At 40.0% G+C, this 144,179-nt stretch overlaps 1 long non-coding RNA gene across 3 annotated transcripts; it reads left to right on the forward strand.

The window, feature by feature from the left end:
- Positions 1–37,698: 37,698 nt before the first annotated feature.
- LOC110341503 lies at positions 37,699–94,022 on the forward strand. 3 transcript variants are annotated; one of them, XR_002383471.2, is made up of 4 exons: positions 37,699–37,745; positions 49,706–49,756; positions 86,414–86,513; positions 90,703–94,022. It is a non-coding gene; the product is annotated as an uncharacterized LOC110341503 (long non-coding RNA). The 3 variants fall into 3 exon arrangements; XR_002383472.2 differs by having other exon boundaries at positions 37,707–37,745; positions 86,417–86,513; XR_005874340.1 differs by lacking the exons at positions 37,699–37,745; positions 49,706–49,756 and adding an exon at positions 69,773–69,902 and having other exon boundaries at positions 86,417–86,513.
- Positions 94,023–144,179: the final 50,157 nt, after the last annotated feature.

Here is a 144,179-nt window from a genome sequence, read left to right on the forward strand (position 1 = left end):
CTTTATCATATTCATTTTCTTCTTTTCCTTTTCCAGAGTAGCAAAAGCCACAATGAGCAGTTAGCTTTGACTTTGACATTGAAGGCTTTCGAGAGGCTGTATCACTTAACGTTAGATTTATTACTCAGCAAACTTTAATTCTGTAGACTAAATGCCCTTTATGAAGTGTGTTTTTTTTGAAAAGCACAGAGGTATTTCAGGATTTCAAACAGCTGTTTGAATTCTGAAGGCAAGAATAGTTTCTTAAAAGAAAAATGGTGGGAAATTCTTTTAAATGTAATATTCATAGAATTTTTAATAAAGTAAGCTAGATACTAGACAATTTTTAAAGAGCTACAAAATTGTTATGAAGTAAATAATTAAATGATGGAATTTATCTATGCCAAAAATTGGGATAGCTTACTCCATAAAATATGATCACAAAGTTGCCTTATTTTTTGTATGCATATTTGCACATTTCAATGACATGCACATGTTTATATTTTCAATGTTACTGATTACTCTTAAATTCAACAGTATTATCCTGTTGTGTGCATGTATATATATTGAATATCTTATTTCTATTACCTATTAAAACTAACTGTTAATGAAATGCAAAGCAAACAGTTAAATAATGACAATTATTTGATTCAGGTGACAAGCATATTTTCACTAAGTAACCTGTGCTTATGTTCTTACACATTTGGTGACAGTAATTTTCTGGGTTCTGTGTAGGTTACTTTTTTCCTTCAGCTTGGCCATAACTTTTCCGTTAATTGGAACTTCTATCTTTTGTTGTTGTTGTTTTTTGTTTTTTCTTTTGTTTTTGAAACAATGTTTCCCCGTGTAGCTTTGGAGCCTGTCCTGGGACTAGCTTTGTAGGCCAGGCTGTTCTCCAACTCACAGAGATCCACCTGCCTCTGCCTCCCGAGTGCTGGGAGTAAAGGCATGGGTCACCACCACCCAGCTTGGAATTGTTATTTTGAACTATTATATTTTCAACTAAGTTTGATCAATGTATACATTTCAATATAAGTAACAAAAGGAATTTTTCTGTTGGAAGCAATAGTTTAATTGACTTTACTTACTAAGGAAGACTGTAGAGAAAAAGTTACTATTACAATACCAAGACAATATTTTGATTTAAAATTAGAATTATTAGTATATTAAAGTGTTCAGACATCAATGAGTTCATTATTAAATATGGAACACAAATTTATTGACTTTTGCACATATATGGATCCAGAAATAGTCACAGTGTCATTTTAAATGTGCATACTATGCAAGAGAACTGAGAGGCTAACCAAGAGACAGTTCACACATAGGCAACTTGAATGGATTATGACGTTCTTGTTATAAATACTGGTAGTTAATTTTTCTTTAGTATTTTCCAACCAAACTCTTACTAGAGACTTTACTCTTATTTATGTATTTCTTTTTAATCAGATATGCATAAATTTATAGAATCATTCTGTGTTGGAAGAAGTCTTACTAGATTGGAGCAAATTCATCCATTCATTCATTCATTCATTCATTCCCTCTTTCCTTACCTTCTTCCTTTGTTCTTTCCTTCATTCCTTTTCTTCTTTCCTTTTTTCTTAGGCAGGCCCTCATATATTTTAGACTGGCCTCAAAATTGAAATGTAGCTAAGTATTACCCTGATTATGAGATCGATCCTCTATCTCCATTCCCAGGGTACTGGAGTTACAGACTTGCATCCCAGTTGCTGGTTGTGGAGCTTTGAAAGAAAATGGCCCCCAAAGGAAGTGGTACTATTAGGAGGTGTGGCCTTGTTAGAGTAGGTGTGATCTTGTTGGAGGAAGTGCGTCACTGTGAGGGTGGGCTTGGAGGTCTCCTTCGCTCAGGCTATGTGGAGTGTGGGAGACAGTTCACTTCCTGTTGCCTGCAGATCAAGATGTAGAACTCTCAGCTCCTTCTTGAGCACCATGTCTGCCTGCATGCCACCCTGTCCTGCCAGGATGATAATGGACTAAACCTCTGAAACGGTAAGGCAGCCCAATTAAATATTTTCCTTTATAAGAGTTGCTGTGGTCATGGTGTTGCTTCACAGCAATCGAAATGCTAACTAAGACACAGGGCTTGCATATGTGTATGCTGAAGCTCTGCCTTTTCTCTCATTTCTTGAAAAAGAAATTACAAAGATAGTTGTGTATTGTTTCTAGTTCAGACACTATTGCAGTCTGCTTTGTTTTGTGTGCCAGGCATTGAATCTAGGGCCTCACATATAGTAGGCAAGTGCTCTCCTATTGAACCACAAGTCCAGTCTTTAGTAAGAGTCTTCTTTGAAAGAACATTGATGATAAAAGTTTCTGAAGATAATTTTCCTTAATTGTTGGTGAAGCAAGTCATTGCAGCAGCTTGGCAAATACCAGTACCTCTTAGTCATTGCTTTGAAGTGTTGCTGAAGACTGCATCCATTTGGGAGGATTATTGCAAAGTATACATGGTTATTACTTCATAGAATTTTCTACAGCCTTTATCCAGCATATCAGTTACCACTGCTTTCTCAGAAATTCTTTGATCTGGCTTTTTGCTTCTATTTCTATTGCACTGTGAAACCACCTTCCTTAAACTACATGATCATTCCTCACTTAAAACATTTTCCCTATCTTTATTTACGTTATCTCTTGTGCCAGATTTTACATCCCCATGACTTGCTTCTCTGGAGAACTGCTTCCCTGCAGGCCTTGTACCTGCTGTGTCCCCCCGCAGCTCCGCTGACTCAGAGCCAGCCCACCAGTCAGGCCTAGGAGCGTCCCTGGAAACCACATTCTTTCCTAAAGGTTCAACTTTCAGTAATGACTCCAAATATATTTCTTGGGACATTTCCATCTAACTATTGCTTGAAGGGTGAAACTCAAGTTTTCTCTTTAGAAAATGTCTGGAGTTTTTTCATTCTGCTAATGGCATTTCTGATGCTTCCTGTAACCATCCAAAGTAGGAGTAGGCAATTTCTCCAGAACTTTCTCTTCCTCCTTTTCCTCCTAAAACTATTTCATGTTCTATTGTCTCTATACACTATCTCTGACCTAGGTCATATCCTACCCATGTTTGGCTATTCCTCTTCACGTGAAGTCCTGAGTCAACGTGTGTTGTTTGATGTCAGCACAGCCATATGCCTTAGCCCCATGAGAGTGGCAAACCCTTCTCTGGGTGAGGCTCAGAGGGAGACTCAAAGCTGTCCTTGGATCTGATTGTGAATGTTGACCTTATGTGCAGAAAATCACCATAGGTTTTCCCCTAACTGTTTATGGACTGAGGACTACTCCCCTTCAGAGATGGCTCCTACCTACATTAGTTAAACCTGCCTCCTTGTTCAGCTGTATGTGATAACCACGCCTCCTTCCTTTTTCAGCTGTATGTGATAACCACACTTCCTTCCCTGTTCGAACTGTATGTAGTGAACACCCTGAGATTTTGGGATGCATGCTATTGCTTCTCCATCAGAGAGACAAGACCACCTGATCCCAGTTTTATGTGTGTCCATGTGTCTGTCATTTCTTCATCCCCTCAGTGTTCAAGTTAGGTCAATCCCTGGAGCCATGCAGGACACAGCACCTCTCATCATCTTACTGATCAGCGTCAAGCTTTCTCCAGCTGGTAGGAAGGCATTGTCATTAGGGAGCTATATGATGTGTTCAGATATTTCAGTGCTCCATGTCCCCACTCTCTGCTCTCCGTGAGAGTACAACCAATGGTTAGAGATTTTTAATAGGTTATATGTCAGTGATATTGAATACTTTCCTTGATGATGTAGTACTATGCCATGCAGGAGATGGTGAGCTTCGTCTTCAGGGATTGTAAAGGGGCTTCACTTTCAGTTATTTGGGAAACCAGGAAAGCTTTCCAAATCTATGTATACCCAAAATAGCATAAGCCAACAGACAATTAATAAGTAATTTGTATCACAACCAAGGGGGATAGACAATACAATAAAATACAAGGACTGTTTGAATCATAACGTTAGAGCCTACTGCTTGAGGGAAGTTTTGAGTCACAGACAGACCCTAGGAGTGTGCCTTAGGTCCTTAAGATGACTGCTGTGGAGAAGGTAGAGAAACAGTGAAGTGTGACCAAGGTTATTTCTGTTTCTATCTGTCTGTGGCAGACTCTATGAAGTACACCCTTGAGCCCTGGAGAGACAGACCCTGGTTCGTCTCTCCTTCTCTCAGAGGCTCTGGTGCCAGCCTCCATTTGCCCACCACACTCATGCTGGGCTTTCTTGTGGCTCTCCCTTACCTTGCCAAAAATTGCCATTTATTTATTTTTTGGTAGCAGTGGTTCTAAGTTGAGATAATCTCACAATATAGTTTTAATTTGCATTTCCAATGATAGCTAATGATATGGAGCACTTACACATACTTAACCATTTTGAGAAGTAACTATTCAAATTATTTTCCAGTTTTAATTGGATTCTTATTTTGCTAAATTGTTGAGTTCCTAATGTAGTTTGGATACGAACTATGTTATTTTTTTGTTAACTTGAGACAAATCTTGTTCGTCTGATAGGAGGGAACCTAATTTGTGAAATGCCCCCAAAAGATTGACCAGTGTGTAATCCTGTGGGTCATTTTTTTGCTTAATGATTGATGTGGAAAGGTCCCACCCACTGTGGGTGATGCCCTCTGGGGAGGTGGTCCTGGGGGCTACAAGAAAGCTAGCTGTGCTGGGCATGGTAGTGCACGCCTCTAATCTCAGCCCTCAGGAGGCAGAGGCTGGAGGATCTCTGTGAGTTTAAAGTCAGTAGGACATCCAGTACTATGTAGTGAGGACTTACCTTGCCTAAGTGATGCACTTTTAATATAAAGAAAGCTAATCGCCTAACCAGAAGACCATTAGAACCAAGAAATTCAGGAATGGTACAAAATAAACACACCGAAATCATGGCTTTTCTATACAATAACAAATTTACTAAGAAATTCTGAGAGCAATCTTATTCACAATAGTTAATAAAAAAATTTACAACTAAACGCCCAGTAACAGGTCTAAGTAAGGAGGGAAAGGAATCCCAGAGTGACAAATTGTACATATTGGTGAAAGAGATCGAGGAAGATGCTAAGTGGGGTGGTGCCATCCCACAAAGATGCTGTGTGGTGAAGTGTAGCACGAAAAATAGGAGACACACGGGCAGATGTTGGCATTCAAGCTTCTAGCTGAAGATCAGAGAAGCAAAGCAGCCAAGCCAGTAGCTCTTACCTCTACCAAGCTGAAATGGCAATCCTGTCTCCAGGAATCCTCAGAGGCAAAAGGCCTCCAGTTCCTGTCTCCTTCTGCCTTTTATTCCTTTCTCTGCCCAGCCCTATCCCCTCCTGTCTTCACCTCCCTAGTGCTGGGATTAAAGGCATGTGATCCCAGTTACTGAGATCACCTTTGTGTGAGCTGCTTATTTTAGGATTGTATCAATTTTGTGTAGTCAGTGTAGCCTTGAATTTACAGAGGTCCATCTACCTCTTAATCCTGAGTTCTGGGATTAATGATGTATGCCACTGCCACCTGGCTTCTATAGCTAACTAGTGTGGCTGCTTTGCTATTTTGATCTCCAGTGACTTTAATAAATCATAAACAATGTATCACCACAGTGAAGGAAACAGTCCACAGTGAGCAGGCATCTTACCGAATGGGGAAGTTTGTGTCTCAATTTAGGTTTTTATTACAGTGACCAAAACCAACTTGGTGACAAAAGGGATTGTTTGCCTTACTTGTGTAGATTACAGCCCATTACAGCGAGGAATCAGACAGGAAACCGTAGGCAGCACTGAAGCAGAGACCATTGAGAAATTCTGTCTTCAGACTTACTAGGTTGCTTTCTGTGTGTGTGTGTGTGTGTGTGTGTGTGTGTGTGTGTGTGTATGTGTACATAAGACTGTCAGTGATGCAGATACTAGAGACATCTGATCTCCTGGTGCTGGAGTTACAGGCAGTTGGCTGTAAGCTTCTAGATTTTCCTGAACTCAGGTCCCCTGGAAGAACAGTATCTGCTCTAACCCATGGAGCCATCCCTTCGGCCCATTCTTTCTATTTTTCTGATATGGGGCACTGAATGAGACATTAATTATTTTAATCTCCATCCTACTACTGATTTTGTTTTATCTCTAAATTTTTATATGTTGCTTCTCCCATTTCATCTGTTTTGAGAAAAATGAAAAAAATTTCTCTGACTTCTTCAGTGATTTACCTTTTCGTTGAAAGGCATGCTGTAGTTTGTATGTACGCTCTCCAGAGTTTCTTTTGTTGTTGGTGTCCAATTTCATTCCATTGTTATAAAAAAGACAAAGAATATGTTATCAGAGTGTTTCAACTTATTAAGGGTAGCTTGTAGCCTAATATATGGTGTATTATGGGGAAAGTTCCATGTTCCAATAAAGGAATTCCAGTAGAGCTGATGAGGAGAACATTCTATAAATGCCTGTTGTTCCATCTGCCTCTGCCTCAAATGTCCCGGGGTTAAAGGTGTGTGCCACCACTGGCCAGCTTCTATGGTTATGACTAGCTTTGAATTCTGATCTTCAGTGGCTTTATTAGATCATAAACAATATATCCCCACATTATTTTTTCATTACATATTGCATAGGAGATGCTAATGATGAAAGAATTAGGAAAAAAAAGTCAGCAACAATCCCCAAACCACTATGTATCATTCATATATGATTTCCAAGTTCTATCTCAATAAAATCATGGTCATTATGTTATAGCTTGTAGTCTGGTAACTACAGCTAAACATGTAATCAATGTAAATTGACTTGACATCTCAAGTTTCCATCATTTATATATTGTATATTGTTCTCTTTCCATGAAAATTGTCCCCATCAACACCCATCAAAATTGGTGCATTTCTTTCTGACCTCCCCATAACATTGTGACATGATCATATTAGGCCTTTATCCTATGAATATCACAAGTCTAATCATTTTCTAAGTATCCCCAAATATCACATCAAACCCTTTGAGGCAGAGGCTCATGTTGTTCAGACTGACATTGAACTTGCTATGTAGCTAAGGGTAGCTTGAACTTCTGACCCTTCTGCCTCTTCCTCTCTTGCTTGGAGTGTAGTTGTGCATGGGCACATTCAGTTTTAGGTGGTACCGGGACTCTAACACAGGGCTTCAGGGATGCTAGGCAAACACTGTGCTAACAGATCTACATCCCCAGCACTATAACTTTCTTGAAACAGAGGATGTGATGGCATTTATCCTTCTTTATGATGCCCCTGATACTGGTGTGTGCTTCATTGTGCTAACCCTCATGGGTAGAAGTAAGAATGCTTACCATTTTTACTCTACTCGAGCCACACCCTTACAGGAAACACTATCTCCCAGTCTTAAATTTTAAGAGTTTGCACTACCTGGTAATTCTTTCCATTTTTATGAATTCTCACCTCTGTAGACCTTTTGGTGGCATACTGGAAAAAATTAAAAGACTCAAAGAAACATTGACTAAGTCACAGATGGTGACAAGACATTCCCTACTACTGAGTCACCATGTCTTCCACCAATGACAGGGGCATTTAGTAGTTACTTGTTGGCATCTCTGTCCTTCATTTACGAGCATTGGTTTGAGTAAGATTTTGGGCTTCCAGAAGTAGACTTTCCCATATATTCAGAAAGCAAGAGTCTCACATTTCAGCAAGAATAAAAGTTTCCTGGGTGCTAGATTAGTGTTAAAGATACATCTGACCCTCCCCCACTCACAGCAAGCATTAGCTGATGCCACACAACCTCAAACCAACAGCATTGGCATATCAGTATATAACACAGAAAAAAATAAACTTTGCACATTGACTGGATATTGGCATCAAACTTTAAGGTGTGCAAGCACAGCTGTGAGGTATTTTTAGCATTTCTGCAGGCTGTACGATCTTAGCTGAGAATCTCTGTGCTTGGGCATGTGTCTGTTGGGCCCTTCCCCACCCCTGCTGCATCTCATTGCTTATACAACCCATTGCTTTCCAGGGGTTGCTGTTGATTTTGCATTAGTCACATGAGAATACAGGCATTAATTTCCTCCACCAAATTGATGCTAATAGCCCTTATTAAGCATGACCTCTTTGAGATACTTGGTGACCAATATAATTGGTCATCTCTACATTAATAGAATAAATATGACCTTTAGATAAATATATGAGGATGTTACTAGCTGTGCAGATTAATGAACAGGGAATGAACTTTAAAATAAGAGGCTCTGAAGCAATTTTTTTTAGACAGGTGAACTTTTAAAATATAACCAGGCTTGAAGATGGGGAATATTTTAAAATTCTTGCTCTCAAATTCTTTTTCTTTTCTTTCTTTTTTAAGCAAGAAGGCTTACTTGCTGAACTTCTTCACAGAGAAACTGTGTAGAACAGATGAGACTAAGGATGTTTTGGTGGAAATAAGAGGGTAAGAAGAGAAGAAAGCTGTTGTTCTACCATCCCGTCTCTAGCTCGTTTATGGCAGGCATCTGTGTACAGTGTCCATCATCATCCTGGCTATGGTTTGGATGTGAAATGTCTCACACAGCTTTATGTGTTTCGATACCTGGACCCTGGCTGGTTTCTTAAGGTCATGGAACCTTTAAGAGAAGGATCCTCCCTGGGGGAAGTAGGGTCCCTGGTGTTTTATAGGGGGATCCCACCTCCTGGCTACTCTCTACCCTTTGTTCTGACAAGAAAGGATATGAGGAGTCCTTCACCAGATGTGTGTGTGTGTGTGTGTGTGTGTGTGTGTGTGTGTGTGTGTGTGTGTGTGTGCTGTCCAGACTTGATGGCTGTCTCCTCTCCAACCATGAGCCAAGATAAGCTCTTCTTCATCTGACTTGCTTCTGGGCACGTGTTAGTTCACAGCAAGAAGAAAGCAACTAACTCAAACCCCAGCCAGAAGTTCCCAGACAACTGACTCCAGCATGTTTATTCTTCTCAGGTATCTCCATTTGACCAGACACATTTCATCTCAATTTTAGGCTCAGACGTTAAGAGGGCCAGTGTATATAGATCTGTTGACTGATAACTGATTTGGGCATTCAATCCCAGAGTGCCGGTTAATGAAATAACACACCTGTGTGTGTTGGGGGGGTTGTCTAGAGGCTTGCTCAAGGATTGAATTATTTTCAACATTTTTATTACTGAATTAGTTTAAGGACGGAGCTGTCAAGTGAGTCACCCCTACAGATGGCACAAAGCTGGGAGGGACAGAAAATGCAGTGATGGCAAAAATCAGAATAGAAACAGCACTAGCTATCCGAATGCTGATCTGAATCCATGAGATGAAATATGGGAGGAAGAAAACATACAGCTTCATATAGAGCCAAAGATCCCCCTGCTCAGATATGAGCTACAGCAGTGATATTGAACTACTTTACCACTGAAAGCTTCAGCATATGAAATGCTGTCAGTATTTTCATATGTAAGTTAAATCTGCTCTGGGAGAGAGACAACGAGGGCGTCTGTCCTTCCTCCCCCCTCGTCTTTCTCTGTGACCTCTGTGGTAGTTCTGTGAAACAGCCTGGAAACTCTTAGGCTCTGAGTTAGAGGAAGGATGGAAAATAAAAAGAAAGAAAGGGCCGGGCGTTGGTGGTGCACGCCTTTAATCCCAGCACTTGGGAGGCAGAGGTAGGCGGATCTCTGTGAGTTCGAGGCCAGCCTGGTCTACAAGAGCTAGTTCCAGGACAGCCTCCAAAGCCACAGAGAAACCTGTCTCGAAAAACCAAAAAAAAAAAAAAAAAAAAAAAGAAAGAAAGAAAGAAAGAAAGGCTGATTACACAGAGACAAGAGCATATTGGGGGGGAAAAAAACACTGAAAATTTGAATTGAGGGTACACTCAGTATGAAGCAGAGGTGTGATGTAGCTGTTTCCCTGAGCATACTTTGAATCAAGTCCATAGGATAGTGAGATTGGGAAAGATAATCTCTCCAGGACAGCTACGAAGTTACAGTACTTTTATAACATCCTGATCATCTCAAAGTTATAATTTTATGTCTTTCATTAACATTTTATGATTTTATCATAGGCATCCTGCTGATTTGTAATTATTGTTTGTAATGGTTGTAAACGATACCATAATACAGATGTACCACTAGAGTGGTTTGAATGAGAATGGCCCTATAAACTCACATGTTTGAATACTTGGTTCCTAGTTGGTGGAACTATTTGGGAAGGATTAGGAAGTTTGGCCTTGTTGGAGGAGGTGTGTCACTGGAGATGGAGCTTTCAAAAGCCCATGTCATTCTTTGCTACCTACCTCTTCTCTGCCTGTGCTTATGGATGAAATAGATATAAGCCCTCAGTTAGTGCTCCCCTGCGATTCCTGCCTGCCTGCTGCCATGTTCCCTGCCATGATGGTCATAGACTCTAACCCTTTGGAATTGTAAGCCTCTATAAAGTCTTTGTCCTATGGTGTCTCTTCACAGCAATAGAAATATAATTAACTGAGTGTACCTAGGGGATAGTTGTTGCAGTAGTCAGAGTGGTATTGAAAATAAAATTTAGAAGACGTTTAAAAATTAAATTGGAATGTGCTTTATTTCTTAAAAACAATGTTTTATACCCACAGAATGTATATACTTAAAGGTATACATGAAACGAGGTAGAGCAACCATTCAAAAACTGGTTTCTCGATGTCTTATCCAAATATTTGATGTAACCATTTCTATGCAGTATGCATTGATAAACAGAGCATCTAGGTATTTAATTTGAAAGTCTACTAGTATAAAGAAATAACTATTTTTTTATATGAGGCTTTCATTTTTAAAAACATTGTGTAACAAATACCAGAGATTGGGTAGCAGGTGAACATCATAAATTGACACAAGATTTTTAAGTATTTTGTAGGAAAGTATCTCTGTTTTCTTCCCTTTGTTTGCCATGTCATGTATATTGTGTAACTGAGCAAATGGCTCCAGAAATAAAAGTATTTTATTAAAATATTGTAACAGTGTTCTTTGAAGAACAAGAACTTAGATTAGTTATGCCAACACATCTTTCAGATTTGACATTTCACAATTTTATCATAGTTTCCAGCCATTAGAAAGATATTTTTAAGATGTAGAGCTGATACTCTGTAGCTTATTACCTTTTAGTTGATATTATCCATCCACATTAGAGTCACCCAAGTTCCTCATAACGCTAAGGCAGCGTTCTCCCAAGTGTGGTTGAGAGACTGAAATAGGGTCCCTGGATATGCACCCCTAATAAATTATTTTTCCATAATTCTAAGATATAATTTGCTGTTTTCATATGAGTGTGCAGAATATGAGTTTCGTGTTATGTTTCCAGATTCCATTATCCTTCAATTATCCTTTAAGAAGATACAGTTGTCCAGTTTGTGTGTGTGTGTGCATGCGTGCAGTTGATGCAATAAAAAATAAGATAATTCACAATTATCTGGTTTCTTTCATCAATGTACCACTTTGTTCTTGTGGTATTGGAGACTGAATTTACTACATGCCAGGCAAGCTCTCTACTCAATATCCCTAGGCCTGGTCATAAGTTTTGTAGAGGTTGCTACAAGATTTTTTCTTCCCCAAATGTACGTCCCTGAGATCAGATTTTTCTTTATAATTTTTATTTAAAACAATATAACAAATTAGAAGCACTGCCAGATATGGAATCTTCTGGAAATACTAAAGAGGTGAAGGGGGCCATGAGATCAAAACATTTAAGAACATATGCTGCAGAAGTTACCATGGCAACCAGACTTCCTTCTCCTTTGGGCCAGTTTCTGCTGCTACTTTCCTTCAATACTCCACTCTTCTGTCCTCATTTGCTCCCATGAAGGAAGAGTCATCAGCAGCTTGAAAAACAATGATCCTGTGGTAGTCTTTGGATAACTACTTACTTGTATGTGTGCATATACAACTTCAAATAGACTTGTATGTGTGCACGTGTTGCATAGAGAGAGTATGTGTGTGCATGCTACGGAACAGATGGAGATCAGAGGATAAGTTTGTGAAGTTAGTTCTCTTATTCCACTTTTATGTGGGTTCCAGAGACCAAATTCAGCTCAGCTTTACCCACTGAAACATCACTATAGCCTTCCAGACTCAGTTTATAATGGTTACTATAGATTCTGAAAGCTATGAGGGGAATGTGAACACCCTCCTTTCTCCCAGGGACCTTTGTTCACTGGAAATGCTTTTTTTCTTTCTCTCAGAAATGATTATCCTCTTGAACCTTCACAATTCAGGCATTGGAAGAGAATAGAAGAGGTAGGATAGAGAATACAAAGAATTAGAAGTTTTTACTCTTATGTCATTTCTTAGTGAATTCTAGAAGATTTTTTGCTTCCGAGATCTCCATCTCCACCCACTTTCCCTTTTAGAAACTTTTTCAGGGCTCTGTCCTGACTCAGAGTGAAAATGCTATCACCTAGGCTATGCAGAGCCAGGCTGCACTTGACCCTGCCAGGGACCAGGCAGTGGGAGAGGACACAGAGGCTTCATATCAATGCCACAGGCAGAACCCAGGCCCTTTCATTCCCAATCAGGTCACCAGTAATGAGATCCTGGAACCTTTCCCTGAGGTTAGCCCCTGATGTTATAGTTTGGCCGGATGCAATTTGGGCTCATCAAATGAAACATGTAAAGAGAGGAAGTGACAGCCAAAATTTTGAGCAAATGCTGAAAAAGTTCTATAGGGCTGCCTTGAAGCAAGGTTAGAATTAGTGTAACATTGCTATGATATGTATGTAATCATATGTAAAATGGCCTAGTTATGATTATTTTCATGCATGAACAAATTAAAAGTTTATAGAATCCATTCATCGCTGACCATCCACTAAGCAATCTACATAAGTCTATTAAGTTCCAAGGGCCTCAGCCTTTTATCACATTGAATGATAAAAATTTAAATTCAGGTAGTGTAGGTACACTCACTTTCTCTATGACCACGGTAAGACAACAGGACCCATGAGAGAAATTGGCATCATATGTCATACAGGTATTGTGATGTGTTCAAAATACTAACTAACCTGTTTCCTGTTGATCCTGTTTCTCTGATGAAATTAGTCTCACCCCCTACAACAGCCTTTTAGATATTCTCCATTTATTCCCAAGCATCCATTTCTAAGCAGGTGATGTGGTTTGTTCCCTGGAAGTTCAGGATCTATTAGATGGGGCCACATCAAGTTTCTTTTAAACATCTCAGCCTGGGGATACCAGGCGTCAGCCTTTCTTTGTGCTGTCATGGAAAAAAGGTCTGCTACTCTTTTTTATTTTATTTTCCAGTTTAAATTTAGATAAGAAACAAGGTTGCTTCACAAGTCAGTTCCAGGTCCCTCTCCCTTTCCCTCCCCTCCTCCCGTGCCCTCCCCCCAGCCCCCCCCCCGTTATCCCCTCATTCCCCCAGGGAGGGTGAGGCCCTCCATGGGGGTGTCCATAGTCTGTCATTTCATATAGGGCAGGGCCTAGACCCTTCCCCAAGAGTTCAGGGTGAGAGTGCACCTCACATTGTTCTATGGGAGTCCAAAGTCCATGTGTATACTTGGGATGGGTACTGATCTGTTGCCCAAGGCTCAATAGATTCCCTAGAAGTCTTTTCATTGATGCCCTACTTTGTCTAGTGTTTTCAGGAGCCTTACACACTTCACTCGTCTTCTATTTTTCTGCCACCTGGTCCCCCAGTTGTCCTCAAGCCCACTCTCTTTGTCTCCAGCGTTTATTATTTTTGGGAATGGCACTATCATTCTTTCATCATTCAAACCACAGGACCCTAGAATCACCCTTGACACTTTGTTGTCTTTATTTGTAATATCCATGGACCATCAAGTCTGCCACTTTGTAGCTCCTCTTCCCTCTACCACCCCAGTCTACTTCCCATTCTGTGCCATGTTTATGGTTTAGGTAAACATCTTTCTTTTTCTGCATTGTAGCAAAAGTTAACTCCTATCCAAACTCTCTCCTTCTCTATTTGATTCACTTTCACATTAATATCTCTTCCAAACATAGCTATAGCTATGGTGCCCCCAAATCCACCCATGCTCCTGTTTAAACATTTCTTCGATTGCTTTCCAAAGTTTTATAAGGTCATGTGTTTTTTTTTCATGTGTAGTCAAAATCTACCTTTAATTAGATTCCTCCTGACTTGATGATCTCCAGCCTCTCTGGTCACAGCCTCTAACAACACAGGTCACAGCCTCCAATAACATAGGCCTTTGCACAGGCGTTTCTCCCAGTCAGGAAAGTGCCTTGGTCCCTCATCACATGCTAATACCCAGTCATCCTTCATTTGTAGCTGAAGTGGCACTCTTTTTCAGAGGCATATCTCAGTCACGATCACTCAACAAGGTTTCATAGCATCGTGTGTTTTCATGTGTCTTTCTGTGTATGGCTTATGACAGCTGCCATTATATATTTATTCATGAGATTGCTTAATAATATCTGTCTCTTTGCTAGCCTACAAACACATGGGAGCAGGGTCCATGTTCTCATGCCTCGTACCTAACCTAATGCCAGGCAGGTAGTAGGCAACCCATAAATATTTATGGAATGGATGTGGAATGAATAAATATTCCAGGGATTTTTTTTAGATGCTCTAGGGCATTGGTTCCCAAACTTTAACAACCAGATCACCCAAAGGCTTGTTAAAGCACAGATTGTTGGGCCTCAACCAGAATTTCTGATTCAGAGGGTCTTAGGAGTCACATGAAAATTTACATTTCTAACATGTTCCAAAGTAATGCTGACATTGCTAGTCCAGGGATTAGGAGGGAGAGCCATTGCTTTGGGGGGGATTAGACAGATGAGAACTGCTCTTATCAAGACATTTAAAATTGTACTCTGGATGAAAATCTTAGCTGAGACAAATTAAAAAATAATATTTAAACATTGAGGGAACTAGACTTAGAGACAACTTGATGCTTGCTGTTGATTAATGTGTCAATGTAATGGTCAGCAGTTGCTACTGGTTTTTGAGGAAAAGAAATATCATTTCAGATGGAATAGGTGAAAATTTAGGGGTTATAAAGTGGGTCTTAAAGGAGACTCATCAGGACTGGGGAAGTAGCTTATGACTTAAAGCACTGGCCAGAAAGACCAGTGTTCAGATCCCCAGCGTCTACACAAGTGGATAGGCTGCCTCTCCTAAAACTGTCCCCAGAAGACAGAGGCAGATGATCTCTGGAGCAAGCTGCCTAGTGAGACTAGCCATATTGGCACGCTTCAGTTTGACTGAAAGATGTCTCAAAAAGGATAAAGGTAGAGAATGAGGAAGATTCCCAGTATCAGCCTTAGGTCTCTAGACAGATTCATGTATCTGCACATGCATTTGTATATGCGTGCATGTGCGCGCCCCCCCCACATACACACACACACACACCATAATATTCATGCAAAGAAAAAGAAATAATTGGAGCTTAAGGATTAAAGGAGTGGATTATCAGGGCAAGTTAGGAAGTATAAATATGTGAGAGGCAGAGCAATAGGTCAGAGTAAAGGATGCAAACCATATGCCTGGAGACAAAGAGGATAAAGTAGCCATCTTAAACATGATGATTGATGTAAAAGTAGATTGTGAAATTTGGTAGGAAGCAGAGGGTTGTTCTGCATTGGCAATAGCATATGAAAAGGTGGACTAATAATATCTGTGTGTATATTACCAAATTGTATTGGTTGTTGACATCCACATAGTATCTGCCTCATGAATAGAACAATGGTTCAGGAAAAAACCAAAGGCTGTACCTACAAAGCAGTAGTTAGAGCCTGACAACCTGTGCTACACAGTCTCTGCTATATCTGCAGGCCCAAGTAGGAGCCCCAAAGAGCCAGAATTTCATAATTCTTGGTTCTCTGTTGCTAAAAGTAGGTCCTGGTAAAAGCCTATTTGTGTGTGTGTGTGTGTGTGTGTGTGTGTGTGTGTGTGAAAAGTGGTACCAGTGCACCTATTGTCTGAATGGATTCCTCAGTCATTGTTTGAGCCATCTCCAGAAATAACTATAGAACATTCAGTGCTACAGTAGAGAGCTCACTGCTCACCATGAAGAACTGTGTGTTGAAAAATAACAAGACAAATGCCCCTCATACAGACCAGGTGGTAAGCTCATGTCATCTTGTCTGTTGTCATCTCAGAAAACACAGAAAACTCAGCTGGTTGCTTTTATGCAGTAGCAGCTATTGGTTTTAGAACTCATCAGTTTCTTAACTAGATTGTTTTCAGTAGAATGAAATACAAACACTCCATTAAAATGGATTTGAATTCTTCAGAACTCTTTTTACTGACTAGAAAGTTTTTAGGTATAATGTGTTTCATATTCTGACACTGTTAAAAAATAAACATTGTATTATAGAATTTGCCAAATTTTTATACTCATATCAAGCAAGAAAAATATTTTTCCTGAAAGATTTAAAAAAGTTTATTGTCCATGAACAATCATGAAAGCAATATTTGATAAAAAAAATTCTGCATTGCCACTGTCTTCTAATGTTAAATTGCTCTGGTGACTAGTGATTTTGTCTCAGGTTAAAAAATGGTGATCATACAATCCATGGGTGACTGACTATTCATATAAAAAAGAATAAAATCTTGCCATTTGCATCAACACGATGAACCTGGAGTTCAGAATGTTTAAGTGAAATAAGTCAAGCACCGAAAGACAAATGCCATCCAGCTTAGCTCAAGATGGAATCTACAAAGCCGCGCTCAGGGGAAACAGGGTGGAATAGGAGTTTAGAAAGTCTAGAGGGGCATGAGGTATTGATTGATGGGTGCATACACAGACAGACAGACAGAGAAAGGGATAGGTTTTGTGTGATATTGCATAGAAGTATGATTATAGTTGGCAGCATTATATGGGTTCAAATAGCTAGGAGAAAGAACTTAGAAGACTCATCACAAGTTTTGTGTGTGTGTGTGTGTGTGTGTGTGTGTGTGTGTGTGTGTATGTGTGTGTGCCTGCGCGCAATGGTAGGTTATCAAAATACCCTGAGTTGATCATCAAACAATGCACACATAAACAGAACTGTTGAACTGTGCCCCATAAATATGTACAATTATCCATAGTTTCAAAATAAAAAAGATTTTAAAAGTAGAAGTCCTACAATCAAAAGGAAGCATTTTTACAGTTCCCAGGCCTTTCCTCTTGTTTCTTGAGTGTGTCACTGCCAGGAGAGAGGGCGTCTGTTTCCTCCTGGTTAACATGAAGCACTATGACTGTTTCTTCTTCAGTAGTGCCTTTTTGTTTCTTTTTGCAATTCATGTGTCATGTTTGATGATGGGTCACTGATATTTAAAAAGCCATCACTCTATCCATCTTTAGAAATGCCACCAGTGCTTCATGTGGTTTACCTGGTAGAGAAAATGGCTGACTTTCTGTTGCCTATCTATTGCCTACGCTGCCTCTGGCACTTTGCCACTCTACTGTATCGTGGCATACATTGCTTTAGTGTTACGACCTATGCTCATCTTTTCTCCTGAGATTGCTAGCTCCTTGTAGCCAAGGGTGATTAGTCTCTGACATTTGTGGACTCTGGATTCATGGATTTAAAAAATCACTTGGGGCTGGGGCTGGGGCTGGGGCTGGAGAGATGGCTCAGTGTTTAAGAGTACATACTGCTCTTGCAGAGGACCCTAGCTTGGTTCCTTGAGCACAGGTTGGGGTGCTTATGAATCGCCTGTGACTCCATGCTTCTAAGGATACCCATATACATGTGCATATGCTTTCATATAGAAACAGGCACACACACATGATTAGAAATAGTAAAAAGAAATGATTTTTAAAAGCACTTGGAAATTCCAGAACATTTGGGTATCATTTTGGGAACCTAGTAATGAGTAGCCTTAAAATTCATTAAGCTCATTAAGTAATTTCTTGTTGGTGTTTTGTTTTGTGAGTAAAATGCTGTGTTGATTTGACTATTTTAAAACAGATAGTTAACAATTGTATTAGGAAGGAAAAACATTTCTCTAAACCATCAAGATGCTGCACGTGAAGGAAAACTAAGACCTTCCCAAGAACTGAAAACAAATTTAATTTACTTTGCAATGAGCTTGAGGCAAGAGGATCCAAAGAACTCTGTTACATGTTGTGGCCTGCCCCCCCCCTTCTGTTCACGTGTTAAAAGACAGATCTTCCAGTGTAGTATTTGGAGGTGGAGTCCCAGAGGAATTAGTTAGCTTCAATGTCAGCATTGTAAAGCTGGGACCTCAGGTTTGAGTTCTCTTGTTCACAGTACCCCAGTCTGGTAACAAAAAGGCAAGAGACTTGTTTTGGTTTATGTTCTGGAAGTGTGAGATCCAGGGGCTATATTGGGGAAAGTCTTATTGCTGGCTGAGTTCCCCAAATAGCACAGGGCACCACAGTGTCCTAGTTTGTATCTCTGGTGCTATAATAAAACACTTACCAAAAACAACTAGGGAGGAAAGGGTTTATTTGTTTTATACGTTACAGACCACCTGGAAAGCCAAAGCGTGAACTCAAGTAGAGACCATGGAAGAGCATTCCTTACTGGCTTGCTTTCCATGGCTTGCTCAGCTGCTGTTCTCTAATAGGCCAGGTCCACATGCCCATCATGGCCCTCCCACATGAAGCATTAATCAAGAAGATGCCCCACGGAAATGTCCACAGGCCAAGCTGATTGAGTAATTCCTCACTTGACATTCCCTCTTCCCAAACATGTCTACGTTTGTCTCAAGTTAACAAAAGCTGCAGAGTGAAGGAGCATGACTGTGTGTCTCTTTCAGTCAATCAAAGCATTCATTCCACTGGGAAAGCTTTATCTAATCAATCATCTTGCCAAAACATCAAAGTCTGATTAACTTTGCACCCTTGTTAGCTCACAGTGTCCATTTGAGTTCATCTTGTGAAGTCTCCAGAGGCAGTCAAACGTTTCTAAGCCACTGCAGCACATGCTCTAGAGAGTTGGGCCTCTCCTCTGTGTGGATTTACAGGAAAGATTTAGCAGAGGAAAGGCAGAAGATGGCTCTGAAGCCCGGGGTGATGTCGTCAGAAATGACTTGACTGGGACATTGGTCTTGAATGTCTAGCCTCCGCACTGCTAGAGAAAATTTCTCCTTTGTTTGAGCTACCAAGGCCATTGTTTTGTTTTGTTAGCTGAGTAGGCTTTTGTTAATCTTGTATGGTCCACATAAGACCTCCTCCTCCCCTTGCTTTGCATTTCCCTTAGTCAGCAGTTCTGTTAGAGCAAAGATGAGAAAATGAGTACAACATTTTACTCTGCTTGCTTTACAGACAGGGAAAGGATGTCATCTAAGAGAGTAGGCACTTCAGATAGAACAGTGAGGGTGTGTGGTTTGAATAAGAATAGCCCCCATAGACTAATACATTTCAATGCTTGGTCATCAGGGATTGGCACCTTGTTGGGGTAGATGTGATCTTGTTGGAGGAAATTGTCACTGGAGGCTTTGAGTTTTCAGAAGCGCAAGCCAGGCTCAATGGCTCCTTCTCTCCCTGCTACATCCAGATGTAGAACTCTCAACTACTTCTCCAGGACTATGCCTGCCTGCAAGCCACCATGCTCCCCACCATGATGACAATGGATTTAAACCCATGAAACTGTAGGTAAGTTCCCAATTAAATGTTTCCCTTTGTACTAGTGTATTTTTACAGCAATAGAACACTGACTAAGACAAGGGCTGGCAGGTGCCATTCTTAATTTATCCCACAAGCAAATTTGGAGGGTTTCCTTTGTGTTGTGTCTGGTACTGATCCAGGTGCTAGGATATTGCAGCATGTAGACAATGTGTCCCCCACTTTCAAGAATTTTTTTTCTGTTTATTGCCAACTGTGGACAAAGAGAGCATAGATGTTAGCACAGGTACATCATAAAAATAGTTCTGGGCCTGCTGGACACAGGCCTATAATCCCACCTACTCAGAGAAGTTAAGTCAAGTCTTGCCTAAGCTAAAATGTTCAAGTCCAGCTTAGCTACCTTAGAGTGATCTTGTCTTAAAATCCAAGTAAAAATATACTTGTGGATATAGCTGAATTATCATTCAGTGCTTACCTAGCTCCGGAATAGGCCTATGTTCAAATCCTAGTACTGTAGGTACAGAGAGTAGGGCGTGTGAGGGGGGATTAAATAGTAATAATGAAAGGAAGAGTAACTCAGAATGACCAAAGAGAAGGGAGATCTGGTTGAGGGAGGCTGAATTTCAGGCCTCTCTTACACAGCCATGGAGTAAGGTCCCAGCAGGGCATTGGGAATGTGATAAATGGATTTCTGGCAAGAGTTCCTAGCCTGAGTGGTTTTTGAGGAACAGAAATGAACAAGAGGAGGCAGAAAGTCAGGGTGAGAACAGAGAAACACAGAGCCAAGATCATTCAGGATCTTGTACTGTACTTATTGGGTAGTTTTAATTCTGTCACGTGGGGATCCGGAGGGAGCGAGTGCATGCAGATATGGGATGCAGGATATCAGTGTCTATTTTTGTGTGTGTCTAGGTGATGATGCTGGGAATGGAACCTTGGGCTTCTCACATGGCTAGGCAATGTCTCTATCACTCAGCTAGCTGTCCGGTGATAGCATTTTAATGCAGCCATTGTGCTGTTGGGTTGAGCCTTGCCTGAAAGAGATGACTGACTTGTGAGGAGCTTTTTTTGTGATAACACAGTTGAGAAATGCTGGTGGATTTAAGCAGGCTCAACCAAAGTGGCAAGAAACAGCCGTGTTTATAACATTTTAATATATTGAAGGTAATGGATATGTTGACCTGTTGTGGGATGTGGATGGAGGAAATGAAGAGTTATTCCAAGAATTTTAATCTCACAGAACAGTGACACCATTAACTGAGGTGAAGTTGTGGGAGGAGATGTGTGGGGTTTGAGGATGGGACAGCAGGATCTTGGTTTTAGGCAAATTAAATTTGGAATAGCTCTTATATAACAGTATGCAGTAACTAAGAAGGAATAACTGGTAAGATATCTGCGTCCTGGTGGGTAACATTTCTCAGAAATGGGAAATGGATAGTGGAGAGGGGCTGCTGGGTGGGTTCTCAGGTAAGTTGAGAAGGCCTGGAGTTGAGTGCACTGAGGATCACAGGAAACTCATTCACAACAACAGGAAAACAGTGCTTGTCCCACAGCTGCAGACGGCGGCTGTTTGTGATGGCTAGTGCTTGCAGAAATTCTCTACTGACTCCAGGGCTCTCAACGGAAAAGGAAGCAAAGTGCCAGCTGAGAGAGAAAAGCTGATACGACGATGTCGGAGGCACAGTGAAAAGATGGTAGGAAACACTGGTCTAGACTCATGGGGTACAGGGAGTTGACAACCATAGCAGAACTGCCTGCCAGCCGGAATGGGCCCCTCTAAGGTTCCGGTCTAGAGCGTAAACAGAGCAGCCTGCCTCCAGCCACAATGGGCTCAGCAGGTGCAGTACGGATTAGGCAAGAGAACTGGAGCTCTGCCAAGCCGGGAAGACAAAGTGAGAGAGGGTCCGAGTAGCGAAGGGCCTGGCCAAGGGAGCAATTACCGTGATGGACCACGAAGGCTGAGCTGTTAGAGGAGAAGGGTGATGACAGGAAAGGGTCAGGGGACTTCAAAAAGGTGGTAGGATCGACAGACTGAGGTTTCTTTGGCTAGCAAAGGATTGTGCGAATAATGGTACCAGAAGAAGTAAGCGGGTGGGAGAGTGGAGCTGAATGCCAGAGAACGGCTCATAAAAAAGATTGTGCCCACTGTGTCCCCGGTCCTGGGAGCCAGGTAAGCTCTAGTAATTAATATGAGCTTGAAATAAACCCAAAAATGCTCCCCCCAACAGCTACACTTCCTGTTTATTACAATTTCCACAAAGTCAAGCTCATAAAGAATAGTAAGGAATTCCTAAGAATTAATAACAAAACCACATGCCTGGAAGCGTGTTCAAGGTCCTAGTGCGGATCCCTTCAGTCTCCCACTAACCCGGACCCTCTGGAAGCAAATGCCACCAGCAAGGTGAACTGCTTATTCAGAAGCTCCAGTGACGAATTTCGTGAAACACTTTCATGGAGTTGGAGGCCTTGAAGTTTGTTCTTTTTCTGTCCAGAGTAAGAGAAAGTCAGTGCACCAGGCATTGGTGGCACCCGCCTTTAAATTCTAGCACTTGGGAGGCAGAGGCAGGTAGATGTCCAATTCGGAGGCTTGCCTGGGTTACTGACTGAATTCCAATTCAGCCAGGGCTACACAGAGAAACCCTGTCTCAAAAACCAAAAGAGAGGTGTGTGTGTGTGGTCGGGTGGGGGGGTCAGGTCAGTGTTACCTATTTTATAGCCTCAATTGTGCTAGGCAGTTTTCACTTATGGCGTGTTATATGTGAGCAGTTACTTGTGAGGATGGTAAAGAAAGGCCTGAGGATTAGAGAAGATTTGGGCTATGCAAGCCTTACCCCTCTGCATTCTAAACAATAGCCAAAGGACTTGATGGTGATGACACAGAACCTCACTCAGAGTCACTGAGCTCCACAGCTGGTGCGAAGGGAGCATTCAAATCTCCCGATTGCAGCATCCATCTCCTTGGCTGAAAATCCGTGTTGTGTCCGAGGTGGATCTCTTCTGTTGCTCGAGCTAGACTGGGATTTTCCAGTTGTCAGTTTGGGAACGCAAGTCTTTGTGCTTTGGCCGAGCTTGTCAGGGACTTGCCACACAAGGACCAGCTGACTCAGGTGCTCTGGAAGTGGGCTTTGTTCAGAAGAGAAACTCTTGTCCTCTGACCTTTAATGAGGTTCCTGAAGGGCGGTCTCTGGTCGGTCATCACCACACACTATGGAAAGTCAGATCGTAATATCTCTCTTGCTTCTTCTTTTCAAGACTAGAAACAACACACTAGCCAGATCCGCCAGATGTGACAGTGAGGGGAAAACAGCTGCTTCTGAGACCCCATTCCTGGCACTGATGCCACAGACTTCTGGTTATCTGCTTCTGGTTCTGATTAAAGGCAAGTGGAATTTTGGAAGGAAGAGCCCTAAAGGGCTCTGCAAGTCCTTCATTCAAGAGTGAAGGAGAACAAGGAGAGAGTATTTCAAGTTTACCCTATTTGTTGAAGCAATGGGGGCCCACAGAAACATTCTCAAAGGGTCTAAGTGAGCACAGAGAGAAGGAAGCCATTGGAAAGAAATAGGTTCTCTCAAGATGTTGTGTTTCATACAGTGGCAAGCAGCAGGAAATGGTCAGATGACTGGAGGAGGAGACAGCCCCAAATTGCTGTAACAGACTGAGTTTAGGGTCTGTCTCAAAGTAGTTTCCAGGAAAAACGGAGCTGGAGCCAGCTGGATCCAAGGGTTGGAAACGGGAGCTAGCACAACGCTAGCAACAGCCACCAGCTGTCTGTCCCCTTCTAGCCACCCAGGGGTTTCTACCTTTGCTTCCTTCTTTACTTTAAGATCCTTCTCCCCAACTTCCATAATGTCCCCTGTCTCTTCCATTCGCCTTCTCTGGGATCTCCACTTGCATGCCCTGAGCCACTGCCCATTATGTTTCTCTACCATTGAGATTTTGCTACTCAGTGTGGGATAGCTATCTGTGTGCCCAGCGGCTCTTTGAAGTAGGAGTTGTGACATCAAGGGCTGAAATGCCTGACTTGCCTTGTACAAACTCTAACTCTCAGATAGAAATTCTGATAGGAACCATGACGGTCAAGTGGGATCAGATGGTTCAAACAAAAAAAGCCAAGTGCCTCTGCCTGCGCATGGAAAATGGAGTTGTCTGTGAAGATTGGGCTGGGGTAGCATCCTCAGAGGCATAGATGCAGAAGATTTTATATCATGAGGTTGATTTAAACAGGATGCTGACGCCTGTGTAGTTGGCACAGTGGCACTGTGTTTTGTGAAAGTGTGTTCCTGTTGACATGTTGGGTAGTTTTCCACCTGAGACAAGGGAACTTGGGAAGTATCATCTCTCATAGTTAATTGCCAGTTCAGACTGCTCTACTTACCAACACATCACCATCTTGTTACATTCAAAAGCCCTTAGTGACAATGTGGCATGACTTCATAGTACTCACTGCTCATAAATAAGCCTCTAGTTTCCTACTGCATCCGTTTCTCTCCAGAACATGGAAATGGGATTATGGACGACGTTAAGACAGAGGTCATTTTTTCTTTTATTTTTGAATATATTAAGACCATTTTAGTAACTATGCTTTTAAGATGTACCAATCTCATTGTATCTTTAGCTACTTGAGGAAATTTTAGTAAAAATAGATTTCCACACATCTGGCCACAGCTTATTTGCTAATGTATCTCTGTGGTAGAAATATGACAAGTGAAGAGAAAAATCTGTGTTCTCAGGGAACATTTCATAAGCAGCTGAGAGAGTACTCCCTGAATGAACGGCTATACATTTCTGCATCTGTTTGGGCTGGTGGCATTACAAATGTGTGAAGCATGTTGTCTACTGTGTGTCAAATATTACTCTCTGGGGGCTGCAACTCTTCCCACATCCTCCTCCTTGTTCAGAGCGAGGAAGAGAGAAGAGAGCTTTTCTTTCTTTTTTCTTTTTTTCAAGGCAGGGTTTCACTGTGTAGCCCTTGCTGTCTTGGAACTCACTTTGTAGACCAGGATGGCCTTGAACTCACAGAGATATCCCTGTCTCTGCCTCTTGAGTGCTGGGATTAAAGGTGCACACCATGGCCACCCATCTGAATCTTTCTTTTCTTAATAGAATGTTTGCAATAGGTACGTTTTGGAAATAAGATTTAGGGTTTCTTCCTTTTGTTTGTGTCTTTCATAGTTTACCTTGCCTCTTGGCTCATTTATTTATCTTGCCAAAAACTTTTAAATACTAGTCTATATTTTGAGATACTATCTTCAACTAAGAGGTAAGTTGTGAAATTCTTTGCAGTGCCTATATTTCAATTCTTGGAAATTATTTGGTTTGTTCTTGCTGGTGTTGATAAGACTCTTTTAAGTATAAAAATGCAAAGTTCTAGTTCCATTAAAAAAAGCGCTTTAAAATATTGTGTTATTCTGAGCAGTAACTCAGTAAGTCCTAGAGTAGAAAGTCCTTCCTCTTATCTGACGTAGTCCTTTATCAAGTCCACCAAGTCTTAGGAACCATTTAACCAAGGTCATCATTTTATAGACATTATCAATATCCTTGTTGTTATTGGTTTGAGGATAATATTGCATGGGAGGAATTGAATGTATCCATGGACATGGACTTGACTTAATGGCAAAATCTAGAGTGACACATAGGTTTTTCATGACTGCTCTGTTAAGACCTTGATGTGTATAATCAGTGAGATACTCCATACCCTGTGGAAGTCTGTCTCTTACAGGTGAGGGAAAAAACGATGTCTACTGGTCAATATTTAAGGGATGGAAATCAGCAAGCCCAGTCATTTTTGCTGTACTCTAAGAGTTGGTATTAAAGACTTACTGTCACAGTGTTTGTTGGGTATGGTACTGTGGGCCAGCCAACTATAGGCTGCTGAGGAAGCCCCAAGTTAGTGAAGTTCTGAGTGTTGTCAGGTACAGCCATGATAAGGACCAAGGATTCAGACCCATGGGAAATTGGCAAAGCCTTTTCCCATGTAGATGAGGCTTGAAATTGGCAAAGCTTTCTTTCTGTGGTCCAAATACCAGTGTTTGAGGCGACTGATCAGTGTGTACACAAACTAGCAACTTCAGCTTCGTCTTCCTCGAAGTTTGCAGCCTGAGACTGCTCAGCTACAGAGACCCCTGCTGAGATGAGCTAACCCCTCCCTATGTGCTGTACATAATAAGCTCAGAGAGGTTTGGGTAGTGCTGGAGATTCAGCTCCATCAGAGTACATGCATCCTATCCTTGACTCCAGCTTTTCCATCTGTGTGTCTGACTTTATCCCTGACCCTCCAGCCAGATTGCCCAATGAAAGCCACACTGATCACAGAGGCAAACTAGATGACCATCACAGGGAAGTACAAGTTTTATCAGGTTTCTGTACCCAGGGACTGGTCCGTCTAGTGGGGAAGCAATGGCATTTAGTTTTTTGACATCTTTCAAACCTTGTGAAACATTTGAAATCTGTCTTTTGTTACTGAAACGAACATCAATGTGAATAAGTATCTGATTATATTAAGAGAGATGCTGATTTCTAGAGAGCATACACTCTGATATCCAGGTATTTGGTTTGCTGTTATGGGTCCATTCCTAGAGTTGATAAGAAGGACATTTTTATGAATCCAGTATTGGTTGGTGACAATGATAGCAGAGACAGCTAGATTCGTTTGAATGGTATCTCAGTGACAAGACAGCCCATCTGGTGCCTTTTGTATGTTCCTTAGCTGTGTATAGTTGTTCTGTTACTTGAAGGAAACTAAGGCAGGCTCCAACATAAGCTCACACAGACCAGGGAGATGCAATGGAAAAGAGAAAAATCACATCAGACAGCTGCAAGAGGCCTGGAAACAAGAAAGCATGAATCTTGTTACAGAGGGAATTAAGAAGTATTCCTAGAGAAGGCCTGATGAAGAAGCTGACGCGCACAGGAAAATCAGCCTTGACAGTCAGGCTGGGACCAGATCTTCAAGAATCTGTTGGGGTTTGGAGACTGAGTCCAATCGGGAACAACAGAGCTTTTAACCATCATAGTGACAGGTCTGTTCAGAAGTGCTTGGAAAATGTGAGTTCAAAGGAAGAAAGACTAATATAGGAGTACAAGTGTATGATAATACAGGCTAGACTAAAGGATGAATGTCTAATCTAGAAACCCAATGAAGGACGCATTGTAAGGATTTAGGCATTATGCTGACCTGCCCCTGTCACCTGGCAGAATGCACTCAGGCAGTAGCCTAGTCAGCCCAGGATTCTTTGACTACTATTCTGCACCGCAGGTGCAAAGGACCCCTTTACAAGACAAACTCCTGCCCACTTACACTCTCTTTCCACTCTCTCTTTCTGCTCTCTCTCTCTCTCTGCTGGCTGTTCCCTTGGGGCAGACAGGATGTTTCCTGTTTCCCTCTCCTCTTCTGTTCACCCCCCCTTCTGTTCTCTTTCCTTATCCCTTCCCTCCCATTTCTAATGAAACTTCTCACTTAAGCTCTGTCTGCCTAGAATGTTTGTCCCTCTGCCTCTGTCACCCTCACCTGCCATGGAATCTGCCAAGGTCCCCACACCCTTTACCATAACACACAGAGATTGCAAAAGCTGGAACCAGAGTAAATGGTAGCCAGTAGATGGAGCCAAGGAACCCTGGGGTTTCTCACTTGGGCAATAAAATAAGCAGAGATTTTTCACTTTGACAATGATGCTTGCCTTTTGAAACGTTGTAAGCTGCAAGGCATTTATCTCACTGTGTTTTCCTTGACAGAATATTTTACTTTTAATAAGAAATAGTTCTAGTATAGCTCATTAAGTCAGACTTTTATTGAGTGCCTAGTGTGTGTCCTGAATGTTTGACAATGATTGCTATTCATTCAGTCCTTGGGTGAAAAAGGCTGTATACAGTCGGGACACCTTACTCTTTTTATGTTTAGCCTGTAAATTTGAAAGCTACTATAAGAAAAAAAATCAGAGACCATTTTTGAAAAATTTTGTTTATGATTTTAGTACATTCAAAGGTATGTGCAACCACTGCTACCTTTAATTTTATAACATTTTGATAGTTGAAAATTGTTTGAGATTAGCATTTTATTTATTTAGTATGTATAAATGTATGTGCGTAGGCACACGTATGTCACAGGACATGAGTGCAGGTAAGAGGACAATTTGGGGACTATTTTCTCCATCCATGATGTGGGTCCCAGGAATCAAACTCAGGCTGTCAGGCTTGGTGTTAAATACCTGTTATTTTCTGAACAATCTGGATGTCCCTTGTCATTTTCAAAAGAAAACCTGTGTCCGTTAGTGTGTTATTCGTCGATTTTCCCTCATAAGCCCTAAGCGACTATTAAATCAGCTTTCTTTTAAATAGCTTATGTATTTTATTTTATGTACATTGGTATTTTACCTGCACCTGTGTCTGTGTGAGGGTGTCAGATCTTGGAGTTACAGACAGTTGTGGGCTGCCATGTGAGTGCTGGGAATTGAACCTGGGTCCTCTGGAAGAGCAGTCAGTGCTCTTAACTCCTGAGCCATCCATCTCTCCAGCCCCCTTAATCAGCTTTCTTTCCTATGAATATCCTTTCTTAATGTTTTGTGTAAATAGCATCACACAGGTGAGGTATTTGGTGAGCAGTTTCTTTCACTAACACACTTTTAAGACTGATGTCTGTTACATCATGGCTCGGTGCTCTCTTTCTTCCTATGGGCTAGTGACATTACAAGGTGCCACTATGCTCCATTTTGTTTATTCATTCATTAGTGGGTAGCCGTTTGAGTTATTTGTTCTTTTGTCTAATACAAAGAACACTGCTGTGACGTTTGTGTACAAGTTTCTTCATGAACACACCCTGTCTCTATTTTGGGCATATACTTAGGAGTGGAATTTCCAGATCCTCTCTTTACTGAAATTTTGAAGTAACGTGTAAAATTTCCAGAGTACCTGAAGTGTTTTTACATTCCTGTCAACCGCAGAGAAGCCCTCCACTTGCTCTTATTTTCACTTGGGCCCTTGTTATGATCTGACGTTTTGGTAGCTATCCTAGTGGGTATAAAGGGCTATCTCATTGAGACTTTGACTGACTAATGCCATCAAGCATAATTTTATTTGCTTATCAGCCATTTGTGTACCTTTGTCTTTTTATTTTTGAGATGGAAAGATTACTTTTGTAGTCTAGCTACAAATCCCGACAAGCATCTGTTTGTCCCCACAGTGTGAGGCTTCTAATGTTTCTTCTCAGGGTTGTATTCCCCAAGGCTCATTTCACAAGTAATTGTCATGAATCTATGGTATTCTCACCACCACAGAGGCAATAATAAATATAAGATGAAGTCTCATGGGGAGGAGTTAAGTTATGATTTCGGTCTATGTGATAAACTCAGAGCTATTTTTCAGACAGTGTTTCAAGGAACATTTGTGTCCCAGAACATATTCAAAGACAATACACTGAAGAAAAGTTCTGGCCAATGACAAACTTTGAAAGTCACCAGGTTAACAGCTCTTCACTGCATTGCTTCTGGAGATTTTCATGTAGTCAAGCACACACATACCTTTGGTTGCTTTAGGTTGGTAAAATATTGAGTGCTTAAAAATAAAACAAGGAGCTGAAGAGATGACTTAGTGGCTAACAGCACTTACTGCTTTTGCAGGGGACGTAGGTTTGGTTCCACTTCCCCAGAGAGTAGCTTACAACAGTCTGTTACTCCTGTTGCATAACTTCGGCTGTCCTTTTCTGGCTTCTGCAGGCACCATGTGGTGCCTATGCACACATGCAAGTAAACCACACACATAAAATCAAACTATGTAAATAAATCTTTCAAAAACCCCAAACAAAAAATATCCTGAGGCTGAAGAGCTTTGAAGAGCTTTTTTCAGTAGCTAAACACACTGCTGTTCTTGCAGAAGACCTGATGTCAATTACCAGCACCCACACCGAGTGGCTCCTAACTGCATGTAACTCCAGCACGTGACCCAGTGTCCTCTTCTGGACTTTTCAGGACCTCCCACGCATGCTCTCTCTCTCTCTCTCTCTCTCTCTCTCTCTCTCTCTCTCTCTCTCTCTCTCTCTCTCTTTCACACACACACACATACACATACACATACATACTCTCTCTTAAAAAAACTCAGTTTCACAATTTACTCTTTTAAACTAAAATTTAAATACAAGTAACACTCAACCACTCATCTACTTTATGCCATAGATTGACAATGTTGCTTCCCAAGAAGAAATTATTTTCCTAAGTTAAATGTCTTGTGAATCAAATTTATTTCTGATGATTTTATATTTATAGTCTATAGGTAAATTAGGGAGTGAATAAAACTTTGTAAATATCTTCAAATAAATTTTTTAGGGTATGATTTGTTTGGAGCATTAACATATGAATATTAGCTTAAAACATGATGGCTCTCAGAGAATTCTGACAAAGCAATTAATATTACCATCTCTAAATCCACAAAATAATGCTAGTATTTAAAATACAGCAAATTTTTGCATTGATCACACATTTTCCAGTCGTTTCCTTTTTTGTACATAAGTGCCTGGCCTTATCCTTTGAAATAATTCACATTATAATTTGTGGTTTGATGTGCAGTAGACTATGTGACAGCCCTGTGGGAACCATGTTCGGCAAATGTTTCTTGAGCTGAATGATAGCATAACCACTCTCATCCTAGATAGGACATGGATATGGCAAAGTGAAGAGTGGAAAGGACCTCAGGGGCCTTTGGTTCCAGGTTCTGTCTTTCAGTGGACAACCTGAGATCTCTCCAGAGAGGAATCTACACGTGACCATCTGAGAAATTACAGTAAGCTAGACTTAGGTTAGGAATAGTTCTCCTCCTTCTAGTTCTGTGTGCTGAGGAATACCCAAAGTTAGGTAAACAGTAGGCATGTGCATTATTTATCTTGAACACATCTCATGCATCTCAGTACATTAGTTTTACAGAAGAATTTGGGAAATGGTGAATTAGAGGTAGTATAAGCCCTCACTTCTTTAGAAGCCAAGAACTGTAGAACAGGTAGCGTATGATGATGGTAGAACTAATGTTTGCACAGGGACCTCTGTGGCAGGTAGAAGAAGAGAAAGAGCCCTCACCAGGAGGAATTCAGAAACGATCAGGTTAGATAGCTTGCTTCGTCCTTTGGGAACATGTTTAAAACATCAAAGGATGCTGTTCACTCCAGCGCATTTTTTCATTTTGGTCTGGTTTAAGTGCAGGTGTGTGGAAACATAGCTTTCTGGTGGAATGGATGCTTGGAGTCAAGGAGTGACAATGTCATGGTTCCCAATGCCCTATTTTGAAACCCCATGTAAGATGATGTCAAGACATCCCTGGCTTCTGTTACTCTGACAGGCCAGTTGTCTGTGTTTGGGAAAGCACCACTCTATTCACCTTCTCCTGCTTTGTTCCTTGTCTCATGAACTGGTTCTTATGTTGTCTGCACTAGCACACCCTTTATGATGCCATACCATTGTCTTTATCCTACTGGAAAGTGTGACAATGGGACAATGGAGAACTAGAGCAGCACTTTGTGAACGCAGATCTGTACCTTGAGTCTCTTCTAATTCAAGGAAGCCACATGGGAATTCATTAATTAACATTAATCAAGCAGCTTCCTCCCTCCTCCCTCCCTCCCTCCCTCCCTTCCTCCTATTATTGAAGCTTGAGGACAATTTTATTACAATTTAAGAGAAAAGTGTAGTACAAGTCAGGTGAGGGTCCTGAGAGTCACCAGGAGGTGATGGAGCAAAGGAGATGGCTTTTCAGTTAGGCATGAGGTAGACACAGACACCTTACTAAGGAGAGAAAAGGCACTGTGAAGAATGGGAGTGGGCTGGTGAGCTGAGAAGAGTCCCCCAAGCATCAGCTATGCAGTTAGCAACTTTTATAGCTCTCACCTTTCTGCTTATGTTTCACATGAAGCAGCTTACTTTTTATCTCTTACCACGGAGGTAAGTTTTGGTCAGTATCCAGACAGACTCTAGACAGTGATGCTTAATTAGAATTTAAGTTTAACTGATTATTGACATTTAATTAAATAATTTAAAAGTTGAGCAATTTCTCCCTAGTGGGACAAGTTAAGTATCAAAGGAGTAGTGAGTTTCATCATTATTTTGTCTGGTCTGTTCAGGTTTTGAAGTGTGACCAATCACTGTACTATATAAGTATTTTCCCAGTGGGAGAATGGAAACTTGAGTGTGTTAGGTCTTAACAGGAACAACGTGGTCTCTTGACTTAGAAAGATATCATGTCAGAGGGTCATTTGACAGGAATATGAAGCTACAAAGTGAGGAACAGTTTCTAACTCCCAGGCAGGCTATTCCTTGAATGAATATAGGGTTCACTCAGTGAATTACACCTACCTCCAGAGAGGACTTGTCATGTGTCATATCACATAGCCAGTGGACTACAAAGATGAAAACCAGAAGACAGCTTACTGAAAAGTGTGCATGCATGCGTGCTTATACACACACACACACACACACACACACACACACACACACACACACACCACACTATAATCTTCCCAGTGCAGTGTTACTATGGGACCATGGACTGGGGATGCTTCTACAGCAGACAATTCAGGAGACTTGTTAAGAGTTTTCTAGGGGCTAGAGTGATGGTTCAGAGGTTAAGAGCACAGGCTGTTCTTACAGAGGATCTGAATTCAAGTCTCAGTACCCACATGGAAGCTCATACCCGTCTTTAATTCTAGTCTTAAGGGAGCTGAAACCCTTTTCTGACTTCCAGTGGCACTATATATATATATATATATGATGCATAGACACCCATACAGACAAAACACACAAATACATCAAATAAACAAATTACAAAGGAGTTTCTAAGAGAAGCTGGGACCATGAACATGTCAGAAGATTGAACCAACTCACCTTATCTTCCCTCTCCACCCTTCCACATGTTTGAGAAAAGGAAGAGAGAAAATCAGGATTGTAGAGCAAGAAGAATGTAGCATGCTGGCTTCGGAATGCTTGACTGTTAGGTAATGTTCTTACCCACATACATAGTTTTTTTGATTCTCCATTTCTGTCTTCTTGTTTTGATTCCTTCTGTACTTAAGGTAAAGACAATGAAGTCTGTTTTGCATCTTTTTATGTTTTGGTCACTTCAAACAATGCTATGCAACCCTTTTGTGTAAATTTTCTTTCTTTGAAACTGTTACTTTTCTGAGAACATAATTGATGTTTGTTATAGAAGCTATGGAAAGCAAAGAAGGGAATGATGAAATGAAAAATAGGGGGCTTGGAAGATGTCTTAGTATGTAGTGTGTTTGTCATACAATCATGAGGTTCTGAGTTCAGATCCCTAGCACTGTCTACCCTTGCCCATGCCTACAATCTCAGCACTGGGGAGACAGATACAAGAGGATCCCTGGGTTTTACCTGTCAATTAATTTAGCCAAATTGCCAAATTCCAGGTTACTGAGAGATCTTGTTTCAAAACTAACGTGGAGAACAATGGAGGAAAGCATAAGATTTAGACCTCTGGCTTCTATGTTCCTGCACACCAACTCCCCCTTCTCATATATCAAAAAGAAAAACAAAGAAGAAATGATCAACCATACCTACCTTCTAGGAACAGACACTTGCTGAATTTTCATGACTTTTTCAGTTCTTTACTGTGCTCATGCATATATGCACACACACATTTATTTTACAGCATTGGCCTCAATGTTTTGCTGTGTCATGGAAGAATCTTCTTCCTTCAATTAAAAAAAACACCCTTAATTTAAAACAAACAAACTAAAAGGTGGGCATGGTGGCTCATGCCTTTAATCATGCCTAGCATTTGGGGAGGGGGTAGAAGCATGTGTGGATCTCATAGTTTGAGGCCAGCCCTCTGAGTTTGAAGCCAGTGTGGTCTACAGAGTGAGTTCCAGGACAGCCAGAGCTACACAGAGAAAAGAAACCCTGCCTCGGAAAAAAAACAAAAAAACAAAAAAATAAAGCCTCTGTTTTCCACAAAGGGCCTATACAAGAATGAACTCATTAACATCTAGTCATAGATGGGGTGAGGGCTCAAGTGGTAATATATTATGATTTAATAAAGATTGCCTGAATTATCAGAATGTAAAGCCAGCCATATTAGTTAGCTATAGAAGCTAGGTGGTGGTGGTATACACCTTTAATCCCAGGATTTAGGAGACGGAAGTAGACAGATCTCTGTTAGTTCGAGGCCACACTGAGCTACAGGAAATTGATCAGTCTAAAAGAGAAACAGCTGACACATGGGGTATCTCAGAACTTGGGATCCCATGCCTTTAATCCAAGGATTTGAGAGGTATAAAATGAAGAAGCAAAGGGTCTCGTAAGAGCTTTTATCTCCAGTCATGTTGAGGAGAGTCAGCAGTCTCGGATTGCAGTCCGAGGCTTGGTGGAGACAGGACTGCAGTTTGGTGGAGACAGGATTGCCATTTCAGTCTGAGGTAGAGGTAAGAGCTAGTGGCTGGCTGCGTTACCTTTTTGATCATCAGCTTGAATCCCAATATCTGTCTTTGGGTTTTTATTCTTCATGGTACAGGCACACAGGGCCCTGAGCCACCCATGGGAACTGATGACAATCAAACGAGAGAGGAAGTCATTGTCTTTGGTGATGTACTCATTGGTGAACTACTCAAGTTTCAGTGAATGGCTTTATATCCATATCCATGCTGGTTGCCCTGGTTAAACCCAGTGGGTCACAAAGGAAAAATAAACTATAAAAACAAAGTGAAAAGACACGAGAGTGAGTTGGGGGTGTAGTAGGAGGAAGGAGGGTTGGTGGGATAGAAGGAAGATGAGAGGGAAGAGGAGTGAATGCAATCAATTTATTATATGCGTGGAAGTGTTAACAAATTGATAACAATCTTGGGGCTGAGCAGTGGCTTAGTAGTTAGGTGAATATAGTGCTCTTCCAGAGTACCTGAGTTCAGTTCAGTATTTCTAGGCCATCTGAAGCTTTCTGTCCTGTGTGCACCTGTATTAATGTACACACACACACACACACACACACACACACACACACACACACACACCTAATTAGAACTAAGATAAATACATTTTTCTTTTCTTTTTTTATTACTTTAATTTTAAACAGCTTGTTTCACATGTCAATCCCAGTTCCTTCCCCCTCCCCTACTCCTGCACCCCCCACCATGCTCCCCAGTCTCCCACCCTATCCCCACTTCCTTCCACATAGGGGATATCCAGAGTCTGTCATTTCACTCAGGACAGGGTCCAGGCACTCCCCTAAGAGTCCAGGCTGAGAGAGCATCCTTCTTTGTTTTATGGACACATGAAGTCCATTTGTATGCCAGGGATAAACACTGATCTACTGCCCCGGGCCCCATAGGTTGCCCAGGCCTCCTCACTGACTCTCACACTCAGGGGGTCTGGATCAGTCCCATGCTGGCCTCCCAGCTGTCGGTCTGGGGTCCAAGAGCTCTCCCCTGTTCAGATCATCTGTCTCTGCTGGTTTTGCCAGCCCATTCTTTGCCAATTTGCTCATCTCTCCTCTCTCTCTGTCATTGGGTTCCATGGGTTCAGTTCAGTATTTAACTGTGGGTGTTAGCCTCTGCTTCCATCAGTCACTGGATGAAGGTTCTAGGATGGCATATAGTGTAGACGTCAAGTTCATTATCAGGAATGGGCATTTAAAGTGGTCTCTACACTGTTGCATAGCTTGCCAGTTGGTGTCATCGCTTTAGATCACTGGTGCCAGATCTGTTTTCTAACCTATGACTCCCTCTGTTTTGATATTTATTATCCTGTTCTCCCTATATTCTACCCCCCCCACTCAACCTTCCTGTTCCTCCATGACCTACTTTCTCTTCCTCTTCTCTCCCCTCTTCTTCCCAGCTCCCACTCCCCTACCACCCTTCGCCATGTTCCCAATCTGTTCAGAAGATCTTGCCTCATTCCTCTTCTCTGGGGTACCATGCATATCTCTCTTAGGTTCTTTCCTGTTTCCCAGACTCTCTGTCAGTGGAAGTGCAGACTGTCACTATCCTGATCCATGTCTAAAATCCATATATGAGTGAGTACATACCATGTTTGTCTCTTTGTGACTGGGTAACCTCACTCAGGATGGATAAATACATTTTAAAAAGTAAATTTTAATTACATTTCCCTATTCTGATTATAAATAAATGTTTTATAAAGTATGTGAATCTGTGACAACTCCATATTGCCTTTGTATTTGTAGGTTGGATCTCAGATTTAAAATATACGTTGTGTATATGCATTGTGCATATACCTAACACCACAACTGGGATCATATGACACATACTACTTAATAAATGACATTTTAGGTAATTTATTATTTTTTGTGTATGGCTGTTTTGTCTGCACGTTTGTATGTTTATCATATGAGTGGCTGGTTGCTGTGGAGATCAGGAGACAGTATCAGAGATCCCTTGGAACTGGAATTACAGATGGTTGTGAGCCACCATGTGGGTGCTGAAACCAAACCCATGTTCTCTCAAGAACAGCAACTGTTCTTAATTGTGGAGCCATCTCTCCAGTCACTAAACGGCATTTTTATTAAACACATCTAGAACAAGTCAGTTCTTACAGAGCTAATTTTGAATGGTTTCATGGTAGTGAACTGTCATCAGTCTCTGATCAATTATCAATTAATGATTAAATACCAGTGGTTATATATTGCAATTGTTAATAATTTTTCTTAGTATAAATAATGCCGCTGGAAAACTGATCAAATACAGTTGGTTATTATGATAACATTTTAACTAGCAAGATCAGCAGTTTTCTTAATTCCTAGAATGCTTATTTCTTATATTTTCCATGTGTCACAGCAAATTTTATTTTTGCACTACCATTTTATTTACATGCTCAAACACATATCTTGTTTATGTAGATATTTAGATCTCTAAGTTGACTAAATACAGTGAGTAAATGTTCATCTTTCAACATATCATGATAGATTTGTTTGTTCTTTAGTCAAGTGATATTTGTTAGAGATTATGATCAAGACTCTATATAATGTTTCCCAGATGACAGATTTTTTGACTCTCTTTATATTGCACAGTGTGAGTGGCTTTAGTAAAGACAGAGGCCAGATTCACTCTCAGCTACGAAAAGAGAAGCCTCAGATTTACGGTGGAGAAGCCTCAGATTTACAGTGGAGAAGCCTCAGATTTACAGTGGTAGCCCAATAGAGCGCTACACATCCTGTTGTCAGCCTATGAGTTCTTGCTGATTCATGATGGTTAGTCAGATATTGGCTTCTATGGGAAGATGTGAGTGATGAGAACATGCCATCATCACAGAAGCTACTAGAAAGGGGCCATTTGTGATGAAAGGAGAGTGAACCTTGAGAGCAGCGTATTCAGAGTGACTCAGACTTTCTAGTCATAGCCAGCTCTGCCAAGGCCATGCCTGGAATCCCACTGCCAGGAGTAGTTCTACTGTCAAGGAAGCCTTCATGGAGTTTATTGTCAGTAAGTTTCATATTTATTCAAATGGTTTATTCAAATTCTCCAACTGCTGTGATAGTGAGAATGGTTAATAGACCTAGAGTCAAAGTCATGTCTTCCTTTTCATTAGAGAAACTTAAGGCTTTCTGTCTCTTTTCCCGAGGTGTTGAAGTCCCAGTGTATGAGTGGTACAGGTAATAAATTATATAAAGCACATTATTCTGCCATGTACCACATAGTGTAATGTGTTTTTAAGCAAAGAGCTCTTCCAAGCAGTCTCCTTAATGCACATCTAATTGCCTTACATATAAAGGTTTTGGCAAATACTTTCGGCAAAATCACTGCATTTCTTTATTGATGATTTGTGTAAAATGCTGTTTTCACAATCAGAACCATAGTAATGCATATTTGACTCGTCTCTATATGGATGTATGATGGGAATAATTAAAGGTGCCTTACATAGGAGCTGGTGAGATTTTCAAAGTCCTACATTGTAATTCCAAGATATGCTGGTCAGAGAACTCATTGATGAAAGTTTTTCTTAACTATCATGGCCCTGAAAGAAAGCTGGTGAAAACATCAATGCTTTCTAGGTTTAAAAAATTAACTTTTCTGCCCCACAAGCAAAAGTAGAGTCACTTTACGTTTTGGGAGCCTCTTGGCTCCAAATGCGAGTGCTGCTTGAAAAACGGCCCTTTCAGCTTTTAGCCAGCAGCTGCTGCTTGCACAAGAGAGAAGCTTGACAGCTCTGCCTTAAATGGCTGTCTGTCCTTTTGAAAAACTGTAGGTTTGTGGAAAAAGGAAAAAAGAAGGAAAAAGGAAGAAGGAAGGAGGAGGAGGAGGAGGAAGAAGAAAGAATAAAGAAGGAAGAGGAAGATGGAAGCAGCAGCAGCCCTGGTAAGTCTTCGCACCCCTCCCCCCAGCATTGGATGGACGTTAAAGAAAAAATAAGCAGAGCAAACAAAAAATTCGCCAGTTCCTACTGTAAAAGTCTTTGGACATTTGGTGGAAATGGAGCCTAAAGGTAGTGCCTGGAGTGGCAGTTAGCATAGAATAATTCTAATAAGCCCACTTCCTATTACAGTGCAGGCATATAATACCACTCTTCCATTTGTGTCTGTACATGTTGAGAGTCAGCTGACAGCCAAAGAATGGGCTACTACAAAATAGCATGACACGTCAACTCGGTGAAAGTATCTAACATGTCTCAAACTTCTTTCCCCTACTTTGAGTATGTATCTGGTCAGTTGTATAGATGTATTCATTCATTAGTTGTCATCAAAAAAAGCCTCCAAGGATAGGTGGGTATGCAGTAAAATTCTATCTTCTGGACTTGACATGGCTTATAGCATTCATGAATTCACATTAGCTATGATTACTCATATAAGACCCATATTAAGACCAAGGTAGCTAAAATTCCAGCTTTCCAGGCCACACCCTTTATTGAGGAGTTATTGGCTGTTGGAGCGAGAATCATTGTTCTTTCTGTGTGGCTACTGGCAGGCTTCCTGTGCTCCAGTCACTGGCCCCATATGCACAACACTAACTGATTTAGTGTGTTATAAAAAACTAAAATAAAAAGACGACTTGAAATTTGGTGGGCACATGCTTGCAGGGAACTAAAATGAAAGTTAGGGGATCTATATGATCATATATACTTGCATACTTGTATGAAATTATCAGTATTATATAATAACAATGCAAAGAAAGCCTCCTAGAGTTAAGATATTTTATTACAAGCAAAAGTTCATCACTACCATGGTCACACAGCAGAATGAGATCAGGAGCCCTGTTCATGAAAAGTATTCCAAATTTGAATATCTCTAATATACATATTTACTATTTCTTTCTTAGCTGTCTCTTCCCATATTTCCTCCCACTATCTTCTCCCTTACTATCCCTACTTGATTCTCCCATTCCAAACCCTTCCCCTCACCAACAGCCAACTAAGAGATGATCTGACTTAAGGTCCACTTCAGGAGATGGAATCCATACCCAACACTTCTTGGATGACCAATAACCTGAGACTAGATAGCTCAGGGACTTCTAGTAAAACCAAATAACACTGATCTAAAACAATGTAGAAATAAAGTGACTTTTAACAATATTCTGCTATACTCATGTCAGTGCCTTGTTCAGCCATCATCAGAGCAGCTTGCTTTGGCAGCAGATAGGAACAAATATGGAAACCCACAGCCAGACATTATACAGAGAGTGAGAGACCTTGGAAAACTCAACTCTAAATGGGATGTCTCCCTTAAACCCCTCCCCTCAGAGATCAGGAAATCCCATGGAAGAGGAGGCACAAAGAGTGTAAAAAACCAGAGAGGATAGAGGATACCAAGAAAACAAGGCCACAGCAAAGGATAAATGAACTCACTAAGACTAAAGCAGTATGTGCAGGGCTGGCATGGGTCTGCATCAGGTCCTCTTCGAATATATTTTATCTCCCAGCTTAGTGTTTTATGGGACTCCTGAGCATATGAACAAATAGGTTTCTGATTCCTATGTCTTCTCTTGGGCTCTTTTCCTCCTTTGGTCTGTCTTGTCAGACTTTGATGCGATAGTTTCTGTTTTATCTTATATTTTATTTTGTTATATTAAAAATGAATGAGTGGATGGATGAATGTAAACCTAGCCATTAGGGTAAAAGTAAAAAAAATGCTTGTAAGGAGGTTTTCATGTGGAAGCAAGGCTAAAAAATCGTCCGCATGCTTTATTCTTCTTTTAATGCATTTTTTCCAAGTGATAAACAGCTTTTCTTTCTTTTCTAAACATTTATGTATCACTCACTCAGTATATATTTATGGATAGAATGAACTGTGAGTTAAAATATTCTTTATAATTGTATTTTCCCTGTGAGCCTGAAATAATAAATAGACATTATTTAGACCTGAAAAAGGGAAAAAAACCCACAGAGAAGCAATCCCATTCACAATAGAATTTAAAAAACAAGAAAACAAAACCAAAAAAACCTTAATTTGATGGTTCAAAGTTTAAATGATACTAACTCCTCTCTTTGGTTGAACTTGCAGACAGCTAGGATGAGAGGGGAGACAGACATGTAAACAAATTAACTGAAAAAAAGTGCTATTTGTGCCATATTGATAATACATTTAGGGCCCATCTTAAAGGAAATCACAAAATAAGATGCCACATAGATGAGGGAGATGGGAAAGCATTATGAGATTAAGAGGAGAGCCATGCTCGGGGAGACGGTTCATGACATCATTTATAGCTAGGGGATGGGTGAGAGGAAACAGTAACATGTACTGCAGTTGTCCACCCAAGTTCAGCCATGCGGGCACAGTGAGCATTCTATGTTTGGACAGTGAACTGAGAGAAGCAACTGTGTGGGGTGCAGAGAAAGCCCTGAGTGGGTGAAGTCCTGAGTGAAGCAGTTGACATGGACACAGCCAGTCAAAGACTCCACAGTCTCACGCTCAGGGGTATGTCAAAGCCTTCGTGGGACTGAGGCCAGAGCAAGTGTTGACAGTGTGTGTAGAAAATCTCCACCATAGCTATCTCCCCCAGATATTTATGGCCTGAAGACTCCTCTGCTCCAGACACTGCTTCTACTGAGACAGCTAAACCCATCTCCTTTGACCTAGCTGTGTATAACCATGCCTCCTTGCTTATTTGTATGTGATATCACCACCTCCTTGATTAGCTGTATGAAATAAGCTTTTCTGTTCAGCTTTGACCACCTGACCCTAGCTTGCTGCCCAGTGTTCATCTGTCTTATCTTCATTCTTTTGCTTGCCCCCAATCAAGAGCAAGTCCCTGGAGCTATGCAAGGACACAGTACAACCAAAATTTAATACCTTAAAGGGCAGAACCAGAATGGTCAGAGTTGCATTTTATTTCCTTGGCAAAGGTCACTGCCACATAGAATGACAGAGGTCAATCATAGAGTTATTTATTACCTGGAATCCAGAGGACTTAGCAACAGGCCTGCTGTCAGGGATGAGAAGGTAAGGACGACTCTCTGGTCTCCAGTTGGATGTCTGAGCATCTCAGAGTGTCATTCAGTGAGAATGGGAGTATGGGATAAAAACAGGCTTGAGGAAAATAGAATGCAACAAAAAATGAAGTCAGACAATAGATACTTGGATACAAAAGTCTTTAGGACTAATATTTCAACACGAGAGGCATAGATTCATAGAGAGTAGATAATATGACCAAGAGGGTACAAAGGACAGCAAGTGAATAAAGACAGAAAGCTTGCTTTTAAAGGGCCATGAAGGACCATGACTCATTAAGAAGACCCTGAAACTGGTCAATACTTGACATGGCCTCACTTTTCATCTGTGTTTAATGGAGAATCTTGAACAGGATAGGGCTGTTTTGAGACCTGCTGCCACCCACAGTTAGATGGCTTCTGCAGCATTATCTCAAAGCCCCCATTAAGTTTTTTTCCCCCACAAATGACCTTTTAGAAAGGGCATTAGACTTGGCAAACCAGGCTTACATCTTATTCCCTCATTTTGAAGTATGACCTTGGGCCATTCCATTTTCTATCTCTAGTCTCTAGAAACCACCATTCTGTGACTCATGAATTTTATCTATAAAGCAAAGAGGAAGGTAATGTAGTGCTTACCATCCTATCCCATGGGTGTTTGGCTGTTTGATAAAATATTTGGTAACAATGTGTAAATTGCCAAATGTGTTGGAAGTGAAAGGTATCATTTGTATGGATCCCAACAGCTTCATAGCATATAGTTGGCATATATTGAACTCAAATAGGACTAGAATATCTGTTAATGGATATACTCTTTTTTTTGTAATGTGACCATTTAAAATGTACTTTTAGCAATTTTGAAATATGCCATCTGCTATTAGCTATAGTCATATCGTTGTGCATTGGGTTTCAGAAAGGTTTTCTTCTTGTTTGACTGGGTAGCATCTCTTCATTTCCCAGCCTTCCCTCTCACCCCCCAGAAACTACTACTCCATTGTCCCATTATATATATTCAACTTTTTGCACCGGAAAGGCAGGATTTATTCTTCTTCATGTGGCTTATTTCACTTAGCAGTAGATTCACCTGTGTTGTTAAAAATGATAGAACTCCCTTCTTTTCAAAGAGTAAACTATTTGATGGTATTTTATTGACCCATTTATTCACTTGCAGAGAATTAGGTTAATTCTGTATCTTAGTTATTTTTATCAGTGTGTCACTGAACACCGGAATGCATGCAGAGCCACCCTCAATTGCCTTTGTACAGATACCTTGAGGCTGATTTTCTAGCCATATGCTAGTTACATTTTTAATCTCCCAAGGAGCCTTTGTAAGTGCTTTTCATGATACTTATAATAATATATATACACACACACACATATATATATATATATAATTTGCATTCTCACCAGTATATGTTTCCCCTTTTCTGAATCCTTATTAGATTTGTTATTTGTCATTTTGTTAACAGCTATTCTAATAGATGTGAAGTGGTATCTTATGGTTTTAATTTTAAGTTTTTTGGTGATGAGTGGTGGTGAACTTCTTTTATATACATGTTGGCCATTTGTATGTCTTCTTTTGTGAAATAATTTACTGAGGTCCTTTGTTTATTTTTAATAGTGTTAGTTTAGTTTTGCAATTGAATTTTTAATTCCTTATGTGTTTTGGATATTCACACTTTACTAGATATATAGTTTTTAACAGCATTGAGAAAATATAAATAAGTAGAAGATACCACATATAGTGGAACATGTCTGTAATCAAAGAACTTGAGACATTGATATAGGAGGATTAGGGGTTGGAGGTTAATCTGGTCTAGAGCAAGACACTGCCTCTAAACAATGAATGGAATAAGTAAACCAACCAACCAACCAACCTACCAACCAACTGAGAATATACAAAAGTAGCTCTGGGTTGTTTAAATACTTAAAAATAAGAATGGAAACTACAAAATTACTCAAAGAAAATAAGTGAGAGAAATTCTCTGCAACTGGTTTGGCTTATGATTGTTTCTTAATTTGACCCCAAAGATACAGGCAACAAAAGCAGGAATAGAAAAAGAGATTAAGTCAGGATAAAACGTTTTGGTCTTTAAGCAAAGAACTGTTAAATGACTGCTAAACAGGAAGCCAGAAAAAAAAACCATGCTGGTTTATTTCTTTGCTTGGTGGCTAAATTACATATTCAAGAAAGGCTTGCTGGGATGCAGGGCTTCCTATGTGCACACCATCAGTGCTCTAGTTCATTTGGTGCCTCTATAGCCTTTTACTATTGACGAGACTTGTCCTTCCTCCCCAACTATGCTTTCCTAGCTTTTTGGGGCTTTTAAAAAATTATCTATCACCTGTCTGTCAATCTACCTATCTATCTGTCTGTCTATCTATCTATCTATCTTATCTATCTATCTATCTATCTATCTATCTATCTATCTATCTATCTATCTATCTATCTATCTATCCATCCATCTATCTATCTATTTATTCATGGCAGGCAATCCACTACTACTCTCACATTTGAACTATTAGAGTGGTTTTGTTCACAGACCCCAAAGCTTCCTGCCTTTTCTAGTATATGTTCTGTGGGTCATAGCAGAAAGGCCAATGAATCCTAAGTCCAGCTCCCTGAGGGGAACTCATGGCATGGTATTCATACTCCAGGGATTACCTACGAAAGGTCAGATTTGGTATGAAGTGGCTCTTTACTCAACTTCCCATTGATGGCTTCCTCTCCATTTCTAGTATTCCCAGGGATGATCTTTGCCCATGCTTCCTCATTTCAGCACAGAGTCTGCTTCAGTAGTACTATCCTTACAATGATAATTTGGAAAACTAAATGTGGTTTTAATCATCATCTCTTATTTTAATCCCCAAATATTTTGATTTAACATTCAGTTTATAAGCAGAATTTAACTTACATTGTTGTTATGGTAACATGCAGAAATCCTTGAATGGGTGATCAATTGGGTTCCCTAAGAGTATTTTCTAAGAGTTACTTTTGACAATTTTGAAAACTTAAGCTAATATAACTATACAATGTTGTTTTAAGTGTCTATTGCCAATTTTGTTTGTTAATATATACTGCACGTCAAGCTCTGTGAAAGTGATTTACATGTATTACCTCATATAATCTTCTTAGCAGCAAGACTGATTTTATTACCTACAATTTACAGATGAAGAAACCATGGCTCTGGTGATTAAGTAATGGATCCCTAACTACACCATAAATAACTGGACCTTGAATTTGAGCTTAGAATGAGCTCCTAAGCTCATGTGCCTTTGCCATCAAATTTAACTGCGTCAAGAAAAATGAAAAGAACAAGAAATACCTAAGGAGCTTAATGTAAATTAGAAATATTTGTGGATGTGCCTTGATCAAAACTTAGTAAAAATTCTATCGGTTCACATATCTATGTGTAGAAGAGTAAATGCTTACATGGCACAGAATTTGGTTTTGAGAGGAATGTTGTCTGTGGTAACAACAGATCCTTTGGGAAAAAGGCTCCTATACAGCTGTCTGAATGAAGGAACTTGTACTTGACAAATGATCATTTTGATATTTTAGGTCATTTAAAAGTATTAAATCGGCTTCTTTTAGACATCTGACTAATGAAATGGTAGAAAGTAGTGAGTTAAAATGAGTCACTCATGACTAGATGCTTTGTGTCTCCAGCTATCTGCAAGATGGATGATATAGTGCTTTTCTTTTGGGAGTGTCTTAAGAATTGTTAAACACACTATTCTCATAGCTTCTCATCAGTCTCCGTATCATCTCTTGGCCTAGGAACATCTATTGATAGGATTCACTCAGGCAGAGAGTGGCAGATACTTTTGCCAGGAGCTGTTTGAAACTCTCCAGGGAGTTGTGGCCAGTTCTGCTTTGAATGATGACAGATGGGCCACACATTTCTCTAAGAAATTAGCCATTGACTGATCCCAAGATTCGAAGGCAGAGCAATGAAGACTGCACAAGTTTACAGAGAGGAACGGCATACCAGTTCATTATAGCTCATGCAGACTACGTTATAACAAAAACAAAACCAAAAAACAGTGCTGTAGGGAATATGGGGAAAATCCAGCCTTGTGCCCGTGAATGATAAGGACAAAGGAGAAAATTGAATTCAGGCACAGCTTTGCTCCCAAACCTGATTTAACCTCTTTCTTGGAAGTTGAGTATAGAAATGAAAGGCTGGTCATGCAGTGTGCTGAGAAGAAGAGAATTAGGAACAGCTGATTTTCTGTGACAGGGGACAGAAAGCCATTCCTTTCTATGGGAAGTAGCTGTACAAATATTTTGCCATTCAATGAAACTTCTGACATCTGTACTGTGTCAGTTCTTTTACATGTGAGAGCTGTATACTGTATCTGAAATAGCCTTTGTGGACTGGAAAATGATGCACATGTATGCAACATGCATGGGTATGTGTCTGTGTGTATGCATGTGTTAAATGGAACCAGTTATGGTGAGGCACCAGTTCATTTGCGGCCAGCTGTGTGAAAGAACGATGCATTCCCAGCTGTAGAGGGAAACACAGGAGCACAGGGCAAGAGGAGGATGAAGGAATTTATAGAAGAGACATGGTGACTGGAAGGTTAATGGTGAGAGAGGAAGGCCTTGGCGAGAAATGCCTTCTATGCAGGCACACTTGTGAAAACACTCTCCATTTCACATTATACCTTTTTAGATATGATCTCTCCTTGGCTGCTCAGGCCATGCCAAGTTTCTTTTGTTGTCATTGCTCTTGATGGGTCCATCCTAAGTCTTAGCCTCCTACCCTCCAAATTTTACAACAGTTCAACTCAGGGAGAAGCACATCCACATTTGTATTGCTGCTTTGGAATCATGTTTATTTAAATGGACACCCCATTCCCATGAGAACTCTCTAGAAAATGGTGTGTGTGTGTGCTCTCCTCATTAAAACATTTCTTCCTGTGTGTGGGGAGAATGTAAAACGGCCACTGCATTCTCCTTCAGGGAGTTCATAATCAAACCCAGGACCCAGTTAGATGAAAAAAGAGCCCCCTTTAGCACTAACAAAGTTGCAGTCTTTCTTCCACCAATCCTTGCCCTCTGTAAAACATAAAATAAAAATTTTAAACCTGTTTATAAAAAATGTTTCCAACTATTAGTGCATAATAAGGAACTGGAGTTTTTAGAATGAAGGCAGAATAAAGCTACATGTTCACTCTATCCTGCATGCATGGATAAGTAGCTCTTAAGGAGCTCAGATCTCTTTTACTGATAATCATGCTGTTCCTTGACCGTTAAGTGTTTGCTAAGCCCTTACAATGTTCAGTTTCACACAGTTTTAGATGTTAGAAAGCATGCAAGGGACATAAGACATCCCCTGCTGTCAGCAGCAAGCATTTTTGCATAAAATTCAGGCATGTAAATTCAACTCTTGAAGATGCCAAATAGGTAACAGGAAGGTGGGGTTATTGCCTCTGGGGGCGTTTGAGACTAGTGGACTTGCTGGCTAAGTGGAAGACGTTGAAATGATTTCAGCTTTGTAAGATACGGTGTTTGACTGCCTGTAAATTCACAGTACCTGGCACAAAGAGATTATGTGACTGTATGAATGCACCCAGGGGAAATAAGAAAATATACTAGAAATAGTGCCAGCAGCTTGGTGACTAAGTGGCCTTTATTAGGAGACATTTTCCAGGGAGGGAAACATTAACCTTGGTTTAAAACTGAAGAGCAGAGACGGTGGAGACTGCCTAGTGAAAGGCTGGTCCACACTGGCGGCTCATCATACCATCTCCCTAAACCGTGCTTTCCCTTTACTGTTTCAAATCAGTTGATCCAGAGCCGGGGAAGTCAAAGAAGTGGAGCTCAGAAAGAGAAGTGGGGCTGAAAGCAGAGTAAAGCCCCCTCCATCAGTGCAGAGATGGGTGCTGAGTTGGGGTGGCTTCTACTCTGAGGATTCTGCTGTCTGTGGGTGTGGAAAAATAAGGCTGCGGATTGCAGAGGGAGGAAACCAAACAGCCAAGCGCTGATTCCTATTTCAGAGATGATGTATCACACGTATTTATTTCAGTGTCAGAGAAATATTTCCCAAGAACCTTCTGTGAGTATTAGGGTGCCATTTATTTCAAAGCAAAGAAGGCCCCAGGATATTTATCTCTGAAGACTCACTCTTCTCCACCACTTTAATTGGCCACGTTAGATTGATTTTTGAAAAATGACATCTTAGTGGGGAAACATCCTGGTTTCCTAGTGCAATTATCTTCTGAATACTTATCTTTCCCGTTAAAGGTTCCAGCCTGCCTGCCCTTCAGTGGCTACCTCCAGTGAAGGCTTTAAACACGGTTTCAAATAATGTTTGGAAGGAGAGATAAGGATGACTCTGTTGAGAATACAAACCTTTCTTTAAAGGAATTTTAGGTGTTAGCAACTGCCTGAACACCAAAGGTCTAAAATCAAGGAGTAATGGCTTTAGGAAATCAGACTGCAGGTCGGCTAAGCCCGACACTCAAGGTACCAAGGCACCACAGACAAGATAGGGGCCAGCTCAAGTCTTTATTTTCTCCTATGATGCCCTAGTTGGTAATCTAGCCTCTCTTTGAAGTTTCCCAAGACTGAGGGAATTTGCTGTCTCCTCAAGTTCTGCGCTCCATTTTTCTTAGCGTCTTAAGTCATTTGTGAATTCTTCCTTAAAGGCCAAAAAAAAAAAAAAAAAAAAGAAAAAAAGAAAAAAAGAAAAAAAAACCAGCCCCCCTTTTTCCTGTTGCTTCTTCTTAAGTGTTCCACACTATATGAATTTGAGTTCTCCTGTAAATAGATTTTCATATATTAGAAAAAGCATCCAATACCACCCTTCAAATAGAACTATCAATTCTTGATTCACGTTCTATTTCGTTTTCATAGTTCATTACAGCTTTTGGTAGTAGAAAGTACATAAGGGACTTTTTTTTGTGGTCACAAGGTTATTTCTCTAAATTCAGCACTTCAGCACGGGGCAGGATGAAGTGAGCATACACGCGACAGACCTAACAGGTTGCTTCCTAGACCATAATCAGTTTGTCAGGAAAGAAAACTATCCATGGTGTTGGTTTCTTAGAAACTCTACCATTTGAAGGAGGAGCAGGTCACGCTGGTAAGAGCTCCTTTATGAAAGAGAATCTGATGGTGAGATTCCAAGAAACTTGCTTGGGTGGGACCAGTCTGGGGAAACTTTACGATGAACCATAAAGACTCAGAATCTGAAATATGATATGGTACAGTGTCACCCCAAGCCCCAGATTAGACGTCAAACATCATTCTATGTAGTTGGATTTCTTGATTCCTGTTTGAGGCAGAGACAGATCAATATAATAATGACATATTGAGACACCGTCAAAACTACAGTGGGTGGCTACAAAATGTTTAGGATTTATTTCAGAGGCAGAATGTATTCCTTTCCCTCCACTAGCATACAAGAAACAGTGCCCATTCCAGTGGCAGGTGGAGGTATGCTGCCGTTGATCTCCATGTTTAGTTTTATTCCAAAATAACTGTTTAAAAATAATTTAATATATGTTTCATTGGCTGCTTGTTGTGCCCTGTGATCAATAGAATGGGATAAGTTTATTTTCCTTAAAAATGATTTCTGAGGCAATTATAAGTCTAATTAATATTGTTAATATACAGCAACACCGATTTTTGTTTTATTTTGAGACAGGGTTCTTTTCTGTGTAGCCCTGACTGTCTTGGAACTCTCTCTGTAGACCAGACTGGCCTCAAATTCATAGAAATTGGCCTGTCTCTGCCTCTTGAATGCTGGGATTAAAGGTGAGAGCTGCCACCACCCAGCCACAACAAGGATTTTTATCTTAACATGAATATAAACATTCCTTACTTATTTGATGATTTTCTTACTGTGTAACAAATCAAAGTAGGTATATTAATGTAAATGTGAATATTTTCCATTGACTTTGTTTTCTCCAAATTATTTTGTTATGATAAAATTAAAAACACTTTTCACCCTCCATGAATCACTAGTCTTTGCTAAATATTTTTTCTACATTCTTCCGCCAGTGTTTCCCCTTTAGGCTGAAACCAAGCATGGAAAATTTCACCTTTCCAGACAGGCCTTTTTGGAAACCATAAGCAGAGAGAAGGGGGGTTGAATTTATATTTAACTTCAAATATTTTAACCACAAATGATATAATATAGGGCACTGAGCAATCATTTTTTTTTTGGTGTAATTGAGCCAGCTTGTTTGTCGGTTCAATTATTTATGAGCCACTTACAGATTTATTTAGGCATTTCAGCCTACTCTGACCTCCGTCTCCCAGAACTCAATATCTACATGGTTTGTTTTCCCTGTTTGGAAACATAAATAAGAAGACTTTGTGCTTGTATAAAGCTTTTCATGTTGCAAAACAAAAAGGCGATTATGTACTATGTGAGGTTACCCCCATTACTATTTGAGGGGACCCCCAATATATAATGAATGGGGGTTGAGAACAAGGTGATTTCAAACAGTTCTACTTTAATGTGACTTGATACTAGATTAAACAAAGAGTGGGGAACATGTTTGGAGAGCCACATATTTGCTACTTCTTAGTCTTCTCATGGAAGGTTTTATGATTTAAAAAATGGGCAAGCTAGGGATCTAACAATGTAGAAATATTAAATCAAAAGTAACAGATTTTCTCAGGAGAAGTATCAGGGAGTAAACATGGTTTTGCAGAGCCTACGATACTGGTGTTTACATATTTGAGTATTCATCGTTTCAGTTTCTACAGAATGCAGACTAATATAATACAGAAATTTAGAACAGAGAGTGAAGCAGCTAGAGGTAGAAAAACCAAGCAATGAAAGAGATTTAGTGAATGCCTAGACTACTTATTGTAAGATACAGGGGGCAGTGGGAAGTCATAACTTTGACTGGGGTTGCCTTCTTGTGGTAGGTGTCCTGGAATTCTTCGGGAAGGTGCAGACAGAGCGAGGTCATGGCAGTTGTAAGTATTTGGGATGAAATGGGGAACAAGGCTATCTGAGCATTTGGCTCTTATAATGGCTGGGAGGTGTGCCCTGAATCTGTCAGCAACTTTTCTGTTTGTATCGAGTTGGATAAATAGCAGGGCAAGGAGATCAAAACTAACTTATTTTTATTCTGGGTCTTCATCGGCCCCAGGAGAAAGTGACAATCTCCCTGACATTATTTTCCATTATGACTTTTTAACCTTAATTCTGTTGAGTTTGTTCATTGTTAGAGTTAGTGTTGTGCTTAGCAGGCCATGTATGGGATTAGCACCTTTGTCCACCTCTGGTTTTCCCTGAGCTGCCTACAGCTTCATCAGTTATAATTCGTTAATTTCAGAAATTTTAATCACCATAGAAAGGGCATTTCACTTGCTAGCTTCTGGCACAGAACCAATTCTTTTTGATGCTGACCTCGTGCTGTGGTAGCTAGCTCCTCTGCACGTTCCTTCCTGCTCCCTGCCAAATGTGAGCTCTTCATGAAGAAACAGTAACACAGAACCTAAAGCTTACCTCCAGGCTTCACAGTGGCAGAGCATGCATCCCATGACTTTCAAGCAATAGTAAGCATTTAATAAAATAGAAAGGGAGAAATAGAGAACAACAAACCCATGCTTGAAGGCAGTACTTGAGACTTGCTTCAGAATGTATTTCAGAAATTTAATATATGAATGTGTCTTCTGTATCATCACAAAGAGAGATAATGGAGGTTACACTTCCCAAATTTAGTTGAGTAGACTTTTGGTTGCTATCTAGCACCCTTTAGAATGTAATATCCACAACATAAGTCTTCAGAAATATTGCCCTGTATTTGTTGATGGAAACTTTCACTTCCTAAGAAAATTCTTGTGTTTGTAGTTAGGCTTTGTTGTTGCTGTTGTTTGTTTGTTTTTGTTTTGTAAACAGGTCTTTCTATATAGTCCAACCTTAGATTCTAACATTTCAGCCTCCTGAGTTTCAAATATGTGCCTCCATGCTCAGTGAGTCTTGTTTTAAGTATAAGAGAACCTTGTTTTGAATATTTCAACAGACTTGTAGGGAGAATTTTGAGTATTTGGAAGACAAAGAAGTTATGAGTGTATACAGAGATAGTCTAGGCTTGAGTCATGTCTTCCCCACACCTTTTATGTTCTGCCATCCAATAAGAATTTCTGTAAACATCCAAAATATATGTATGTTTTTTTGCTTTGTTTTTAACCTGTAATCTCAGTACCCAGGAAAGGAAAGAGAGTCATGAACATTGTCACCATTTGAGGCCATCCCGGTCTACAGAATGAGTTTAGATAGACCCTGTCTCAGAAATAAAAATAAAACCAACACCACTCCCTTTTTAAAAAATCTAGTAAACTAGTAACTCGGTAAATTCAGAGCCTAGGTAACATATCTCTATAGGAACCAACTGGCTTACATCTTGAGACTCAGATCTTGGAAACTTAATTCCCCAATATTAAGGTTTTGTTTATAGTTACTGGTCCATAGGACTGTGCCAAATTTGAGGGGCGGGGAGAGCAACACACATTTCTTAAGGGAATACAGGCTGTACTAATCAGATGAAGCTAAACAGACCCCAGGAGACACTAATGTGGTCTTCTGTGTGCCTAGTCTCATCAAACAGTCTATTAATACATATTCAGTGGTCACAAAGAGACATCCGCAATGAATGTGAACAATAGGAAGGCTGGAACTTGAAATTTTCAAGGTGCCTTTGGAAACCTACTGCTTCCCTAATTTCTCATCTTGCCCTATTATATTGTATAATTAATAGAATTCTTTGTACTCCAATGATAACTAATTGCTGTGGCCTCTGTACTTTGTCTTCTGTAGGCAATTTTATTAATTTTTTCCTGAGTTGGGATTTTGCAATGTAGCCCAGGCTGGCCTCCAATTCCTAGGAATCCATTTCCCTGCTTAAAGCACCCAAATGCTGAGATTATAGGTGTCCGTCACTACTTGTTTCGGGAAGTTGATGGTACTGGTCAAACTCGATGTTGGCATGTAGAAGAATGCAAGGAGATTCATACATATCACCCTGTACAAAACTTAAGTCCAAGTGGATCAAAGACCTCAACATAAAACCAGATAGACAAGAGAAAGTGAGGGGGGTAGCTTTGAACAAATGGGCACAGGAGATGACTTTCTGAAATGATAGCACAGACACTAAGATCAAACAATAAATGAGACCTCATGGACCTGAAAACCTTCTGTAAGTGAAAGGACACCATGAACAGAGTAATAGCCTATAGAATGAGAAAAAATTTTCATCAACTTGACATCTGATAGAGGGTTAATATCCAAAATATATAAGGAACTCAAGAAACTAGGTATCAAAAAACCCAAATACTCCAATGTAAAAATGAGGGTACAGATATAAACAGAGAATTCCCAAGAGAGGAATCTCAAATGTCTGAGAAACACTTAAGGAAATGTTCAACAAACTTAGCTATCAGGAAAATGGACATCAAAACTACTTTAAATTCCATCTTACACCTGTCAGAATGATTAACATCAATAACACAAACTAGATGTCCCTCAACAGAAGAACTGAGAAAGAAAATGTTGTATATTTACACAATGGAGTATTATTCAGCAGTTTAAAAAATGACATTATGAAATTTACAGGCAAATGGAATCAACTAGAAAGCAACATTCAGAGCGAGATAACCCAGACCCAGAAAGACAACTATGGTGTATACTCACTTAAAAGTGGATATTAGCTGTTAATTAAATGATAATCAAACTACAAACCATAGACCCAGAGAGTTTAGGTAAAGAGGAGATCTCTGTGTGGGTGCATGGATCTCCTTGGGAAGGGGAAATAGAGTAGATTCTGTGGGTGGACTGGGGATGGGTAGGTGCCGGAGAGCAAGGATCATGTGGAAACGGGGATGAGAGACAGTTGGAATGATGGGCATTTGTGAATGATGTGGAAACAAAGGGCTATGGAAAGCTTCTAAAATATGTGAGGGTCCTAAGAGGTTTTCTAATAATGGGGGATCTGGGGTCTCAACTGCCATCTCTTGTCATCAAACGAGGCTTCCAGTAGCAGGACTGGTTTGCATTCAATTGAATTGCTGACCAAGGGGTTTCCATAGAAATCCCCAAACAGCCCAGGTTGTTGCTAAGACAACAGGTTGCTCTTTGCTGAGTGACAACAGCATCTCATTGCTGAGGACAAAACCCATACAAGTCATTGAACATGGAGAATTTGAGCTGGTGCCTAAACGGAGCCTTTTTACCTACATTCTAGTGTCTTTGGTGTGGGAAGGTATTCTACAAGCAACTGAAGAGAAATGTAAATGCCAATCCAGTCACAAAACCTTTGATTTACAATCTGTCCTTCCAGCTGGATATTCTAGGGCAATGGTGGCTCAGAAATTAGAGTAGCCAGTTAACATCTGAAACCATACCCAACACTGGTAGGGTAATCAAGAACTAGAGATTAGATAGCCCAGAGACCTAGGGTAACACCAAACACTGCTGGTCTAAAGAAACAAAGTCAAAGTATCAATAAAATGACTCCTAATGATATTCTGCTATACTCATAGATCAGTTCCTTATTCAGTCATTATCAGAGAAGCTTCCTCTGGCTGCAGTTAGGAACAGATGCAGAGACTCAGAGCCAGATATTAGATGGAGAGAGTCTAAATCTCTTCCCTCAGAGTGCAGGAAGCCCCACTGAAGAGAAAACAAAGAATGTAAGAGCCAGATGGGGTGGGATGGAGGACACCAGGAGAACGGGGCCCTCTGAATCAATTAAGCAAGACCCACATGAGCTCACAGAGACTGAAGCAGCAAGCACTGGGCTTACATGGTTCTGGACCAGGTCCTCTGGCTGTATATTTATTATAGCTATTAGCTTAGTATTTTTATGGAACTCCTGACTGTGAGAACAAGTGGGTCCCAGATTCTTTTGCCTGCTCTTAGGACTCTTCCCTCCTGTTTTATTGCTGTGTCAAACTTTGATAATGAAAGTATTTTTTACTTCATACTATTATATTTTATTTTGTCATGTTTGATGTTATCTCTTAGAACCCTATTCTTTTCTAATGAGAGACAAAAAGGGAGTGGATTCAGAGGGGAGGGGAGGTGGGGAGGTATTGGGAAGAGTAGAGTGAGGGAAAACTATAATCAGGATATTTTGTATGAAAAAAGAATCTGTTTACAGTAAGAGGAAAAAACCTCTTTCATATTAAACCAGATTTCTGGGATACAGTTTTTATTTATCATTTACTTTTATTCAATTTATTTATTTATTTATTTATCTATTTGTATATGTGTCTGTGAATGTGCCCAAGGAGTTGAGAGATGTATCAGCTCTCTGAAGCTGGAGCTCCAGGCAGTTGTGAGGTGCCTGATGTGGGTGCTGGAAACTGAACTTTGGTTCTTTATAGCAACAATATGTGCTCTTAATCTCTGAGTCATTTCTCCAGCCCAGGGCTGCAGTTTTACATATGAGTCACAGTCAATGTTCTACATTTGAGTTTGACCTCATCTAAACATTGACATTTAAATTCATGCTTCTGATGGCTGCCGTTATTTCCCCTTTAACAATGCAAAACTATTTATGGAAGAAGTGCAACTTTTGTAAATATATTTATAGCGGACACTCAGTAGCTCTGCATATTTATGGGGCACAGCATGATGAGGCACAGGTAGAGAGGTGGGGTGAACAGATCAGGGTGGCTTATGTCTCTATCACCTCATTTTTTTTTTTTTTGCATTGGGAGGCTTTAAAAATCCTCTCTTCTATTCAAGCAGACATTGTCACCCTCCTGCCTGTCTGTTGCCCGTACCCACCAGCCATCCTCTCCCCATCACTCCTTCGCCTGTCCTTCACAGGCACTGAACTATGATTTCATTAAGGTGCAAGATTTTATATGTCACAAAATATGCTTTCCTTATGTGTATATGCAAATTTATTCCACAATGAACTCTTTTGTCCAGTTGCACATACTAGGGGATCACGCAGGATGTTGACATGCAGAGACTGTTTTTGAAGCAATCCATTCTGAAAGATCCTTATTAAAGCATGCTTTTATAAGAAAAAATGAAACAAAACAAATCAGTGTGTTCAAATTTAGGTTCTATAAGATGCTAAACAGGTCTGACTGTTCATATCTAATTTCTGCTCATTTAATCCATTCTGGTTGAAATATTTAAATGCTAAATATTTAATGGGCTTATTTCTAGACCTTCACAACCTAAGAGATGATCTGGGCTGACAGGTGTTTAGAAGCCTTTGTTGTTACTGTACTGTCTGTAACCATACTAATTGTGGTTGTTCTCATTAATTTGATGCATTTGCACTGTAGGAATTAGGGTTAATCTTGTGGGCTGCTCTGATTGTTCCGAAACCCCAGTTCTGAGTCTGTTTCAGTTGCTTTTTCCTGGTGAGGCATAATTGAATGCCACCATAGCACCCGGGCAGTAGTTGGAACCATATTTATCTACAGGGAGGGTTGTTTCTATCTGTGACTCAGGGGCAAGCTTTGCAGACTTTAATTATACCCAAGGGAAATGGTTGTGCTTAGCAATATATCAAACTTTTGATGCCTCTGGAGTTCATTACCATACAATCACAGCACTCTCTGTCACACCTTATTGCTTAATTTTTGCGTTTCAAAGACTTTATTGGCTGCATAGAAAGCAAAATGGGCTATCGTTGCAAAGCTGGCGTCTACTGCAGGCACAACTCCAAAACAATGCTTTTTAAATATTTCAACAAAAAAGATGATGGTATTTTTAACCTGCATTTTGTTCAATCACCTGTTTCAGTCTTTTAATAAGGGCAATGACATGCCTCTGCGTTTATTATTCAAGGTTCTGCAGAAAGACAGAAGCTATGACATATGCTCACACAGAGAGACACATGCATGCGTGTTCACAAGCATACATGCACACACATGCACATTTCTGTTAGAATGTGACTCTGAATGAGAGAGCTTCCACACCTGCTTTCTGTAAGCTGGAGGTGGGGAAGGCTGCTAGAGCAGATTCCTGCTGCACTCTGTACCCCTCCATTCGGGGTGGGGAGTTCTTCACTTAGTTTACCAGCTAGAACACAAAGTGCTTCCAGCAGTACTACTCCAGAACGACTCAGAGATAATGCTCAAATCCTGCTCATCCCATGGCTCAGGCCAGAAGACTGTTTATCACTCTCTAGGATAGGTTTCGCATGTATGCCTCTGGATGGCATCTGGGAGTTCTATGTATGTAGGTTGTATTTTAGGTTCCTCTGTGACAAATACTTACTGAGCATTTACTGGGTGCTAGGTACCATTTTAAGTATCCAAGGAAGAAAGAATTAGACAAAGAGGTGACATGCCAGTAAGAAAAGAGGAAGCAAACATGAGTAAATCAGTTAAGCTAGAGAATGTACAAAGGGGGCTCTAAAGAAGTGTATAGGCACAATTGGATTTGGGACAGTAGTAGTCACTTTAGCAGGTGGTCAGGGAGTTAGCCCAGATTGCAGGTCGATGAAGATGCAGGAAGCTAGAAACTGCAAAAGGATGGGGACTGAGGAAAGCACTGGGGCAGCAGGAAGGCAGTGTGGTGGGGGGGGGGGGAGCATAGGACCAGTGTGTAGCTACTTGAGGTTAGAGGCTGGCAACATCCAGAGCACAGCTAAATGTGAATTGCAGGAGGCATTTGGGTCAGTTCTAAACAGGGAAGGTGATGATCAGATTCATCTTTTAACAAGGGTATCCAGCTGTGCTGGGAAAGATGGAGTGCTGTGAGATGAGGCTGGAGTGCTGGAAGGTGAGGGAGAAGCAGGATGCTCGTTAGGAGCCTGCCTGGCACTGTATTCCAAGCACTGAGCCACAGTGAAGAAACTGGAGCAATCCTGAGCAAGGGCTTGTTACTTAGGAAACCTGAATGCTTAATTAGCCAGAGGAGACTCAAGATCCGGACTTCCTGAGATGTTGTCCTCAAAGCAGTTTCTGACATCTTTCAGGGAAAGAGGCAAGAAAGACAAACCCAGGGTGGGTGCTGAAAGGAATTTATGGCATGGGAATGTAGAATTGCCAAGTGGCTACCGGGCATGTATCTGGAGAGAATCTATTTTTTTTTAATGTCAGACTAGTCTTATTTTTTGTCGTTTTTAAAATTTTTAAATTTAAATTAGAAACAAGTTTGCTTCACAAGTCAGTCCCAGTTCCCTCTCCCTCCCCCTCCCCTCCTCCCATGCCATCCCACCAAACTCCCCAGCCCTCCCTCCCCCAATACCCACTCCTTTCGCCAGGGAGGATGAGGCCCTCCATGGGGGGCGTCCATAGTCTTTCATTTTATCCAGGTCAGGGCCTAGACCCTCCCCCAAGAGGTCCAAGGTGAGAGTGCCTCTCTCATTGTGGGATGGGCACCCAAAGTCCATTTGTACACCAGGGATAAATACTGATCTACTACCCAAAGCCCCATAGATTGCCTAGGCCTCCTCACTGATACTCACATTCAGGGGATCTGGATCAGTCCCATGCTGGATTCCCAGCCATCAGTCTGGGATTCAAGAGCTACTCCTTGTTCAGGTCATTTCTGGGGGTTAAACCAGCCCTATGCTCATCAGTTCTCCCACTCTGTCACTGGGCTCCTTGAGTTCAGCTCAGTGTTTAGTTGTGAGTGTCTGCCTCTGCTTCCATCAGTCATTGGTTGTTCAACCAATGTTCTGTTTCCCAGACTCTCTGGCAGTGGGATTGTAGGCTGGCACTCCCCTGATCTATGTCTAAAATCCATATATGAGTGAGTACATACTATGTTTGTCTTTTTGTGACTGGGTTACCTCACTCAGAATGGTTTCTTTTAGTGCTGTCCATTTGCCTGCAAATTTCAAGATTCCATTGTTTTTTTCTGCTGAGTAGTACTCCATTGTGTAAATGTACCACATTTTCTCTATCCACTCTTCATTTGAAGGGCATATAGGTTGCTTCCAAGTTCTGGCTATTACAAATAATGCTGCTATGAATATAGTGGAACAGATGTCCTTTTTATGTGAATATGCAGCTTTTGGGTATATGTCTAAGAGTGGAATTGCTGGGTCTTGTGGTAGACTGATTCCCATTTTTCTGAGGAATTGCCATACTGATTTACAAAGTGGCTGTCTGAGTTGGCACTCGCACCAGCAGTGGAGGAGTATTCCCCTTTCTCCATATCCTCTCCAGCATAAACTGTCATTGGTGTTTTTGATTTTAGCCATTCTGCCAGGAGTACGATGGTATCACAGAGTTGTTTTGATTTGCATTTCCCTGATGGCTAGAGATGTTGAGCACTTTCTCAAATGCCTCTCAGCCATTTTAGACTCCTCTATTGAGAATTCTCTATTTTGTTCTATGTCCCACTTTTTAATTGTATCCTTTGGTGTTTTGGAGACTTGCTTCTCGAGTTCTTTGTAAATTTTGGAGATCAGCCCTTTGTCAGATGTGGAGTTAGTGAATATCTTTTCCCATTCTGTGGGCTGCCTTTTTGTCTTGCTGACTGTGTCCTTTGCCTTACAGAAGCTTCTCAGTTTCAGGAGGTCCTATGTATTAATTTTTGCCCTCAGCGTCTGTGCTACTGGTGTTATGTTCAGGAAATGGTCTCCGGTACCAAGTCATTCAAGGGTACCACCCACTTTCTCTTCTAAGAGGTTCAGTGTGGCTGGATTTATGTTGAGGTCTTTGATCCATTTGGACTTGGGTTTTGTACATGGTGATAGACATGCATCTATCTGCATTCTTCTACATGCCAGTATCCACTTATGCCAGCACCATTTGTTGAAGATGCTTTCTATTTTGTATTGTACATTTTTTTTTTTTGGTTTTACGAGACAGGGCTTCTCTGTATTGTTTTGGAGGCTATCGATCCAGCCTGGCCTCGAACTCACAGAGATCCGCCTGCCTCTGCCTCCCGAGTGCTGGGATTAAAGGTGTGCACCACCACTGCCCAGCTGTATTGTACATTTTTAGCATCTTTGTCGAAGTTCTAAATGTTCATATATGTATGGGTTAATATCAGGGTTTTCAATTCGATTCCATTGGTCTACCTGTCTATTTTTGTGCCAATACCAAGCTGTTTTCAGGGCTATAGCTCTATAATAGAGGTTGAAGTCAGGGATGGTGATGCCTCCAGATGTTGCTTTGTTGAATAAAGTTGTTTTGGATATCCTGGGTCTATTGTTTTTCTATACAAAATTGATTATTGTTCTTTCAAGGTCTATGAAGAATTTTGCTTGTATTGTAATGGGGATTGCATTGAATCTGTAGATTACTTTTGGCAGGATTGCCATTTTTACTACATTGATCCTACCTATCCAAGAGCATGGGAGATCTTTCCATTTTCTGATGTCTTCTTTAATTTCTTTCTTTAAAGACTCAAAGTTCTTGCAGTACAGGTCTTTCACTTGTTTGGTTAGTTTTACCCCAAGGTATTTTATGTTGTTTGTGGCAATTGTAAAGGGTGATGTTTCTCTGATTTCTTTCTCCTTTTGTCGTCTGTATTTAGTAGGGCTACTTATTTTCTTGAGTTGATCTTGTATACTGCCACTTTGCTGAATGTATTCATCAGCTGTAGCAGTTCCGTGGTAGAGCTTTTTGATCTCTTACTTACACTATCATATCATCTGCAAATAGTGAATGTTTGACCTCTTCCTTTCCAATTTGTATCCCTTTGATCTCCTTATGTTGTCTTATTGCTCTAACTAGAACTTCAAGTACAATATTGAAAAGGTATGGAGAGAGAGTGGACAGCCTTGTCTTCTTCCTGATTTTAGTGGAATCACATTGAGTTTCTGTCCATTTAGTTTGATGTTGGCTGTTGGTTTGCTGTATATAGCTTTCATTATGTTTAGGTATGTTCCTGTTATCCTGGATCTCTCCAAAACCTTTATCATGAAGGGTGTTGGATTTTGTCAAAGGCTTTTTCTGCATCTAGTGAAATGATCATGTGATTTTTGTTTCTCAGCTTGTTTAAATGGTGGAATACATTGATGGATTTTTCATATGTTGAACCATCCCTACAACCCTGGGATGATACTCACTTGACTGTGGTGAATGATTGTTTTGATGTGTTCTTGGAACCAATTTGCCAATATTTTATTGAGTATTTTTGCATCAATGTTCATGAGGGATATTGGTCTGAAGTTCTCTTTCTTAATTGTGTCTTTGTGTGGCTTGGGTATCAAGGTTATTGAAACCTCATAGAAAGAGTTTGGCAAAGACCCTTCTGCTTCTGTTGCATGGAATACTTTGAGAAGAATTGGTATAAGCTGTTCTTTGAATTTCTGGTAGAATTCTGCACTGAGGTCATCTGGACCTGGACGTTTTTTGGTTGGGAGACTTTTGATGACTGCTTCTATTTCCACAGGTATTATAAGTCTATTTAAATAGCTTATCTGTTCTTGATTTAATTTTGGCAAGTGATATCTATCCAGAAAATTGTCCATTTCCTTTACATTTTCAAATTTTGTGGAGTACAGGTTTTCAAAGTATGACCTGATGATTCTCTGGATTTCTTCAGTGTCCATTGTCATGTCTCCCTTTTCATTTCTGATTTTGTTTATTTGCATGTTCACGCTATGCTGTTTGGTAAGTTTGGACAAAGGTTTGCCTATCTTGTTGATTTTCTCGAAAAACCAACTCTTTGTTGTATTGATTATTTGTATTGTTTTCCTAGTTTCTACTTTATTGATTTCAGCCGTGGCATCTACTCTTCCTGGGTGAGTTTGTGTTCTAGAGCTTTCAGCTGTGCTGTTAATTCTCTAGTGTAACTATTGTCTAGTTTCTTCATGTGGGTACTTAGTGCTTTGAACTTCCCCCGTAGCACTGCTTTCAAAGCATCCCATAGGTTTGGGTATGTTGTGTCTTCATTCTCATTGAATTCTAGGAAGTCTTTAATTTCTTTTTTTTAATTTCTTCTTTGACTCAGGAATGGTGCAGTTGTGCATTATTCAATTCCATGAGTTTGTAGGGTTTCTGCAATTTGTGTTGTTGTTGAATTCTAATTTTAGCGCATGGTGGTCTGATAAAATGCATAGAATTATTTCATTTTTTGTAACAGTTGAGGTTGGATATGTGGCTAAGTATGTGGTCGATTTTTGAGAAGGTTCCATGTGGTGTTGAGAGGAAGGTTTATTCTTTTTTATCTGGATGGAATATATTCTATAGATGTCTGTGTCTATGTGCCATATTTTGTTCTCCATTAGTCTGTCAGTAGTTAGGTTGGTTCCATTTTCTGGTTATTATGAAGAGATCAACAACAAACAGATGTGCAAGTGTCTCTATGGTAGGCCTTCGAGTCCTTTGAGTGTGTGTTCAGGGGGACAGTGGCTGTTTCACTTTCTTGAGAAACCTCCATAGTGTCCCCCATAGCATTGTACTTGTTTACACACATACTGGCACTGAATAAGGCTTACTCTTTAGCAGTATCCTCAGCAGTGTTGGTTTTTGTTTTTGGTATTGGATTGTCCTAGGTCATTCTGACAGTCCTGAGTTAGAACTCAAAGTAGTTATAGTTTGTGTTTTCCAGATGGTTAAGGATCTTGAAAACTTAAAAATAATTAGTAACCATTTGTGTTTCTTCTGAGAATTGTCTGTCTAATCCGTTAACCCAAATGCTGATTAGATGATTTGTGTCTTAGTATTTGCCTTGTAGATTTAAAATATTCTACTTGCTTGTCTGGAATATAGATGGTAAAGTCTTCCTCCCATTCTGTATGTCATTTCTTCACTCTGATAACTTTTCTTCTTCTGTGTAGAAGCTTTTTGATTTCATGTGGTCCTGTTGGTCAATTCTTTGGGTTATTTGCTGTGCCTTTGGAGTTGTGTTCAGAAAGTTCTTGCTTATAACTATCTCTGAGTGTGTTTGTGAATCACCTTTTTTTTTGGGTGGGAGCTATGAATCTAACTGGCACTCATGTATCGAAATTTCCCAGTATTATCTGTCCTATTTTCTAGTGCATGTTTTTGACACCTTTGCCACAAATTGGATGTTGGTAGCTGGGCTTATTCCTGGCTCTTCCATTCTATTCCTTTGGTATATATGTCTGTTTTCTGCCAGTAGTGGCCCATAGTGTAATTTGAGGTTAGATATTGTGATTTTTTCATCAATATTCTTTCTGTAGGGATCATTTCCTCTTCCCTTTCCTTCCTCCTCTGATTACTCCAAAATTCTATTTCAAACTCATGAATTTTTCATTAATTGCTGTTATACACACACACACACACGCACACACACTCTTAGATATAACTCGCTCAGTCTGTAGAATGCTACTTGTATGTATGTTTTCGGGGACACCAACCAGTTGGTGTTGGATGACCAATTGGTGTGGTTTTTTCTAGGGAAGACTGTTTCTCACTCTCTGCATTTTTTAGTTGCCTGTAGTTCACTGTGTAGGTCTCATGGACTTCTCCCATCCACTTTGGTACACCTATTGTTGTTGTTATTTTCAGGCTATGCTTAGGCAGTCATGTTAATGAGACTTTATTGGTGTAGCTTTTGACATGTTACAGAAGACTCCATGATCTTCTGAATCTTACAAATCTTTGTTTCTTCCCTTCTACAATGTTCCCTGAGCCTTAGGTGCAGGAGTTATATTGTAGTGCTTCTGCTGGGACTGGTCTCCAGAACTCTGCAGTTTGATTAATTGTGCTTTTCTGTAGCGGTCTCTACCTATTGCAAAGAGAAGTTTCTTGATGAGGGATGAGAACTACACCTATCTGTGTGTATAAAGACAAATATTTAGGATGTAGGTGGAGATTATGTTGGTTTAGTAAAGTGGTGGCTATATGTTCTCCTCCAAGATCCATCCATGACACCACTAGCATTGGGTAGTTGGCTGGGTTTCCAGTACTAGGCATGATTTTCTTCTTGTTAATCAAGTTTAAATTAAGTCCAACTGGAGAATTGTTGTTTACTACTTAGGGTTATTGTGCCATTCTGGTCATTGTTGTGATTCATAGTTGTCATAGCTGTATAGGACCATTAGTTGCTTCCCTCCTTTGGAAGCTTGAATGGAGTCTGGTACAAGAAAACTAGTCCTGGGGTGGGGTGATGGAATTCAAGCCAGTTCCTTCTCAGGGGCCTCTATGCTCTGTGTCTGAAGTACATGGCGTTTTCTATAATAGGGACTTCACCTTCCACCTCTAGAGGGCAACAAAGGGCAATAACAATAGCGTGTATTATTTTGGTAGTCTCTTGGACAACCCTGACCAACAACTCAAAAAAGGGATTCTTCTGCTTGTATTGGGGTGTTTGTTAATTAGTGTTTGACTTTTGGAGGGAGCATTGTTACCCAAGATGAGAAAATGTCATTTAAGCTTTGTGTGTGTGTGTGTGTGTGTGTGTGTGTGTGTGTGTGTGTGTGTATTCTACAGGTTTTTGTTTAACGTTAGATAGTTAATAGTATGATTCTTTATGGCTTTTTCAGATATCCTTATTGTTATTTACCTTCCTCCCTTCTGTATTTACTTTCCTCTCCCTTTCTGCTCAAGTCCAGTCCCCTCTTCCCACTGCCCCACCCCCCAATCAGATCATTGATGTCCTGGTATTCCCTTCTTTATCCCCCCCCCCAAGCATTGGTGTTAGGTCTTCCTTCAAATACAGTGGAAATAATCAGTGAATTTATCCAGTCTTGGTATTTTCTTCATGGGAGACTTTTAATTATACCCCAGTCTGTTGCTTATGTTGCATCTGTTTAAGTGTTGATGTGTTTGTTATCCAATTTTGGTAGGCTATATGTGTTTAGAAATGTATCCATTTCTTCTAGGATTTTCAACTTTTTTTGAATCTTAATTTCCAAAATACTCCTTAGAGATTCTCTGGAAAGCTGTTATAGTAACTACCATTTCATCTCCAATTTTGTCGGATTGAGTCTTGTCTTTCTTTTGGGTAATTTGCCTGGGATTTGTCAGTCTTGCTTATATTTTAAAATACTCACCCCATGATTGAGTCTATGCTCTGTTCCCTTAGTCTCTCATTAATTTCTGCCCTCTCTTTATTATCTGTTGCCCTCTACTGCATTATAATCTGGCTTCTTGCTTTTCTAAAAGCCTGAGGTGTATCAGCAGGTATTAACTTGATAATTTTATTTTATTTTTTTTGGTTTTTACGAGACAGGGTTTCTCTGTATTGTTTTGGAGGCTGTCGGTTGAGCCTGGCCTCGAACTTACAGAGATCCGCCTGCCTCTGTCTCTCGAGTGCTGGGATTAAAGGCGTGCGCCACCACCGCCCGGCTTAACTTGACAATTTTTTGACAGAGATTTTTCTATATAGATGAGACTTGTCTTGGCCACTCTATAAAGACCAGGATGGCCTTGAACCCAGGGCAACTCTTCTGCTTCAGCTTCACTTTTGTCTGAGATCAAGGTTTCCCCACAGTGTCTAGCCTAACTGATAATTTAATGTGAGCACTCTGTCCTGTGGAACTGTCCTATATGTATCCTAGAAGTTCTGGTAGGTTGTACTTTCACTTCTATTTGATTTAGAGGATTTATAATGTCCTCTCTGATTTCTCTAATAACCCACCGTTCTTTTAAAAGTACATTGTTCAGTCTTTAAGTATCTGTGCAGCTTCTGTTGTTTCTCTCGTGGTTCCCGTCTAGGTTTATTTCACCTCATGAGAGACACAAAGGCTTACTTTGTGGTCTATACTAAAGTTGTATTTTGAGAAGGTGTCAAGCACCATGGAGAAGAATGTGTGTCTCCTACCAACAGGATGAAATATTCCATGCATATCTGTTAACCCCAAACAACATAAGGAATCATTTAGCTATGAAGATACTTGCTGATTTTTTTCAGTCTTTGTTATTAATTTATTTATTATTTATTTATTTTCCTTTCTCACTGAGTGAACAGAGACACAGAGTTAGGGATTTATGTTCAGCTGGAAAGCAAGCTAATTGGCTTTTCAATTAAATTTTGGTTATTGAAACAAGCTATTGTTTGATATGCTGTGCTTCTTGTTGTCAAAGCATTGTGGTTGCGTGAGGCAGAAACTGATTTCCAAAAAGAACTAGTTTCTTGCTGACTTTTAATTTGGAAAACCTATGTAACAGTGACAGCAAAGTAGTTTGACGTCCTTTACTGTTACAGTGTTAGGACCCATCTAACCATGTCTGTTAATGCTGGTTTTACAAAAGTGAGAGCACACAGATTTGGTGAATAAATATTTAAAATTATTATGTCAATTTTGTGTGTGCATGTACTTGTGTACACATGTGTGAAAGCCAGAAGCCAACCCTATATACTCTTTTTCAGATACTGTTCATCACTTTTTGTGAAGACAGTTTCTCACTTGTAAGTCTCTACCTCCCCAGCACTGGGATTACAAGTGTGCAACTCTACACCTGTAATTGAGTCGGTGGTTTTGAGCATCTTACTGATCTCTTCATGCTCACAAAGCAAGAGCTTTACCAACCCAGCCATCTCCTCAACCGCATCCTCTTGATTAACTCTTACTTTCTTCATATGTCATGTCCTTCTTTGTATCTTTAGGCTTATTTTTAATTCTCCTATGTCAGATATGGAAATTGCTACACCAACTTGTTTATGGCTTCAGTAGTTTGGTAGGTTGATTTCTATCTCTCGATGCTCAGTTTTTTTGATGTCTTTGACAGTGAGGCACATTTCTTGGAGACAGCTGGATCTTGTTTTTGAATTCAGTCATGTAACATCCATCCTTAGTTGGTGAGCTAAAGACATTTGAATTCAAGGTTATTATTGTGCTAGATCTTTCTACATGCAGGGCTTGGTGGTTGAGGCTGTGGGGGCTGGGATTGAAGTCCCACTCACCTGAGATACTTTGACACACTGTCAGGATACTGCTCTGGGACCCACAGCATTCTTCCAGTGACCCTGTCCAAGTCATTCAGGAAATAGAGGGGAAGAGGTTTTGTTGTTTTTTTCCTGGTGAATTTCTTCCTGGTCTCAGTGTCTGGTTCTTTAGCCATACACCTGCTTCTCTAATGCCTACCCTGCTCCATTTCTCTATAAGTAAACGTTATCTTGGCTCTGGTAGAGTCCCAGGCTCTTCTGCTTCTCAGGGGACATTCGAAAGGGAGCAGATTGTTGGCAGGTGCAGCTGGCAACAGTTGGCAGAAACAGCATGGTGGAGCTGGGCACCACTGCAACTTGGCTGCTACTTTGAAATCTCTTCCTTGGCTCATTTCTGCTTTCTTTAGCTCCTTCTCTGGCACACGAAAACCATCTACATTGTTTTCATCTATACTTTTGTTGGGTGTACCTTCTAGTTAGCCATCATACGTGGAGGCTCCTAATCATACTTTCCAAGAGCCTAAAAATTCTGTGCCTAATTCCTTTAATATGTATCAGCTGTTATGAGCTTGAATTGCTTGACATTTCATAGTTATCAAATATATTCAGTGGAATTTATTTAATCTTCTCTGTTATGCTGTACTTTCATAAATCTTTATTCTCATTTTACAAATATAAAAAAACAATTCATACACATGAAATGCTTTGCCCATTAAAAGCCATCTAATTGAAAAGTGACTTGCAGGCCACTCAAACGCTAGGTCTTTCTCAGAAAGATCAAATAATTTTTTATCAGTCTAATGGAGATCTTGTATAATTAGTATAATATTTGAAGTGAATAATTAATATCCATGGTTATTTATATGAAATTAGTTTCTATATTCTGGCAAGAACTAAATCCTTAAGCAACGAGATGGGTTTGAAAGATGTGGGGATGTGGGGGATTCCGATGGTGAGGCTGATATTTGGAGGCTCAGCTTGACAGGCTTACAGGTACCTGGCTCTATTTGAGGTCAGATGGTACCATCTAGTCCAGCAGTTCTCAACCCATAGGTCATGATCACTACCCCTTTGGGGGTCAAACAACCCCTCACAGCGGCCATGTATCAAATATCCTGCATATCAGATGTTTACATTATGGTTCGTAACAGTAGTAAAATTGCAGGTATGAAGTAGCAATGAATATTTGGTTGGGGGTCACCACAACATGAGGAACTCTACTAAAGGGCAGCAGCATCAAGAGGGCTGAGAACCATTGCTCTAGACCCCTTGAGAATCATTCCAGTGCTGTATGGGCTCTGAAGCTCACATTCAGACTTTTATGGACTTGTCAGCCGAGGGTAGGGACAAGAAGTGCTGGAATTGAACTCTGATCCCTTTCATTTTCGTAAAGGCCTGCTTCCCTTGACTTTTTGTCTCTTAGTATGAGATAAGCTGATATGGAACTGATAGGTGCTGTTAGAGTTAATGGAAGCTCTCTCCCGAAACTACCCAAAGACTGAGAGCCATTTGGCTACTCTATTTTTGGGTGGCTATTATCTCCAACTTTTCTCCTAGGTCGCTTCTTAAATCTTACTTGAATTTTCCTCAGCTGTCAAGTCTATTTCTGGGAACTATTTCCTCCTCTGATTTTTGGAGTTTTGAAATATTGCAGGGTCCTGAGATATGTAACACCTAGCACCATGTTTTTGGTGCTCCTGTAAGTTATCCCAGTCTAAGCTGCAGCTTCAGCCTTCCACATTCTCGAGTCTTCTGCTCACAAGTGCTTCCACTCCTGCTTATTTGTGTCATTTTTGCAAATGCCATCATTTCCCTTAGGCAGCTTCAGAGTTGCAATAGTTGCTATTGGAAGCTTTTGATATAACCAAAGTTCTTTATCTGAAATGTGCCTTGGAACAAAATTTCAAATATCCAGTGGTCTGTCCTCCCAGTCTCCTGCCTGCCATGAAATGAAATTCAGATTTCAAAATTATATACGTAATATATTCCCGAACTGTCTTTTTTGCATCTCCCTTTTCACCACTCAAACTCAGTAGCTTTTAGCATAAAATTACTGTGCTTTCTTCTTATGCCCTGTACACTCCTGTCGTGCTCTGCCTCAGTCTCCTCGTGTGGTCAGTTTCTCATTCCTCTTCCACCGTTTTTAAGATGCTGTATTCTTCAAAACCAAGAACAACCTTTAGAGTTGGTTGAAGCCCTGACTTTCTCAGAGTTCAGAGCCATTTTAAAAGGTTCACTTTGGTGGTTTGAAAGAAAATGCCCCCCCAAAGTGGCACTAATAGGAGGTGTGGACCTTTGAAGTAGGTGTGGTCTTACTGGAGGAAGTGTGTCACTATGGAGGCAGGATTTGAGGTCTTTCATGTATTCTCAAGATACCAATGTCTCAGCCCACTTCCTGTTGCTTCCAGATCAAGATGTAGAACTCTTAGCTATCTCTCCAGCAGCATGTCTGCCTTCGAGCCACCATGTCCTGCCATGATGACAGTGGACTAAACCTCTGATAGTTAAATGTTTTTCCTTTATAAGAGTTGCCATAGTCATGGTGTCTCTTAACAGCAATAGAAACCCTGACTAAGATATTCACCAACGCCTAGATAGGGTGGAGAACAAGTTTTGGAGAACATGGGGCAGTTTAACAACCCCTTTTTCAGCCAGGAGTACGAGAGCTGTGTCAGCTGGTTTGCATGTTAGCATGAATCTCTGATTGATAAATTATGAAAGGCTGAATGGAATGGATAAACCTGAGTGAGTTGCACAGGAGTATGGGCAGCAGGTGTGGGGGGATTTAGAAAAGCTTAGATTATGGTCAGTGTTTTAGAGGCTACTCCCAAAGTATTTTCTATGAGGTTAGACCCAACCCAGTTCTGAGAATATAGAAAAGATGAGCTAATGGAAGTCCTCACTCCATGATATATTTAGAGAGAAGTTAGGAAAGCATTGCAAGCATGGGAAATTGCAACTTCCTTCTTTCTTTTTGTGAATGGCCTGAATCCCAAATAGAAGATTAAATATTAAGTGTCAAGTCTAATGGGGAGAAGCCTGCTGTCAGAATTCTGCCTTAGAATACAGAACAGATTAATGCGTTTAATCATTGTATTTAGTTGGGACTCACTAGATAAATAAACCCAATAGCTACCTGGACTTATGATGAGGTATAGGTTCATTTCACCTTATAGGCTAAGAACTCCTATGATCTGTCATCTAGAGACTCAGGAGGGTCGGCAGTGTAATTCTGGCTGTGGGCTACAGTTGTGAGATGACATTTCTAAGCCAAAGGCACTGTCAGGTAGCAGAAAGGAGTGAAATCTGCCTTCCATCTTCTCTTCTATGTAGTCCTTTGAAGATATGTTAAGTGAATCTTGGTTCAAATGCTAAACTCATGCTAAGATATTCTCACAGATACACTAGGCCTATCAACATGGACAATCAAGATGGCACATAAAATCAACCATTTGGACTGCGGGATAAGATGATAGGTTAGAAATCATGTCCTAGTAAGTGAATGAATCTAGTTTGGGAAACAGAAGGATCAAGTCTGCTGTGTCTTGGACTCGTACTGTTCCTTCCCACTCTATAACTCATCAAGTGACCAGTATTTGCCCGATGTGCCAGTGCTCTTCTCCTGCAATTGAATTGGCACATGTAGCCTCAGCTGCCACCTCAGCTAGCAAAGGCACTCTGTGGCTCTTTCTGAAATGCTACTTCTAATAAACTGCCTGCAGAAACTGCACTTCCAGTGATCTTGTACAACAAAGGCATCCCTAGTGACTGCTGCCCCTGGGATGAGCCACTGCTGTCACTGCAGCCATCCCCATCATGATTTTTATGGATACAGGTGCCATCGAACTAGGATCACTTCAGCCACCAGAAACCATGGGCCAGCATCAACTGTGCTTGAGTGTAAACTTGAAGGTGTGATGCTGCAACGATAAACGGCACACTTACTGAAAGTAAAACTAAGTATTCATTGTAGAAATTACTCACAAGAGACAAAACAAGTAACCCAGATGAGCCGATTAGTTTTCCACCGCTGAACTAGAAGCCGAAAGCCGGAAAAAGAGAACTAGACTTCCGCTGTTCAGTCTTTTATACCTTCCTCCGTAATGCCCCTAGCCATGCCCAAAAGTGGGCCTGGCTAGTTCACCGCCTACGTCCCTATACGTCTTTAGTCATGCCTAAAGTGGGTGTGGTTAGTGGTACGGTAAACCGCTCTTTTATTACCTCATCTGTGTGCGCCTCTAGTAAGTCACATGGTTAATGGCGGCATTGTTTTCCTCCTACAGAGGTGTGTCTCTAGGAGTCTTGCAGAGAAATACCTGACTGGTGAACACAAACATGGAGAGCAGAGCCAGTTAGCAGGAGAGGGTGACAACATAATGAGACCAGGTAAACTAAACACAGCCTGCCAGTCAGAAAAACAGACCTCTACTCATTGCTAGGTCAAGTTACAAGGGAGCATTGTGCTGTAGAAGTAAGCCTTTGCCAGTACACAAAGGGACTTGGGTGGGAGGGTTTGCTGTATCCCTCCAGAGTGTGGTGCAGAAAGTTTGATCTCTAATCCCCAGGGGACTGGATTGTATACGGCTGAGAGGATAGCGACCCAGGCCAGAAAACTGGCAGGAATAAATTTCTGCCTACAGAATGTTCTTCTGAAAGGGCACACAGGATTCTTATTTGAACTGCCTCTTCTAGCTGTCCTCCCTGCCTGCACACAGAGGTTCATGCAAATGGCAACCCTAGTAGGGGAAGATATCACATTAGCCAACTAGGAAAAAGAGTGAGACCAATATCTTCTGAGCTGGTTATTTTCAGTCAACTGGACACAAACCTAAACATATCTGGGAAGATGGAATCTCAATGAGCAAATGCCTCCATGAGATTGACCTGTAGCAAATCTGTCGAGTATGGAAGGGCCTAGCTCATGTGTGGTGCCATGAGCTTTAAGATAGGCTGTGCAAGCCAGTAAGCAGCATTTCTCCGTTGATTCTGCTTCAGTTCCTGCTTCCAGCCTTGAGCTCCTGCCCTGGCTTCCTTCAATGGTGGACTGTGATGTGGAAATTTACTGTGAAGTAAGCCCTTTCATTCCCAGGGTACTTTTGGTCATGGTGTTTTATCACAGAAATACAAATTCTAACAAAGACACTTTCCATTTCAGCTTACTGTTCCTGCTTCAATGTTTTGGTAGTTAAGTTTATTTTTCTGGTTTGTTAATTTTGTATCCATACTTGGAGTTTTGTAAGTGAATTGTTGAGTTACTATCTTATCTTATTTCACCAGGAAAGACCTTCCTGACTGCCTATTACTGTGCTACACCTACAAATATCTTTACTATATTTCTACATATGTAGTATTCTAGTCTTTTCATACCATCGGCCTACACACTTCCCCTTTTATTAATATTTCCCCCTTTTCTTCCTTTCTTATTTCACCAGTTAAGTAATGATAACTTGCTTTAAAATCCTATAAATCACAGCTTATCCAGCCAATACTACAATTCCATTGTTTTTGAACATTAATGGGGGATACACATGAGATATAAAAAGGTCTCCTCAGCTAAGCAGAACCAGCGATGTTCTCTCCTCCAAAATAACTGCAAGAAATATAATTCCCTGTGAAGAGAACCCTTTAAAAAGGCCCACTAGAAAGGCACAGAACTCTATATTTCAAGTCCTAAAAATAAGGAACTGCTCAACAAGATTGTACTACCCAGAGAAGCTGTCCTTGAAAACTGATGGTTCAATAGGGGTATCTGAAGACAAACACAAATTTAAAAAAAACTTGACAAGTAACAAAGCACCACAGAAGATTCTTAAAGGAATACTACATACTGAGAAAGAAAACAGCCTCATCCACAGAAACACATGACCAACAAACAAAAACAAAACAACCCTCAAAACTAAAGTTTATCATACATCAGCTCATCAGCTGGATTAAACGTCTGTCTACAGAACATTCTGTCCAACAGACAGGGACTACATATTCCTTTCAGTGAGAAATGAAACATTATCCAAAACTGATCATAGACCATGAATAGCACTTTAACAAGTGGAAAAAACAGGGACAATTCAGTCTTGTATCCCATCAGATCATAGAAAAATAAAAGTATGGGTTAGCAGGAGGAGAAACTTCAGAAATTGCACAAATGCTTGGAGACTGGACATTCCACTTCTGAATGAACATCAGCTCATTGGAGGGATCAGGGAGAAAATTAGAAAATTCCTAGAAACATGTAAAAATGAGAGCACAACCTCAGTCCTTCTAGGATACATACATTAGTTCTAGAAGCAATCAGAGATTGCAGATAAATAACCTAATGATGTCCCATAAGGCTCTAGAAAAGCAACAAGAATCAATCCTAATAAAGATTAGGGCTGAAATTAATGAAATAGAGATTAAAGCAGCAGTGCATAGATTCCATAAAATAAAGGGTTTGTTATTTGACTTCAATAACTCCCAGCCAAACTGATACAAAGAGAGACTGGACTAAAATAAATAAAAATGGAGCTTCTGCTTTGGCTTTAATCAATGATGGACTATAACCCCAAATCCAAAGAAGACCTTTCACTCCCCAAAGTTTGCTTTGGTCAATGTTTTACATCTGCAGCAGAAACCAAACTACAATACCATCACCCGACAAAAGCTCAGTATACTTCTACTCTAGTCAGACTTTGAAAACACCTTTTTATTTTAAAGTATGTCATCATCCTTGGCTCATTTTCACTCGTATATCACACCTCCTTGTACCTGACCCCTGCAGAAAGAAAAAGTCCACCTTCTGCTTTTATGCTGTGCACATCTGCATGTATTTTCCTACAGAATACAGAGATGTTTTTCATCTATTTCCTTTCTTGTTTTCTCTTTCCCCTCCCTTATGGTACATTCCTCCCCCCCATAGAATGCACACACACACACACACACACATACACACACACACACACAATTCTGCATATAGGAGAAAAATGTGAGTGATAACTGTCCTGATTCAGATTTGCTTGACATCACGATCTGCAGTCCCATCTACTGTCCTGCAAATAACATAATTTTAGTTTTGTAGCCAAAAGGAACTCCATTGTGTGTATCACATTCACTTTACCCATTTATCCATCTATACTGGATGTGAATAGTACTGTACTAAGCGTAGAAATTCAAGCATCTCAGTGGTACCCTGACTTACGTTCCTTTGGGCTCCTTTGGAATGGCAACTATAGATGGCATTGTAGATTTTGAAGAATTTCCATATTGATTTCCATAGTGGCTATGTTAATTTACAGTCCCACCGCCAGTTTACTCACCACTCTCATGTCTCTCTCAGACCATTTGTTTCCTAACAATTCTGATTGGGATGAGATGAAATCTCAGTGTAGCTGGAAATTGCATTCCCAGATGGCTTAGGATGCTGAACATTTTGCGCAAGAGTCTCTTGATAAATATTCTCTGGTACTGTAAACAGACAGGCCCTGGGAAAAGAATTAGCTTTTGAGGTTCACGGTGAAGAATCTAAAGAAAGCAGTGAAGCAAATGATGGATAGTGGCACTCCAACAGGGAAATCAAACCCTCAGTTTCCCATTTTGACCTTGAATTCACAAAGAGAAACTTGTCAAACATGTGACTAAACAAACTTGGGAATTCATTTATTGACATATGTACTATGGGAAATTTTCCACAGTTATGAGTTATAAGCATTGCACACTCTTTCCCTAGAAAATGACAAATCATTTAAGAGTTAGATAGCTCCAAGAGTCCACAGACATTTCTGTGTCCCAACTGTTACCTTACTGTGCAGATGGAACCGCCAGGTTAATGTTAATGATTTTCCTTGTCGTTCTTACATGTATATCCTGAAATAAGAGTTAACTGGGCTGATTGATTTACCAACACCTACTTTTCCATCAAACACACATTAAAGATCTCAATGAGGTACCAATTCTTGATGGAGGACAGAACATTTTAGTGACACAGGCGGGGTAACTGGTGGCAGAACACATTAAAGCTCAAATTAGGTAATTGAAATCTCTGCTTCAACTTGTATAGGACCAAAGGAAGATTAAAGCAATTGAGACCTAACAATTGAAATTCTCATTTATAAAAGAGTCATAAGATCTTACACAACCCTGTTACTCATTTTTTTTCTCCAGTAGAGAACAAGAAAACAAATAATGAGATCTGTGAACTCAGGTGGATTTTTAAAAATGATGTTAGAATCATAAATAGAACAGTCATTGCCTACTTTTCTGGGTGGTTTAATTGAAGGATCAGTTCATCTCTGGTGCTTCTTAAAGTATTACTGCATCTATTTGGGCAAGAAGGAATTTATTCTAAACAGATACTTATACCCACCTCCCTTTGGCTGTTAGGCTATTGAAACAATGGATTCCAAGAAATTGGAGTTTCCCAAACTGTCCTGTGTTATGAGCTGGGAAGCCTATGGCTCCAGTGGCAGCCAGAGGGAGGCTTGTCCTCTGGAAAGAGATTTTACACAGTCTAGACAGATCATCTTTCAAGGGAGTCTGGAGCTGAGACATGATGGGTCAGTGGTGGCAAAATCTCATCTTTGGCAGGATTGCTCAGCTGTGTCTATCTCTTGTCCTCTCTTTAAACTCCAGCCTCATGTCACTATTCTAGAGACAGACGTGGGTTGCACTCTGTCTCCTCACCTGTTCCTCTTCTCAATGTGGGCACATTGAAAAAACTTCCTTTTTCTGATAATTACTATTTATTGTGTCTTTTGTTGGGAATGCATGGCTGAGCCTAGTCTGTTATGGTCCACTAAGGCCCTTCTCAAACACTAACAACTTCAGTAGCAATGTATTTTATAGTCATGTAATTGCATTTTGATTACAATCACATTTTATGAAAATATCTATAGTGTCCCTTTAGTTTCTAAAATTTAAATATAAACAATTATGAGTAAAGTTGACAATTATTTCTGGACTATCATGCCTCCAAATTTTATTGAGACACAACAGCCATTTTCCGCCTAACAACCAGGACCTGAAAGGCATTCAGTTTTCCCATGATTCTAGTCTTGACAAGTATTTGCACGCCCTGAAGATGCCATACGCTCCAAGATGCAGTCCATCAAGTTGTCCAGTTCTTAGTTGAGAAATGTTAGTTTCCCCACCACAGGGTAAGAATTTTCCTGAAAAAAAAAGGCTTTTTGTCTAGAGAAGAGTTTCCCTAGAAGACAAAGTCCTCCCCTCTGGTAAACAGCACAGGTTTTACAACCTTCCTCAGCTTTTCTGAAATCAGGTAGCCCCATATGACTTAAGCTATTGAGGCTGAAACACCCTCACTTGGATCCTAAATATAAGTAGAACTTTTGTGACTTAAAATTAGTGCTCTTACTACCAGCTGCTCAGGGTGTGACCTAGTCATTGTATGACTCTTCAACTGTCTATGAAAAATATGAATAACGCCTTGGACTGCTATTCAGTTTCATGGTGACTCTCAAAGGTCAATGGAGCCTCCTCTCCTTACATGCAATACCAAAAACAGCTGAAACACTGAAAGCACAGTGTTAACTTGGCATCGGATTCTCCTCGACTGTCCCAGTCCTTCATGAAATGTGCAGTTTCTTAGCTAGTGGACCTACCACCTACTATGAAATCTAATTTTGTTCATCTTTTGTCATTGTAATATTTTGAATTCTGACATTATTCATTCATAACCCAAAGCAGGGAAGATTTGTGACCATCTGACATTGTGTTTGAACTATTTTTGCTCCAGGTAGATTTGTTCCAGATGACATTAGCAAATCCAAACTTAGTTTTCTATCTTGGTGCATCATATCTTCGGAAGGAAACAGGGAAATGCCAGGTAGGATTTGCTGTCACAGATCTCATTTCACTTCTGCTATGTGGCTTCTTGCCAAGTGGCAAGACCTGCCCAGATGGCAAAACTTATTTTGCACACCAGATTTTGTCATTATCTAGAGGTTAAAGGGTTAATAAATATACAGACATCTTTTGGGAACAGGGAGGGAACATGATTTCATAATGCTGTGGAAATCAAAAGCATTGCTGATCTAATTAGGAACCTCTAGTAAGAATGTGCAGGAAGTTCAATGTTAGAGTGTTAGGCGGCTTCCGGAAAAGATGACTATGCAGTAGTGGATGCTCAGACCAAAAGCTCTCAGAGAAGCTCACACATTTAAAGGGTCACGATTGATCACTGTGCCAGGCAGGCAGCATTCTAAGATTAAGGACTACCTCTTCAGACAGGTTCAAAGAAACTTGTAGAGAACGTCTTCAGCCAGCACTAGCAGAACACAGGAGAATCTGACTGGTAGAAGCTGACTGTTTTGTTCCCACTTGGCTGACTTGGGTACCTTTATCTGTGTTAATTGTAGGATCCTGATCTTAATGCTGCTTGAGATATTCTTAATGACTTCTTTATATGAGTGAAATGCCTGGATACAGTTGGCCAGGGAACTGAGTAAGCATGTAGTCCATGACTGTTGGGTTGGTGCACATTGTTACTTGGGGATGTGGTACTTTCCTGTTGCTGCCACAACATACCACCTCAAACTAGGCAATATTTCTTCTTGGGGGGAGAGTTTTGGCATTGGTAAGCAATAGTTCTAGTCGGAAACACTCTGGATATAACTCTGGCCACCTAATGGTTCCATGCCCTGGCCTCCAGAGGTGGTCTCCAAGAATCTAGAGTTGGTTTTAAAGGCTGCAGTAAGTGTGAGCTCAGCCTTATTTCCTGCATCATCAGAGTAGATGCTTGAGGTGTGAGGGGAGCCTAAAAGGGAGAAAGCTATTTTCCCAGAATCCCTGGCAAACACCTCTCCAATCTTATTGTGTGTAGTTCAGTACTTTGTGAGTTCTGAGTCAGTTCTGTGGGCAGTGAGATGGAGTTTTCTCATTGACTTAAGCCAATGGGTACTCCTGGAGCAAAGGGAATAGTAAACTCTATCTACACTGAATGACACAGAATATGGAAAATTTTCCTTAGGAAAATACCTTTGGCTGAAGAGTGAGGTAGAATAGATGGTTAGGGGATACCCAAAGTGTACACCAGATCAGGGTTGAACAAAATACAGCCTGTGAGCTAATGCCTGCCTGTGAGCTGTTTAGGGTATCCCCAGAGCACAAGAGATTTACCTCCCACCCCAGTATCAGGACTTGAACCCCAACCTTGTACTTGGTAGGCAAGCATTCTGCTCCTAAACCATATACTTGGCATTAAATTTTACCTTTTTATTTATGTATTTATCTATCTATTTATTTATTTTTTGCATCCCAATTCCAGTTCTCATTCCCTTCTCTCCTCCTGACCCCCCCATACTCCCCCTACCCTACCTCGCATCTGCTCCTCAGAGAGGATCAGGCCCCCTGAGGAATTCAACCATGTCTGTTCCATCATTTTGTTGCGGCAGGACCAAGGCTTTCCTCCCATGCCTAGGCTGAGCAAGATATCTCTCCATAGAGAATGGACTCCACAAAGTCAGTTCATGCATTAGAGTTAGATCTTACTCCCCCTGCCAGCAGTCTCAATTGTTGCCCAAGCCACACCACTGCCACCTGTATTCAGGGGGACCTAGTTTGGTCCTATGCCAGTTGACCAATTGTCATTTTGGAGTCACTGGTCTCTCACCAGCTCGGGTCAGTTGATTCTATGGGTATCCCCATCATGGTCTTGACTTCTTTGTTCATATTATCGCTCCTCCCTCACTTCGATTGTATTCAGATTCCTCAGCCCATTGGTTAGTTGTGGATTTCTGCATATGCTTCCATCTGTTTCTGGAATAAGGTTCTAGTTTCTCTGGGGTTGTAGATTGTAGGCTGATTATCCCTTGCTTTATGTCTAGTATCTACTTAAGAGTGAGTACATAAAGTTTTACCTTTTTTAAACAACTAGGGAAGACAAAAGAGGAGTATTTTGTGGCCCATAAAATTGTTATGACACTCCAATTTTCACGTATGCTACAAAAGTGTTCTTGGAACACTAGCATGCTCAGCTGTCACTGCTGCCTGTGGTTGATGCTGCAGCACAGTGACAGAGGACTGGGACAATGCAAAGAGGAGGTGCAGCGTGTTACTGTCTAGCTTCTACATATGGGAAAAGCTTTCCAACTACAGCACCATGTCATCTAAACCAGATTACTTGATGGCTGACATAACTGGAAAGCTGTGTGAGGGTCTTGATGGAACTGGAAAGCTGTGTGAGGGCCCTGACCATGGTCACCAAGGTTTTTTTCCTCCTTACTCTTTGGCCCTCTTTCCCATGACATAGATCTGCTTCTTTTTTTTTTTTTCTGTGTTAGTCTTGTCAGGATTGCTCCTCCCAGGTGGTAGCAAATGCTAGCTTCCAGTTCTGGGCTCAGTCTTTTCTTACAGTTAGTGAACCCAGAAAGCATGCATTTCCCAGGAGCTTTTGCAAAGCCCAGAGGAAAATGCTCTGTGCCTTGGATCTATAGCTCATTGATGGAATAAATTACTGTGCCTAAAGAGTGAAGGATTCTGATTAGCCAGGTTACTGAAGTTCTTGCCCTGAATCTGGGGTTCTAAGAGCAGAGGACTGACAGCCTCTCCAGTGGGAAGTAGGGAATTCCCAAAGGGAAAGATGCCAGAAGGCAGAAAAGAAAGTACGAGTTATTTCCTGAAAACCTAGCTTTAAATTTTATTAAAGCTTTTCTCTTGTTTTAATACGTATATATATATATATATACACACACACAAATATATATATTCAACTAATCAATGGTTTTATTTCAATAACCCTACTTGCACTACACCCATTTATTTTAGTTCTTTAAGATCAAATTAAATATATTTTAAAATGACAACACATTGTCTTAAATGAGGCAGGTATCCCATGATAATTTAATATATGCATATATTATAGAATGCCAGTGCCTTTCTTTTCAGAAATTTTTACATTGGAGGATTGCACGGTGATAATATGTAGAGTGATTTTTCACTCAAAATTTGCTCTAAACATTGGAGAATTGTTTAGGTTCTATTCTTCAATAAGTCATTGGCATTGCAAACAGATTTTCCCCCTAAAGCCAATTCAGGAGAATCTATGTCTGCTTATCCAGCTGAAGCATGAAACAAAAGAGAATGTTTTTACAGCAAACAGATTTTCTGAGAACAGTTGCTTAGGCAGTTTTTGGAGCAATGGGATTTAGATGTGGTGGAAAACATGTAAGGCCCAAATACCTGATGAGACTTGTCAACACTTTGAATTTTACATCTGTTGTTGATCACACTGCGGGACTTGTTAATATGTTTATGATCATGTTGCCACAATGGAAAACACCAAGTTAAATTGTCATGTCTAGTCAGGTAGGGCACCAGGTCCTTCATGTATATTTGATGACAAACAATTTCACTAAAACATGGCTGGGTTATTTCATTAATATAACTCAGAGAAAGCCTTGTGTTTGGTTTTGTTATTCTTGATGCCCGAGGCATAAGCAAGTAGAAGAATTCAAGACACTTAAGCTGGGAAACTGGAATGATAATTAGCTCCCCCATTAACAAAGCATCAGTGTTGTGTAAAGTGCTAGTTAGGTTTGCAGGGTTGTCATCTTTCTGGTTAGTGAGGGAACAGAAAATCCGATGTCTGCATGGAATGTGCTAGAGTTCAGGTGCTTGCTAAACACCTTGGTTGTTAAAATTGAGAAAATACTGCCAGCTCGTGCCAGCGTGTTCCAGTTGGGTTCCACATGAAAAGAATCATCTCAACATGATAAATAGGGACTTTCCTTAATCTTGGGTACGTCTGTCCTCCCCTCTCCCTTCCACCATCATGCCCATTAGAGACTCATAAGTGAGATATCGAATTCCATCCAATGAAATCTATGCAGCTTGAGTACATCACATAGGAAATCTTTCTGATAGTCCCACTTACAAACTTCAGGATTGAGAAGATCATGAAATAAGATTCACTTAAAACTGTCAAGGGAACTCACAGTTCTCAGCTCATGTCACTGGGGAACTCATTGTATGCCATGGACTTCAGCCTCGTTTGGTTTGCCCACTCTGCACCCTAAGTGCCTAGAATAGTGGCTGGCATAACAGCACCACATAAAATATGAAATGGTGTCTCTCCAGATACACACTGCCTTCCATTTGTTGTTATTCTATATTTATCTAACTTCCACACTAGAAAGTGACATCCTTAAAGGTGAGAACTTCATATATGTCTGCTGTAGATTTTAATATTTTAAAGTAGAAATACGACATATATTATATCTGTGTGAAACAGAGCACGTCCGTATGTGGTAGTTGTCTTGTTTTCTCTTAATCATTGATTATTTTCTTATGAATTAAAAGTTATTAATGCTACGGTCAACACAGAGGAATATAAACAGATAGTGCCCATACATGACCATTTACTCTCAAACACTGAATATTAAGTAAAGGGCAAGAGAAAATAGTCAAACCAGGAGATATGGACTCCTAAATGTAAATACACAGCTGTTGATTTGGCGATGATTATTAAGGTCTGAGGGTGAGAAGATCAAAGAATGAATACCTCTCACAATAATAATTGGCCTGTTAATATCTTTATTATGCTCATTTATTTAGAAACTTCGACTTCAGGTTAAAGAAAAGGAAACAAAAGGCAATGGGACAAACTAAAGAATTGTTATTCATAAAACATCGTAGATGGTAAGCACCATGGTTCCTAGAGCAAAAATGGTAAAAAAAAAATCTCCACAGAGGCCCAGGTAATCTATTGAGCCTTGGGCAGCAGATCAATACTCATCCCGAATATACACACGGACTTTGGACTCCCATCCAACAATGTGAGATGCACTCTCACCCTGAACTCTTGGGGGAGGGTCTAGACCCTGCCCTGGAAGAAATGACAGACTATGGACACCCCCATGGAGGGCCTCACCCTCCCTGGGGAAATGAGGGGATAATGGGGGGGTTGGGGGTAGGGCATGGGAGGAGGGGAGGGAAAGGGAGAGGGACCTGAAACTGACTTGTGAAGCAACCTTGTTTCTAATCTAAATTTAAACTTAAAAATAAATAATAATAATAAAATCTCCACAGACTTTTATAGCAAAGTATGAATGACACAGTAGGCCATGTCACTTAGGGTGAGAAGAGATTTTAATATCTTGACTGTGGATTCACGGAGATTAAAGATACGGCTCCTGTTGGCTCTTGTTTTAAACCTGCTGTCTACAGCAATGGCTGACACAGTGCTGAGGAAGAATGCCACATGCTAATAAGTGTTTAGTGGAGACCCAAGGCTTCATCTCGAATTGTTTAGCTTTGATGCCATTAGAGTATGAAGACTCAAAGGAACCTGCTAGGACTGACCACTGGCGACAATTTGTTACCTTCGTGGTTGGTCTTCAGTGTTTCTCCTGTTTGTTATCCTTTCACCTTCTTCCTCTTCTCATTCCTTTTAGTCAGAGAGTGGGAAACATTGCTGAAGTAGAGCAGCTTCCCTTTGAGGGTGAATATAGAATTCAGGTAGTATGGTATACATACTTAAGTAATAATGATTATTCTTATTCTTTTCGTCTATGCAGTATCTATCAACTGGAGAATATTGTTGTGGTTTCAGGATTTCCACATTTTCTGTAAACAGAAAAAATTGTTCTCCTTCGTGGCAAGAACTTGAAAAAGAATTATTCCCAAATAGCTCTCATTAAGATAACAAAATCGGTTTGTGTCCCCAGAGTTTCTCACTGCACCATCTTGCGGCGGTCCCATCTGTTTTTGACTGTTGGTGTAACAGTTAAAGTAATGTTTAAGTTAATACACAGCAACAAGCTAATTTAGCAGACATATGAAGATGATATGTTTTTATAAAAGTTTGCCTGTCAAAATTGATGGAGTTTGACTAAGAAAAATGTTTAAAAAAGAAAAAAGATCTTACCGTTCAAATGAATGTTTGCTTTTATAATTAATATCTATGATGGCAAGGAGAAAAGCCATCACCAACAGATGATTTCAGATAGGGAGCATGCTCCCCAATGCCTGCTCCTGTAAAATACCCAGTACTTAAATTTATTGCCAGTGAAATAACAAGACGCGGCTCTCTTGTGCTCCTGGTACTATGCTGGATGCAAAGAATAATGTTTTGAACTTCCCTTCTTCCTTTGACCTCTTCTCATAAAGCAGAAGAGTTACTAAGCACCAAGAAACTCTGGCTGCCATTTTTCAAGCTAACTGAGCATTCAACATAAACAAACCGTGCAATTCTCTGCCTGTCTGTGGGCAAAACCATGCCAGAGGATTCTACGTTGGCTAGTGTTTAAGCATAGTTATTTTCAGTCTTCAGAATTATCTGAGTGAGTGCTATAAATTTAAGATTGCAAAGATTTCACAGACAGTTACTATCAGTAAATCAAAATGGACTGAAAAGAGTTGATTGCTATTTTTTGCTATTGTCTAATTAATAATTTTTGAGACAGGATCTTATGTAGCCCAGGCTAGCCTTGAACTTGCTATAGGCCTTGAATTTCCAGTCCTCCCGCCTCAGCCCCCAGAATGTTGGAAGTGTAGGTGTATACCACTATACCTGGCCAACTATTATTCTACTGGCTTATTATTTAAATTATAGATAATTTTACAAATGGATTCATTTCTTTGATTTGCAAATAATAAAATACCACATTGATTATTTCCAAAAGATATTATAAAAGCAGAGTAACATAACAATATGTAAAAGTATGTGTCAAGTATCACAAAATGCATGACATCATTACAGGCTCCACAGTAGTCGGGGTTCTCCTGAGAAGCAGAGCCATTGCTAGGTAAATGTGTGTCCGTGTAAGCATACTGTACACCATTTATGGCACATACCACTTATATATTATTATACACACAAAATCTAGAAAGAGAACTTATTTATTTGCTTTTACATCAGGTTTTTAGAGACAGGATATCTCTGTGTAGCCCTGGCTGTCCTGGAACTTGCTCTGTAGACCAGGCAGGCTGGTCTTGAAATCACAGAGATTTGCCTGTGTCTGCCTAACGAGTGCTAGATTAAAGGCTTGTAACACTACCACTCTGCCAAAAGAGAAGGTATTAGTTTACACGACAGTGGAGGCTGAGAACTGTGCAATCTGGTAGCATCAGGAAAACCAATGGTGTAGTTGAAGGCGTGCGAGAAAAACACTGGGGTAGAGATTTGCTTTCAGTTTGGAAGCCTGTGAGCCAAGACCACAAAAGGATGGGCAGAGAGAATGAACTCATCAGCTTTTGTGTGATATTTGGGTCCTGGATGGAGTGCATGGTATCACTCTGCCACCTACTTTATTCAGTTCACCAATTCAAATGTCTATGAGATGGCTTGGCAGGTACAGGCTCTTGCCACATAAGCCTGGAAATGTGTCCTAAATTCTTGGAATTTGAGTAGAGATAGGAGGAGAGAACTGACTCCCCAGAGTAGTCCTCCAATCTCCAAACACGCACTCGGCACATGTGCCACACACCTACATCGTGTGCATATAGACACACAGGATAGTGATAAAAGTGCTGAACTCTTCCAGAAACACCCTCAAAGATACACTCAGTCTCATAGATACACTCAGTAATACATGACCAGATATTTGGGGCCAAATATCTTATAACTCAGTCAAGTTAAGACAAGATTGACTATCACCTCTTAGAGCTGAAACTTGCTGTCTTTATATCTGTTCTCTCTCTCTCTCTCTCTCTCTCTCTCTCTCTCTCTCTCTCTCTCTCTCTCTCTCTCTCTCTCTGTGGGTGTAGAGGTATGGGTTGTCCTACTGTGTAGCTCAAACTGGCTTCAAACTCACCATGGAGTTCAAACTTTTTGTAACCCACACTGCCCTCAGATCCTTCCCCAAACTCTTCATCATCCTGCTGAACTTCTATCTAGTTCCAGGACTGCAGACCTGCACAGTCAGCTCCAGTGCAAAGACTGTCTCTTAAAGACGCAACCCAGGTTGATTTCCGTGTGTGTGTGTGTGTGTGTGTGTGTGTGTGTGTGTGTGTGTGTGTGTGTAAGAGAGAGGGAGAGGGAGAAGGAGAGAGGGAGAGGGAGAGGGAGACTGAGGTCAGTATCAGATGTCATCCTCTCCATCATCCGTTTTGAAACGGGCCCTTTTACTGAACGTGGTGAAACTGATTCTGCTAGTATGGATGTCCACCAAGCCCCCAGGATCCTTCCATCTCTGCTTCCCTAAGGAGTGCCTCCATATTAAACTTTCTACATGGGAGCTACAGATTTGAACTCAGGTCCTCAGGCTCACACAGCAAGCACTTTTCCATATGAACCATCTCTCCAGGGCTTTTTTCTGCTTTTAAGTATTAATAAAAATAAGTATGCATTGTATGAGGTATTATTACAGTGGCAGTAAAATCTCTTTATTGTTGTATTGAGTTATCTGTCTAAGCATGTTTGTATCTCATTGGTCTTTTCCTGGCTTTCATTGACAAATACTATAATAAATGAGACTCATTACAGCATATGTCTGACATGTGGGATTTCAGATTCCTAACCAAAGCAAGAAACCTCGCAGAACCCAAAGCAAGAAAGCCTACCCTGTCTTTTTGTGAATAAACAAACAAACAAACAGCACTCCCAAACAGGTGAGAGCACTTCTTATCTTTCTTTTAAAGGAGAAAAGAATTCCATCCATGGTTTATTCCCAGAAGCCTTGAGGAGTTGCTCTATAAAGAGGCAGAGACTCTGACGCTGCTATGAACAGACATATCAGCTTGTTGCTTACGTGGTTCCTGGTGGAGACATTTTTCTTCAGGCCAGAGACGAAGGTCTTTGTTAATCACAGCAGTGGTAGCAGACAGAGTGTGAGCATTGTTTGTTCCCCAGCTCTGAGCCTCAATCCCATCAGGGTGGCATGAAGCATAGGAGAGTCTCACGTTCACTGTGTTGGAGGGACCCAAAGCTGTGGAACCTGAACATTATACATTATACAAAACACATTCCTACCCTCTGTTCTGGAGAGAAGAAGCTCCCTTCCAATGATGACCTGAAAGAAAGGCAGACAGAGTCTCTGTGCAGAAATATGAGTGAACCCAGGGGACTGTGATCAGCACTTGGGTCCCTCGGTGTCACCTCTCACTACACTCTGATGAGGCATCACCACCATAACAAGGGACAGTGTGGGCTTGCGAATGGCAGGACTTTACAAGCTTGGTCACTTTTGGTTCAAGGCATCTGATGATGATTATGTAATCTAACCCCCACCCTCCCATTCCACATCTCTCTTCCTCCAAAGACATGCTCTGTGGGTTCCACCATGTCATGGTCAATGAGCGAGTACATTTATTCAGATATTATGCTGAGTAAACCATTTGGGTGAAAGACAAAAGAGCCTATTCTGAGAGAAGAAACAAACAAGACTTTAAATTATGTTCTTGGTTCTGAGTCGGCTGCTGATTAGCTCTTCTGTCAGTGGACATGGGAGATTCATCAAGTCTGTAAAGAGAATCTTAAGTCGTTTGGGGACATGTTTTTTTGTTTGTTTGTTTGTTTGTTTTTTTGTTTTACAAGACAGGGTTTCTCTGTATTGTTTTGGAGGCTGTCGGTCCAGCCTGGCCGAGTGCTGGGATTAAAGGCATGCGCCACCACCGCCCGGCTTGGGGATATGTTTTGCAGGATAGAGTGGATTCTGGATAAATCTGACTGCAAAAGCTTCACATCAGGTCATATTCAGCTGAGCACTACACCCTCCCTGTCTCAGTTAGAGCTTCCAGTGTGTAAAGAGACACCATGACCAGGGCAAACTTTTGTAAAGGAAAATGTTTAATTAGGTCTGACTTACAGTTTGGTCCATTATCTTCATGGTGGGAAACATGGCAGGCATGCAGGCAAACTTGTGCTGGAGAAGGAGTTGAGAGCTCTGCCTCTTGACCTGAAGACAACAGTAGTGAACTGTGACACCAGGCATAGCTTGAGCAGAAGAGACCTCAAAGCCCACCCCAACGGTGACACACTTCCTCCAACCAGGCCATACCTACTCCAACAAGGGCACACCTCCTAATAGTGCCATCTCTTTGGGGGCCATTTTATTTCAAACCACCACACTCCCATTGACTAGAAAAAATATTGGATTTTCACTAAAACCATAATGTGTTAAAATCTCAGTGGGATATTGTTTTAAAACCATAAGTTGGAAATAGTTTTGTTTGCTTTTTGTTTTTTTTTCTAAACTTGCCCCAATTTCCTTCAGGAACAGGCCAAAATCTGTGTGTGAGCAAAGAAAACTATCCTTAAGGTACACAGAAAATGATAACAGACCACACTGAAAGGCAGCTGACTTCTTACTGTGTGCAAAGGAAGAAGCTGGATGGACAGAGTCATGGAAAGACCTTCCATGGGCTGGGGAAATTAGCAAGCTCAGGGAAGTGCTTGCTGTACGTGTGAGACTAATCCTCAGAATCCAGACTTGACGGTGCACACTTGTAATCCTGGTACTGGGGAGATGAGACATGCAGACCCCCTGGAGTTCAGTGGCCAATCAGCTTGGCCTACTTGGTGACTTCCAGGCCAGTGAGAGACTATATGAAAAATAACAACAAACAGGGTAGATGACACATGAGGAATAATACTAGGGGTTGACACCCCACCACTCACATGTGCACACCTATGAACACACACACACAATTTTAACAGTTGAAAATACTAACAGGCCCAGAAAAAAATAGTTAGGTTGAAACATCCTGTACAGTATTGTTTAGGACTGAGCATCTGGGAGTGGGCACCCAGCAGAAAATCCTGATCCCGATTGCAGTGTGGCACAGGAGCAGCTCACATTCCCCAGCATCCCGATTGCAGTGTGGCACACTGGCAGCTCATATTCTGTCCCTGCTGCCATTGCTTCTGTTTCTTTGTTTCCTCATGGCAGGCAGAATGGATATTGCAATGATATGAGATTACCATTTAAATATCATTTTCTTGCATTACAAACTCCTCTCCTGTCCAGCAGGAACCACTTTGACATCAACAGGCCGTCTTCAGAGACTGTCACTTTGGTAGGAGTCACACCCCTGTAATCTGTCACTTGGAAGAGGGATCTGATGCAGGTGAGAAGGGACAAGGTTTAAAAGTAGTTTCTTTTGCATGTTCTTAAGAAACATTGATGAAATCATTTTACCTCGTGTGTATGTGTGTGTGTGTGTGTGTGTGTAGCATGTGTGTGTACAGGTGAATGTGCAGATATGTGCATATGTGTGAACACCAGGTAACTACCTAGTGGATTTTCCTCCTCGGGCACTGTCCACCTTTTTTTTTTTAAACAAAAGGTTTTGCTTTTATTTAAAATAAAATGCATTTACACAGTCTTTAAGTCATGGATTATTGGATAATACTGGTAAGTCCACCCTTTTTTGAGACCCAGTCTGTCATTAGGTACTGAGGCTCAACAATTAAGGTAGGCTGAGTGGCCAGGAGGCTTCAGGGAGCCGACTGTCTTTGCTTTTCCAGTGCTGAGGGCTTATTTATCCAGAGTGCCATGCTTTTTACTTGGGTGCAGGGTTTCCATGGAGCAGAGCTCCTCATGCTTAGACAGCAAGCCCTCCACTGGCTGGACTGTCTCCCATTCCACTCACTTAAGAGTATAATTGAAGTGGTAAGTGTTGTATGGATGCCATGTTGAGTTAGAAGGATGGCTGTCATCATTTGTTTTCTATTGGGGGTGAGCCACACTCATAACTGCTCAATGAAGGAATGGTCCAACTTTTATCGAGTTTTCTGCAACGGGAGAGATGTGGTTATGTGTTCTCAAGAGGGATGGGGAGAGAGCAGAGCCCGAAAGGCATTATTCGTCTCACATGCCAAGAGGTCAGGCAAGAAAATGTGATGGGAAACTGCTTTTCTCACCTACAGAGCACAAGGATTGTTTCTGAAGCTTAGGAAGCAGGAGATGTTTGGGTCTTAACCCCAGCTTCCTGGATTAGAATCTCTGTCTACAAGGCAAAGAGAGAAGGGCATCCATGGTTCTTGTTCATTAAAAAAATCAAGATGTTCTTACCCACAGAACCTGAAAGAGTGAATATGAAGAAATTCTCTTGACTTTGGAGACAGTAAAATCCAGGGTAACCACTTTTCAACAGCGTAGACTTAATCAGTGTATGTCTCAGTTTCCTGTCAAAGGGAGGTGACATCAACTTATCTCATGGGGCTGCTGGGAAATTTAAAATAATGAAGCTCGCATGGTCCTCGGCACAGGGTATATTTGGAAATATTTACAGTTTTGACATTTTAGGAAAGTGAATAGCTGTGTCTTCCTTCCGTGGCTCTCCATTTGAAGCGATGCACATTGTGAAGCCCTTTTGGGAGGGTCTGCGGGTGGGTGGAAAGGTGGGAGCGCCCCTCTTTCATCTGAGCACCCACCGGGAGGATGCTGCATTGTCAGCTGGAAAATTAACAGGGGAAGATAATCTGCTTATTGTGGGCATCCTTGTCTACACTCTTTAATGCCCATTTTTCTTGGAAATAATAGAGCTGAGAATTAGCTTCAAAAATAGACAGTAAAAATCCAAAACACCATAGTGGTTCAGTCAGCGGCTTCCTTAATAATGCAAGGCTAAGGGAATACCTTGATAGAACATAACAGCCTTCCAAGAAAGCCAGAGCCAGAGTTCAAAAAAAATCCCAAACCACTCTTATTTATAACTTTATGAGCCAATTTTTACACCACATTTTAAATTCATTTAAATCTCTAAAAATCCATTATGGTACACATATACAAAACCTCATCTTTGGAAAACTGATAACCTTGAATATGATTTAAATCTTAGGAAAAATACCCAGAAGTTATAACCTTGAAAATGATTGACATTCTTGGGGGAAACTAGCCTATGTTTTCTTGGACTGTTAACAGGAAAATAGTCCCCAAATTTAACTGATAAGGTTTTCATGCACATTTGATTTTTTAAGGTATTCTTAACATATATACACTTTTGTAAAACAGATAGAATTTTTAATTCCTGGCAGATAAAAATAGCATGTTCTTTTATATCTTTTGCTATATTTTTCAAATTTTTGATATTTTGTTCTTATTCATTTGGGTCAGTATGAATTATCTCAGGCTGACAAGCTATAATTTAAATCTCTCATCTTTATAAAAAGCCACTGAGTCTCTCAGGTAATTTTAGTTCTTTTTCTAGACTGTTTCCATGATTTTTTAATTTTATTAAGTGAAAGAGTGGGATTCCTTTATTTTTCCTTTCAATGAATTTTGACATACTCTTTGCCTGACAAATTGTTTTAAAAACACTCTTTAGAAAATGGATTATATTTATAAATAACCAAAGTAAATAATGAGAGTCAATTGCACACACCCAGAACTAATTTCTATGCAAGGCTATTCAGCCTGCAAAATAACTGTATTAATGCAAGTGGATTTATAGACTCAGAAATCGTTAACAGTGGTTATGTGAGCCTCTTTTATGGGAAAAACTAATTTTAGGATTCTAGCACTTCCCCTTTTCCATTTATTCCTAAGTCTCATTGTTTACAATGATCTTAGCTAGTCTCGCTATTAATAGTAAGCTGCCATCAAGATGGCTGTGACAGGTTTCAGGTGGCCCTTCATTGTCACTGCCTTAGTATGGTTTCATACTGTTAATCTTCAGAAATTGCATTTTCCCTGTTTAGTAAGTGTGTCTGATATTTAGATATTCTGACAGCACATGTCATTCACCTTCACCATCATTTACAGTTATTGAAGTAAATAAAATATAACAAATATCAAGGTAGCTTAGGGTTGGCAAATAACATTATCTGGTAATATTGTAGAAATAACATTTTTATTATGAAAGTAATATGTGTTCATTTTATGAAATTGGTATAATTCACAGAAGCACAAAGAAGAAAATGAATATTCTCAGGTATGCTACTATCTGAAGATGACTCTGTAGCAGCTAGACATGTATGTGTTTAGGTAGGCTGAGATGAATATCTATCCACAGATGTAGATGTATCTGCCCAGTATTTCTGAGTGCTTAGGCACACATTAAAATACCTTTAACTTTCAAAGGTTAATAATAAACATCTTTAATTACCAATAGCCATTTGTGGAAATTGAATCAGACTTCAGTTTTTAGGTAGATATTTCTCTAAGTTTAAATAATGAAACTCAGGTAGAATTTTCCCTGTCAAAATTAGAACTTAAATTATCAACTAAAGAGCAGATGTCCATTTTGTTGCAGAAACAATTAAAGGCACCATACTAAAAACAACTAGAAAAAATTCACCCATATGTTCATTATCATTAATACTATAATGCCTCTATGTTCAAAGTAAGGTGAGCCTGCATTGATTTTGCTTAATAATATATTATCATAGTCCACTATATAAAGTTGTGTATTTGTTTTGCTTATGTTTTTAAAGCAGGGTATGGCTACGTAGTCCAAGCTGGCCTTGAAATTAGGAACCTCTGTCCTTTAGCTCCTAAGTGCTATGACTACAGGTGTGGGCTCCCATGGCCAGCCTAAATCAAAGTTGTATTTCTAATTTTTTATAGCCAGAAATGAAAAGTAAATGCAAATGAACATAAATCTGGAAAGTAGGAACTCCAGAGGACATAAGAACAAAATCCAATTTAATTTTCCCACAAGAGGAATTTTGCATTATCTTCCCGATAATGGAGCAATATCACTGCCTTCAGACCATCAGATATAAGCTTATGTTTGGAGAACAGTTGAAGCTCATTTGCTGAGGAGCCCAGTGCTTTGAAAACTGAATAAATTTCCCGAGCTCATTTATGTGGTGACTTGGTATTTAGGACCCATGTCTGCTGCCTACTTTCTTTAACATTTTACACATAGGAAGAGTCTGCTAATGATGACCTTTTTGTCCTGTTTTCCTTTACTGTATTTATCCAAAACCTCAAAGTACTAACCCAGTACTAACCTGGCCTTGCTCAAGTCAATTTAGTGTATCAAATCAACTAAAAACAATAACCTTCAAATAAGACAGACCTAGGTTTTAGTCCTTCCTATACTACTTTGTGGGCAGGTGACTATGTTAGTTATGTTGCATCTCTGTGGTCTTTTTGTCCACTTGTGAAATGCACCTACTAAGAGCAATTCCTGTAGATTCTAGAACAGTGGTTCTCAACCTTCCCAATGCTGTGATCCTTCAATACAGTTCCTCATCTTATGGTGACCCCCAATCATAAGATTATTTTTCGTATCTATTTCATAACTGTAATTTTGCTACCGTTATGAATTATAATGTAAATATATGTGTTTTTCTGTATATTCTTAGGTGACTCCTGTGAAGGGATCATTCGTCCCAAGAGGCTGAGACCCCAAGTTGAGAACTGCTGCTTTGTAGTCCAGAGATCATCTCACTTTTCCTCAGTTCTGTGTGATAACACAAAACTCAGGGTGCTATCTGACCCTGAATCTGTGACAGCATCTTCTTACTCTGCAGTTAGTTTCATGTCACGTTGTAGCATGAGACCCTTTCCTAAGTAGAGACTGAATCAAAGTATTTTAAAAGTTTGGTAAAGATGGAAAAGTCAGACATGGCACCTTGGATTGTTAATGGGAATTGGTACAGATGTCAACGTGTGAGCATCAGGGAAGCTTCTGGTCAAGAGGCAGCAGAGAGCAAAACCCTCAGCAAGAACCAGAGCCCCTGAGGTTTCTTAAGAGGTCCGCACTCCGGTAGGAATCCCTGGGAGCCAGACACCCCAGTAACAATCATTGTGTAACTGTAAATGCTTATACTCAGGGGCTCTCCGTGCGCAGAGTCGAGAATATGATGCCAGGAGTCATCAAAGATGACCAGATCCCTCCCAAGCAGCACATAAACAAAGTGAAGTGGAAAATGAAACAGAAAACGTGCGTGATAACCCTTCGCAGAAGACCAACTCATGAAAGGGCGTTTAGTCCAAATGGGAGAACCTGTGCCAAAATCTTAAGGGAGGCAGGCTGAGCCAAATTAGAACAGAGTCAAACATTTGTCATACCTTTGTAATTCACACAGCAGCCTTCTCAGCTCGATCACAAGCTGTCCAGATGTTAGCCATTCGACTCTTTATAGCCATGGTCTGTTTTTTCTTAAAAGACCCACTTCCTCCTCAGAGTTCCCAGACACATGGCGTTTCTCTGGTGTTGAAACCCAGACTGAGTAAAGAAGAACGAATCTTCTTCTCAATTTGCAGGAAAATCTCTCTCTTTCAGGAGAAACATTTTGAGACCTCAGATTCTTTGATTAAATTTACACTGTAGCAAGGAAATTTAGCCATGGAATTGGCTAAATAATAAATGTGAAGTCAGGCAGGCCTAGACTGGAGTTTTTGACAAAATGCTTGTGGGTCCCTTGAGCAAGCCAAGTAAGTGACTTAATTGCTCTGTAGCAATTCAGTGGAGCTATTCCTCAGTCTCTCCCATGGCAAAATGCAGATAATAATACTGACCTCAAAGTACTAAAAGGATCATGTACATCAAACACTGACCATACTTCGCAGTACATACAATATGTGTCAGTTGTTTTGTTTAAAATCTGCTTTTTTTCTCCTTTGAGTTCCACAGACAAAAGCTCCCAAGACAGGGATAGGTAACTGTAGAGTCTTTTTATATCAATCCATTGATGAGTCTGCTGTTTATTAAATACTGGCTTCAAAACAGAATGCAGCTGCCCTTTAGATCTGAAGATGACATCTGAATATGCCAGTGCCTGAACTGACAGCTGAGTGTGGTCGAATGGCCAGGTTAATACCATCTCATGCCAGAAGTCAGTTTCTCAACTCAGTCCATGACTAACCTCATCCACTCTCCACTAAGAGAATGCTTGTCCAAAACTGAGGAAAAATCTGGAACATATAAACTCTCAAACGGACGGTGGAGAGAGAACCTGGTGGTTACGTTAAATTCTTCATGCAGAGGACCTAAGTTCAGTTGTTAGAACCCAGGAAGAGAGGCTCCCAAATGCCTACAATCCCAACTTCAGTAGGGTCCAAGGCCTCTGTTCTTCACAGCACCAGCATTCACAGGAAACAAGCACATTTATGTAATTAAAAACAAACAAGCAAACAAATCGAAAGGAGACACCTCCACATCATCCCTATAGACCAGAAGCATGAGTGGTTAGTGGGGTTCAAGCAAAAAGTGTGCCAACTGTGTCCCAGATCACAGTTCAAGCAAAATAGGTCACTATGCAGTAAGTTTGCTTTCATTTAAACACAAAAATACAAGTAAATCACTCATTTCTTTTATCAAAACAAAAGTAAGCAGAACAAAGAAAAATAGTAATAGTGCTCCCTCTAAATGTAAGTAAGGTAGCAGTATGATTTAGAGGAATCTGGAGAGGCCCTCTCCACAGTAAGTAGAATCTTGGCCTCTGCTGACGTGGAATGTCAACACGTTTGATGGACAGCATAAAATTTGACAGCTCTCAACATGATCTTATCCAGTGACAGGTGTGGCATAACAACAGCTGTGACCGTTTTAGGGAATGGAAAAGTAATTAGTGGCTGACACCCAATGCTGGAAAACATTTGTGTCGATTGCAAAAATACAACAAAATGCAATAGCATCTCTTTCTCACGTTTTCATGTATATGGGTAAAAAAACATCTGAGGTAGCTCCTGTATCCGGCTACTTAATTTTTATTTTCTAAAATAATGCTGACACCTGGATGCTGCCCCAAAGGTGTGTCTTGTGAAGCCCAGAAGATACCTTATAACATTCCCTAGGGGACTGCTCCCTGAACTGTAGTGCTATTGTGTGGCACTGTTAGCTCTTAGGGCTTGATTCTTTATCTGACCTTTAAAACAATTACTTATTCTCAACGTAGGGGTGTGTGTGTGTGTGTGTGTGTGTGTGTGTGTGTGTGTGTGCACGTACACGAGTGCACGCACGTGCGCCTGTGTGGGAGCTTGTGCACAAGAATGAAGGCTCCTGAGAAGGGTGTCAGATCCTCTGGAGCTGGAGTACAGACTATTGTGAGCCACCTGGTTTGGGTGCTGGGAACTGAACTTGAATCCTCCACAAGGACAGCTTGTGCTTTTAGCCTATTCAGTCCCAGATCTGACCTTTATGCAAGATTAGACCAGAGTATTTGTGACTGACCATTTGTGTGCACTGTTAAAAATAGATGACAAATGCCAAACCAGACAACAATTATTGCTCCCAGAGAACTGCTGTAAATAGCTCAAGTAAATCAAACTTGTCTAATAAGTAGTTATCAGGTTTTTGCCCCATAAAAGGTACTGTTTTATATGTGTGCAATAGAGAATAACTACAAGAGAAAAATATATCTGTTCATCTGAAGGTGACATGTTAGGAGTGGGAAGCTGCAAAAATACGTAGAATGTTAGAAAGTAATAATCACAGGAAAAGGAATGGAGATGGTGATTGCAAGAATGTGTGTATATACATGAGTGCATGTGTCAGTTTTACATAGGGTCATAGGGGATGCCTTTCTGCAATTGCATTTGATCAAAGACTTGAAGGAGTTAGAGAAGCAGCATTGCTGATATCTGGTATGGGGAACTGCTAGGAAGAGAAAATGCTAGGAAGAGATGTTGGTATGAGTTTCCTATAGCTGCTGTCAAGTGACAATAAACTCGTTGAAACCAGAAAGTCAGGACTAGAGGTATGGCTTAGTGACAGAGCACTTTCATAACATGTGACACACAATGGGTTCTATCAAATTCAGGGTCTGTCTGAAAACAGTGGGCTGGCCAGGACAAACGTGGGATTGAATATCAAAGAGCCCCAGCTTCTGTCAGCTTCTATTAGCTGCAGAATTCCTTGGCTTATGGCCACAGCATCCCTATCTAGTCTAGAATCTTCAAATATCTCTGTGCTCTATCTTTTCATTATCTTCTCCCTCTTTGTGTCACATGGTCTCTGCCTCTCTGTTTACAGAGCCTGTGCAATAATATCTAAGTTTCATTAGATCACCTAGGTATCTCTCCGTGTCTGTATTTGTAAACAGAATCATGTCTACAGTGGCTTTCCTGCAGATACAGCTCAGTGGTGGAACACTTGCATAGCATGGGCTGGCTCTGGGTCCAACCTCAGCCAAGTAAAACAAGAACAAAACCGAATCACACAAATAGATTCCAGGGATTGAGGCTGGTGTATTCTTGGCCAGTTTGTAGTGCATACTTGATATATTGGAGGAACAGTAAGAGATCATTTATGGACAAAGCCTAATAAGCAAGAGAGATACAATGAGATAAGATAAAAAACTAATATTGAAGAGATCACATGACCATGATAAAACCTGACCCCTTTCCAAAATTGAAACAAGGATACATGAGATAGTTTGAACAGGGAAGTTCTATGACATAGGGCTTTAGTGTTAGTGGAAACAACTATAACTTGAGTGAGGTTAATGAAAGGAGCTGAATTTTAGATGGATTTTGAAGATAGAAATGACAGAATTTGATGATGGATCATGTGTCTATCAATGGGTGAACAGATGAAGAAACTATACATGTGCATGAACATACAACAGGTATGTTGAACCTTTGGGAAAGTTGCATAACCACAGACTCCTCAGCTCAGAGTGGGACCTGCCTCCCATTGTGAAGTCTCTTATTGGTGCAGCAGGAATGAAAACATATGCAAGAGCATAAAGAAGACAATGGTGTTCAAGTCCACTAACACATACAAGCTGTTCCCCTAGGACCCAGAGAAAATTGTACTGACCTAGGAAGCCACCATCACCATGAAAGGGGTCAGCCTCAGTAGCCACCTTGAAGGGTTAATGACAAGTACCACATCTTCCAATGCTAATAATTTCTGAGTAGCAATGGAATGGGTAATGCATGAACTGTACACCAAGACTGAAGAATTGACAGCACCAGGAAGAGGAAGCTTAAGAACACCAAAGGCTGAGACTCCTAACTACCTTCAACGACATCCTAGAGCCTTTATCCAGTAGCTGATGGAAACAGAAGCAGACACCCATAGCTAAGGACTGAGCTGAACTCCTGGAATCCAGTTGTAGAGAGGAAAGAGTGGTGAACAAAGGGGTCAAGACTGTGCTTGGAAATCCATAGAAACAGTTGTCCTGAGCTAGTGGGAGCTCATGGACCCCAGTCTGACAGCTAAGGAACCAGCATAAGACTGAACCAGGTCCTCTGAACGTGGGTGTCAGTTGGGGGCCCTAGGCAGTCTATGGGTCCACTGGCAGTGCACAAATGGATTTTTGAAGCCTATTCCCTATGGAGAGATACTCTTTCAGTCTAGACACAGGAGAGAGGGTCTCGGTCTTGCCCCAAATGCTGTGGCAGACTTTGATGATTCCCCCATGGGAGGCCTCAACCTCCCTGAGAAGTGGATGGGGGGTGAGATGGGGAGATGGTGAGGGAAATGGGAGATTGGGAGTGGGAGGCAACTGGGATTGGTGTGTAAAATAAGATTATTTTTAAATTAAATAAAAAAGAATACCAAAGGCAGCATTGGTGGCATTGGTGGAGAAATGACAAAGGGAATTGGTATGTAGCAATGGGCCCCCTCAGGACTTCACATTTAGTTTTTAAAAGATACAACTATTTCAGGTAGATTTTAATTTTTCATTAAATTTATTCAGTTATTAAGCACCTTAATCACAGTTTTCCTTCCCTCTTCTCATCCCATTTCCTTCCCTCACCTCTCCACATCTGTCCTCCTTTGTTTCTGTTCAGAAAGAAGCAGGCTTCCCATGGGTATCAGCAAGATGTGCCATATCATGTTGAGTTAGGACTAAGTTCCTGTTCTTGAATTAAGGCTGGGCAAGGCAACCCAGCATGAGGAATAGGTTCCCCAAAGCCAGCCAAAGTGTTAGTGATAGGCTCTTCTCCTACTTCTAGTAATCCCACAAGTGGACCAAGCTGCACAACTGTCACACCTATGTAGAGAGTTGAATCAGTCTCAGGCAGACTCCCTCACTGTCAGTCCAGTGTCTGTGAGCTCCTATGAGCCCAAGTTGGTTGTTTCTGTGGTTTGGCTTAGTGCTTGACTGCGAGTCTCTGCATCTGTTTCCATCAGGAGGTGGCCAGTGCAGACTACCTATTCTTTATAGTTGCAGTCATCCTTGTAGGTTCGTGTGATTTCCCTTGTACCAGGTTTCTACCTGACTCCAAATGCCCTCCATATCAAGGCATCTCTTTCATATTCTCCCTCTCCATCCATCCCTAACCCCATTTACTCCAAGTCTGTCCGGGAGATCTCTTCTATTTCCCCTTCCCAGCAGAATAATACATTCTCCTTTGGGTCTTCCTTGTTATCTTTCTGGGACTGTGGGTTGTATCATATTTACAGCTAATATCCACCTATAAGTAAGCACATATGATGTCTGTCTTCCTGGGTCTGTGTAACCTCACTTAGGATGATTTTTTCTAGTTCCATGCATATTCCTTCAAAATTCCTAATGTCAGTGTTTTTAACAGCTGAGTATTACTCCACTGTGTAAATGTACCATAATATCTATTCTTCAGTTGAAAGGCATCTAGGTTGTTTCCAGGTTTTGCCTATTATGATGAATAGTGCTACTATGAACATAGTTCACCCTTCATGATAGTCACAAATAATATAAATATCTTGAGGTAACTCTAAGCAAGCAAGCAAAAGATCTGTATTCCAAGAACTTCAAATCTTTGATGAAAAAAATTGATCTGGAAAGATCTCCCATGCTCATGGATCAATAGGGTTAACATAGTAAAAATGGCCATCCTACCAAAATCCATCAACAGATTCAATGTAGTACCCATCAAAATTCCAACAAAATTCTTTACAGAACTTGAAAGAACAATACTCAACTTCACATGGAAAAACAAAAAGCCATGATAGCTAAAACAATCCTGCATAATAAAGGAACTTCTGGAGGCGTCACCACCCCTGATTTCAAGCTCTACTATAAAGCTATAGTAATAAAAACAGCATGGTATTGGCATAAAAACAGACAGGTGGATCAATGGAATAGAATTGAAGACCCTGACATAAATTCACACACCTAGGACAAAGAAGTTAAAATTGTACACTGGAAAAAGTAGAGCATCTTCAACAAATGGTGCTGGCCTAATTGGATGTTGGCATGCAGAAGAATACAAATAGATCTGTATCTATTGCCCTGCACAAACTCAAGTTCAAGTGGATCAGAGACCTCAAAATAAATCCAGTTAAACTGAACCTGATAGAAGAGAAAGTAGGAAATATCCTTGAACTCATTGTCACAAGTTCTTGTTTTATTTTTTAATGAGCTGAGATTAGACTGTGACTTTTGGTCAAAGCAGAATATCCAGAGCTTCAAAAATCAAAGGGATCATCTGAGGTGAGAAAGGCTTGAGATTGGGAGAGCCTTGTGTTCATGTGAACAATTAACAGGGTGTTATTTTTGTTTTGTTTTGTTTTTTGTTTTTAAGTACTTAAAAGAAATTGCTATTGATCCTGAGTCTCCTTAGGTAGAATATTAACTGGAACACTACCAGGCTGTGGATCAACCAGAACAAAATCCAGCTGCCCTTGGGTCAAAACAATTGCCTGCCACTCTGAACTAGAATGGCCTACAAGAGGAACTCTTTTTACAAAAGGGAAATTGTATATTCACATGACGTAAATTAGTATAAGCCTGTTCTCCTGAGAACTGGTGTTTGGATTTGGTACTTAAATGATATTTTGGAGTGAAAATTAGCACTAAGGCAATTTATGACTCCAGCAAAAATAGCATGTTATTGTATTAATGGTGTATTGATTTGCCAAAGTTTTGTGATTTTTAAAAAGTCATTCTTTTCTTTGAATTTGTGCTTTGTGATTTCACATGCTGTGTTGTAGGCTGGTTATGTTAACTGAAAAAAATTAAGTCATTTCCCGGGTGTTGAAAAAAAAAAGGAGGGAAGAGGAGAAGGAGGAAGAGGAATGAAACCTGCCATTCACAACGGCATAGGTAGAACTAGATGACATTATTCAAACTGAAAAGCCAAGCATAGAAAGACAGATGCCACATTTTCCCTTTACAGTTGGAGCTTTAATGAGCTGATTTCTTAGATGACTAGAAGGCTAGGTGCTGGCGGTGAGGAAGAGTGAGGGAGAAGGAACACGGTCTGATAATGGGTAGTAAGACACAGAAAAGGGAATAAATTCAGTGTTCTACAGAACGGCAGGGTAACCATAATTGACAATAATTCATTGCTATTTATTATATATTATTCAAATTATTCATGTAAATATTTTCAAGTTTTGAGAATTTCTTATTGAGTAATGTATTTATATCAAGTCTCCCTTCTTTCCCCCTAACTCCTCCCGTGTCTCCACTCTCATATTAATGGCCCATTATTCTTCAGTTATTATTATGACATGTATATAAATTTATAAATATAACTTGCTGAGTCCCTTTAGGGTTGCTCTTGTGCAATGTTTATGTGTGACTACTTGAGATTGGATAACCTATCAGGGGTCCATCCTGGAGAAGACTGATTCTCCCTCTCCACAGCTGTAAATTTCCTGTAGCTATTTGACTAGATATGTCTCCTTTCCAGCTGCTGTAGTCCTGTAGATTATGTATATGTTCCATCCTTTACTAAAGATCTCTGAATTTATTATTATTATTATTATTATTGTTATTGTTGTTGTTGTTGTTGAACTAGAAGAGGCATTCAAAATTACTCAATACAAAAATGCAAAGAAATAGAATACGGGGATGGAAATATTTCTTACCCTGATTTTTTTCAATACTCATCATACCCATGCACTGAAATATCGCACTGCACAGCAGAAAAAATGTACAATTAAAAACAGCAAAATTTGGAGGAAGGAATGAATGGCTGTCTGATCTTTTATTTTTATCTTAAAAACTTCAAGAATAGCATGCTGTTAACTGAGATGAAAAAGGCTATGGGGGAGCTGATTTGGGGTGATCAGAGGCTTCTGTTTGTATTTGTTAAATATGAGAAGCTCCTTGGAATCCTGAAAGGAAATTTAGGAGGGAAAACAAAGCAGAATATGATTAATGTTCAGGTCAGTGGGTACCTGGTGTTAAGGACTTTGAAACTAATGGCTTTTCAGAGCTAGTGAGATCAGATGGGAGGAGATGTGATGTAGAGACACAGCCGTGAGTGCACCTGCTCGACAGGTGAAGAGTACACGTGTGAGATGTGAAGGAGCCACTTATGGGAGATGGAGAAAAAGATGGAGATGTGAGCAGACGGCTTCAAAACAGAAGTGATGATTGTGCCGAGTGCCTCTTAAAGGTGACAAAAGATGAGTGTCAGAACTGAGAGAGAGGAACTAGAGCAATGGAGAGTCTGGACAAGACTTTTGTGAATCTGCTATAAAGAGGAGAGAAGACGCAGTGAGGTGATTGGAGCTGACAGTAAGATTCTCTGAAGTGTTTTAAAAGGCACTTACTACTGAAAAGAATGACTTACACCAGGGAACATAGTTGATGCACGGAAGTGGACAGGGTTGTCCTCACCTATCCCATAAATGGTGGGAGCTCATCTCTAGCAATTCCAGCAAACAGAGATGGTAAAAGTTGGCAAAGCTGGGAGTATATTCAAGTTCTCTTGTCAGTGCTGACATTGTCTATTTGAAATAAGAAATAAGTTACCATCCAAAAATGTAGGTGATCCAGCATTGGAGTTTGAGGCCAGATACTGTATGAAATAATTCTCTGGTAAAGGGGTAGATGTCTGAAGAAGTGGGGAGTAAATGTCAACAGCATTGTGCGTCTACGTGGGGCTCATGGTCTAGACTGTGGAATCAGGCAAGCTGGTGTGTTTTTGAAATGATTTTCCAGTCATCTTCAGAGATATGAACACAGTTTGGAGTCCAGAGGTGCAATTTCTGTCAGTTGGTTATGTAATTTAGTAGCATGGAGTTGAGGGTAAATGAAAGAAACCATAATAGGAATTGACTAATTTAAGCTACATAGGACAGAAGCGAGCACATCAAAGAGTGAATTCAGATTGGAAAGTTGTGAGTGAGCAGTTGTATTCTGGTACCATGGAAGCAGGATGTAGCAGGTGTGATCTGAGTGAATGAGGCAATAGAGGGCCTGGGACAAGAACTCAAGAAACTGATCTGTGTGGATTGAAATCACTATTAAAATAATGAAATGTTAGAGTTTTGCACTGAGGAGCATCTAACATTATCCAGATAATATATAAATAACAAGACTCTAGAGAGTTGCTTCACTTTGAGAGTGATCTCCCTCACAATCTTCATGTGTTGTAATCTTGGTTTTAAGTGTAGTGACTTGGGGAGATAGGGCTTATTAGGCCACTAGGGGACCCTACCCATGGAAGGCATTAGTAAGACTCCTGGAGAGTTGAGAGAAAAGACAGTTATAAAAGATCAAATCCAGCCCTTACTCATTCTCCATGTTCCTGTCTTACCCAGTAATTGGTCTGCCTCAGACTTCTAGTATGCTGTCATAACCAGAAGGTCATATGATCATTGGGTTTCATTCGTAAAACAATAGTTAAGTAAGACTCTTGTTTTGTTTCTTGAAACAGGGTCTTATGTCACAGAGGTTGGTATTAAATTTACTATGTAGCTGAAGATGTCTTTGAGGAAGGAAGAAGGGAAGGAAGGAAGAAAGGAAATATTTAGAGAGAAAGTAGACAAAAGTTTTCTTTTCCACTACAGATGGACTGTTTGATCCAGAAGGCATAATGGAAGTGTTTAAGGAATTGGGAGTTGGGGAAGATGGTAGCATAATAGCAGGCATATAGATCAATGTGAAAGAGGTACCTTGACTTAAACGGTGTTGGTAAAACACATGGAGTAGCTTGCATACACTGATGTAAACAGAGGGGCTATGTATCTCAATTTCCCCTCTAAGGTCTTGTTTTACAAGCATTATCTCAGGGTCAAATCTTATTTAGCATTTGACCTGTGATTAGAACAACTTATGTGTTTTCCTCTAAATGGCATAATTAAATTAGAACTGGTAGGGATGAGGCAGATGATGGTGGTCAGTGAGTATTCAGACACAGGAAAGAAAATTTTCAGCTATTTTAAGTGAAGCAGTGCTAACTGAGGTAGCATTACTCCATCCATATAGGAGGCAGGTCATGTTCACCCAATGCAAGTGATGAAGTCAAGGGCTCAAGTTGAATCTAAGCGTATAAGTATGTGTTCATGTTTTGAGTGGGTTTAGATTTTCTTAATTACAAATGGATTAAGAATGAATAAATTGAAACTAATTTTTGAAAATCCTTGGTAGTTTCTGAGCCAAACACAGGACAATCCCCGTCCATTTCTCAGTTGGCAAATTGTGTCTGTCCAAGTGTGGAATACTGAAACATTGGAGTTAAGTTGGATGCTTCAATGAAGACACATTTGCTTGGATTCACAGTTTCTCAAGTTTCAGCCACAGCGTCTCAACCCTGTTGATGTAATCTGTGGTGAGACAGGCTGTTGTGGCAGAAGGTATATTGAAGCAGAACGGTTCGTCTTGTGTTTGCTGGTGATCAGAGGCAGGGATCTGGGATGACGTGTAATCCTCATGATCAGATAACCTTTCAGTGATTGATTCTACCAACTGGGAAGCAAGTCTTCAACATATGAGCCTTTGGGGGGATGATCCCTTCATATCTTAACCATAAAAGCCAACAGATTATCTTAGCATTCCTTTATAAGTATATACTGAAGCCAGCCCTCTTCTGCCAAGCTTACAACTACCACACTAGTCTTAAGCTTCTTTATTTCTGTATCATAGCAAATCTGTCCCATTCTGGCTCATGGTTCCAAGGTGCAATCCGCCATGGTAGGGAAGCTACAGCAGCAGAGGCATGAGGCATTTGTTCACACTGAACACACAGTCCAGAGGCCAAGAGAAATGAATTATGATAGCTGTACTCCCTGACCTCCCCCTTTCTCCTTTTTGTTCAGCCCCAAACTCCAGCTAATAGAATGGTATTACTCATATTCAGAAACTCACTGTGGAGACCAGGCTGTCCTTAAACTCACAGAAACTATCTGACTCTACTCCTTAGTAGGATTAAAGGCATGCACCACCATGTCTGGCTCAAGCACATCACTTTCAAATCTTAACAATCCAATCCTGGACCCTAAGTTCTTGTGTTCATCTCACAGTACAAGATGCATTTAGTCCCCAAGTTCCCAAAGCCTTAACAGTTTAAATTGTTCAAAGGAGTTTCTTCTGAGCCTCCACTTACAACCTTAACTATGAGCCCATGTTAAAAAAGCATACAATGGCACAGAGTAAACATTCCCAGGAATGAGAGGAGAGTAAGAAAAGATTAGGCCAACGTAAAACCAAGCATTGGGGAAAGCATACATCTTACAGCTTTGTATCTGGCGAGTGGAATTCATGATCGACTTTGTCTTGGATTCCCATGGCCTTGGGCAGCTATCTGCTCCCAGCTATGCCATTTGCAAAACACAAAGCCTATCTCTGTGGACTGGCTCTACACTGTGTCTACAGTTTTCCTTGGTGTGAATCTCATGGTCCTGGCATCTCCCACATTTGAAGTCTCCATTCCATCTTTGGCTTCATCTTCACAGTTCATGCAAAGGTCTCTGGGAGCCTCTTTGGAGGAAATCCCACATTGGTTTCTTAGAAGTTAGGTGCAAGCCTCTTTTACCTACCACCCCTACATTTTTCATGTCTGCAAAACCAATGCATGGGCATGACACTGCCAGGATTGGCTGCCAGCTTGAGATATAATTTGGCTCACGTTGTTACAGCTGTAGCTGTTTCTGTGTACTTTGGCCTTAACCTGAAGCAACACTTCTCTAGGTCATTGTTTGTGGGCAGAGAACCCCTCTGATAGTATTTTCAGTTCAGACACTCTCATTTCAAGTCAATTTGTATTTTCATAAACTGGAACCTTTGGTGGGGTCTTATCCTCAGGGCACCTTTCCCGCTGTCTCACTGAAGAGTACCAGGTTTCCCTTTAATTGTGACAATCTCTGTAATAATTAAGGCTGTTTTTGCTGGAGCCCCTTCATCTGAAAATGTAAACTCATTCAAGCTCCTTTCCTTGCCAAACTGAAACTTCTACTCCCATTGCTGTTCTCTCTATTACTGTAGAACTAAATAAGACCTGTGAGCTGCAACCATGCCATGGTCTGAATGTTGTCCTATCTTGGAATTTCTTCCATCAAAAGTAGCCCATCACTTTTGAGTTCATGTTTCCAGATCATGGGAAGAATGAATCAGATTCTTTGCAAGAGTGTGATGTAAATAACATCTATTCCAGTTCCTCAGAGAGTCATTATTCTTCTCTGAAACTTTATGAGTCAGAACGTTACCAGATACATTTCTAGTAGCATTGTTGTCTTCTCTTGCCTGTATGGACAGTTGGGTTCTGCTTATAGAAATCGTGGGCTACTCTAGCCCATGGCTCTAAACTCTTCTGTGTTCCTCTCATATAGATTTCTGGAGGCCTGCACAGCACACAGCCAGGTTTATCACACCAAAGGGCTTGCTCCTTAGTACAGATTTTTTTGTATTAGCTACCTTTTTCATTGGTATGGCAAAATGTTTGACAAAAACAACTTAGGAAGGAAGGAAAGGAGAAAGGGAGGGCAGGAAGGAAGGGAAAGAAACTTGGTTCTGCCTCGTAGTTTGAGTATAATTCATCACTTCAGGGAAGACATGGCTGTGGAAGAATGAAACAGCTGTTTATATCTACAACCAGAAACCAGAGAAAGATGAATGCTTACATCCATTTACTTTCTCCCCTCTGTATTCAATCCAAGTGCTCAGACCATGGAATAGTGCTGTTCATATTCAGCATGGGTCTTCTCTCTTCAGCTAACCCTCTCTGGAAATGCCCTCATAGACATGCCCAGAGTCTCGTTGCCTTGATGAGTCTAAATCCCATCAATTTGACAATCGATATTGACCATTTCCCCATTTTAAAATGGATTTCTTGTTTTTATTGCTGCAGGGATTTTTAAATTTTATTTTATTTTCCAGTTTAAATTTAGATAAGAAACAAGGTTGCTTCACAAGTCAGTTCCAGGTCCCTCTCCCTTTCCCTCCCCTCCTCCCGTGCCCTCCCCCCAACCCCTCCTAGGTGGTGCAGGGATTTTTTATAGTTAGTTTCTTATATAATGTGGCTATCAATCATGAGTCAGCTGAACAGCTAGCAAATATTTATCCCATGCTATAGGCTGTCTCTTCACTTTCATTTTCCTTTTAAAAGCATTCATTATTTATTTTTTTCTTGTGTAATGTGGAGGCCAGAGGACAATCTGAACCAGAAATGGGAATGGGGTTGTCAGACTAGTGAATTACTTAAATTGTAGTTTCTAAACAGAAACAGTTTCATAGCATGCTTTCATCAAATAGAATACATGTACACATACAATATATATTAACATTGTATAGTACATATTTATTACATCTGTACACACATATGCAATATGTATTTTATTATTATATAATATATTCTGTTGAATGTGCATGATCATATAGAGGGTACATGTGAATACATATGCTTATGCATGTGCATTTGGAGGCCAGAACAACTTTGAGTATCATTCTTCTTGTGTCCTCCACCATTTTTTTTTTTTTTGCGGCAAGGTCTGATCTTAGAGATTCCAGAAACATGTTTACCAAGGAAAGCTTCAGGCACCCATGGAGTCTGCCCAAGATACCACTGTGCTGCTGGTGGCAAGACTGTAAGGGAGGGCTGATCCTGTCTACTGGAGCCCAAATGGTGCCACACCAGACGTGGGTGCTGGGTGGGGAGCTGCAGGGCTTGCTGTTTGTATCTCAGACTGCTATACCTCTTAGCTCATCCCATATTTTTAATTTTAGAAGATTTGTTTGTTTTCTGTGTGTGGGTGTTGCTTTCATGTGTGTATGTGTATCACATGCATGCCTGATGCCCACAGAGGTCAGATGATGCTGTTATATGCATAGGAACTGGAGTTACAGATGGTGGTAAGCACCATGTGAGTCCTGGGAACTGAACTCAAGTCCTCTGCAAGAGCAGCTAGTACCCTTAGCTGCTGAGCCATCTCTCCAACCCTTCCTCCCTCTTCCCACTTAGTTTCACATGGGTACTGTCCTGAATAAGACCCTTGTGCTGTTACTGTCATCTCAGTACCTACTCAAAGAAGCACACACAGTAATACAATGAGTTAAAACCAAACCATAGGATGTTATGATGTTATACTATACATGTATAGTACAAGAATACTTGTTGCCTCATAAATGTGCACAATTTTGTGTGTCAATTAAAATTCATCAACCTTAAAAAGTGCATGTTGGATGGCATGTAGGCTGAATCCTGGGGTTTGTTGGCTAGACAGCATTACTACTTGGCAATTTTCAAGCTAGTGAGAAGCTTTATTTCAAAAAAGTAATGCATATTGCTCCTAAGTAAAACCACCCAGAGCTGTTCTCTGGCCTCCACACCTGTGTACAGATACTCATATGCACACATACCATCACACACACACGAACACACACACACACACACATACGAACACACAAGAAAAATAAACAGCAGAGCCTGGAGGTGGTGGCACACGTGCAAGGCTAGCCTGGTCTACAGTTCAAAGACAGCCAGGGCTACCCAGAGAAACCCTGTCTCAAAAAAATAAATAAGTAAACAAGCAACCATAAACACCTGTATTCGTTATTTGCTTACTAAAAAAATTGAAAGCTGGCTATAGTGCTAAATCTTTTATGTCAGATACATATATAGTATGTACTCCCAAGGCTTTTATATGATCTCACTGTATCAGACATTCATCAAACATTATCTGCCAATTAAATATCATATGCTTCTGATTTGAAGTGCACAGTTAATGTCAAGATCAGCAGAGGGAATTTTTAAAAATGTGTTTGAAGGGCTTCAAATTAGCAAAACCAATGAATATTTTAAAAACATGTTTTTGATATTCTGAGACCAAAGAGCACAGGATACAGATACATATATTTATATATTTCAAATAAAATCATCATTATGGGAGACCTACAGTCACTTAAACATGAGGGCATTCTATCTAAGGAGATAGTACAAATTGCTTGAGACTAATGCTGCTTACAGTGATGGGGTGAATCCTTTTAGTGTGGCAATGCAGCAGTATTCACCATCAGCTGGGTTGTGGATGAGTTGTGTGATCCTGATAATGTTTTTGCTTCAAGTCACTCGCATGCCCCTATGGGTATTTTGTAAACCAGCAATACGACTTGCAAGATGGCTGACTAGCATTTGGGTGAAGTCTGCAGTCATTGATCTTTTCTTTTTGCACTTGAATGTTCCACAAAGTGTGTACAGGCCATGGCATCACTTCCATTAACACTGGATTCTAAGCAGACAGTTGAAAGGTTCATATTAAAGCAGCATGATATGGCAACCCATAGCGGTTTTCTGGGAAGTCTGTTTAATGGACCATGTTCTTTTTCACTTGCTTTGGCAAGAAAAATTCCCACTGCCCTCTAGAATGTTACTGGATTTGGACATAGGGCATGCAAGATACCCATAGAGAGGAGCACATTCAAGGGGAAGATGACGTTAAAAATGTGGAGGCATTTTGACATAGAACAAAGAATTAATTTAACCGCACGTGTAATTTAAGTTTCACAATAAGAATTAATAAAACTGCCTGGTTTTCACCACAAATTAAAATATAAGGCCATTTCACTTTCAATTTTAAGTAATCTGTGGAACTAAACTTTAAAAAAGCATATTGCCTTTACTTCAGAAAGATAACTTACCACTATGATTTTATTCTAGAATCATGGATAATTAACATACCCTAAAGAAACATCTGACATTTCTTTGTATGCCAGATAGATTAAAAGGTAGAGTACGAGATTCGTTAACTTAGGATCACCAGATAGAGAATTAAAAACATCTTTTGTATTAAAATTAATGAGTATGATTTATAGTTCAGGGGACCCTTTAGAAAATAAAGGTAAATTGAGCCTTCAAAGCATTATTGGGGCACTCCTGGCTCTCCCAGTTTCAGGTCTCCACCTTCCTGCTGTCTGTTTTAATCACTGTAACCCTCTTCTTGCCTCTCCAGCGTGCAGAAGTGAGAATGGCATGGGTGGTGTGTTGGGGGCCGCAGTGCCCCCCGGAGCTGCTCTGCCAGCTGCTTAATTGGCTCAGCTACTGTAACTCGGGTGAACTCTTCCAGGGCGACACTCTTGTCACATTAGTCTCAGTGACACCTTTGAGCACGTATGGTATTTTTTCCCTCTCTATCTCAGTGCTGTGCACGATTATGCACAGAACTCAACCATAGTCACGATGAAAAAAAGAAGACAATTTAAAACATTTAACAATTCCAGTTCCATTTATTTCCAAATGTATTCTCTCTGTGTCTCTGTCTGTCTCTGTCTCTGTCTCTCTGTCTGTCTCTCTCTGCCTCTGTCTCTGTCTCGTGTATGTGTGTGTGTGTGTCTGTGTGTGTGTGTGTGTGTGTGTGTCTACACCTATAAATTTTACTCTCCTTTAGAAGAGTGGAAATGGATTTTGTTTTATGATTTCCTTCATTTTTTCAGATTTTTAAAGATAGGTTCTTTCTGTATGATCTTGGCTGGCTTGGAGCACACTATATAGGCCAGGCTGTCCTTGAACTTGCTTCCATCCTCCCATCTCTATCTCCTGAGTACTGTTAGTCTGTGCATGCCTAGCTTTCATTTTATAATTTCACGGCTCTTTATGACTTACAATATCTGAACAGATATTAAAGGAAGCATTAAAGACCGGTTCTCTTTACCTTAATAATTAATATCTGCTGCTGCTGTAAACAAAAGGGATCAATATTATGCTCAGCTGCCCATGTTTTCCTCTTCATTATTCTCATTGGGTTGCTTATTCCTAGTCTCTCAATGTACCTGAGTCCCCAAGAAGCCTGAACTCTCTTCTCTCACTGTATTTCAGGAAAGTGGAATGTGCTGCCATTGTTGAACAAATGCATGAACCAGTGTTGATTGTGAGATATTCCATTTTGCTTATCTTCTCGATATGAAAAACACAACCTCCCAACAGTATTGTGGTGCCTATCAGAACTCTAGCCTAATTTAGTGGATATGTTGGTGCCTTCGCCTTTCCTGGTGGTCCTCTAGATGTGTAAAGCACTTTCCAGAAATTTGTTGGCAGAATAATTAATTGTAAAAACGAGAAGTCACTAGCATTGGTGAATTTATGTCAGGGATGTTAAATGCCCTGCAACGGGCAAGAAAACTACATACGATAAAAAGTAGTATGATATGTGGGTTTTTGGTTGTTTTCTGTACATTCACATACATGAAAATCTGCTAATATCATACTTAAATTGAAGCTGAACTCTAACTCCACAGGATACATATACAAGCAAAGTGCGTTTGAGGTTTCTGCCTCTGTTAGGTCAGAGTCTCTCTGTTGGCCAGGCTCACCTCTGTCCTGTGCTCAACCTATCCTCACATCTCAGCCTCCTGAGCCACAAGGATGATAGGTGCAATCACCATGAACGAATCAGGCAAAGACCGGCTAAGACAAGAATCTTTATTTTTTATTACACCCTGCCCCTGTGTATGAAAAATGTATTCTTACGTATTTGTATCTTTGCATCAGTTCTCATGTTCCTGAACTTTTTTTGTCTTTTGAACAAATTTCCTAATTTTTCTGTGCTTCATTTTTGTGTGTGTATAAAATGTGATTATGATTGCTTCCCAGTATAGATAACTTTCATGCAGCTTAATGATAAAATAATCACAATGATTTCAATATAAATTCTAGTATAATTTCTGAAGGCTTCAACTTGTTTCCTTGTCTTTCTTTTCCTGATATCAGTTAGATCAAGTTATCGTTTTTCTCAATATATGTTTCTATTTAAATTAGAAACATGAATGTTTCACATGTCAGTCCCAGCTCCCTCTCCCACTCCTCCTCCCTTGTGCCTCCACCAGCCTCCCAGCCCCCCACCCAATCCCCACATCATTCCCCAGGGAGGATGAGACCCTCCTTGTGGGGAATCTCTAAAGTCTGTCATTTTATCCAGGGCAGGACCTAGGCCCTTCCCCATGTGTCCAGGCTGAGACAGCATCCCTCTATTTGGAATGTCTTATTCCTCTCTTTAGTTTGACACCCACGCTTGACCTAGAGTTGAAAGTATAAACCAGTACCAATAACATATGTGCAATGGGACAAAGAGCTTGGAGGACTTAAGTCCAAACAATGGCTTGACATTTGGTGTTTAGTTGTAAATTACTTCTTTGTCAAGAGACACCATGACCAGGGTAACTCATAAAGAAAGCATGGATCTGGGTGCACAGTTCCAAGGCTTTAGAGTCCACAAGACCATCATAGCTGGGAGCATGGCAGAGGCAGACACTGGAGCAGTAGCTGAGACCTCACATCTTGAGGCAGCAACAGAAGGAAGAGAGAGGGAGGGAGAGGGAGAGAGGTGCTGCGGGGGAGGAGGGAGAAAGAATGAGAGAGAGGGGGAGAAGGATAGAGCTCACTGGAAATGGCATGGACTTTGGAAATCTCAAAGCCTACCCGTAGTAACACACTTCCCCCGACAAGACCACACCTCCTCTTCCTTCCCAAACAGTTCAGTAACCTGGGGACCAAATGTTCAAATATAGGAACTAATGGGGGCTGTTTTCATTAAGACCACTACATCTTTTGTTCCTTTTTGTGTTTTGTTTTGCTTTGTTTTCTGTTTCTTCCTGCAGATGCCCCTCCCCCATGCCATTTTAGCTCAATATTCTCCCTCTCAAACAGGCTGTTTAGAAAATCTTTCACAGGGAGTCTTTTGGTCTAAAACTCAGTCTTTGAAGGTGTAGAAAGGCCTTTTTGATTTTTCTTCTTGAGACTGAATATATCACTTCATTGTCTTAGAGCCTCTTTTTGTTGTTCATTGATTTTTATGGGTAATTTGTCCGTTGCCTTGATTGATTTTAAGATTGTCTTTGCTTAGGATGTCCTGTGATTTACATAAAATTAGTTGAGATATGAATTTCCTTTTATCTTTCATTAATGCTGACTCTGATTTAGGATTTAGAAATCTTTACTAATTAAAAAAATTCTTAGCGATGCTCTCTTCACATCATTTTTGCTCTTTCTTTTGTGTTCTCCTTCTGAAACTCCTCTTAACTACACATTAGATATTCACATTCTGATGGCATATCTGAGAATGTCATTCATTATTTCCTACATCTTTCTACATCTTTGTTCTATTAGGGTACTTTTCTGAGGTCTAACTTCCCCTTGATTAATTATCCCTTTAACTGTGTCTGGTGTTTTAGGTACCCGATCTACTCTGCCTTATGTTTCAAGCCATATTTTTTATATCTTACTGTATTTTCATCTCTTAGATTTTTATGGAAGTGAGATTTTGTGGTTTCTACTTCTTTTCTAGTCAAGGAAAATTATTTTATAATATATTTGATCTTAAGCTCTTTGGATTTCCAAACTTGTTCTATACATTCCAGTTCTGTTTATGCTTAATCATTTTCACCCATTTTCTAGTTTTTGTTATAAACTTAACTTCAGAACATTTTAGCCTTGCTGTAGCAGCTCTCAGCTTCTGTTTGTGGGAGGACTGCTATAAAATCGTTTGAGGTTTGCTGCTGCATGGGTGCCCTGATATAGGCAGTTTTCAGATGATGTTGGTGGTAGTGAGAGCCTCTCACCAAATAGCAGAAGTTCTGATTTCATTTTGTCACGTCTTTCTCCTGAGATGGAACTGTGCAGGGTGAAGATAAATGACCTTGCTCCCTGCACAAACTAGTCAGGGGCATTTTTCAAGTTGTTCACTTAGAAGGTAGCTTTCTGAGAAGCCTCGTTGAATATAGTGCCCGAGTGTCAATTGCTGTGTATGTGTGCACGAAATCTCTCTTCCTCTATCAAATGCATGGCGTGTGAACCCAGCTCTATTTATTGTTATGTTTCTTGATGTTACAGACCTCAGACTCTGCAGCCCTGTTTGGGTTTATGATCTAGTTTTTCAGTTCTAGGTTTAGCTTCATCATCACCTGGAATTTTTCCTTTTTTCTTCTAAGCCCAGTTTTTCTGTTCTTTTTTTCTTCCCCCATGTCTCATTATTACTTTTGCTCTTTGTTATTACTGTTTACCTATCAGTTTGGCCCTACAGAAATTTTACTTACATATGTGCATTTTCTCCTTGTGTTCTATGAATACATTTCCTTCCCATGCCCATGTTTTTACACTGATACCTTCATCAAGTGACTTGAGTTCCTGTTTTGTTGTTCATAGTATTTTTTAAAGATTGATTGTATGTGTTTGTTGTTAATTTCTTCAGAAATCTTACCATTCTCTTTTCTTGGAATGCTGCTCCCTCAAGCAGGAGCACTAGGTCTAGAATATGAGAATTTTTCCAGGCACATTGAAGCCTTCATTATGTTAAGGTAAGAAGCGCTTTACTGGGGTGGAATGATTTAGCTTTAAAATGCTTTACCACTGGATGGAGCTGCTTTCTCTGTTAATTAATGACCAGAGTGACTGCCTGATTGTTTGTTATCTTGGTTCTTCTCTGCTTCTCCTTAGGTTCCAAAATGTAGACGCCTCCTGGGTTGGGTGGGGGAGGGGTAGAGTTCAGTTTTGATCTTGAGAACTAAAATCTCCAATGTCTTCTATTTTCTTCACGCTGAGTATGGGTGGTAAGGAAAGCTGCCTAAACTACACAGAAAGCAACAGGGGTTCAAATATCACCACAGTCCAAAGCAACAGTGAATTCAACTATCATCACAGACAATTCCTTCCATCGGAGGAAGCTGCCTCCCAGCTAGCACTCTTTCAGGACCCCTCTGGAAAGAATTGATCTATGTTTTTAGGATAAAACTTTTCTTGATTTGTTTTCATTATTACACTTGAAATTTTCTGGCCCTTCTGCCTTTCCAGGCCTTTTCTGTCTTCAGTCCTTTATAAATATTTTCAGACTTTTATGGTAGCCCCTGAGTGAGCAGAGGTGACCACGTGTCCCCAGCCTGCCCTCCTAAACCTGGAGCCCTTACTCATGTGTTAAAAGCAAATCGGCCAGATACAATAAAGGAGCAAACACACCTTAAAGCTTTTTAATAATAATTTAAACAGAACACAGACATATAAAATTGTGCAAATATAAATATACAGCTCAATGATTTTTTTTTTTTTGTGGAGCAAATACAACCTTGTGACTAGATCAAGAGACAGGGTTCTGCCTGGGGGTCTTAAATGTTTTTGGAGAGAGAGAGGGGTGGGAGGGGGAGAAGGTGGTAGGGAGAGAAGAGAGAGAGAGAGAGAGAGAGAGAGAGAGAGAGAGAGAGAGAGAGAGAGAGAGAGAGAGAGAGAGAGAGAGAGAGAGAGAGAGAGAGATTTGCTTGGTCTTCAGTCTATGAGCTGATAACAGTTTCCTCTAGTTATCTCTTGAGTATTTTTGGGCACATGGCAGGGGTGTGGTGGGGTTCTTTTCCCAACAGTAGAACTTCCTAGCTGCTCTTCCTTAGCATTTTGAGCTGTGGCCTGGGACTGCTCATTGCAGCACGTTGCCGCAAGCCTTTCCCTTTTAGCACCAAACCATACTTGTACAAGGTACTCTGGATGGTTTCCTCAGGAGACTATTTTGGGTTTTCTTTTCTTTTCCTTCCTTCCTTCCTTCCTTCCTTCCTTCCTTCCTTCCTTCCTTCCTTCCTTCCTTCCTTTCTATAACATTTCATCCTCAGAGCTGGCCATTACTGACACAGAGTCCAAGTGTGTCTTTCTGGATGTTCAGAAAGTTTCATCTTCCTAGACTAGAAACTTGACAAGCCTAGAAACATACTTGGGTTTTACCTAAAGAAATATGAGCAGCAATTCAATGAAGTTTTCCCCGAATTGTGATTGTTCTTGTGATCTAGGGATTCCTTCACAGTTTTTGCATATTGCCCATCCTCATCTTCTGTGAAGAAGCACATATAATCCCCCTTTTTACTGATTTATTTCAGCAACTTATCAATTCTTCCAAATTTTGTCAGCTTGTTTCTTAGGCGTTAAAGTATGTGCCTTAGACGTAAATTATGGCTGAGCAATTCCATTTCTTCTGCAGTCAGTGGCTACTCAGAGGTTCTCTTGTCTCTGCCACTCGTCTGTCTTTCATGCTGGTGGCATTATGAGCTCATGGCTCCAGTAGTCCTTCCATTCAGCAGCTGTGGAGGGCAGTGGGGCAAAGGGAAGAGATGGATGGAATTTTCAGGAGAGTAAAGATGAATATTCGGAACTGTCATTTAAGGGTTGTGTTGCAAGACTGCAGAAGGGCGTTAAGCAAGGAGACCGGCATTGTTTCCCAGTTCTTACTATCCTGTATAGAGAAAATAGAACCAAAGGCTACTGGGAAGTAAGTGAGGTAAGAAGAAAGGAACCAGTCCTTGTTTTGTCTAGAGCCTCCCTTAATAGTGTGAACACACACACACACATACACACACACACACACACACACACACACACACACACACAAATATGCGGGTCAATCTCAGTATTATTCCTCAAGAGCCACCCACAATCCATCTTTCTTTTTGAGACAAGGTATCTTACTAGGACCTGTGCTGTAGTAAGCCCAGGAAGCTGCCTGTCTTCACGTCCCCAGACAAGTGTGTCCTACCATGCCAAATGTTTTAAGTGAATGCTGGGGATCCAAACTCAGGTCCTCATGGTTATATGGAAGACTGTACTCACAGAGCCATCTCCCTAGCCCATCTAAGTCTTGTCCATGTCAATCACAATGTCTTTGGACTTTCTCAGTGTTGTTCTTCATTAGAATATGTTTTTGTTTAATATTAAAAATGAAAAAGTTTGATATTGTCAAAACAAAATAAAGGATTAGTGGTCTCTGCTTTTCTGCATAGTTACACCTGGTGTTTATAATCCCACACAGTCTGTTGAGGGTCTTATTATTTTATTACACAAAAACCAGTGATTCATTTCTCTAGTCTTATTTTTTCTGCTGATAGTATACAGGGGTGAAAACATGTGTCTAACCATACATAAATAAGATTGCTAGTTGAAAGAAACAGAGCACTATGTAAAGATGCCAATTCAGCCTATGAAGACAGGAAACGAGTCCAAACACAAAGCAGGGTTCATCTATACTCTCTGAATGGTAATAATAACATTTTGAATGTCTGTTGTTAAAAATCCAGTGTTTCCCCCTCTTTCCTGCCCTCCTTCCTTCTTTCTCTCCCTTCCAAGCTGAAAAGAAATGATCAGTTTCATAAATGTGACCTAGTTTGCCTTTACTGTAAAGAGTAATAAAAAAAAACCCAGTAGCTTTGAAGTTGGCCATGAGACACTAAAAGAGTTGCGTGGAATCTTTGCAGGACATTATTAGCTAGTATGCCTTGACCACTTGGTGCATTTTGTCTGCTTTGTGTGTTAGCTGTGTTAATTGCACATCATGTTTAGGAAAACATTGCAGGGCTTTGTAAATGTCAGTCTCATTATCCACTGCTATTATTCGTCAGGGAGGAGCTGCTTTCAGTGAGTGATAATTTGTCTTCCCATTTTGGAGAATGCATACAAATTTAAAAATTGTTTTTTATGTTTACTTTACTTTAAGGGCTGGTAATCTTTTTTTCTTCCTTTAAAAGTCATTATCTAAACATTTCCAGGAAAAGAAATTGCCCTGATTATAAACTACTAGCTTGAGTTTATTCATGGGGTAAACTTAGGTAGAGCCTGACACTTTATGTGACTAAATTTTTAAGATTATTACTCGGATACCTTAAAAGGTAACTATAAAGAGGTACGACTGCTTATTGATACTATTAAAAATATCCTTTTTTAGCCTGACCAACACAGACAACTCCATCTTTTTCCATTTCCAACTTTAAAGTCACTATTTAGAACAACTTGCCATGGCTTTTAGGATACAATAATGAAGTGACACCCAAATGGTAACACGTTAAGTCCCTTAGTCCTCAGAAATGAAAGATGAAGGATCTTAGGGTTTCAAAAAATTCTCATGACTAATCTTCATTTATTTTGATTCCCTCAAAGCATGTGAGTGTATGAAAAGAGAACACCTACATAGAATACTTATTACATGGTTACAATAAGTTGAAAGAACAGCCATATGCTGAAGATTACTAACACCACTTATGAGCAAAGAAAGTACCTTTATGCTATGTATTTGATACTTGCTATATAAAAAGCATAAATAGATCATTCTTTCTTCCTTTCTTCCTTCCTTTCTTCCTTCCTTTCTTTCTTTCCTCAGTTTTTGAACAGGGCTTCTCTGTGGCTTTGGAGGCTGTCTTGGAACTAGTTCTTGTAGACCAGGCTGGTCTCGAACTCACAGAGACCCACCTGCCTCTGCCTCCCGAGTGCTGGGGTTAAACGCATGAGCCACCACTGCCCGGAAAATAAACATTTCTTAATCACATTATTCTCTTTGTAGTGTGGGCAAAACCAATGACATGGACAAGATGGTGACAGCGAGGCTTCGTAGTTCACAGTGAAACAGGAGCATGGTAAGTCATTGTTTCTTTTCTACTCTTTCACTGAATTTAGTTATTACTCCTTAGAAAGGGAAACCATTCTTAGTACTTTATCATTATAATAAAAATATAGTCACTAAGAATGGATGCTCAGGGCTGGAGAGATGACTTGGTGGTTAAAAGTACTTCCTGTTCTTCCAAAGGACGCAGGTTCAGTTCCCAATACCCACTGGCTGTTCACAGTTGTCTGTAATTCCCATTCTTGTAGCCTCTATAAGTACTGCATATGTGTGGTACACAAAGATACATGCAGACAAAACAGGAAAATATAATATAAAAATAAACCTTAAAAAGAGTAGATGCTCAAATGTTTACTAAACAGTGAAATTAAATGATAAACCACAAATTTCTAACTATATGCAGAAGTGAATATAGTGGCATTATGTCATAGACATACAGCCTCTCCATTTTCAGGCATTTAAAGTGATTTAACTTTAGCTGGCAACTTGACACAAACCTAGAGTTCCCTGGGAAGAAGAGGGAACCTCAGCTAAGAGATTTCCCAGGCCAGATTCACCTGTGACCATGTCTGTGAGGCATTTTCTCATTTATTATAGGAGAACTCCATCCACTATGGGCAGTGCCATTCTTAGGAGGTTGGTCTGACCTCTGCGAGCCTATGCCCAAGCTTGCAAGCAGCTTTACTCCATGGAATTTTACTTCAAGCTCATGCCTTAAGTTCCTATCTTGGCTTCCCTCAGTGATGGACTATGATGTGTGAGCTGAAAGAAAACTCTTTGATTTTTGGCAAACATTTTATCACAGCAATAGGAAGCAAATTAGGGGTGATAAAACACAGTGTGTGTGTGTGTGTGTGTGTGTGTGTGTGTGTGTGTGTGCACATGTGTGCACAGCACATATGTGTGCAGACTAGAGGTCAGGGCCAGGTCTTCTTCAGCCACTGCCTTATCTTTGGAGACATGGTTTCTCATTGAAACTGGAGTTCATCAACTTGGCTAGACTGGCTGGCCAAACTGCCCCAAGGATCATCTTGTCTCCACCTCTCCAGGGCTGGGATTATTTGCCATGCATGGCACCACACCCAGTTTTTACTTGGATTCTGGGATATCAAACCCAGTTCTTCATGTTTATGTGGTAAAGACTTTACTGCCTAAGTCATCTTCAGCCCAGAGACGATAAAAATCTTAGTTATCGCTGTCACACACCTCTGAAGTTTTTACACACCCAGAAGTCAAATAAAAATGCTAACCAATGGTAGTAATTATGATTTAGTCTGCCAAGCATCTTCCCTTCTCCCTTTTTGTATCAAGGCCTTCAAATTTTCTTTTGGGGAACCATCCTATCAATTCTGTGTAGCTTCTACTGGGGCTGTCACCATTTACATTTGGCTTCTACCCCAAATCCTGGCCGAAGAGTGGTTATGTGAGTTAGATGTGCACAATCAAATATCTCATCCCACCAGCCACTGGCTTCCTTTGAGGAAAGTTTCAAGGTCTTTTAATATCACAGTTTGCTCTGGGTCATTGATGGCTTACAAGGAAAGATGTTTACATGGCTGTGGTAGTTCAAAAGTTGTGATTTTTCTCAGTGTTAAAAACATTTCTTTTAAGGGTGATAAGAGTGGTACACTTATGTCTGATACAGAAATTTTGACATTGATTTGAAATTTAATTTTAAGATAAACACATAGGGATTATGGGATATTCAATCAAGACCAACCCTTCTATTTTCCTTGAGTGTTAGCTGTGCTGATGTACATTTCAAATTGTTGTAATATATTTATTACCAGAAATTGCTTTTTGTAAATATAATTACTGGGTATGTGCCCAGGAGTTGGTATGGCTGGGTCATATAGTATTTTATTTTTAGTTTTTTGAGGAACTGCCAGACTGATTTCCATAGTGGCTGTACCAGTTTATACTCCCAGCATCAGTGGATAAAAGTTCTTTTCCCACATCTGCACCACAATATGTTGTTACTGATATTGTTGACAACAGCAGTTCTGGCAGGGATGAGATGGTTATTTTAAAACAGCATTTCACTGATGATAAAGATGCTGAATACTCTTGAAAGTGTTTCCCAGTCATCTTCTTTTGTCTTTTAAGATTCTCTGTAGACCATTAATTGGGTTGCTTGTTTGCTTGGTGTCTAATCTTTTTTGTTGTTGTTGAATATTTGTATTCTCACCATTAATCCTCTGTTTGATGTATAGCTGGCAGAAAATTTCCCCCTTTTCACTCAATAGCATCTTTTGCTCTTTAGAAGCGTTTTCATTTTATGAGATCCTATTTGTTAATTATTGGTCTTATTTTCAGTGTCACCTCTGTGTGTTTAAGCTACCCTTGACCTGTTCCTCTAGCATGTTCAAGTGTCAGATCTTATGATGATTTATTTGATCCATTTGGAGTTGAGTTTTATGCAAAATGTGAGACAAGGATCTGGCATGTTGATACACAGGTTTCACAAAGCCATTTGTTAAGATGTTGTCCTCTCCCCAATGTATGTTTTTGGCATCTCTGTCAAAACTCAGGTTAATGTAATTGAGGTTCATTTCTTCAGTTTTAAAATTATATTTTTCTCCCCTTTCCTTTGAATTATTGGTTTGGCTTAACATGTGAGAACAACTGCAATTCAACCTCTGTGTTTCCTAGACCACATATATCTCTGCTTCATTTTGCCCAAAGCTCTGATCATACTGACTATATCCCCTTACTGTAGAATGGCATGAATTTTTTACTATCTGTATATTCAACATTCCAAATATTTAAGTTCTTCTCTTAATAGTGGATTTATGTGTTTTTATAATCAGAATAATTAACATATTTTCCTGATATTTGAAGAAAAGCAATGCAATGATTACTATTTTATACTTTGAAATTATTACATTTGTGACAAGATCTTAATTTTAGCCCCAGTTAAATATTACATTAATGGGAACCAAAAACATATTTTTATTTGTATTTTTAAATTTAAATTAGAAACAAGGTTGCTTCACATTTCAATCCCAGTTCCCTCTCCCTTTCCCTCCCCTCCTCCCATGCCCTCCCACCAACCCCGCCAATACTCCCTCATTTCCCAAGGAGGGCAATGCCCCCCATGAGGGTGTCCATAGACTGTCATTTCATCCAGGGCAGGGCCTAGACCCTCCCCTAAGAGTCCAGGCTGAGAGTGCATCTCTCATTGTTGGATGAGCACCCAAATTCCATTTGTATGCCAGGGATAAATACTGATCTACTCCCCAAGGCCCAATAGATTGCCTAGGTCTCCTCACTGACACACACATTCAGGGAGTCTTGATCAGTCCCATGCTGGATTCCCAGCCATCAGTCTGGGATTCAAGAGCTAACCCTTGTCTGGTCAGCTGTTTCTGGGGGTTAAACCAGCCCAGTTTTAATCCCTTTGCTCATTAGTCCTCCCTCTCTGTCACTGGGTTCTTGAGTTCAGCTCAGTGTTTAGCTGTGGGACTCTGCCTCTGCTTCCATCAGCCATTGGATGAAGGTTCTGTTCCCCAGACTCTCTGGCAATGAGATTCTAGGCTAGCACTCCTCAGATCTATGTCTATAATCCATATATGAGAGAGTATATACCATGTTTATCTTTTTGTGACTGGGTTACCTCACTCAGGATGGTTTCTTCTAGTACATCCATTTGCCTGCAAATTTCAGGATTTCATTGTTTTTTGTTTTTATTTTTTGCTGAATAGTACTCCATTATGTAAATGTATCACATATTCTGTATCACTCTTCAATTGAGGGGCATCAAGGTTGCTTCCAAGTTCTGGCTATTACAAATAAGGCTGCTATGAACATAGTGGAACAGATGTCCTTGTTGTATGAATGTGCATCTTTTGGATATATGCCTAAGAGTGGAGTTGCTGGGTCTTGTTTTTCTGAGGAATCTCCATACTGATTTCCAAAGTGGTTGTACGAGTTGGCACTCCCACCAGCAGTGGAGGAGTGTTCCCCTCTCTCCACAACCTCTCTAGCATAAACTGTCCTTTGTGTTTCTGATTTTAGTCATTCTGACAGGAGTAAGATGGCATCTCAGAGTTGTTTTGATTTGCATTTCCCTGATGGCTAGCGATGTTGAGCACTTTCTCAAGTGCCTCTCAGCCATTTTAGACTCCTCTATTGAGAATTCTCTATTTAGTTCTTTAGCCCACTTTTAATTGGATCCTTTGGTGTTTTGGAGACTTGCTTCTTGAGTTCTTTGTAAATTTTGGAGATCAGCCCTCTGTCAGATGTGGGGTTAGTGAATATCTTTTCCCATTCTGTGGGCTGCCTTTTTGTCTTGTTGACTGTGTCCTTTGCCTTACAGAAGGTTCTCAGCATCAGGAGGTCTCATGTATTAATTGTTGACCTCACTGCTTATGCTACTGGTGTTATGTTCAGGAAGCTGTCTCCTGTACCAATTTGTTCAAGGGTACCACCCACTTTCTCTTCTAAGTGTTTCAGTCTGGCTGGATTTATGTTGAGGTCTTTGATCCATTTGGACTTGAGTTTTGTGCATGGCGCTAGACATGGATCGATCCGCATTCTTCTACATGCCAGCATCCAGTTATGCCAGCACCATTTGTTGAAGATGCTTTCTTTTTTCCATTATATATTTTAGCTTCTTTGTCGAAGATCAGATGTTCATATATGTATGGGTTAATATCAGGGTGCTCAATTCGATTTCATTGGTTTACCTGTCTATTTTTGTGCCAATACCATCTGTTTGCAGGACAGCTGTTTTCAGGATTACAGCTCTATAATAGAGCTTGAAGTCAGGGATGGTGATGCCTCCAGATGTTGCTTTGTTGATTAAGGTTGCTTTGGCTATCCTGGGTCTTTTGTTTTTCCATACAAAACTGATTATTTTTCTTTTAAGGTCTGTGAAGAATTGTGCTAGTATTGTGTATTGCTTTTGGCAGGATTGCCATTTTTACTACATTGATCCTACATATCCAAGAGGATGAGAGATCTTTCCATTTCTGATGTCTTCTTTAATTTCTTTCTTTAAAGACTCAAAGTTCTTGCGATGCAGGTCTTTCACTTGTTTGGTTAGCTTTACCCCAAGGTATTTTATGTTGTTTGTGGCAATTATAAAGGGTGATGTTTCTCTTATTTCTTTCTCAGCCCTTTTATCATCTGTATATAGTAGGGCTACTGATTTTCTTGAGTTGATCTTGTAGCCTGCCACTTTGCTTAAGGTGTTAATCGGGTGTAAGAGTTCCCTGGTAGAGTTCTTTGGGTCATTTGAAGTGACTAATATAACTGTGCATTTAAATAGGAAACCAGAAATACTGTTCTACCAAAGCAAAGCAAAAAAAAAAAAAACACAGACTATTCACTGCAGCTTGAACTATCTAATTTACCCACTGCATTCATATAAGTTTCAAAGTCCCTCAAACCATAACAGCTCAGATAAAGACTAACATAAAAGTTAGATTGACGAGAGTTTTTGAATATTCAGTTAATTCTATTTTTGTGAGCTAAAGTGGAACGACACACACTAATCCTATTATAACAAGAAGCTTGGCTGTCATTTTCCAAAAACATTGTCATGACAAATGTGAAATTGCCTCTTTGGCTCAATAAAATAGAAATAAAGGAGACTATGATGTCACTGACAAACTCAGAGATGCAACACCCTTGCAGAGCCTGAACCTCAACAGCTGCCCATGGTAGGAGTGTCTCAACCCCATGAAAAGTCTGAGCTTCGCCAGCATGCCCTGGCAGTGAGGCTGCATCCAACCTCTTTATCAACCTCCTTTCCTCGTGGAATTACATAGCAGTCCCGGAGAACTGGACATTCTTGCCAGTGGTGCCCATCAGCAGTTGTGTTCATGCAATACTACTTTGAGACACCATAGCTGTACCCAGACAAGTGTAACTTAGTTTCAAAAGTCTCTGCTCCTTATTGCCACTTCTCTGAACACATTAACTAAGAAGGGTATAGGAGAGGAAAATATATTTCTCTTTGATCGAGGATGAGCTGCAAACTCTAGTCATTTTTAGGATTGCCAGTCTATTCACTGACTTCTTCAGCAGCCAAAGGTGTGAGTATACAGAATGATAGGAAGAAGAGAGTGGGGGAAGGGGAGGGGCAGACCATCCTTAGGAGGAAGTTAATTGCCTGGCAAAAGAGCTGAAGCTGGTCAGAACAACCCTCAACCAGCAACAATGTATCTTCGATGAATTAATTTGTTAAATACTTATTACTCAAATGAAATGGGTTTTGTATATATTATATGCATATATATATACACTTTGAGAAATATATAGCAAGAAGGTGTTATTTATTGCAATAATCTTTGAAACACTAGTCTTGCAAATAAAGAAATATTAGGTATCAGACTAAGCATTACCATTCCCAGCTGCTCATGAAAATCACCTGGATTCTACAGTAAATTTGATTCCTAGGCTGTACTCCAGCAGTATTGAATCACGTATCTGATATCGTGCCAAGGAATCTGTAATTTTTTTAAACTTAGGGGTGATATTGACACACATCCAGGCTTCTGGTTTTCCCCTTTCTTTTTCCAGTATGATTATTCCAGCTCTTCTTTTTTTCTGAAACTACTATGTACATGGCATAATCTGGAGAGTTGTGGGAAGTGGGAACACAAATAAGGTCCCATTTATAAAGAGCTTAAAGTAACCCCCAAACGGGAAAGTCACAGGCACAGTCAACACTGCTCCATTCACCGGGAATAATCTGATGTGTGGCTGTGGGTCTTGGTTCTTTTGCTCTAGATACTGTTCACTGTCAGGACTTCTGATTGACATTCAGAGATAGGTAGCAAGTGGACTGTCATATGCTAGCCAAAGAAAATTAGCTTGTCTTTGAAAACAATGATTCTTGTCTATGAGAAGTAAAGGTAGAAATTTTTCCTGCCTCAGATCCATGTAGAGAGTTGTGTTTGAGGATTTAAGATTCTATTGAGACATGAACCTTTTTCATTACTGTTGTGGATATACTGTCTACGTTTATTCAAGAATATAAAAGTCTGCTTTTGGAATTGATCCCTGATTTATAAGACTATCGTTACAATTACAAATATGGTGCTATTACTCTGCACCCCTCATGCTAGAATGATAGCGTAATGCTTATGATAATTCCTCCCCTGTTTTCCTACAACTGATTTATCCTTTGTCTGACCCAACTTCTCTGCATGCCATTGTTCCTCTCACTCCAGACTCCCGCTTCACACAGGAATGTTAATAATGGAATATCTTATCCACGTCTTCATTTGCATGCTTCTAAGGTGCCATTCTCTATAATTAATCACCATCATAAATATTCTCATGTATATGCTGTACATATATAGTCTTTCTGGGTCACTGAACTGATAAAACAGCTTATTCTTAAGCACTGCTGCAAATCACAGGACACAATCTACAAGGTACTTAATAAAATGCACGTGGCAAGCATAGCTCGTAAGGTTTCCTGTCAGCTGAGGATGTTGAAAATCTTTTGTTTTCAAATAGTACTTGTGCTGATAGGATCAAACGTTAGCCATCCTTATAATATTTAATAAGTTCCATTGTTTTTGGTACTTTTCATACTTATAAATAACTTGAAAGTATAATTGAAGAAAAGATGGGGTTCACATAAAGAAGTGGGTTCCCTCTAAACAGATTATACTCAGCCTGTCTTCACTAAGATCAAATGACTTTACCAGGTGATTAACTCATTAAAAGAACCATGTTTAAAATATTTTATGTGAGATATCTTCCTTCACAGCTGAAGTCAGCACATGTGTTGTGGGAGGCAGAGCGTCAGGTTAACACCATACAGGGCTGAGCTTATTGACTTGGCAACTAGGAAGGCAAAATTCAGATTCCAGGCTTGCCTTCTCTGCTGCGGTTTCTTAAACACAGCAGTCCTTTAGAGCATCAGTTTACCTATCACAAGCATATGATGCACAGCGAGACGAACAATGAGTAACAGTTTCTACCCTACAATAACATTGAAAGAATCGATTTCAGGATTGTGTAACTATGGACTTTATGTCTTTATATAACAAGCTCCCTACTCCTCTACTTCACACTTACCTTTCCTTCCTTCCCATTTGCTTTCCTCCCCATTCCTACATTTTCCTTTTCTGACTTCTACTTCCTTTTTCCTGTCTTCCTTTTAGTAGAATTTAGTTGCGTTGAAGAATAAACTTCCACTGACTCAATTAGCTGTACATCCAAACACTAAAGATGTCAGGATGGCTAACGAAATGGTTTGAGCTTGGATCCCTCACCCAAGTTGCTAGCTGACATTGCTCTGCTGTGATAGTGGGTGATCACTGCTTGATATGTGTATGCATGCCCATGCTTTCCTATGGGCATTTAATGTAAAAACCCTTTGTAATCTACAGTCATGAACACTTATCTAGGAGATAAGGGTCACTGATTCTGATCATCGTGTAGAAGGAAAACGTCAGAAATGTGTTAGAAAGTGAAATGCCTCTGAAAGGAAATTCTTGATCAACTAAATTTCTGGGGGAGCTAACTCATGGACAGGTGCCTGATGAGTATTAGACTTATGTTAAGTTAATTGTATCTTCTTTATCAGCGATCTTCAAGAATAAGATATAATTAATAGCAAAACCTATTTATTTTTAAAATCCACTTGTACATACATGTATTATCTTATAGGGAAATAAAGTAGTAGACTTTTATTTTTAAAAATTAAGAACTGATAATAACATGAAATGTGTTTGGACATGAAGCTGTCTTAAAATAAATTTTAGGTCCATAGTAGGAATTGAATGCTTCCTATGCAATGTGCAAATACAAATGTTAGACCTCTTTCCAATGTGAATATATGTTTAGTAACTTGCTGAGCATCCATTCTCAAGTCCAGGTGAGTCCCAACATGTCAAATTCAGGATCTCAATTATACTATGCATGGTTGAATTGTGAGTATCCAGTATCTAGAAACTAAGCAGCTTACAATAGCTTTGTAAATTTAAAATTAAATACATGGCAAGTGCCTTAAACTTGCCTTCAACTTCTTTATTCAGAGATGCTCATTCATGAGATGCAAAGTTGTTTTCTTTTAATCCTTATTTGTAATGTTTGGCAAGGGTGGGATCTTGTTTTATCTTCAATTTCTAATTCTGATAATCTTTTTCCAGATGATAATGCTCGGTCAACCTCACACTCATCCCTTCCTAAAAGCAGGGACATCTTAATGCTGAATCACACATTGTTTCTAAGTTACATGCCTACTAAATGTTCTCTATTATCATTACAATTCCTTATGGATTCATATTGGTGGCTACAGGCCAGTTCCTTAAGTGGAAAAGTCACAACTGATTCCACTAGTTCCTTCTCATTAGGTATTTATTTGTTTCAATAGATAAGTCTGTAAGAAATATCTGTTCTCACGATATTTTGGTCATTTTTCACTGCATTTAATAAATATCTTTTGCATTGAAACAAACAAAGCCGCCCTTGACGAGATCAAAATCAGGTTAGTATTTTTTTAAATAAAACAAAAAACCACCAATAGAACTATTAAAAGTGTAAGAATTGCTGTGGTATGTTATATGTATATAAATATTAGCAAGATTTTTTAATCTTTGACATTCAATATGCATTTTAGATGGCCCTTCAGATTCTACTGCTTTAGGGAGTCATAACTTAGATTGGATTGTTTTCAAGTTGGGAAAGCCTAAGAAAATAGAAAATATAAATACTATTAAGTTTAAGTGGGGAAGTTAACACTTAATACATGAAGTTCAATATATTTTCTTCTATGTGTTAGGCTTGTAAGCTTTTCCTGTGAGAGGCCAGACAATAAGTATTTCTGGTGTTGCTATGCAGTTTCTTTGCAACTAATAACCTGTTACTGGACAGAAAAGTAGCTATTGACAGTAAGAAAATGGATGGCCACTGCAGCATTCCAGGAGAACTTTATTTCCAGAACAGAGGATCAGATTTGACACACTGTTGTAGCTTGTTAAGCCATGATATATACATTAAGAATCATTGAGCAATGACAATGGATGAAGAAAAATAATTCATTCCAGCAAACAAAATGATAAAACCTTGTAAACTTAATTTAAAATGTAATGTGCCAGATGTAATGAAAAAGACTAAGTTTAGAGTATGAGATATTTGCAAACAAATCCTGATTTGATTTGAAAAACTCTGAAGGTTCTATATTCTGTACATGCCATATTTTGGAATTATTTTTACACCAATTTAAAGGTGTCTTAGCCTAAATAATTCTCCTGTTATATCACATGCATATTTTACATGTTAGCCAGACTCCTAGTAATGAAAGCACTGGTTGCTACCACCATTTTTTCTCTTTTATATATTCCTAATACTTTCTGCAATAAATATGCTTATGCATTCTGGAAAAGATATCAAAGTAAGCCCAAGGAGTAAGTTTCTGGAAAATGGATTGCTGAGATGTCACGGCAGCTTTTGTGTTGATAGGTTGAAAGCAGCTGCCTATGAGGACTCTTCACTTTCTATTTAGGACTTGGGGCATCAACTTTTGTTTTCACATTTCTGATATGTGAAAAATGGACTTTTAAAGATTTTTAATTGACAATATTTTCTGCTATGAGAGAAATTATGAATTTTGTTGTGAGTAGCCTCTCACAGTCTGTCCTGGTTAGGTGATGATGATGATTTTGTTTTAACAACTGACATTTATTCCCAGCATTTTAAGAAAATAGAGTATCCATGATGAAAATATCAATAAAATTAGTCTCTGACCTGAAATGTCTTGTTCTCTGGCTCACACGTGGCATCCTTTTGGTGTGGTCTCATGTGGAAGAGACAAAGGAGCCTTCTTGGGATGTTTAACCATGGCACCATTCCAGCTGTCTTCTCAGCCCCCAAAGGCCCCACCTAAAACCATCCTTTGGAGTTAAGATGTCAATGTATGAATTTTGAGGGAACATAAATGTTCAGACTACAGCATTTACCATAGGTAATGTTTTTTTTCTAAATTGCATACTAATACTCAATTTTTGTTTATTTTACTATTCTCTTTTTTGTTCTTTATTTTGTTATTGTTTATGTGAGCTCTTATCAGCTACAGAAACTATCACTATATCATTTCCCCCTGGTCTTCATGAATTATAGTCTTCAAGTATATAAAGATATTAGTCTTCTGAAAGTTTCTGTACTTCTTAGAAATACCAACTAACTCTTTTATCATTCAAGATGACTAAAAACTACAACAATAAGAGCCCTACTTCCTATGAAGGTTTTCTTGATCAGCTACCTAGAATGGGTAGTATTTCTTCCATTATATAGGTAGATGTGAGGGTAGATCTGAAAAGACTGCCGAGTCAAGGTCTCAGAGATGGTAAAAAGTATAATAGTCAACACCATCTTCAGTTACAGAGGAAATATTACTGCATTATCTTTTCCTGTCCTAGGTTTGTCTATTTTGCATGTATGGACTTTGCCCATAGATTACTGTAATAGATGAGAAAGTACATACAGAGTCAAGATCCGTTGCCCCATCAGTTTTATAAAGTTACTTCTGTAAGATTACATGGTGTTTTTACTATGATATTTGACTCAGTGTTATTTACCATTCTTATTCACATTAAAGCAGTCTCCATGCCCCTCCTAGATCTTAAGCATTGTTTTGGGCAATTGTTATTACTTACACTATGAAGCCTATTATTCCTAGATGAATTTAGTAATTAATCCCCATAAGTATAGTATTTACTATATTTATATTCACAACATTCTGTAGTTGCATAACCATGACTTTTAGTAATTGAGAGTTTCTGTGAAACTCCTTTAGAATGAATCTTCAGATTTATGGAAAACAAAAGGCTGATTAATGACATATTCCTGCTAAATGTCATGAAAACAAAACATATGCTCTCGGTCAGTAAATCACAATTACTGTTAATCCTGAAAGAATACATAATCAGGAAATTTGGTAGCATAATGTTAACTAATTCTTCATATCTTACTTTGTTAAGATGAATTATTAATCTTTACATTATTTGAACTGGAGTTCAAGGCAAAAGAATTCTACATAGCAAGTATAATTTGTACTCCCATAACTTGACAGTTACTGGTTGATTATGGATGAGCATGCCATAGCATTATATTATCTATTATTTTTAATATGAGATATGAAAGGAAAAGATGAAGGCAAATTACATTTAGTGCTGTTATTTATGTCATGCCAGTTCTAAATGTCTTTCCTTAAAATTTTTAGTATTAATTTTTTGGTTGACACATAGAGATTGTTTAATAAATTTATTGTACTATTATTTAATTTAATAGATATTTATGAGTCCCTAAACCCTGTAGTAAATGTTGAAGGAGTGGGAATGATGAGGCCATGATCTTTGATTTTGACAGAAGTGGAAAACATATAGTATGACTCTGAATGAACTGTTACATAATCTTTGTTCTTCATTCCTAAAATTAACTTGCCTTTGCCCACTCACAACCCTGATGCAGAACTCAGTGGCATCATGCAGTCTCCATGCAGAAGCAAATTTGACACAACACTGAAAGAGTAGCCTTCCCTAATGCCTCTACAAAGTCAACATAGAACAATGGTTAATGTCCTGGTTTATTTCCATTCTGTGTCTTCCTGGATGTTAGTTATTGGGCAGCAATTTGATTATGTGCCTTGACATTCCATCTGTAAGGGGCACCTATCTCATAAAAAGCATGGTAACAGTTAAGCAATTTAATGCTATAGTCTATCTGCAAGCATCACAGGAAAAAAGCACTCTGCAATGTTGTTATGGGAAGGCAGAGGAAAGAGTTTGCATTTCATACTACAAATGAGATAATTCCAACATGACAATTAGACAATTCTGCACTTTCTAGATGTACCCTTCTATTGCCTGGTCCTAGAAATGGGTTAGTTAGGGCTGACTTCTTCAATATATACTCTTCTATTAGCCCCATCCCTAAAGGGGTCTAATGAGTTAGCAGAGTCCACAGATTATCCATGTCAAAGCAAGAGTCAGTTTCAGGATAAGGCAAATATATCAGGGCTATAAACAGAAACTTAGCCATTCTTTATACAGAAAAAACTGAAAAGGGACTGGACAGATGGTTCAATGGTTGAGAGCACATACTGTTCTTACAAAAGACCTGAGTTTGGTTCTCAGCACCTGTTGGGGAAGTCTTTTGTCAATAAAGCACTGTTGAGCCAATAGGAATCTAGATAGGTGGCACTAGGAGTCCAGGAGGATTCTGGGAAGGAGAAACACAGGAGAGTTCGAGATGTAACCACCATGGGGTAGGAAGCCTGGAACTATTCTCCGGTAAGAGAAATACTTAGATTAACAATTATGGGGTAATTACTTAAGTCAGAGCTAGCCAGTAAGAAACAAGCAAGGCCAACAGATTCATAATGAATGTAGCCTCCTGTGTGTTTATTGGGACTGATGCAGCTCTAGAACCAGGCTGGCGGGAAGGCTCCTCTCAAAGAAACAGCTTCTCTTTACATAATGGTTGTCAGGAGCGGGATTGAAGTTCCATGCAAAATAACAAAAGATTTAAAGGAATTTTAGAAACAGAAGAACGGAGAGAAGCACAGATTTTTGGTAGCAGCATTTTCTCAGGTGGGCTCTGTTTTGTTAGCAGCAAGCAGAGACTCGCGGCTGGCTTAAGTTAGTCTTCCTAACTCGGCATTAAAAAAAGGCAACAAGGTTCTTTTAAGAGGCTTTGCTAACAATTTAAAGGTGTGTACGTGTAGCTAGAAGTGGCAGTGACCACATTTCTAAGCCAGCAGCTGGAGTCACGCTTATGCCCGCCATCTTGAAAAAAAACCTGCAGTTTAAACTGCCGTGGTTTTACAGATAAGACACTTGGCCAGAAATACATAAAGATTTACAGTAAAGTCAGACTTGGATGAACAAAACCTCTAAAGGTTTACAGTGTGTTTAAAAACATAGGATTGAGACAGAAAAAGAATTGGGCATAGTGGTAAATAAAGAGAAAAGCCGAGCATTGGTGGCACACGCCTTTGATCCCAGCACTTGGGAAGCAGAGTAAGATTTGCTGCAAAGGCAGGAGCAGGCAGATTTCCAAAGAGAAACCCTGTCTCAGAGAAAAAGAAATAAAAGTAAAAGAAATAGAGTAATAATAGATAAATAAATAAGCCATGTAAAGATGGAAAATACACAGAGAGTCTGGATACTGTATGCTATTGTGTTTTTCAGTTTTTTTATTGCTCAGGAAGAAACAGCTACTAAAGTACACTTGATTATAAATGCTGCTGAATTAATCCAACTTCTATCTTTTGAAAATGCCTTGACTTCAAATTTTAAGTATAAGAATATGTTACTTGGGAAAGGAGATTTTACTTATGTTTCTACAGAAAATGAAAAGCTGAGGATTCCTTCCAGGCTTCTGTGGTTTGACGAACCAAGACCCCCGGAAGCAGTGGACCAGGTGTTCCAACAACTGAAACAGCTAAGATGATGCAGCTTTACAGACCACAAAAATAAGGACTTATACAGGTTTCTGAGTTTTGTCATGATCCCCATGGTATAAACAGCGCCCCCTTCCAGCATGAGGCAGTTTGGAATGAGCGATGTCCTAATTCCCCCTCTTGTTTATAAATCTTTGTTTTTATTTAAATGGGGTTGTTTATAATTGGCTAATGATCACAGCCGATCTCTTGTTAATGGTAAAAAGGGGAATTATGTTATGGGTATTGTTTTTCATTTATTGATACAAATTCAAGGTCAATTTTGTGATATGTGTATTTCTCCTCTTGATTAACTATTGTGCTTATACTGATCTTTTAAAATGTAATGCATAATTGAATACAGACTATAGATAGTTACTTATAATAGCCAGAATTTATAGTTAAGTAAGTTAGGTTTTCTAGATATACAGAAATATATTTGACATAAACAGTCTTCAAACCTCTCAAAGACCTTCAGAAAATGGCATTTAAAATGGTTTAGAGTTTTTCTTGACAATGAGAAATGTCTGCTCCTGGCAGCACCAATTACGTCTGAGAGGAAGATGGGCATCGAAGAAACTTGTTATGGAGTTTGCTTTTAACATGGCAAGATTAGACATTTGGGCAGGAAACTGCTCTTGCCTAGACTGTTTGACTGTTGTTGTGTAAACTGGACATGCAGGACCCACAGAAAAGTGACTGCTGAACTCAGTCTTACAGGGTTCCTGCTTCATGGAAGAGTCTACCAGACTTTCTGCAGGACACAGAAAAATGACTGACAGACTGCCAATGCAGATGGACAGTTTGAAATTTCCTGCTTTGCTGAGAAGTGTTCCAGATACATTGTGGCCTATGGGCTGAAGATGGATGCTCCAATGTTACAGAGGAACTTCGGGTGACTGTCCAGGCAGTAAGATATCTCTGTCAATCCTAGTGTTTATATATTATCCTTCTGTGGTCTTTGATAGAGTTGAAGATATATAGTTATAATTATAGTTTTCCTTAGTTATAATAAAAGATAAGCTACATATAGAACTTTGGACTCACAAGAATGGGATGGATGATATTTTCTTTAAATCTTGCTAAAACATTGTAACTATATTCTTACTTGATAACGGCTCTGTCATATACAATATGACTATGTTAAAGTTAAGACCTTTCCTTTTGTTTAAACAGAAAAGAGGAGATGTTGGGGAAGTCTTTTGTCAATAAAACACTGTTGAGCCAATAGGAATCTAGATATGTGGGACTAGGAGTCCAGGAGGATTCTGGGAAGGAGAAACACAGGAGAGTTCGAGATGTAACCACCATGGGGTAGGAAGCCCAGAACTATTCTCCGGTAAGAGAAATACTTAGATTAACAATTATGGGGTAATTACTTAAGTCAGAGCTAGCCAGTAAGAAACAAGCAAGGCCAACAGCTTCATAATGAATGTAGCCTCCTGTGTGTTTATTTGGGACTGATGTGGCTCTAGAACCAGGCTGGCAGGAAGGCTCCTCCCAAAGAAAAAGCTTCTCTTTACAAGCACCCATGCCAGGTGGTTCACACTGCCTGAGACCCCAGTTCCAGGGAAATCTGACTACTCTGATCTTTAGGGGCATCTGCATTCATACACACACACAATTTGCATAATTGGAAACAATAAAATTAAAAAAGAAAAATCAAGAAATTCCCAATAGTAATATTGAAGAGAAAGATTAATCAGACAGACAGAGGTAAGCTGAGGAGAAAATATGTAGAAAGCACTAAATTGTTAACAAAAAAATTTAATCATGAAATATATACTCCCAAAATAAGATGCTAGTTTGCAATACTCATTTAGAAACCTCATTAAAATTCTATTAAAAAGTTGATGCGACCACCCAACACTGAAAAGTGTGGTCCACACCAAAAGATGTAGAAGAAGGAAGAACACTGACAAGTGTTGCAGGTTTGAGGTCCCCACAGAGAGGCTGCATCAGAGTAGAGAGGAGATGTCATGTTGACAAGCAGAACTCTGAGGAGACGTAGGATTCCTCTGGATGGTTGCCAGAGAGAAAGCTACAGGGTAGGGGGAAATTAGGGACTAATCAATAGCTTCTAGGTGGAACTTTGAGCAATGGAAATAAGCGATTTCTTCCAAGTTGATGGGCAAATACCACTAATCCAGAAATTCCATGCCCAAGCATCAATTCCTGTTATGCTGAAGAAAGACATTAAGTTATCTGATAATGTGTTCCAGAAAAGCAACATAAAATAAAATAAAAGGTGAACAAATTATTGAGAGGCAGATGTATTCATAAAACTCTAGCTTGTTCAAGCAGCATGAAGAACATCCAAGATGAGAGCCAAACAGCAGGACCCATAGCACCAGGCTGCACAGGAGTGCAAAGGTAGTATGTACTCGGTTCAGGAGAAGCAGAATGCACAGAGTTATTAGTAATGCCATGTCAAAGTAACCCTGATCCCTGAGGAAATTATCAGGATGCATCATGGAGACAGATGAAAGGCTTATAAGCAAGAGATAGAATAAGCAAGAAACTGGAAGAAGGAAAAAAGAAAAATCAGTGAAATATTTATACAGTAAAGCCATAAATCAAAAAATAGCCAACAAATATGAAATGATCTTGTAAAGGTTAGAACCAAGAGTGGATTTGCATGAACTTACTTCTAGAGAGATCTTTTATGAATTCTCAAGTACCTGAGTCTTCTAGAAGTAAATGGAATTGAGGGACTATATTCAGCACAATAATAACCAACATTTACACCGACATGTGATGTTAGAATTATTTTTCTCAACATACATTGAAGCACATATTGAAAACTTCCTCTGGGAAAAATAACAGAACATAAACATTTTTAACCTTGACCATGCACAAGTATGAATTTCACTACCAAAAGCAGTAGAAATATCTATGAGAATGGAAGGAAGGATTTAGGTGATAGCATCGTACTTTGATAAAATAGGAAAAATTATTAAAAATAAAGCAGGTTATTTCACAGGGACATAGGGAAGGGGAGGCCTCCTAGATCTGGATCAAACATCACAGAACTCAACAGATAATATCTTCAGCTGGTTATTCATAAGTGGCTGTATTAAATGTGACAGTGTTTCTAGTTACTGCTTTAACATTCACCTTTTAAAAAATACAATGGTGATTAACCTGGAAACATGACCCCTCAGCTAAAGATTCTATTCTCCTTTCTGTTAAGTATGTCCAATGTGGAAGTTAGCTGAAGTAAAGGCTGCAACCATTTGGTTAGTCCTTCATTTGAAGGAAGAGCTGTTTCCCTCCCATCTGACTCCATCTTCTTCTCCCGGTGTGGTTGAAGCTGAAATGCATGCATGACTCTTAAACACTCAGCTGGGCACCATGCTAGAGAGGGTAGTGCATCCTAGCACTGTCAAGTTGTGTATGTGAGGAAAAAAATAACTTCTTACCCACTTACATCATTATATTTTGGATTTTCTTAGATCCGCTTGAGCTATGTTATACTCAGACAAATAATTATTTAAAGACATAAAGTTAAACATGTGGTGACTAAATACAAGATGAATATTGTTTTCCAATGTAGCTTTTCTGATGATATTTACTTTTTTATCAAAAATTATACTAAGCATTCAGAATGTCAGCCAAATAGCTGGAGCTTTTTTTTGCAATTACAAGGTGTTATTCAGTTGGTAGGAGTAGAATTATTATATGTGCACTAACATCAGTAGCAATTGAAGATGAAAACCTGCTGTCCCTGTATATAATCCACTTGTGCTGTGAACCAAGAGCCTTCTGTGTGTTCCCATGCCAATTCACAGCCTCTATCCTGCACCAGACAAGGTTATTGGCAAATAACCAGGGCAACCTAAAGATGCATTTGGAAAGATGTTGACTCTACAGAAAAAGACACTGAAGAGTTTAAAAAGAAACTCTACATAGCCTTACATATTAACATTTACTTTAGGATGAGTAGTTGTTTATACAGGTGTTAAAATGCTTTATACACAAGAGGGAAAGTGTATGGAAATTAGTGTAAAGAATTAGTATATTAATCATCATTGTGATTTTCTTCCTCTTCCTTGTCCTACTTCTCTCTCTTCTTCCTCCTCTCTCTTCTTGCTGTTTCAGCTTTGACTTCTTCCTTCCTCTCTTGTAATTCACCAGGTTTCCTTTTTGCTCCATAGGCAGCAATTTCCATTCTCAGCTCAACGCCTTCTTTTCATCCAGTGACTCATCATTTGCAGCAGGGTTGTTTCACATGCTCTGGTCCCTTTGACTGCCACCAATGCATAAGCTGGATGATCTCCTTTGATTTGAAGCAAATGTTCAAAAAGAAGGCCGAAGGAAGTTCTTGAGTGCATTGGGTTCTTGAAATTTGTTCTTGTTTCGCCTTTTGGGAGGATTGCAAGCCAAACCTGTCTTTGCCATGTTTACAGATTTTCCCGTTTTCTGGCAGACATGGTCTTTTCTTGGATAATTTTAAGAAGTTGGCTGAAGCATCTGGGGGCTTCTGGTCCTCCCATTGCATTTGCACAAGGGACTTCTGTAAGGATGCTTCGGCTCCTGTCTTCTTAGGATCTCATCTGTCCATGTTGGGTTGTTTTTCCCAACAAGGCATGTACTCAGTTTGAGCTGCTCGCAACCTCAGTGTTGTCTCCGTGGCTCCCACAGTCTGGTCTGTGCTAATTTTTAAGCAAATGAATGCATTATTTTGATAAGATAAAATGTAGCCATATATATACATAATTTCAAAATAAAAAGCAAACTCACTCACTTATTTTAGGAAATACCTTTGGCAGGTTGCTTAGGCCCCTTTTCTCTACATTTTTGTTGTGGATTAGTTGATTTAAAAATGTGTAATTCAGAGTTAAACACATTAGGAGACTAAAACCTATTTGTAGATTTAATGGGCAAACCAACAAAAATGTGCATTGACTAATTATTTAGTGGTTTTAACTCCCTGGGAAAGTTCATAGGCTAAAGACAGGAAATAAATAAGTTTGGCTCCTTGGGTCATTAGATCTGCATAAAGACTATTTCAATAGCAAGAACAGAACAAAAATAAGTGGCTGTAGACTACAAAAAACAAGTGGGTATCCACCATTTTATTTTTTAAAACTGTTTGAAATACATCCAAATAATGGGTCCCTTCATTACAAAGAGAGCCAAGGATCTTTGTACTCTGAGGTGATAGCAGAGGTGTATGGGTCCTGATGGATTCTTCATCTTTAGCAGGAAGAGTAAAAATAAGAACCACAAAATGTCTGTGGTCTGAAATGCATCATGATGGCAAAACCTAGGGCAGGAAAGTGTGAGAGCAGCAGCTTTGTCCTGAATGATTAAATAAGGAATTTTCACATTTAGAAATGTTGAGTAAAATGATAGGCATCATATGTAACAATCATTCAAAACTTCTACATTTGACCCTGAGTGAGTACAGGGACCACATAGAGAATCTCCTTCACTTAAGCAATGACACAGAACGATGACTTAACAAGTATTTGTTTAAGTAAAAGCTTAACTGAGAATTTGCTAATGCATTAGTTGGGTAATTAAATTTAGCACATTTTTGAATTGTCGAGACTTAGGTAATAAGTTTCTACTTTAACCATCCAGTGACCCAGTTTCACATTATAATCTTGAAGCTGCTTGCCAGACCTTTAGAGAGAAGATAATAAAGTTAATAAATTTTGAGCTGGAGGGGACTTAGAATTTGATTCTAAAATTTAACCTTGCCTAAATCATCAAGATGTTATAAGCATCTGTGAATTTAGTGAACACTCTCAAAGGAACATAAAAATACTTGTAAAGAAAAGGTTTAACAGCAACCTACGCCCTGAAAATTATTCATGTTGCTAAAATTTGACTTCGGGCTTTGGGAAAATGCTCTTTCTTGTCTTTTCCTGACTTACTGGCAGTTTTAACAGTTTGATTGAAAGCAGTCATGGCAGACTGCTAACTCCATTTCCAAACTGTTAACTTCAGTTATAACTTTCAGACAGCCAGGGAGATGCTGAGTAATGCCAGGGAAAGGTGGGCAGTTTAAATGGGGCAAAGAAATAGATATTAATGCCAAGATGCAGGGATAGCACCTGGGATGCATTTCGGCTAAGTTGAGCATGCAAATGCTTCCCACTAGAAAGTCTGAAAAACCCTGCTCTCTCTCTCTCATGAATCTATTTAATGTTGCTACATGTGTTTAGAGCATAGGGAAACCTATCCCTCTGTAAACTTAGTGATTTATGTGGGCATTTGCTGTTTGTGTAGCTACCATCAGATGATGGAGGTCACATGTCAATGTTAGCTGTTCCACTTAATGACTTAGAACCCTAACTTGTTCATATACTCACACAGAGAGTTTTGGTTATCATTTATGTAGTGTTTGGTAAAGCCCCCTCGATACAAAGTATAGAAAAAGCATAAAACCAAATAAAAACGTTACAAATAATCATTTGTTTTTCTCCTCTTGTCAAACTTCTGGTTCATTCTTCTTTTCTCTTTGTCTTTCTCTTTCAAAACTAGTGCTATTAAAGGAGGGAATGCCACTATTAAGTTACAGGTTTTAACTTTGTCTCTTTGTGTCTGTTCTGATCCACCATAGTTCCTGATTGTGATTTAGTAGAGGCTGCCTGGTCCTCTCTGGTCACTCGGTCACCCCTAAGTTAGACTTCTGGCTTGGAGAATGTAACACATAGAACCCCAAAGATTTGGCAGAACTGGTCACCTGGAGTCATGGATGCTATTCATCCCTCATAGGCTTTGGTTTTCTTTTCCATTTGGGGAACTTTTTAGTTTCAACAAGCTACGCATCCCTTTCATGTTTTTTTGTGGCCTATGTTTTCAAGGCACAAATTGAAGGACATGTACGCAAATCAAGGCCAAGTACAGGTGCATATATTTGGAAACTGACCAACCCTCCCATTTACTCCTATAAACTTGTGAAATCTGAAATGATTCTGAGGAACAGAGGATTGTCACAAATGAGTAAACAAAATGCTTCATTTTTACTTGTACTTGTACCCAACTCATACTGACTTGAGTCAGTTCATGTTAGGCCCTGGGATAAAAATGTCATCAGAAGACATATCTTTTCCAGGAAATATAATTTTATTGCTTTTTCTGTTGCTATAACATATTGCTAAAGACTAGGTCAATTGCAAACCATAAACAATTATATGATTAATAGCCATAGAAGCTGTGAAGTCCAAGAACACAGCATTGGCGCCTGATGAGGACCTCTGTCTTGTTCTACAGCATGAGGAAGGAGAAAGGGCTACACTCATAGCCATCTGTTAGGATACAGTTTGACGGGGGACCTTGAGTGTGGAACCATGGCAGATCCACTGCAGGTGAGGAAAAGTCCTGTCTGCCCCAGGGGAATATTGGGAAGAGAGAACAGGAAAGAGCAGAAAGAGAGGAGAGCCGGGAGAGAGACAGAAGAGCCAGAAAGAGAGCATAAGTGGTAGGGGGTCTGTCTTTTAAAGTGGTCGTTTGCACCTATGTGCAGACCAGCCCACATGAAACCCTGGGCTGACCAGAGTACTGCCTGAGTACGTTCTGCCAGGTGACTGGGGCAGGCCAGCATAATGCCTGAATCCTTACAACATCTACTCTGGTGATATGATACTCTTCTGTGGTGAATTACCCTTTCTCACCATAACAGCTTTATTCATGAGTCCAGAGCTCTTAAGACTCAACTTAAAATACATTTCTTTTTTGGGGGGGTGGTAGAAAGAGTTTATTTGGCTTACACGTCAGCATTGCTGTTCATCCCTGAAGGAAATCAGGACAGGAACACAAACAGGACAGGAATATGAAGGTAGGAGCTCATGTAGAGACCATGGAGGGAAGCTGCTTATGGGCTTGCTCCTTATGGCTTGCTCAGCCTGCTTTCTTATAGAAGCCAGGACCATCAGCCCAGGGATAGCACCCCCCACTATGGGCTGGGCCCTCCCCCACTGATCACCGAATGATAAAATGCCTCACAGCTGCATCTCATGGAGGCATTTCTTCAGCTGAGGCTCCTCCCTCTGATGACTCTAGCTGGTGTAATGTTGACACACAAAACCGGCCAGTGCAGTGTGAAAGAACTGGATAGATACAGCCCTTAAGAAGAGCTATGCCAGGATTTCCTGCTTGTGCAGTGTTTCCTAAGAGAGGATTTTCCCTCTTTCCATGCACATAGGGCCCTCTGTAGCCATGACCAAAGGTGATCCATATACAGTTTAAGGTTGTGGTAGAGCTTGGTGTTGTCATGCAATGGTGAATTTTCAGATATGCAGAAGACTTATGGGAACATGGCAACTTCCACTTATATTTCAGAGGAAAGCATGGGATCTCATTTCTTAATATCACAGGGGCTGTTAAATTTCAACATGACTTCAGAGGGCACATTCAAACCATAGCTTAAGTAGTTCATGTTTATCAATCTTCCTGCTGGTGTGGTTCTAATTATGAAGTCAAACACTTTGGAATCTGAGCCCTGATAAAGGATGTCTCTCTGAATGCTGTGAATATGTTTTATTACCATTGGTTAATAAAGAAAAGCTGATTTAGCCAATAGCCAAGCAGCATAGAGTCAGGCAGGAAATCCAAGCAGAGACACAGGGAGAAGGGTGGAGTTAGGAAGATATCAGCAGCCACCTGGGAAGCAAGCTGAGGTGAAGCAAGCTGTGAGGTAACTAGCCGCTAATCTTGTGTTAAAATATAGACTAATAGAAATGGGTTAATTTAGTTGTAAGAGCTTGTTAATAATAAGTCTGAGCTAATAGGCCAAACAGTTTGTGATTAATAATTAATATTAAGCCTCTGAATGTGTTCTGGGAACTGGCGGGCAGGAGAGAAATGTATGGTCACAGAGCCCCTCTCTGCATTGCATATCTGATACTTTAGACCCTCTCAACCTGAGGAGTCCTGCATTGGATTTGTACATTTGTCATTGCCCACAGTAGTTCAGCAGAGTCTGAGAATGCACTGTCTCTTTTAAAATCCTCCCTGCTGTCAGTGGACCACATACATACTGTCCCTTTATGCTAGGGAAAACAATGCCTCCCCTAGAAGATGTCCCTGGTTTCTGTGACCATGTTAGAATACAAGATAAAATAGGTTTAAGGTTGTAAATAGAATTAAATGAGGTGACCCACAGAATTCAAAATAGAAAGACTATATTCCACGATCTAAGATCTAAATGAGTCCACTGCCATCCCAATGATCTTCCAGCATAGAGAAGGGAAGCATAAATGGCCATATTAAAATCCTGGTGAGTGAGGAGTATCTGACTGGCCACTGCTGACCTTGAAGATTCAGGGAAGGAGCCAGGAGCTAAGGAATACCAGTGGTCTCTTTAGAGGCCAATGACAGCCTAGGAAGTGTGTTTTTCCCTCAGCCTCAAGGAGGAATGCATGTGCTTTGTGTTAGTGCAGTGAAAGTGATTTCCAACTTTTCACCATCCTCATTTTCACCTTCTACTTCAGCTCCTTGTAGTTAACTGTGGTCTGAAAACATTAGATGGAAATCTCCTCCAATGGGTATCACAGATTCCAGAAATAAACTACTCAAGATAAATTATCATTGCATGCTGTTACATTTTACTCTTAGCTGCTGTTAATCTTTTACTGAATATAATTCATAAATAAAACTTTATTGTAGGTATTCTTATATGTAAACAAGAGTATCCATAGGATTAGGTACCATCAAAATATTCAGGAGTTATTTTCAAATAATGGGGTGGGGTGAGGCTACGGACTTGACTTAAGCCACCAAATTTGTGACAATTTGTTGTAGCAGTAGCAAAGCTCTAATAATCCTATATGTTTTTCAATCAATCTCCTCTTTTTTTTTGGTTTGGTTTCACAATTAACCAGCTATGTGGGTACTTTACTATCAGCCCTGAAGTGACTGTGTGTAGAAAGCTCTGGGTTGCAGTGAATTTCTTTTGTCCTCTGGAGATTATCTTTTCATGTCCTTCTTACAAGTTGATATTTAAAAGCCTTCCAAGCAGGCCCCAGGATTCAAATGCTATAGGAATTCTCATAGGTAGATAATATCTGTGGTTAGTGATGTCATCATCTAATAATGTGACAATACCAGCTTTCCATTCTGTAAGAGTAGACAACAGACCATACTTCACCAATGTCTACTGTCTAGTGTTCTCAACAGTAAAAGGGATACTAAATCTCACTGGATTAAGATTCCCATGATGACAAAAGACAACGAGTTTAGGACAGCACCATAATAAATTTATTCTCTGATAAATAAGATTTATTAGTATCGTCAACATTTTTTTCTGTCTCAACTGGTGCAACAGGTACTGATGAAATAAAACTGGAAAGCTAAGTGTGTGGTTCCTTCTACCTCATAGAGCTGCAGCCTCTATATCACACTTGGGTGTAGGTGTGGATTATCAAGGTAGGGGACTACATCTTTCTTGTCTCAGAGACCAGATTTCAGAGAGGCAGGCAAAGAATAATTATGTTCAACACAGAAACTTGAAAGTAAGTTCATATGGTGGAATATATGGGTTAAAATTATAACTCTACCACTTAGTATCTCTGAGTATTAGACAGCTCACATGAATCACTGGGGCTGAGTCTCTTGTAAAATGAAAGTAATTACATGCACCTTACTAACATTGTAAGGGTTCGATAAAACAATATATATGTATATATATATTGTTTAGCACACATTTGCTATATGACATGAAACAGAAAATTTAGCTTAATGCGTTTTGGTGTTTTGTCCACTTACTGTATCTGTAATAGTCACTTTAGTAGATAAAGTAAGATTCCCTATAGAAACCAAATATGAAAGCTGGGCCTCATGGCACACATTTGCAATCCCAGTACTCAAGAGGCCGAGGCAGAAGAATTTATTTCATTTCAAGGATATCATAATAATGCCCAGTATAAAGAAACCTAAAGTGAAGGGAGGGCAAATCCCTAAATATGAAATTCTTGCTTAAAAGACTAGATTAAATGTCAAGTTCAAACTTCCCAGAAAAATCCAAATTGCTTGTGATCAAGTGCAATCAGAAAAAAATTTAAAACACCTTTATTGTCAGCTACATGCTCTCTTCAACATAGCCTTTTGATGTAAACTGATATTTACTATGATCATAAAAGTATTGAGGAAGTATAGACTAAACTGGTCCACAGCTTTCCAGGCTGATTAGGACTCATGGTGCTAAGGACTGGGCAACAAAACAGTTGAGTGACTAGGAGCTGCATATATATTTCAGGAGTCAAATCATGCACAAGGTCCTGGATTTAATTCCCTGCCCCAGAATGAATGAATGAATGGATGGATGGATGGATTAATGAAAGAATGATTAAAAACAAGAGGTCCATCCTATCAATATGATCCTAGACTAAGGGCTTTGAATTTATACTAAGCCCTTATAAGTAATTTCTACTCAATAAGCATAATCATGGAAAGAAAATGAATTGAGCATTAGTGAGATGCCAACAATGTGTATTGTATAAAATATGAAATGTACTTTTTGGTTTGTGTCTTTTAAACCTATGTTTTGATGCGGTAGTCCAGTCTTCTCAGAGGTTTTTGATCCTGAAGAAATTAAATGCTGCTATTTAGGAGGTTGGGATGGAAATATCAAATCTTGACCCTTGGAAATGTACCAATCATCCCAAACCCTTTGCAAAATATCAACCACCTTTTCAAGACTGCATAGTCCAGGGTCCTCCTACAGAGAACCACAGCATAAGAAGCTAGAGTGGACTCAGGCATCCTAGTTAGTGAGAAGATAAGACAGAGATCCTGTGAGTATGAACTGTGGAATGATGGTGCTTTGAGGACCATTCCTCCTACTATAAATGCCCTACAGAGCTGAGGGGCTGACATCAGGGATTAATTTCCCTAGCTCCTCTCTTGGGACTTTGATGGAGATTTGTGGTAAGTATGGGATTGGTTTCTGCTCAGTTTTGGGGTGTGTATTAACTGTTCATTCACATAAAGGAGAGAGCAGACAAAGGAAATATGTTTAGCGAACTCCCCCAAGGCTTCAGGATCTGCGCTTCTGACCAAGCATAGCCTGTTCAGCTGGTGTCCTCAGAGCCAGCCTGCTGGCAGCCATGAAGAATTTAGTCTCCTGATAGTTTCCAAGATGAAAATCCTATGCATGTGCCTTAAAAGAACCTATAAAACAGTGTCCTTATTTTGGCCTTATAATTAGGTATTAATAGAAGGACTGCACTGTTTTACAAGGCAATATTCTGGTTCCTGAGTGGCTAAGAGACACAGCTGCTTGCCAAAAATTGTAATTTATTCTGACAAGTACTTGCCACCTTCATACCATACCGTAAAGCTTGAGCAAAGAATTGGGGTTAGGAATCCATTGAAAGAGTTAAAATACATAATTCCTATGGAGCTAAAAAACTATCAGGGGCTACTGAGTAGAGAGGAGCAGGTTTTGCCATCATCCAGGGCATCTTGATAACATCTAATGGAGTTAAGGGTTAAGAAATAAAGATGCTTTCTCTTGATGGGAGAGAAAGAGCAAGCAGCAATGAATGTAGCCACATGAGTGTCTTGCACTACCTTCCATAAAGAAAAGTGAAATATGTTTTTATTTCCCCCATAAAAATAATTTTTAATGTATGGTTTGGTTTCCAGACAGTTTTAAGAGCTGAGCAGCTCAAGGTGTGGGGGTGGAATGAGTTAGGAATGGTAGTAACATGGGAATGTGCAAAAAATTACCTTAATTTGGGTGACTTTCAGCAATTGGATATTTGATATCAACTTCTATTCAGATCAATATTTCACTTCTTAAAATATTTATATACTGTGAAACCAAGACACAACTATATTATAAAATGAGAGTTTTGAAAAGCATTTGTTTCCCCGAGATATGTTCTCAGAGGTACACGATTTAGTGACCTTGCCTTTAGAAGGCCTGCTCTGGGCAATTATACCTGTGACAGGGCCCAGGAGTGAGCTGCATTTAGCTGCCCTGTTTCAACAAAGGTTTCCCTAAAAACTGCTTTTTATCCTAGTGTTTCTATATTTATTGTCATGCAACAACATCACTACAACCCCCAGACTTCAGATTACTCACCACCAGCTTCCACACTTTCCTCTTTTCTCTCTCTCTCTCTTGATAATCACCCCCTAATTTGTCACCTGGAAAAATTCTAGTGTAGTTTTCTCATAATGAAAACAGAGATCCTAGTAATGTCTGCTGGGCTGAAAAACTCCACATAAAGCACCTTGTTAGACAGATGTTGACATAAAGTATGTCTTAAGTGAACTTAGCTTGCTGTCATGTACCTATTGTTCAAGAATATGTTCTATGATCCTTGTACCTAGAGGCTTTAAAGAAACAACCATTTATTTTGCTCCTGAATTTGTAATTGGGTAGGTTTAGGAGAGGTCAGCTTATTTCTGCCCATTGTATCATCAACTGGAGTAACTGAACTGGCCTGGAGTGTTCAGTTGTCAAGGGGCTCACTAGGTGATTGGCACATCAGTGTGGGTGTGTCCGAGTGAAGATGCCCAGAGACCTCTGCTCATCTCCACATAGGCCTCTCTTCACGTTAGATCGTCTCATTGCATGAAGAATAAACACCATGAGGTAGGAAGTGGATCTCATAACAAGCAACCCACATGTCAGGAAGTGGAAACTGTGAGTTTCCTTGGCCCACACACTGGCTAATTATTTCGTCTGTTGTATTGTTGAAGCAGTCCTAGAGGCAGATTCAAGGAGATGGGAAAAATATTCCTCAATGGCAGAAGGCCAAAAAATCGGGACCTGACTAATAACTGCCCCCTCACTGCAACTCTTTTCCTCCATGTTGCTACCTTTGTTTTTCTCAGCCATCACCAGCACTTAGCATTAAGCCTTTCTCATATTTCCTGAACAGTTGTCATTGCCTGTCTACTTTCCCCGTTTCTATTCTTCCTCGCCTCCCATGCCAACATTTCTTTAAAATTATGCTTACTTGATTTAAAATCCTTTGATGAGTCCCTATATGAATGATAGTCACATTCTGTAG

This window comes from Mesocricetus auratus, unplaced genomic scaffold, assembly GCF_017639785.1.
Source record: "Mesocricetus auratus isolate SY011 unplaced genomic scaffold, BCM_Maur_2.0 Super-Scaffold_100676, whole genome shotgun sequence".
In the NCBI taxonomy this organism is placed as follows: domain Eukaryota; kingdom Metazoa; phylum Chordata; class Mammalia; order Rodentia; family Cricetidae; genus Mesocricetus; species Mesocricetus auratus.